General features: G+C 35.0%; 9 protein-coding genes and 1 long non-coding RNA gene across 17 annotated transcripts; 6 read left to right on the top strand and 4 right to left on the bottom strand.

Annotated features, from left to right (window-relative positions):
• Positions 1–264: 264 nt before the first annotated feature.
• LOC143459432 (serine/threonine-protein phosphatase 2A 55 kDa regulatory subunit B beta isoform-like) lies at positions 265–11,069 on the top strand. Of its 2 annotated transcripts, none has more exons than XM_076956593.1 (10): positions 265–421; positions 4,855–4,938; positions 5,076–5,173; positions 5,278–5,443; positions 8,263–8,553; positions 8,912–9,076; positions 9,230–9,399; positions 9,467–9,558; positions 9,653–9,776; positions 9,860–11,069. In XM_076956593.1, exons 1-10 carry the CDS (start codon positions 415–417, stop codon positions 10,025–10,027), a joined length of 1,365 nt encoding a protein of 454 aa, XP_076812708.1. In that variant the 5' UTR covers positions 265–414; the 3' UTR covers positions 10,028–11,069. The 2 variants fall into 2 exon arrangements, with proteins under 2 accessions (XP_076812708.1, XP_076812707.1); XM_076956592.1 differs by having other exon boundaries at positions 304–538.
• A 665-nt stretch (positions 11,070–11,734) lies between these two features.
• Positions 11,735–22,825, bottom strand: LOC143459650 (uncharacterized). Of its 4 annotated transcripts, none has more exons than XR_013117766.1 (21): positions 21,280–22,825; positions 20,946–21,057; positions 19,782–19,906; positions 17,344–17,483; positions 16,969–17,084; positions 16,628–16,759; positions 16,347–16,507; positions 16,109–16,207; positions 15,903–16,016; positions 15,666–15,807; positions 15,445–15,562; positions 15,258–15,319; positions 14,998–15,163; positions 14,716–14,824; positions 14,454–14,569; positions 14,075–14,174; positions 13,913–13,979; positions 13,686–13,804; positions 13,410–13,520; positions 12,999–13,175; positions 11,735–12,834 (listed from the first exon to the last, which is right to left on the bottom strand). XR_013117766.1 is itself a non-coding variant. In XM_076956869.1 (21 exons), exons 2-21 carry the CDS (start codon positions 20,989–20,991, stop codon positions 12,735–12,737), a joined length of 2,304 nt encoding a protein of 767 aa, XP_076812984.1. In that variant the 5' UTR covers positions 20,992–21,057; positions 21,280–22,824; the 3' UTR covers positions 11,735–12,734. The 4 variants fall into 4 exon arrangements, 2 of the variants coding, with proteins under 2 accessions (XP_076812984.1, XP_076812985.1); XR_013117767.1 differs by having other exon boundaries at positions 12,999–13,143; XM_076956869.1 differs by having other exon boundaries at positions 12,999–13,159; positions 21,280–22,824.
• Positions 22,826–27,083: 4,258 nt separating this feature from the next.
• Positions 27,084–34,650, top strand: LOC143460239 (vacuolar protein sorting-associated protein 16 homolog). Its single transcript, XM_076957673.1, has 19 exons — positions 27,084–27,258; positions 27,488–27,576; positions 27,719–27,812; positions 28,161–28,290; positions 28,394–28,513; positions 28,761–28,917; positions 29,356–29,468; positions 29,562–29,856; positions 29,974–30,050; positions 30,146–30,277; positions 30,918–31,048; positions 31,232–31,376; positions 31,494–31,628; positions 31,702–31,908; positions 32,053–32,235; positions 32,652–32,821; positions 32,937–33,137; positions 33,404–33,549; positions 33,673–34,650. Exons 1-18 carry the CDS (start codon positions 27,212–27,214, stop codon positions 33,543–33,545), a joined length of 2,568 nt encoding a protein of 855 aa, XP_076813788.1. The 5' UTR covers positions 27,084–27,211; the 3' UTR covers positions 33,546–33,549; positions 33,673–34,650.
• Positions 34,651–42,564: 7,914 nt separating this feature from the next.
• LOC143459832 (uncharacterized) lies at positions 42,565–43,821 on the top strand. Its single transcript, XM_076957127.1, has 4 exons — positions 42,565–42,819; positions 43,069–43,234; positions 43,373–43,417; positions 43,614–43,821. Exons 1-4 carry the CDS (start codon positions 42,683–42,685, stop codon positions 43,629–43,631), a joined length of 366 nt encoding a protein of 121 aa, XP_076813242.1. The 5' UTR covers positions 42,565–42,682; the 3' UTR covers positions 43,632–43,821.
• Positions 43,822–45,759: 1,938 nt separating this feature from the next.
• On the bottom strand, positions 45,760–58,424 carry LOC143459879 (tubulin polyglutamylase TTLL7-like). Its single transcript, XM_076957188.1, has 18 exons — positions 57,980–58,424; positions 57,697–57,895; positions 54,384–54,545; positions 53,692–53,908; positions 53,343–53,507; positions 53,119–53,224; positions 52,954–53,014; positions 52,769–52,855; positions 51,982–52,129; positions 51,261–51,373; positions 51,044–51,131; positions 50,360–50,533; positions 50,107–50,291; positions 48,585–48,867; positions 47,795–47,875; positions 47,470–47,630; positions 46,820–47,101; positions 45,760–46,632 (listed from the first exon to the last, which is right to left on the bottom strand). Exons 1-18 carry the CDS (start codon positions 58,086–58,088, stop codon positions 46,575–46,577), a joined length of 2,679 nt encoding a protein of 892 aa, XP_076813303.1. The 5' UTR covers positions 58,089–58,424; the 3' UTR covers positions 45,760–46,574.
• A 4,100-nt stretch (positions 58,425–62,524) lies between these two features.
• Positions 62,525–71,619, top strand: LOC143459878 (cilia- and flagella-associated protein 57-like). Its single transcript, XM_076957186.1, has 26 exons — positions 62,525–62,543; positions 64,360–64,569; positions 64,682–64,797; positions 64,905–65,087; positions 65,163–65,303; positions 65,607–65,734; positions 65,952–66,132; positions 66,339–66,492; positions 66,633–66,771; positions 66,911–67,076; positions 67,219–67,332; positions 67,470–67,682; positions 67,767–67,940; positions 68,035–68,196; positions 68,302–68,427; positions 68,565–68,688; positions 68,766–68,956; positions 69,029–69,202; positions 69,331–69,489; positions 69,729–69,869; positions 69,983–70,102; positions 70,223–70,354; positions 70,580–70,723; positions 70,827–70,983; positions 71,163–71,269; positions 71,380–71,619. Exons 2-26 carry the CDS (start codon positions 64,395–64,397, stop codon positions 71,455–71,457), a joined length of 3,699 nt encoding a protein of 1,232 aa, XP_076813301.1. The 5' UTR covers positions 62,525–62,543; positions 64,360–64,394; the 3' UTR covers positions 71,458–71,619.
• Positions 71,620–78,603: 6,984 nt separating this feature from the next.
• LOC143459467 (cell division cycle protein 20 homolog) lies at positions 78,604–82,258 on the top strand. The gene is made up of 12 exons (XM_076956644.1): positions 78,604–78,825; positions 79,048–79,169; positions 79,260–79,385; positions 79,578–79,729; positions 79,836–79,944; positions 80,288–80,484; positions 80,726–80,820; positions 81,004–81,085; positions 81,206–81,340; positions 81,415–81,540; positions 81,639–81,770; positions 81,846–82,258. The coding sequence occupies exons 1-12, from the start codon at positions 78,671–78,673 to the stop codon at positions 82,023–82,025; spliced, it is 1,611 nt and encodes a 536-aa protein (XP_076812759.1). The 5' UTR covers positions 78,604–78,670; the 3' UTR covers positions 82,026–82,258.
• Positions 82,259–83,823: 1,565 nt separating this feature from the next.
• Positions 83,824–98,265, top strand: LOC143459466 (uncharacterized). 3 transcript variants are annotated; one of them, XM_076956640.1, is made up of 15 exons: positions 83,824–84,857; positions 87,011–87,125; positions 90,608–90,675; positions 92,113–92,190; positions 92,864–93,016; positions 93,833–93,991; positions 94,071–94,257; positions 94,375–94,499; positions 94,595–94,735; positions 94,930–95,127; positions 95,834–95,993; positions 96,139–96,348; positions 96,876–96,986; positions 97,201–97,380; positions 97,767–98,265. In XM_076956640.1, exons 2-14 carry the CDS (start codon positions 87,032–87,034, stop codon positions 97,365–97,367), a joined length of 1,851 nt encoding a protein of 616 aa, XP_076812755.1. In that variant the 5' UTR covers positions 83,824–84,857; positions 87,011–87,031; the 3' UTR covers positions 97,368–97,380; positions 97,767–98,265. The 3 variants fall into 3 exon arrangements, with proteins under 3 accessions (XP_076812755.1, XP_076812757.1, XP_076812758.1); XM_076956642.1 differs by lacking the exon at positions 83,824–84,857 and adding an exon at positions 84,908–86,328; XM_076956643.1 differs by lacking the exons at positions 83,824–84,857; positions 87,011–87,125 and adding an exon at positions 89,403–90,377.
• Positions 83,830–87,702, bottom strand: LOC143459468 (uncharacterized). Its single transcript, XR_013117762.1, has 3 exons — positions 87,489–87,702; positions 85,197–85,287; positions 83,830–83,917 (listed from the first exon to the last, which is right to left on the bottom strand). It is a non-coding gene; the product is annotated as an uncharacterized LOC143459468 (long non-coding RNA).
• Positions 98,266–101,919: 3,654 nt separating the features above from the next.
• Positions 101,920–110,498, bottom strand: LOC143460198 (uncharacterized). Of its 2 annotated transcripts, none has more exons than XM_076957622.1 (2): positions 110,349–110,498; positions 101,920–103,422 (listed from the first exon to the last, which is right to left on the bottom strand). In XM_076957622.1, exon 2 carries the CDS (start codon positions 103,369–103,371, stop codon positions 102,853–102,855), a length of 519 nt encoding a protein of 172 aa, XP_076813737.1. In that variant the 5' UTR covers positions 103,372–103,422; positions 110,349–110,498; the 3' UTR covers positions 101,920–102,852. The 2 variants fall into 2 exon arrangements, with proteins under 2 accessions (XP_076813737.1, XP_076813738.1); XM_076957623.1 differs by having other exon boundaries at positions 101,920–103,411.
• Positions 110,499–110,864: the final 366 nt, after the last annotated feature.

The following is a 110,864-nucleotide window of genomic DNA, read 5'->3' as shown; positions in this document are numbered from 1 at the left end:
CAAAGTGATGGTCATGATCCTCTGATCAATATTTATGTCAAAAATTTTTAAAAACAATGAAAGAATTATTATCATAGACATGTTAGGTACGGAACACAACAAAGTAATAAGAGGAATAAAATTTTTGATAGAACAACAAATTGCTTAATTGTTAGTGTAAATTGCCAATTTTTGTCTAATTTTTTGTAACTTCACAGTTGCCAACGATACAATCATATCTTCCATAGACACATTACGGTTCATGAAAACGAAATCTTGCCTGAAGGAGTTGCCGCTGTTCTGTAAATTAGGCGATGTTTGGTTTTCGGCGAGATGGACTTGGGGGGAGGGAATGAAGCGTCGTATCTGTGGAAATCCTGAAGCTCTGTATCTGTATAAAGGTGTTGGAGGAGTGTGGTTGGAAATAATTTCATCATGGCTGGTATGCAATCATTAGTTCAATGTTATTCGTCTAAATTACTTACTCCTCTTTGGAGTTGGTCTGCCGTTGCAAACTCAGAGATGTCCTTCTCTGGGAAAGCAGTTAGGCCTACAACAGGTAGTGTGCTTTATTAAACAATGTGCACAAACAGTCAAGACTCGTCCTATTTTAACATGTTTTTGTTATTGAATTCAACAATTTTTTTTGAAGCTGTACGGAATTTATGCTCAAGCTGCATTAGGCCTGAACCTACAGCCAGACTTACGGTATCATGTTATTGGCCTCATATGCTAATGGCAGACTGGCAGCTTCATTAAAAATCAAGAAAAGTATTGAAAATTGCATTAGCCTAGAAATTATGAGTGGTTGCCAGACAGGAAAGCTTGTTTTGTGCAATTAGCTGGTGATTTTGATTTGCTAAGAAAAAAGGTAGCCCCAGCTATATTTTTAACCAAAATTATTCAAGGAACACTAAGCTTAATATTTAAAACTGCATAAGTTTCATACTTGTCTTTGAGACTTCAAGAATGGGAGTTCAAGAAAAAGGGCAAACCCGTTGTTTATCCATACCATGTTACTACCCGCTAACCTATAGTTGAATCAGCAAACTTGCTCCACCGAAGATTTACTCCAGCAGCCAGAATAGTTTACACCAACATAAATATTACATCAAAAAAACTTATTTAAAAATGTTTGGCTATTTCACCAGTGTTCGTTTACCAAAGCTGCTGAATCACAATAGAACCTTTCCGAGTTACCGCTGCTATTTTTTTGGGGGGCAACATTTTTTCCATAGCCTATACTTAACAATGGAAACTGTCGACCCAATTCGATTTTTTTTAAATTACAAATATTCTGGACATTGGATTGTGAAGATTTCGCTCAGGTGATTTGCATATGAATTCCTTTGAAAATATGTTGCGTAGTTCGTCTTTTATAGTGCTTTGAATCCTACGCACGGGGCTTGTCCGATGTGTCGTCTAGATACGTGGTCAGCAAAGAATGTGATTTAAAATGTGTAGGAGTTTGCGTGTTGCACAGGCTAATTTTTGCATGTCAAGCAAAGCTTAGTAATCAACTAGAAGTAAATGCAAACTGAATTATTATATTCAAACGTGCCACATATATCACGCAAATTCTTGAATGTGTTATGTTGCATGCTACACTGAACACATAACGTGATTTCGTATTGAACTAGTTCAGTGAGTAAGATTCAAACCTCTTTGAAATAAGATTAGGCAGCCTATTTTCAAAATTTTTTATTATCACGTAAAGGAAATCATATACAACTCACCTGAACGGAATCTTTACAATCCAATGGCCAGAACGCTTGTAATTTAAAAAAAGATTAATGTGGGTCAACATTTTCCATTGTTAAGTAGAGGCGGTGGAAAAAATCTTGCCACCCAGACAATAACTCAGAAAGGGTTCACATGGTGACCAGCAGATTTTCACTGATTTTCACATTTCAGGTGGCGTAGTAGTTAATGATGTTACTGCTGGAGGTTACAGGTTCGAATCTTGCTATTTTTTGACTTGTTTTTTTGTCCAAATTTATTTTTGATATATTTTAGTCATGGGGGAGCATTAGTTTTTCATCCATTTAGGCTTTGGAAAAAATTATCATCTTTAGGTAAAAAAAATAGCATTTATTTCAATTTGCAGCCCAGCTTTGTAATTTAATTATGAGAAGTGAGAGTTTTGGTCAGAGGGGACAAGTTTTCGGTTAATTTTAACATTGGTACGTTGTTTTAAGTTGAAAGTTAACAGACATTTCAATTCGCACTGTCACAGACTACCCTAACTGCTGTTTACCGTATTTGTATTTTGTTACTTTGGTAAACGGCCACTGGTGAAATAAGTGTCTACCTCATCGTTTACCAAAGTAAGAAAAAAGCAATTATGAACCGGCTAACTGTTTAACGAAGTAGCTTTTTCTAAATTCAGTAACATGCAGTTAGGATGATAACATCTGGTGAAATGGATGCTGCCTTTAAAAATATGCCAACTTACTAAATTAAGCTACCACTATTTCAACGGAAAAATTGTGTGTTCAAAGCTATTTTGCACAGTTTATTGTTAGGTTAACTTAAAAGTTTATAACATAGTAATCTAAATCTACCTTCTAACTCCAATAAAGCCTCAAAGAGCTGAAGTAAACTTTTTGCACAGGCATTCTCCTAACCAAAGTAGTTTACGCCAACATCAATATTACACCAAATTAGATTATTTAGATTGAAGATCCGCTGACTTAACGAAATATGTATCAACATTAAAATTTTGCATACACCAAAAACCGCTTGTGTAAAAGTTGCATTTAGTTTTTCACTGTTCATCTTCGGTGAAAATACCATGGATTCCGGTCTGGACTACCGCTGTTATAGGCCATAGTTAGATGGATTAGTATAGTTCAATCACATCAACTCTATACACAGATGCACACAATTTTCAGACACTCCACCTCACATTTATTTTCTTGCGACAAAAGTTTTGCATCATATACATTATAATTCAAGAAAAGACAACTGTATTCCACTACTGGAACTGAGTGGAACGTCATTCAAATTTTCTGCGTTGATCTTCACATTTGTTATGCTGAAATGTTCCATGTAATAATAAATACATCTGAAAGAATTGTAGCTAAACAAACGCTCAAAACGTGTTTAACTTTAGTAATATTTTGTGTTAAAAGATGTCAGCTTTAGATTGCCGGTGGTTCACATTAGTGCTGACAACATCGCGTGCAGTTTTCAGTTAATAAGGACAAATAAACTTTAGTGCATGTATCCATCACATGCGAATCAATTGTAGGCAGTAAGCCAAAGTCACAAGTCTTTAGTCAACTAAATTGCGCTGGCATACATTGTACCATAATTAACCGGAATAACCGTGTGGCAAAATGCGACTTCTAGCATCGCATATATTTACTTCGCTTTTGATAACATATTAATTTGGCACAGTTGCAAGTTGTTATGCTGCACAGTGACATCGCCTAAGTCTGATACATATTTACACTTATGGATCATACAGTCACGTATGTGATCTTCCATTTTCATCATGCATTGCTTAGTAATATGCCAATGCATTGCTTAGTAGCATTGGGTGAGAGGAAATTTATTCGCATCTCACCGAGGCATTATTTATATTAAAATGATTGTTTAACGAAGTCAAAAACTCAACCAAGCGAGACAATTTAAAACGTCACGAATCATGGTTAAAGTAAATCATAACATTCGGTCTTAATCTTCTCGTAAACGACATTATTGCAACAGCCGCAGTGATTTTATTAGTATATACGAATTGCCAAACCTAGACAAAAATAGACTACAAATGCTACCATGTGAAGAGCTGAAGTTGAACATCTGCCTAGTCCTAAAACATTTCAACCACATCGAAGCTCAGGTCATTGTTGGTCAATGATTTTCAACAACTCATCAAACAGACTGTAACGATTTATTCGCGTAAAAATTTCCTTAATATGGCTGCGTTAAAATAATCGAATCATAAACATTTCTTTATGAAAGGTTTTGCGCCAACACGAAAAAAGTATCAAAAACAATGTTGTGTGTGAATTGTGATTGTGAAGTGGTTCCCAGAAGCAGTGCATGTTTGATACAATCAGCCACCTGAAAATAACAAAGAGGGCAATTCAATGCTCGCCTGCCAGAATTGTAGCCAAGCCCAAATAAAATATTAACAAATAACTCTTAGTTATTTGTTGCTTAATCCTCACAGGGAAGTAGTTAACTCTGTTTGTTACACAAGATGTATATGTGGTAAAATGGTGCACTGCTTTGAAGTTTGAACAAATTGAATGTGATGAATTTTTTCAGCAAAAATGTTAATGATTTTCAAAGCATTGTTAAGAGATGCAAAAAGTATGTATAAGAGTCACACTTGAGAATCACTGGTTCAGTCGATTGTTCACCAGGTTATAATATTGAACAAAGTACTTAAACACTGTATGCTCAGATTTAGGGGATCCTATGCCTGCAGAAACTAGCTGGTTTTCGGTCAACCTAAATAAAAATTGGCAGTCATGGACAATTAATTTTTAAAGAAATCTTGCTGTCAAACTTAATTGCATTTGAAAGATTTACATACGATTCCTTTAAACCATTTTCAGTACCAACGTGGTACGATTTAATCAATACGCTACAATTGAACTAAGTTTGGTCAGTCATAAACTGGAAAAGCCTGCAATGACTAATAAACCCATTTTTATTATATTAGAAACCTGTTTTATTGATGTTGATCAGATAAAGTGTAGTTATAGAAGCGTCATGTGTGTGTCAATTGTTTTATAATATAACAAATATCATCATGAAGTGTAATTAACTATAATAACGCATAGCTTCATGCATACATTTTAGTTCTCTTCATTCATTCAAATATTTGGTTAAAAAGTTAAAGTGGTATGCTTTTTCGATCAGGTATGTCCACATCAGCTAGCAACGATGACCTACACTGGTATTTTTCCCAGGTTAAGGGGACAATGGATGAAGATGTTTCTGAACGTAAGTATAAGTAACATTTTTTTATTAACAGCCGTAGCTACTACTCCACGTAATACATACCATATGTGAGAGATTATTCTTTCATGTAGTTTTTCCAAATATTCATAGCAACTAACAAGCATAATGTGTTCTTACAGCTGATATTATCTCAACTGTTGAATTTAATCATGATGGTGAATTATTAGCAACAGGTGACAAAGGTGGCAGAGTTGTCATATTTCAACGTGAACCTTTGGTATGTATTAAATTAACATCGACTTCAGTAGTCCAGAAGTTTACATTTTTTGAGTTATCTAGCATGCCACTCTTCGTAACTCTAACTTCACAATTTTGTTAAAGACCAAAAGCAGTGAAGCACGAAGTAGTGAATATAATGTCTACAGCACATTTCAAAGTCACGAGCCAGAGTTTGATTATTTGAAAAGTTTAGAGATTGAAGAGAAGATAAACAAGATACGCTGGCTAACAAGGCGCAATCAGGCACATTTTCTGTTATCAACAAATGGTAAGTAACATTGGTCATTTCGTATCTTGCATCTCTATAGTATATAGCTGACTAGATTGTAATGGACTGAACCTACCCTTAAACCCAAATTATATAGGCACTATAAAACACCATTAAACTTTTTAAAGGTTTACACTAAAAGATGTATATATATGTGTGATTTGTGCTAAATATGGTTTACAAAACAACTTTTGCTGTTAGAAGTGTTTTTGTTGTTTATGTATTTGAACCCCTAATTCCTTAGATGTAGTTTTGAGTGAAACGTCCTCAGTTGTATTTTTCAAATTCATCTATGAATAGTTGTTATGTAAAGGTTGTTATGCTCATAAAAATCGCTCAAAACACATTTGTGTGCTTTGGGGACAGAAATTAAGTTAAACGTTGGTGTATGATTAAGATGCAAGTGTTCTATCATATTTCTGGATGAATGCAAATTTTTCCTGGACTTAATTCTCCTCTTTAAATGTAAAATGTGTTCGACAAGATCTACCACTTTTCGGTATAGCTAATGATTGTCCCAAAAACAGGTGGCAGTGTCAACAACATCTATGTCATCGGTAGTAGACCTATCCCAGCTTACTTCATATATTTCACTCTTCTTGCACAAGAATTTGAATCCTGCGTTTTCCACCTGCCCATCCACATTAGCCTGAAAACACCTTAAGTTTTCCCGAGTAATATATGGATTTTCTCAATATATATATTGCAAAATATTTTCCAACCTCTGATTTTGTTTTGGATATGCCATACTTTTGTGCTGTCTTGTTGACAATCTCTCCGCTTTCAAACTCTCACCATATTTCAGTGAATTGCATATGAAATCTTAACTGAAAAAAAATGAGCAAAAAAGTTGCTCAAATTTTTCACTATTTTTCATTTAAACAACATGAAAAATTTGTACCGCACTGCTCATTTTGCAGAAATGAAACTTTTTAAGGCATAATTTAAAACGTTTTTCACTTTAGCGATTGCTACGTACGGGTTTCAACTATATTAAAAGTCATTAATTGAAGGCAGTAATCTAGTCTTTTTCTTAAGCTTTTCGCTTAGAAAAAATGAAGATGTCCATTCTTGCATTTAAACAATCAAAATCATATGTGAGGCAAAAAAGTTAAGGTGGGGTAAAAAATCACTCCGATTTTTTTGTCCCAATTGCCATTGACAATGTGGGGTAAAAAATCTACATCAGTAAATAAAAAAATATTCACCATAACAACTTTATCTTTTTTCGACTTCTGTTGATGGTTAAGATTGGCGTTGCCTAACAGAAAACAAGCGAAATATTTATCTGCAACAGTGCTGCACAAAAGTTTATGACAACATGAAAAAACTATTTTAACATGATTTTGGGGTTCATTATGCAAAACCAACCTGCCAGAAAGATAAATATTGCAATAAAAATTGCAGTTAGCAGAAAGTCTTCCTAAATACATCTATTTCATAAATGCATCACGTTTTTTATGCAGTGCAACAAGTTGATAGTGTAGGGGGATGTATTAATCACATGCACCATATTTAACAGCCAGCATTCGGGTGTATGTTATTGTCATTTTAAAGGCATTTGTACGTTGTATTGGCAGGTTTATGATGCCTCGGCTTGAGGGCATAAATTCGTAGTATGTTATAAAACGTCTTATTTATTGCATGACTTCAATTTTCAAATGTGTTTATCAATATTGCTTGACTGGTTATCTTTAGTTATCATCAGCTCTTGTTAAATTAGTGTCTAACGTTTAGATTAGTTATGCTTCAATTAAATATGTATGTTTAATATGTTATATTGAAAAGTGTGGTTGTATATTCTTTAAAGTCTAAATGAAAGCTACTTGGCCCAGACATTTGCATCATTGTTGGTATAATGTTACGTATTGGCCTAATACTTTTGCTGTTACTGCGCCGTAAAGTGGCAGTTCTGTATGTTTAGTATTTAATTTTTAACTTGGCATTCACCAGTTTGTGGCTTACACTTGCATTAATTTGGTTAGGCTATTGTGTTTGCAGAAATAGTTTTTCATTCATTTTTTTTTCTCAAAAGTGTGGTGTCAGTTGATACAAGTTAAAGTTTGCCTGTTGCTGCTACCTTTGTTTCATAAAAGCTAATTAAGCTGACTCATGTACAGTATATATGTGTGCAGGTTTCCTGTAATTTAAAAAATATTGCTCGCTCACCACTAACTTCTTCCCCAAATCTAATTTAAAACGTCCTTCCTAAAAATACAGTTTCTCATTATCCAAACAACGTAATCCCAGAACATACTCCTACTTTTGAAATACCAGCATTGCTACATGATTATTTTATCATTTAGATTTTCTGTACATAAATCATTTCCATGTACAGAATCAGTAGAATTCCCTTATGTCCTAACCTCAAAGGAATTGGAAAAAAGTTATCACAAAATTGCCATTGTAGACATATCATTAAAGACAAACTGCACTTCAATGGAATCTTAAGCTCCAGCCTGCGAGCCAGCTTATAAGCTAATAAATATTCGTATAACACAGAAATTTGATTTCTAAAGTTTTACAAAGATGATGACATAGGCAAACTTAAATGTTCATACCTGAAATATATGAATTTCGTCAGGTTGAAAAATTGGGTTTTTATGTATCAACTATCTACTTCATAGGTTTTTTTCAGGCGATTTCTGCTGTAATTGCAAAGATAAAATTTAAATGTACTGGTAACTTGGTAAGGCAAGATAGAGTTTCGTCAGGATAATTACACAACCTGTAGAATAAAGTTTACAGCCAAAAGAAAGATCATATATATTGATTCAAATTATTGCATAATTTGGTTATTTGCAATATTTATTCTACAGATAAAACAGTTAAACTGTGGAAAGTTTCTGAGCGAGAGAAACAAGCAGTTGGCTTCAATTTGCGGGATGAGGAAGGAAGACAAAGAGGAGTTATTCAGCCCAACAGTCTCATCGTGCCTCGTTATGAACCCATGGAACTCATGATCGAAGCATCACCAAAGAAAGTCTTTGCAAATGCCCACATGTATCATATAAACTCAATTTCAGTAAACAGTGATGATGCAACATATCTCTCTGCTGATGATCTCAGAATTAACCTTTGGAATTTGGAAATCACTGACAGGAGCTTTAGTATGTTTAATTAATTATATCAATTGTTTGTATGTATGGCACGTTGCTGAATGTGACATGCCTTTATACCAAAATATAGTTCAGAAAGGTTTAATTATTAACTTACTAAAACCTTATATAGTGAATTCACAAATTTATGTATAATAATAACAAACGGTATTATACACGTTTAGTAGTTTACTTTGCAAATATGCCATGATGGTGTCGTAGTATAGCCAAGACAACGGTTTCTTCAGTTTCATGGTCAATAATCGCAATTTTCAACTCAACCTGCTATGATCAGTTTTTGTAATCCATTCAAGGTGATTATTGTTATCATTCTGCATATCCTGTCTTAGTTATATCACTTTGCTTTTAGATATTGTTGACATCAAACCTGAAAACATGGAGAATTTGACTGAGGTTATTACTGCTGCTGAGTATCATCCCCAAGAATGTCATACATTTGTATATAGCAGTAGCAAAGGAACTATTCGTCTGTGTGACATGAGACAAGCTGCCCTTTGTGATGAGCACGCAAAAAGTAAGTTTTTTATTTACTGTTGTCTCTAAACTGTGTTTTAAGTCAAAAAGTTGTGTTTGTGTTATTGTGTACTAAAGCCAACCTTTTTTTCACAACTGTTTCTTCAAAATCATTTTGTCCCTCCCTAATAATACTTTTTTCCAAATCTTCCAGTTTTTGAAGAACCAGAAGACCCAAATAGCCGTTCGTTTTTTTCTGAGATTATTTCTTCAATTAGTGATGTGAAATTTAGTCATAATGGACGTTATATGATCACAAGAGACTACTTAACTGTCAAGGTTTGGGATATGAATATGGAAAGTCGGCCAGTTGAAACATTCCAGGTGAAATGTGGAACAGTTGGTGGTAATGTAAAGGGTGATAGTTACTAAATTATTTTTCTTTTAACAGGTGCATGAGCATCTCCGTAGTAAATTGTGTTCACTGTATGAAAATGACTGTATTTTTGACAAATTTGAATGCTGTTGGAACGGTTCAGACAGGTGACCTTGTGAAAGCGTTTATATCTTAAAAATAAACAACATATTTCTATATTTTACATAAAATCATTTACAATTGCCTTATTTTGCAATATAGTGCTATCATGACTGGTTCGTACAACAACTTTTTTCGGGTATTTGATTGCAATTCCAAGAAAGATGTTACCTTGGAAGCATCTCGTGAAAACAGTCGACCAAGGGCTTTGTTGAAGCCGAAAAAGGTTTCTAAACGTGTATACTAGACACCTTACCTTCATTAGCAATCCGCAAACGTATACTTATTCTTTATTTCCGTAATCTTCAGGTGAGTCAGGGAGGAAAACGAAAGAAGGACGAGGTTAGCGTGGATAGTTTGGACTTCAACAAGAAGATACTTCACACCGCATGGCATCCACAGGATCGTATTGTTGCCGTTGCAGCAACTAACAATCTCTACATTTTCGAGGGGAACACGACTGTTCATCCTCGGTGAATGCACTTCATCATTGTCAAGCTGCTTTTGTTCTCAATACAGCTGCCTCAGCCATATTACAAGTGATGATATCAGCTATGACTTGAATGTAAAAGCTGGTACAAAAACGATGATATTTATCATCAAACCAAGGCAGAAAATCTAGCAAACGTTTTTTACTAAATGTCTGTGCTGTTATGTTATATTGACATTTTTAAACGGAAACAAAGCACAGTTATTACAAACATCGTTTGTGGTAAAGCTTAGTCATTGCGTAATTTGTACTTCCCAGAAATTTTTTCTTAAGTTAATAGTACTCTAGATGCCAAACATCATGGTAATGGCAACTGTCGCAAGTCATTTTAAGGAATATGAAGTGGCGAACAACTTTTTTCTGTTGCATTCAATTATCCATACTAATTTGAGGGACCTTTGCACTCACCTTCTTGAATGTTATTTCATGATTGTAGTAGCAAATGCCATTTTTTGTTTGAACTATCAAATCTTGTGGAGATAACTTTCCACTTATGTATGCTGAATGTGTTTCGTTTATTTGACTAGGACAATGCCAAGTAATGTTTTTTGTCATCAACGCATATTCTAGTAGGCATTTTAGCATTTGTACTCTGCCAGATGTGGTTAAAAAGTTGATAAAAATGTTTCTAAAAATACCTTGCAAGACAGCATAATGAGCGACTGTAGCTGTTGAAATAACCTCAGAAATTTTTTCTTGTAACCTGGTTAATCATCTCTTAAAAGATAAATAATTCATGTTAATGTAGTAGAATTAGATATATCACAGTTAGTGACCGGTGCCTTTCAATCTTGTAATTTTTTTTGTAAATTTCACTCCCAGCAAATACCAACTGCCATATGCTCTTCAGTATTTTTATATTAATGCAGTTACTCAAGGTTGTGACATCCTCTTTCAAGCATAAAATACCATGTGGTCTAAGCCATGTGCTTGGCTATTGAATACATATAGTCTAGTTCAACATTTATAGTGCTATTTCTATGTTACTTAATAAATGTGTTACAACATAATTGTTGTTATGCCCTCTAATTGATTGCTTATTATGTTTTGCCAGCCTGAGCATGTCAGAAGTGTTGCGGTTCATATTTTGCAATGAAGTTAAAATTCTATAAAATCTGACATTAAATTGAAATTAGTTGAAAGGTTTCTGTTAAAATGGTCACGGAAGATGCAGGGATAGTCAAGATCAAAATCAAAAATCTACCAGTTAAATTGGTGAAAAAAAAATTGCAAAACATGCAATTATGCCAATAAAAATAGCAGGCTCTAATTAAAATAAATTAGTAGAAGAACCAAGCCAATAGAATAAAAGATAAAAGTGTTGTGAGAAACTTCTTGGTTTGTGACAAAAAATTTTGATTAGATGTTGACATTGTCCAAACCTTTTGCCCAATGACTAGCAATTTTTAAAATCAAATATAAAGCACACCCAACTACAATTTCGCCAAATCAGAGAAAGTCTCGATTTTTCTAAAGTTGAGAGGTCAAAAATATAGCAACCACATGCATTTAATAAGGAATCAACGTTATTTTGGAGAGTAAATGACAAGATATTAATATTAGTGTTTTTTCACATTTCATGATTCAAGTTTTAGCCATACAAGGTATTTTTCATGACCACTTTCATCAAATTAGAAGATAAAGCAACTTTGTAAATATCTGAATAATTTTATAGAAAGGACCACAGAATAAACTGCACGTTGAACATATTTATTTAAAAAACGGGACATTTTCTCACAAAAATTCACCGGCAAGTTGAAAGCATTGCACAGAAAACAGCAAATTGTTTTCATATTAACATTACCATAGTTATTGCACAGAAAAGTTCAAGCTGTAACGTTTTTAAAATATTACCTGAAATAATTTAACACATTGCACAAAACGTCTATGCATACTATGACAAAAATAAATCTTTTACCATAAAATTTTTTTTGCAAACATATAAAAACCAGTATGACTGAAAATAGCAAACGATAAGTCTTTATAACAAAAATATGTGTACATAAACGCTGTAGTGCATTGGAATAATCGTAACACATAGTTTAATCTCTGATAGGCTTGAAGTAAAATAAAACTTTTCACAACATTAAATGCAAAAGAGCAACATATTTAAAAATTGATGTGTAGTTGTTTATCTTTCACAGGGCTCTTTAAGTATAAACTATTTGTATTGTAATATATACAAGGAGTTTTCATTTTGTTCTAAAATAGAAATTATTAGGAAAATTATGTATCGAACTTACGATTTTTTTTAAAGTTTAGTTTCGTTTAATTTTAGAACATTCATCCACATATCCGTCTCCAAGACAACATCACTATTCAATCTAATATAGCGTTTCTAACAACTCCAATATGCTTGTAATAATCAGTTGTTACATCAATTACAGTACTATAGTTACCACATCTTAGGTGATTATATTGAGCTGTTTTACAATCAATTTCGCCAGTTCAAAAAATTTGGTTGAAAAGTGTTGTCCTACGTATATGGTAAAGAACTAAAGAACCTACGCAAGGAAATAAATGACATTACTCAAATACCTTCTGGACTGCATTACAATCTTCAACTATTGACAATTATAATAATTAATCGATGGAAACATTTAAAACATATACTGTATTACAATAGTTTAGATGCCTGACCAGATAGACTGATAAAACTAATCCTGGATCAGACATTTTCCATATGCATATGTGTTAATCCTTTAGCTGGGAGACAATTGTAGCATCACCGTAGCAGTAATCTCTGCGGAAGTTTAATCTCTGTGTGAAAGATTCATTCAAATTCCACCTAATACTGCACAAGGAGCAAAACAGCAGAATATGAGTGATATATCGACCATTTCGGATGCGGTTACGTTCAAACTTTAACTAACAGCGTTGCTCGATATCTGATGTCATGTACTGCATGTTTTACATCAAAGGGCTAAGTGAATAAAATATGAAAATAATATCTACCACCTTTCATCTTTAGATGAGTTTAAGGGGCTGCTGATTTTGTATTTCTGCGTGAGTTTACGCGATGTCAACATATTACATTGGGCTGATAAGTGACAAAGCCTTATACCAATATTCCCCAGCAACATTCGAACTTCCTTTTTGTTGCCTGGGGAAAGCGGAATCTGGTAAAACACAGATCTGCAAATTTTTGAAACTCAAAAACTTCAATGTCAAATTGATAAAAAAATTCACTAACAAGTATGTTTTTACAAATCCCATACCTCTATCTTAAAAGTACAAATAACAAAACAAAAAATTTAAATACTTTCTGTACTAATTCGACGAATTCATACCACATGACACTATAGAAACACCCCTTTTTTCAAGAAAATATCGAAAAGATATCGCACATATGGCCAGTCAAGCAACTACCTCTTGATACCAGAATCTAATGTTGAGATACGCTTGATCTTCTTTTAATTTTAGTGAATATGTCTCTGCATTCCATTGAAGCTCTGGCTGATCACAATGAGATAGTGTTGTCTACAAAGGTAACAATAAAAGTGTTTTAAGTAAATATAAACTAGGTAATAGGTTAAGTGTCTTTTATACAGAATGTTATAAAGAATGCTAAACTTGTCATTTTTTATGGAAATACTTTTCAAGCTTATATAAATCAGCTCTCATTTAATAACTTTTTCTGCACACCTTTAAGATTTCATTTGTTGATTGAGGAGTTATTTTAGCAAAGTCCAAACTCTCATCCTTGTCAAAAATACTCATGTTTGCATTTGATTTTTTTCCAGATTTTTTCTTGATCAAAATACCTTATGCAAAGTAAATAATTACATCATTTACTGTTTTAATTGTCAACCACAGCAATTAATATAACTTAGCAATAATTGTTAGCAATAATTGTTCAAATCATCACCAACCTTTGTAGTTTCCAGTTTTTGTATAACGATTTCTGCTCTGGTTCAGAGGATTTCCTAGAAAAGGAATCTAAAACATGGAAAAAATGATTGCTTGAATAAGGCATCTATATTTTAAAGTCATGCAAGATAAGTTAAAACAGCATCAGGACAGCAAATCAAAACCTGACGGGTGTCATCGAATAATGGAGGTTCCAAATGGTCATCCATATAGTCAAGATCTGAAAAGTCAGATTCCGTGTCACTTGCTTCACTCTCAACCAATCTAAACAAATTCATAAAGATTAAACTTCTTTGCAAGTTTATACCTTATTATTGGAATTTCATATTTTGCAATGTACAAAACCAATCGTCAGTGGCAAAATGTGATTCATTAAACATAGACTATCAATCTTTTTGTTAAGGGTGGTCTATAGTTTATACAATATACAGTTATACATGATAATTAAATGATAGAAGTTACTTTTCAATTCAGTATATTCACAAATATTTTTATTATTTAAAAGCTAAGACAACTAATTGAGGTAAGCAAGCATCAATTTACGTTGGGGGTGTTGGTTTTGAAGGTCCTGGTAGAGAATTTGTTGTTGGACTGGAACTTGGCTCTTTTTTTAAATTTGCCAATTTAACAGGAGGTTGATAGTTACGACTTCTTTGCACCTTTACAAGTGTTTGAAAAAAATAAGTATGTTAAATATTTTATCATGCTTATAATGTATTATAATTGGTTAAATAAATGAAATAATATAAACAAGCAAATAATAATTTCCTTCTAGTTTGACTTTGCAATTTCAATACAACTTCACCTTAAATTGAAAGCTTTTCTTTTTTAGCCTGATGTCATTAATAATAGCGATTGCTTGACCAAGTGATTTCACTTCACTACCATTTATGCTCAGAATAATGTCACCTTCACTGCAAATTATATATGGCTAGAAAATATCGTAACCAGAAACCAAAGCATGTTTAACAGTTTTTGGGTTTAACATTATGGACGGGAATAGAGTATTTTATATCTCAATTTATTTCAATCCAGAAAGTAAAACTTTTTCAGTCATATTACAGCATGTGTTTCATGTCCAACTCACGATATGTTTGGTTTTCCTTTGGAGGAGTTGTTCATGTTGATGGAGCCAACCTGAACAATGGTACTTTTTTCTACATCTGACTCAGTGTTAGGTTTCTCATACAATAACGCACTAAAACTGCGAGTGATCATCATGTAGGAGGGTTCATTTACAGGATTCACAGGAACTGTGCAAAAGCGCACATGGAACTTATTTTAAATTCATATTCAATCATTTTATGTTCTAATTAACCAATTCATAATACTGAGGTGTTTCTGTACCACTGAGTGCTAAGTTCCTTGTTTTTTCAGCTAGTTTTTCATTTTTGGTTGTTGATTGTTTACTGTAATAAAAAATAAGTATGACAGAATAAAGTTAAAAAATACCACAAGGCACCGAGGGAAATTTAACAGCAGAAAAATTCTTAAACAAAAAATATTTTAAAAACACCGGCTAAACAAGACAAACATTTCAGGTTTGTTAATACGAGTCGGTTCATCATTTGCTATTCCACTGTCTTGCTCAACTGACTTGTCTTCGCTATCATCAAAGAAAGCTTGTTTCAGTTTATTAGGAGTCGTTAGCACTAAACATTGTAAAGAAAAATCAACGTTAAAAGTAGTTCTTAAGAAAAACGAGCAAGAAATACAGCGTCTTAGTTCATATCTGCAAGCACAGGTATATCTTACAAAGACCAGCAGAAGCAGCAGCAAAACTCAGCTTTTCAACAGGCTCTTCATTCTTGATTGCCTCACGACCTTCACAAGTTTCCGCATCCAAAGAAATTGTAGCAAAAACCACTCGGCTAACTCTGTGGACACCTTGCTTGCCCTGTTTTTTTCCAAGAATATTACATGAAACATTCATATTCTTCACCAAAAACGAGTAGTATTTCTTGCAAAATAAGCACCATATGTATGACTTGCCTTATCATACTGAGGAAGGAGTAATCTTGTGCAAGACACGATCGTTACATTTATCCTTCCCACTACAGGTTGTGCACCAGCTACAAATGGAACACTTGGTGTGTTTTTTTCACTCTGAAAAAATGTAGAACTTCGTATTCTATTTAGAATTAAGAAATATCATTAATATATTGTTGCTGTCACAGTTATGTCTTAATGAGACTTACATGAAATGCATAAAAGGGAGTGTATCTTAACTTATAGTTTGGAAATGTATGTTTCTTCTTTATAGACTTGTAGAACTGATTCACTATCACACTTCCAAGCTGTTAAAAATTATTATCAAAAATTGCTATAAATTTCTCAAATCAATACTATTCTAAATGCAAAATAGAAACAGAAAAACCATTTAAATTTGCTGGTATGGCAGAGCTGATTTATTATGTATAAAAAGCAGGTGATTACCTGTGGTAGAGGTCTGGACTGAAAGCTTGTGTCCACGCTAACTGTAATTGCTGGTTTTTCCAAAAAGGATGCAGCCCAGTGGGTACATGGGTATCTGCTTAACTGAAGTCTTAAGTTCCCACTCAGATGCTTAATGCATATGGCAAGAGAAGCTGATGTTTCTGTATAAAAATAACAGAGCATTATCAAATAAAAACAAACATATCAAAACCAAAACAAAAATTTTACTGAAATTTTAAAATATGAAACAAAGGTATTTTTATTTGCATAAGTTACATCACCAAACATTAAATCAGCATCCACAGCTAGAAAAAAGCCCCCTTCATAGACCACTTCCACATCAATTATAACATTTGCTGGTATTCTGTCATTTGTGAAAAAACAAGGTTCCTTCACTTTGATTCCTTTAAGAACTTAAAATAAAAAAATATGGTAACAATCAATAGTAACAACAATTTAAAAAGTTTAACATACATTTTAAAAGATCATTTACAACAATTGCATGTTTCAAACTTAAAAGTTTTACAAATGCAGTATAATATATACAATTCACATATATACAATTATACATATTGTATAAAAACAGTTGAACATTTTTAGTTTTAATAGATAATGGCTAAACCTGGTACACTTGACCCCAAGTCAATATCACGAATTTTAAGTGAACGTAATATTTTTCTGGCAGCTTTTTCCTCCATTAACTCTTCTAGTTCAACATTAATCTTTTTTAAAATCCAGCTAGAAAAAATTAACATAATTATTGTCAGAAATCAATTCAAAGTACAGGCAATATATCTATTACAATAAATACAATAGGCCGACATTAATGTTAACAAAACCAATAAAAAAAATAATACTCCAATAGTTTGATTACTTGTAATAACTTTGACAAGGATTTTGCTTGAACTAATATTCTAAATTTATTAATTAAACAGTTGAACGTTAAAAAATATAATGACATTGCACTTAAATGTAGGTAAACTTCCCACTGTCATACTTGTGCATCTCTTCTGTATCGCGCCACTCATTGAAGATGAAGCTTAACAAAACGTTAAGAAAGCGGCAAGATTCAACAGAATCACCAAACTTGCTTGATTTAAAATTGAGGTTTTTCTTCATCGCATCACTTATCACAACCTAAAAAAATTTTTTTTTTATATTATCCGATTGTCCAGTACCCACAGCTTATTTTTTATATCAATAGCAAAATTATATAAAGTATTTCTGGCATATTTGCAAAAATAATATTGCATATACTGTAAATGACGAAATATTTATATCTTAAATACTATATAATCATCATAATATTCGTATCAACAGATTGTAATAGTATCTTTAGGGCTCAGCTGTGCATGCATTTCATTGCAGTAATAGTTCAGTTCAACTGCTAAACATCTTCAAAACAAATTTTCCTCAGGTTCGTAAATATTCAGTTCAAGCTTTGGTCAGCTCAAATACCTTTTTAAAATACCTGCAATCATGTGGGTATGCACTGTATGTGTGTTTATATGTATGCGCAGGTGTGCACATTTTAAGCATTTCATTTAAGTATAAAAGATTGAGCACATGAAATTAAACAGGAATTAAATAAATAGAAGTTGAACTGACTGGATAAGACCTAGTACCGTATAAAACAGCTGCATTGCTTAATTCTCATGGTACATCATCATAAATATGCAATCAATGATCTGCCTACAACAATAGTAGCACTAAACTATTAACTATGTCAAAGGTTGCAGCCACATTATTACACCATATTTTCTGACCATGCGTGAAATCAAAAGCGGGCCTGGAAATTCCAGGATGTGCTGTGTGTTGATGATGACAAATTCCCAAATTCTGAGAAGTGTGCCAAGTTAAAGTTAATATTGTTTTACTTTCATACAACATACAGTAGACCACTACCAACCAGATATGTAGGTCAAAGAAAAAAAAAATTTAACATCAGAAAATTATTGTCAAAAATCTAGGTAAAAAATTTAACATCACGTGTGAGATATCAAGGAAGAATTTTGACACAAAATACTGGAATTTATCATGTGAACACTAACAAGCAACTATATACTATCCATAGCAAAATGATTGGTGATGCTTTTGAGAGGGGGTTAACATTTTTTCAAATTTTTTTGCCTAGCTCACTTTGTTAGTAGTTGCCAACAGGTAAATTGGGCATTTATTTTTACATTTATTTATTCGCATGTCATGTAAAGGATAGATAAGTAAACCATAACTGTCTATATTTCAAAGTACAAATTGTTTGTCAAACTGTTTAGTTGCAGTAACTTTTTTCAGCTTCACAATATAAAAAATTTAAACTTAAATAGGCTACAAATGCTACAATCCAAATAACAAGGGTTGAATGTCGGCCAAAAGCATTTCAATCACATTGACGATCAATAAATTTCAACAACACGTTATAATGAGGTGTTTACTGTTTTGCACGAACACACTTTGGTCGATGATATTTGCAATGTTTTTAACCAAACAATAACATTTGCTTATAAGCCATTCCCACTTTTTGGGCTGAAATGTTTCTTATATGAAACTAGGTTATACAGTGTTATAAACAGTAAATAAAAATTAAGCAAACATAAACCAGTTCTAGATTGATTTCGTATCGGCTATTGCATTAATAAAAAATGCTGATATGTATCAAAGCACCGAATATTGGCCTGACCGATTACAATAATTATAATTAATCAACCAATTCCTACCTGTTTTGCCCTTTCTTGTTAATCAAGTGGTCAAGTAGGCATAAAATGGGAAATAAAAAATGTCAGCAAAAATTGTAATAATTATCTCAATGACCTGAGTATCTGACTCCCTAATAATGTTCCTAAATCTTCCCCTGTGTTATCGATTCCAGTTGTTCTTATAATTGACAAAAAAAATACTTTAAATATATTCCACAAGGTACCATTTGCAGCAAACTACTTGAAATTCACAGATGATTTCGTGTCCAATGGGTTTTATCATTTTTAGTTAAACGAAATGCATTTAATTAATGTACATTAATTTTTTTTCCATTTGGTTTGATGCAACACAACTACACTACGGCTAAATTTAACCCAGCGTGGTAAACATTACTAAAACACAAAGGTTAAATGATTGGTTTATATTTTATGCTGAAAATATGTTGGTAGTTTGAGTTGGTTTATTAAATGCAGTGATCTGCGATGGTCACTTGGTCAGTTTTATGAACTTACTGAGTACTGACAACATACTACAACTAGGCTAATTGGCAATGGAGAGATATACCAGGATATAATATAAGTTTACAAGTTACTTATAATAAACATTTTTATGCTCTATTTCTGCAGAAAATATGATAAAATAATCCGTTCAATATGTTTGAACACTCACTAAATGGTCAAGATACTAGCAATGCACAAATTATGCTACACAGTATACCCCAATCACCAGATCTACAATTACCTGTTTAAACCCAGGTGAAGGTTGCTTTAAAACCGATGCTGAAAAATTAATGTATTTCCAAAAAAGAAACACAAAACATAGCACAGTGGTTACCACTCCCAGTACAAATGAGAATACGACAGTTCCTGAAAAGTGAATGATATCATTACTAGATAACAACTTTATGTCAAAAAATAATTGATTTTGGCCTAAACGCAAAACAATCATTTAAGTTGTTTAATACTAGCAGCAATAATCAAGTTTTTTCTTTAGTATAGAATAATTGCTTCATTGTCTTATAAAATAGTCAGTGCTTAATTTAAACTTAAAGTTACTTTGATAAATAACCAACACAGAAAAAATACCTTTCAATATTTTGAAGCACAGTATAAGCCAAATAATTTATATTCTGTAGTTCTTTGATAAAACAATAGGACTAAACACATATATAATATACAAGGTTTGACTAAATCTGCCAAAAATTAATACAGTAGACTCTGCTTAGCATGACCAATGATAATATGACCACCCACTTTAAAAGACCATTTTGGTACCGTCCCAAATTTTGCCATATAAAATTCTCAGTTTACTATTACCAGTCTTCAGATATTATGACGACTTTTTCCATCTTTTTCAGTGTTTTTTTCAACTTTTAATATCAACTATGCAACTACAGAGTGGCAATTGTGCCACCTGTATTGTTAATTCATCTACTGACACCCAATTTGATGTTGCCAGTTAACATGATTATGAAATAAATGATGACTTATCTGTCTTGTTATTTTGTGTTCGGTTCAGACATACTACATCACAATTGCGATTGTTGTTTCCAAGCAAACCTTTACCTAGCAATTTTGAAATATTTTTTGCCATTTCACAGTTCACCTGAAGAAGCAAGCTTATGCTTGCGTAAGCTCGTGTCGAAAAATATAAAGTTAACCTTAAGAGTGCCAAACTATATCCTGTTTCTTATTTGACTTTAAAATTTGGTTAACACGGTTCAGACAACATCAAATAATAATACAATAATTATCATTACAAAGATTGAAGAACATTTTGAAGACCGTAATTATTCCTTTTTAAACGTTCCATATTGTAGTGTTGCAAATACAAATCTAACACAGTACCGTAACCATAGTAATGGGTTAACCATAACAAATACAAATAAACAGCATAAAAACATACCAAGGTATTCAACTGTTTCATACACATTTACATCAAAATAATCCATTTTCCAACGCCTGTTATTTATCAGTTGCTTGCCAATCAAGAAGTATGAATCAGTCCATTTCTAAATCTGAAAAATTCATGTCTGTTATGATTCCAAATTTTTGAAAAAAGGAAAAGGATTACTTCAGCCAAATCCAGCAATTCAATATTGAAAGTATTTGCATCTTAAAATTATATGAAACATCGCTTAAATGCTTTGTTTAAATCACAATTTACATAAATTAGGAATAACGTGTACATAATATTGGTGACTTGCAATTAGGAAGGTACGTAAATGAAGTATACATACTTAGTACAATAATACCAACTGTTGTTATATTTTTCCTGCAATAAAAGAATATTTAGCAGGCTCGGTAGCCGAGTGGTTTGAGCGCAGGCTTCACAACAAATGTAATTTGTGTTCTGTGTTTGATACCCAGTGGCGCTATGCCGTTGTAATACTTTAGGGCAAAGCATTAAAGATACTTGCTCCTGTTCAGTGAACCTGGTGAACAGTTCTAAATTTGAGCAATACTATAAAAAATCAAAAAAACAAAATTATAAATGTGTGAAAATTGGAACTTGCGCAAAGACTAGCTCAATAACTGGAGCTTGAGTGATGAGGAATTATTGTCGGGTATAAGTTGTGCAAAGACTTTCCTCAGTTCGAGGATAAAGACTATGTTATTATGCCACCTTTTGGAATTCGGACATTTTTAGCTGATTCAGCCGAAATAATTCGAACTGCCAAATTTTCAGTGCACCTTCCGTAACAACTTAAAAATAACAACATATCCACATAAATTATGTACTCTGGTCTCTGTGCTTTTTTGAAACATTTTTTTAGTGGTTTACTAAAACTGTTTGTCTGACTTTTATCTTATCAGAATTGCAGAATTAGTAAGATCAGTATATATAACATTACATGTACCAGTGTCTAAAATACTGTGCAAATGCATGGTCATAATTGTATATTAATTTCTTATGTCCTTTTGAAGAGTCTTTAATCTATTCTACTTATATTTTATGTGTATATTTTACATGAAAATAAAAAGAACAAAACGAAACCCTGTAAGCAAATTCCAAGATCTACAGATGGATCTACAGATGCAAAAAATGTTCTCCATGATGAAATTTTAAAAATCTAGATATAAGCTTAAATCATTCCATACTGATGTTCATTTGTCAACTATTATATTTGCATGTCCACTATAGATATTCAGTCTGACTTTAATAATACTGTTATGAGAGGAGAGTGGGATAAAGAATGGATTTTTCACATCAAGAAGTATAAAATGTTATTGTTAAAAGGGTAAACTGTAGAAGTTATGATGTTCCTTAAATGGCAACATTTTAAATTCATACATTCTATGAACTTTTGTGTCAACTTCTTAACAAAATAACTGTATTTGAAATTGAAGATGTTGACATTAATAGCAATTTAGCATGCATATTTGGCGTCAATGCAACGCCATTTCTGCAAAGTGACTTTTCACAACAAAGAAAAAAACTATAAATGGTGAATTGGTGACCTGGTGATCAAAGCTAATTTATAACTGCCCATACCCCTGGTGAATGGTTTAAACACAAAAACTGCAGGCCTGCAGGCAAAATCGTAAACTATGATAGGCCTACATGTTATAATACCTTTGGCTGTACAGTAACACTTGACATGATACCAACTAACAAAATTCTAGCGTTGCAAATATGCAAACTAGGTCAACACAACTGACATGATGATGTTAAGTAAAGTAATGCAAGTCATGACATGTTGCCAACTAACAACTGACAAGTTCGGTGACGAACTGGCAATCTCAACTCTAGGGTATATAAAGTACTGTAATGGATGTTAAGCTTTGCGTGCGTAAAAAAGATCATCTATCAAAAATGATAAATTTTTACCAAGCACATATCTCTTCTGAGGTGGGAGTGTAACCAAAATAGCGGTTCATGCAGCCTGCCGTTATCCATGAGCACCCTGCTGTTACTTGCTGCTCAGTGATTGACAGGCTGCGGTTGGTGATGTCACACGAAATGCTGTTTGTGACGTAATGAATAGTAGCTTAGTTTTTCAGAAAAGTGAGTGGAAGGGAAGATTGGTTGTGCAAGTGAGAATAGCGTAATTTATGCTCAGTTGTTGACGTAGATTTTGAACAATTTCGATATAAACAAAACAGTAAGCTGTCCTGTTTTCAGCAGCAAACATTAGTTGGTTTCTACTCGAACTGAAGAACACTTTGTCTTATCTTAACTTAATTTACCTTTTGCATTGTCTGGCTCTATTGTTGTGTGCGGTTAGAATACTCTAACCTTTTGTCAGCCGAAAGGTTTTAATATAACAACAGAAATAGCTTACAAGAAAAGGTTTTTTGATAGGTGCTGTACACTTTCTAAATATTACGAATAACATAAACTTCAATCAATAACCAAAAAACACTTTTACAAGAAATGATGTAAGGGTATTAAAAAAACATTCGAGCCGCTACAGAACAATCACAGTCTGCTGTTCGTTACTTCTTGAATAGCAGCTTAGCATTACACGTAACCAACAGCAGTATGTCAATTATTGAGCAGCAAAGAATAACTGGGTGCTATATGAAAACAGCAGACTGCTGTACAACAATAACGCCCGTTCTGTTTACGACCCTGCCTCTCTAAATCACTTCATTAGCAACTACATGAACTATATGACGTCACCATTAGTAGGGTGCTATACTGATTAGCAACCACGTAACGTAATCAATTTTGGAAAGTTCCTCAAAATCAAAATGCTGCAATTGGTAACATCATGAAAAATTTTAGCATGTGCTCAATTAAAACTATTTTGTCTTTTCTGTGGTGAAAGTTTTTTCAATGATGGGTAATCCCCTATATTACAATGAAGAGGTAACGCCACAGTCTATAACTCTTTATAATCAATCAGACGTGGGCAGTATGTACACTACTTTGAAAGTACCGTGGGTAACGGTACCGGTACTTGACAAAAAATGTATCGACGGTTCCGATATTCAGTAATATTTTATTAAAGTATTTCAGTACTCGGTACCGGCACTTTTTGTATTAAAGATGCTGCTGCAAATGCAATGTTTGCCGCTGTTATGCACCCGGTAAAGGTTACTCCAGGTCAAAACATATGTGACGTTAATCACTTGCCATTTTACTTGACATTTATAGATTATAAAAGATCAACAGATGCTAAAATTAGTATTAAGGATTAGTTAACATGTATTTTTAAAAACTTATTTGGTAGAATTCTGAAATTATCACGTGAAAAGTACCGAGACCAACTGAAATTAAGTAATTCGGTACAGAGTATCGATATATCGAGTTTCGACGGTATCGATATTGAAAAAGTAAAGTGGTACAGTAATTCGGTACTATAGTACCGCAATACTGCCCACCTATGCGACCAAGTAGCGTATATCAGGACTGAATAGTATGGCCATTTTCAGCAAGATTTTGGGTGCAACCAAACAACCATTTTTCAACCTATGCGTAAATCTGCGAATGAAGATGACAGGCCTAAGAATAAATATCGGAAGTATAATGACAGTTGTTTAGATCTTGGGTTCACATTTATCTTGCAGAATTCTGAGGAAAAACCACAGTGTGTTGTTTTCAGCCAGGTATTGACCAGATAGAGCATGTTACCTAATAAGCTTAAACATCATTTGACATCATCACATCCGCAATTTGTAAATAAACCCAGGGATTTGCTTGAAAATTAAATGAGCTAAAGAGGCAAGTGTCATCCATTTCAAAATTCACTCAACTTCCATCAAAGGCTTTATTGGCATCCTACCAATTTGCGCACAGAATTGCTAAGTGTAAAAATCCTCACACCATTGCTGAGGAACTAATACTGCCCACTGCAATCGATCTTATAAGTACGATCATACGAGGAGCAGCCAAAAAGTTAAGGTTGGTACCGCTAATGATATCATTTGTTGCCGGACCGCACTACAGAGGATTATCCCTTTTGCTACATTGTATTTATGCGAAGCAGGATTTTCTGCCATAGCCGTGATTAAAACCAAATATCGATCACAAATAAATGTTGAGAGTGAAATGCAGGTTGCAATTTCACAAATTCTTCCAGGATTCGATGAACTTTACAAAAGCAAGCAAGTCCAAACATCACATTAAATGACATAATATTTCTTTTTTTCTTGTATCAATAAATACAACTCTGATAATTATAATACGCATCTTTACTAGATTCTTATTGCTGGTGCGTCACAAGTCCAGCAAACTTTTCCAAAGGTTTCGCAACGAAAAAACTTTGAAAACCACTGGCCTAGGCCTATTTAAAAATGAAACATCTAGGCCTATAGCTAATGTTTAGAATTTTTCTGATTTTGAAGGTAGTCTAAAGATTCTGGCATAGTTTTTAGTGATCTTGTTTGTCTCTGAATGTTAGTCTTATTTGGCAATAACTCTGCTTATTAAGAACCAAATTCAAACCAAAATATCGACTAGGTAGCCGAGTGGTTAGAGAGCACGGTGCACGCAACTGTATGAAGGTTTGTGTTTTATACCCAGTGGCATGAGTGGTTTTATCGTTGTACTACCTTTTGGTATTTAGCAAAACATTAAAGGCACTTGTTTCTGTTCAGTGGACCTGCGGTGAACAGTTGTAAAATTCGAGCAATACGATATAAAAAATTAAAAAAAAAACAAAGAAAAAATGTTTGGAAGTCGGAACTGCTCAAAGGCTAGCTCCAGTAGCCAGTGTTTAAACCAGGGGTTCCCAACCGGTGGTACACGTACCACTAGTGGTGCGCGGGAGCTTTTCAGGTGGTACGCGAGCAGCTCTCCGTTGCATGCGATATACAGTATAGTAGTATAACAATTTAATTTTGAGTTGCTAAAATATGCGAACAACACTTTTATTTCTTTCCGTACTAAATTCTTTGCACTCAGTAAGCTACTTTTGTCGATCTTGCTCCCTGCTGTCATTGTTATTAATACAATGCTGCTGTGCGAATATTGGATCAAATTAGTTGTTTTGAAAATAGTGATACATGTTGACAATCCGTGGTGGCTAAGTGATACGAGAACATAAAAAGGTTGGGAACCCCTGGTTTAAACAATAAGGAACATCACCAAGTTTAAGTCGTGCAAAGACTTTCTTCAGTCCGAGGATAAAGACTATTATACAATACCACCATATCTAAGCTACAAGTGCAACATTGCCTTGGAAATGTTTATTCTATCAAGTTCAATTTGTTCAACGAATTGATACAATTGTTTAGTTGACTGACTCCAATACAATACCAATTCACATAATTGCCACAATTCAGGTTGAACCATACAAAGATTAATTATAATGTGAGTTCTGCTCAATAGCAAGTTCACATGTGTACAGAACAATAGTTGAAAGATAAAGAGTTAGTCAAGGATTTTCTGCTAAATTAATACCATCAACAAATTTACTGTTGCATAGTATGCAAAAGATACTGTTCCCTGCACATTCATGATCAACATAGAATATTATGGAACATTATAATTTTGATCTTATACAAGTGTTAAAATGTACCGGTAATCCTGTGGCATATTTGATCAACCATGATGCATTTTACCTTCAGACTTCAATTAGTTTTTGCACCTACTGCTTCTGCAAATGCTTTCGCATGCGATGCATAGCATTTACTCACCTAAAATTTTTTGCAATTGACTCGTAGTGTGCTTTTAATCTATACTAGGATAGATCTGCTTGGACTATTTGGATTGTAGATAAGAATAAACTCCATGAATCGGGTAATCAAGGTTCTCCTGGCAATTTATGTGATTTCAACTTTCAAGTAAATTTTACAATCCCTGTACTCAAAGTTCAGGTAATCCAGTTGTTCAGATGATCCTATTATCATAATCAGTATTTTTGGACTGAGAAAAGTTTTTGCATGACTTAAAGTCGGCAGTGAGTCGTCATAGCTCAAGCCTCGGCTGCGGATCTGGGCTTTTTGCAAGCTCTGTTTGACACACACATTTAGGGTTTGTTTTTTTGTATTGCCCAGACTTGAAACTGTTCATAAGGACCACTAATGTATTGTGTGTAATGTGCATGTATTGATGTGTAGATGTATACTTTTTATTAGTCTATTGCTGTAAATATTTGTTTTCATAACAAGGGTTTTTATTAAAAGTTTTGTCAGTCTTTAAAAGTAACTTCAATATTGAAAGCTAAAAGTGATTTAAAACTTAAAACTGAAACTCCGAATCACTGCATCTGATGAATTGAAATGTCAGAAACCCTGGAATGGAACCCACTTGGTGAAAATACCATCAGGTAATTTAGACTAAATGTTTACTGTTATGTGATGCTTCAGTAACATATATATGTGATAGATTATGATATACTAAAATTTCTTTATACGGAATGAGTCTTAAAAAATTGGAAAATGAAATTAACAAAGATTTGTTTTCTACCTTATTTTTTTTCATTGATTTATGTATAGAATAGCATTTGGTTGTTTTTTTCATACTGAACTAGTAACTGATTTACAAAATATATGCAGAAAATGTTGCCTATACAACCCTATGGGATGGAATTCTGTCGATCTATCAAAGAATATGACTTGTATCTCCAAGTATGGTGGTTTGATAGGTTAGTAGCTTTGGTATACTCTTTCTAAATTCTACAAATATAGCTCCTACTACACATGCGTTTACGTTTACAGTTTCCAGCACATTTCATTCTTGTTTTATATAAATGATATCTTTATTTTAAACTGCACACAACTTTTCAGCAACTGTGCAAGATGAATCAGATACAAGTAGAAGCGGGAAGAGACCAGATGTTTATGTCTACAATGCAGCTGGGCGAGAGATCTCTGTTTTTAAGTATGTAATCATCTGTTCTTCCCATATTTTGCTTCTAGCAACGTTTAACATTTGGTTGTCACTTTTTCACTGGAAGAAATTTTAACTTTTATGCATAGCAATGTTTTTTGGTTTACACTGTTTTTAATTACCATAATTTCCAGATAACATTGGTAAAGTAATAAGTTTTATATACCCTTTTTATGTAACTGTCATAGGTACCACTATTGCAAATGGAGACAGTTAATTATTGCACCAAATTATGATTTTAGAAAGAATTTTATGTAATTTTTTGATAAATAAGTGCAACATTTTTTACCTTCGGAGTACTTTTCTGCTAATTATAATATATCTTTTGCTTTGATTTAGATGGAATAGTGGTATTCTATTAGGTATTGCATGGACACATTCTGATGAATTGCTATGTCTTCAAGAAGATGGACAGGTTTTGCTGTACAACATATTTGGCATATTTCAACGCACATTTACAATGGGCATGGTTGGTTTTAAAGCGTTTTGTTATCACTGTGTATTTTCTCTGGAAATTTTTGTGCTTAAAAGGCTTAAATTTACAAATATACATGTTTATTATCATGCTTTAGGAATGTCGTGAAAACAAAGTGTTAGAATATGAAGTGTTTACTAGTCAACATGGCACTGGAATAGCAGTTATGAATGGATTGTATCGGTTTCTTATAGTAAGCAACATAGATGAGCCAAAGGTATGTCCAATGTCTATAATAATACTGATTTGAGCCAAATTGCCATAAGCCTACGAACTACTGGTAAATGTATTTTGTTTTCTTGAAAGATGACAATCAAAAATGACCAATTTGTCCCAATTGTTTAAGTGCTGACCTCATTTCAGTAGTACGAGTAGTTACGTCAAGTGTAATCATTTTTTTATCCAGTGCTATATTATTTTGTGTGACTGTATTTAAGAGCTTTGTGTTATGTGTCTGTATGTAGGTTCGAATGCTTGCAGATGTGCCAGGCTTAAAGCGTACACCACCTAGCAGTTGGTGTGTACTGTCTGGACCACGATCGTCCAAAGTGTTGGCTGCGAATGACAATGACATTTACCTACTTGATTATGGAGGCCAGTCTTTTCAGCAAACACCAGCAGGTAGTGAAGTCTGAAAATATGTTGATGAAGACACATTTTGTGAGCTTTTTTGTGGTCAGTGAACAACCAAGACTTAAATAATGACATGCAGTTTTCAGCAAGGAACTGTCTGATCATTACAACTTGCCTGCACAAAATGAAGTGCTTGCCATGCCTTTGTTTATTTTAGGTTTTTGGCTTCATTATTAGCACATTCTCCTGGTTTATGGAAACATGTTCTTTAACTATCTGGTAAACTTTGGTTGTTGAAGATTTGTTTTCACATAGCATTTAGTCATGTTTTAGTCTTCCCCATAATTATGCTTATGTGAAATTTGTCATGAATTGCTCACCACAGTAAGTGGTGAAAGTATATATTGAAATGTTGCGTAGAAAACAATTTAAAACTGAGTACACTGTATCAATCTTATTTAACTGTTCATGGTGACATATTTTTAGCATTGAATTCTACACCGTTGTCATATATAGCTATGAGTGTTTCGGTTGATGGAAAACACATTGTGCTTTTTACCGACGCAGGTGTTCTATGGATGGGTTCATCTGATTTTCAGGTTGTTGACAGTCACAGTAATAGTTATATCAGCGATTCAGTGTGGATTTATTTATTTTTTAGAAAGTTTAATACCTTTATTTATTCACCTCAGGAAAAATATTGCGAGTTCAATACAGCCAATGGTAGCCGCCCGAAGCAACTGATGTGGTGTTGTGACTCCATTGCTTCAAATTCCATTGCCAATGGATTAATGCCGAAAAACAACATCGCAGTTGTCATTTATCGTCCGAAAACAATTTTAGTTGTTGGGCCAAGTAAAGACTGGGTCAAATACACTGTAGAGGAAGATTTTAAATCTCAGCTGGGATCGGCAGTGCTATGTCCCGATGTAGATGGAGTGCATATTGTTACGGCAAACAAACATGAATTCTTGCAACACGTTCCAGGTATGATAGGTTATGACATGTTTGTGAAGTAAAATTGAACTTCTCAGTATTTTTTGAACGATATGTATGGATTAGTTTCAGCGCTATATTATGAAGATGATCTCTTTTCTTATATAGAATCTGTCCAGGGAATTTTTAAAGTTGGGTCCATGTTGCCGGGTGCCTTGCTTAATGATGCTGCCAAAGAATATAGCGTAAGACAAAAACTTTCACATACCATGTATCATTGTATTCAATTTTTGTTATAGGCCATGATACACCTGTAAAACATTCGATGTTTTGCTTTCAGCATAAAAGTGAAAAAGCTGATGAATATCTGAGGATGTTGATTGAGAAGCAGCAGCTTGAGAAAGCAGTTGAGCAATGTATTCATGCGGCTTCTGTAGAATTTCAGCCAAGAATACAAAAGCTTCTGTTGCAGGTATAGATGCTATCGATGAACGTTGCTTTTATTGCCCAAGACTTGTGAGGCATAACTTAAAATCGACCCAAGCCATAACCAAAATTTTAAGATCACCCTTTTAAAGTTAAGTTCTCAATGTTACCAATATCACAACTAAAAGAGCTAAAAGAAAAACACTGGAAGATCAGTCAGTTTTCAAGGTCATGACAAAAACTGACTAAAATACACTTGGTTAAGGAACTGTTTTGAATTTCCAGTCCATTTAAAAGGATGCTACCGAAGAGGTAGTTTTGTAAAAAGATTTGTTGTTTTACCCGGAAGTAAACTTGGTACTGGTTGGTCAGGTTAATCAAAAGCTTTACAAGAGGATTTTGCATACCTCTTCTGTCTAACGTTACAATTAAGCTGAAGTGACCAAAGACGATTTACTTCTGTGTTGAAAAACATTTCACAGTTAATGTAATTACATAATTATGTTCAGAATTTTTGATATATTTTTACAATTGGTAAACCTTATTATTTTCCGTTTGCAGTTCCAGTTAGATCATTTCATATAATACTGAAGCAAGTAAATAACTACAGTAATCTCTTAGCTTGATGCTCTCCTCTGTCTGTAAACTTTACAGTTAACACACCATTATATTCTTTCTGAATCAAGGCGGCATCCTTTGGCAAGTCATTTGTACCAAGCCCCACGCTTACTGAATTATTTGTCACAACATGTCAGGCTCTCCGTGTTTTAAACGCAGTTCGTGATTTTGATACGGGCGTTGCCTTGAGCTCAGCACAGTGAGTTTTCTGGTAGTATGTAGTCTAGCATTGTCAAAGCACCATATTCACCAATTTTCAATTATATGTGTTATAACTCATGATTTATTTGTGGTGTGTGAGTTTCATGTACATACATCTGCTTTGATGTTTTGACACTCTAGGGCTCACGCTATTTGTAGATGACAGAGCTACTTATTTCAGGTTAAAACATCTTACGATGGATTGTTTAATTGACCGATTAGTGCTAAGAAGGCAATTTCATCTTGCCTATCAAATTTGTGATTATCTTAAAATTCCCTCTGACCAAGGATCAAGTCGAATCTTGTCTCATTGGGCTTGTTACAAGGTAATAAAAATAGATACTTTTATCTATCTTAAAAACCAAGGTATTCCAGCCCAATGTATTGTATTGTACTGTATTGCAACAAGAAATTGACCTATATTGAATGCGGTTTCATTGCAGGTTCAACAAACTGAAGTATCTGATGACAGCATTGCTAATGCTATACGTGGCAAGCTAAAATCTGCAGTGGGTGTGTCATATGCGAGCATCGCAGAGAAATCTGTTGAATGTGGTAAAAAGGAGCTTGCCATCAAGGTTTGCGTACCGATCCAAAACATAAAATGATATGGACCAACACTAGTCCTAATCTTTTTAATATTTTAATTAGCTTTTAGAATTTGAGCCAAGAGCTTCAGAACAAGTGCGGCTACTTTCAAAACTCGGAAAGCACACTCTCGCGCTAGAGAAAGCTGTGCTTAGTGGGAACACAGACTTAACCCACTCAGCAATTGCGCGGTTGAGGGAAAGAACGAACCTGGCTGATTTTCTCTGTGCTATCCGACAACATCCTGTTGCATACAAACTTCATTTGAAGGTAGGCATTATTTCCTTGAAGCAATATTTTTTCAATCTTAATTTAATTTAATCAACGTTAACGTTTTATTTTATATTAATGTCAACACACTTAAGGATCTTTGTCTGCAAATCTGAATACTGTATTTGAATTATTTTGTCATAGTACTGCAGACAGCAAAATGAAAGGATGTTAAAAGATCTGCATGAACAGGAGGATAACTTTATCGAATTAGCTCACTGTTACATCCACGACAGTTTTGGCACATTTCGACCAGAAGAAAGGGTCATGTTGCTCCATTCAGCGCTTGACAATTTTAGTAAAGCTCGTGATGAATATTGCACTAAAGTAATAACTGTTGCAGCATTAGTCTAAAGCAGTGATTTTCAACCTGGGGGTCGCGACCCCTGGGTGGTTCGTTTGCCTTTTCTCTGGGGGTCGCAAAGACGACATTTAAATACCAATCACTATTACAAGAATGCCAATTCAATAAATGAGTATTTTTTTCAACAGAGTGGTATAATTTATGTTATTTTTAATTATATTTTTTGTGCTATTGCGCATACACAAATATATTACATATCTCTGAATCAAAATTTTTGGAAGGGGGGTCGTTAGTTACATTGGGTTGTTAAAATGGGTCGCGGTATGAAAAAGGTTGAAAACCACTGGTCTAAAGCAATTAAAAAACTGTTTTTATATTAATGACAACTCCAACTGTTCAACGTTTTAGTAAAAATGTACTTTTATTGCTAATAATTTAGGCAACTGAGGAACAACTTCAGCTCTTGCATGAACAAACCAATTTAGAGCAAGACACGGAGAGCAGTTATGTTGAAGGTTCCCTTCATGATACTTTGCATTCACTTCTCACTTCAAATCAAATTAAGAAAGCTGAACAACTTCGAAAACAGTTCAAAGTGAATGACAAAAGGTACATTCGTTAAACCTTTGAACTTTTTATAAAACAGAATTCTCCACGCCGTAGAGACGTGTGACGTGAGTATAGTAACTGGATTTTATCGCTTTTCCCATTACTTGAATTGTAGGTGGTGGTGGTTAAGGATCACAGCATTGGGAGAACAAAGGAACTTTGCAGAATTGGAAAGTTTTTCAAGAAGCAAAAAGTCACCCATAGGTTATATTCCGTTCGTTGAAGTGTGCATGAACAACCACGCTTCAGAGGAAGTGCCAAAGTACATCTCAAAGGTTACTCAGGACAAACGTGTATCTGCTTTGTTGAAGACTGGGTAGGTCAAAATCATAGGTGGATTTTATGTTTCACGCTTATGAACACTTGGTAAAAGGTTTTGGTTATTGAAACCAAATTTTAAATGAGCACAGAAACCAACCGTTGTAGAACATGCAAACATAAAGGCTAGGGCGTTTAAAATGTCATGATTTTCTATTGCTCTGATGTTATGTTAATATTTCAGGTTTAGCCACAACCTTCTATTATTACCACCAAGTAGTAATATTTTACATGTAAATTACAAACTGTGCTTTTCATTTTCAGCAATGTGAAATATGCGGCCGACTTGGCCATCCAGACGAAGAACTTATCTGATTTGGACATGGTGTTGAAGAAATGTGGCCCTGAGCACAGAGCGATTGCTGAACTGGTTCGAACTGCTATGGTTCAATATCAGAGAAGATAAGATGGTAATCGCCCACTTGTTAAAATTACTTACTGAGAAAGTAAAAATGTAATCATTGGAATCCAGTCGCGGGCGTCGAGTGGGAGGGAAACGTTCTGTCAATTTTTGTCGGTTTTTTGTTTTTTAGAAATATGGAGATTTTATTCGTCCGCCAGTTGGCGCAAATGATTTATTTGAACACTGTCAAACTTCGAACAAGTTACATTTAGTCCTAGAGATTCGTATTTCGGTGTTATGGCGCTTTACTGAGCAATTAATGGGTCTAAGGCGGCAGGCTCACCCTCAAGGGACACGAAGTTGGTTTGATCAAATCTTCTGCAATGGTTTACCAATAGATTTTATTTTAATGTTTTAGCTATCTGTATTTCCGATTGATCGTCGTTTATCTTTTAAGGTCTATGCAATGACCTTAACCTATAAAAAAACTTCTAAACAGTCGTCATAGAGCCATCGATAGTAGTTGCCCAATTTTTCCACAATGCTGAAAATTGGAAATATGCGTTCGTCCGATTATGCAGTAAGTTGATGTGCCAGTAATGCAGTCGTGCAATTCATTTTAATATGCTGTTTTTTTTTATTGATGCCCGTTGTCGTAAGAAGTGATTGTTATTTAGTTCATCATGATATGAATACTTTTTAATTTCGTTATTTCTGATTTTAAACATTTTCGGGGGGTTCGAGAACAATTTTTGGAAACCACTGGACCCAACTGGTGTATATGATTAGCAGACTGCTGCAGCAACTGCATGATTTGTTTAACAGAACAACTCTTTTCCAACTGACAAAACTTCTAAAAAATTTGGAAAGTTTTACTGGGCAACTTCGGTATATTGCCAAGCAACCGTTTTGTCACCACCAACTACCGCCGGTTCAAAACGAGTGCCTTGAGTTTTCATTTTCGAACTCTGAGAATTTACAATTGTTTACCGAATTTACATTTCTCTTTATACCTGGGTTTTTTGTAAGCCGGAAGTGCTTGTAACTGTGGTATAAGTTAACGATTGAATTTCTTTGAATTTTCTTTTGATCTCGTGTTTGATTGCATGTCGGTTGTGTATGACGTAATATCCAATAGAAATAAACTTTACCCACAATCGGGAAGTAATTACAGTAGAACCTCGTTAATTCGAAGTTGAATCAATCAATCATCATTTTATTTTTTGTCAAAAGCGCGTTGTGGACGAAAAATCGAGCCAGTTATTACTAACACGCGCCAATGAACAGGAAAAAGTGACAAAACCGAAATAGCTTAAAACGTGCTCAAGAAAAATAACGTTAATATTTCCTGGCAACAACTAGCACGGCCACTAAACCTATAATTAGTTAAATCCATAAAACATGAATTGAAAAAACGAAAATTAAGCAAACGAGCAGGTGGTGTGTTCAAGTAACTGATGAATGAAAACTGCTTCAATGCTGTACATCAGTGGATGGGAAAAGAAACCCCATCCCGGGCAAGAGCCCGGTTTCTGGTGACCATAGCACTAAGGAAGGGCGTTGCTGATTAGCCCGAGTTAGTACAGCAAGAATGCACACCAATGATAATGTTTAGAAGATGTGATGACAATAGCCTACTGCTTGTTGCAAGATGGAATCTTCTCTGGTATATCGGTAGTGATGTACGGAAAAAGATGCCGATGCTGTCCAATAGATCGCAGTGCTGAAGAAAAAGTCGTCATGAGTTAAATAGGTAAAGCGACGATACTTCGAGTATCAGAGGTTGGTTAAATTGGCCTCAAATGACCATTAAAACGTGATTTAGAGATAACAGTTACACTTTAACAATGAATAAACGCTTGTTATTCTTGTAACCTTTTATGATCAAAATATCTTAATCTAAGAGCGATACTATGGTATAATGTAGTATTGGCACTAAACGTAGCATCGAAAATGTTATACTCTCGTAATCATATAGCCTACTATCCACTGCCTCTCCTGTAAGCTACAGCGCTAGCCTATATTAAATTATCATACAGTATCCTACCGTAACCTTTCTTGAGTCACTGCCTTAATACTGCTTTTGTCTCGTAGTTAATGATGGTTGCAAACTGTTCACGTTACAGTTGATTCTTTCTACAGGTTACGTAAATTTTTATAACCTTTTAACTATAGAATCTTAACAGCCTCCTTTCCGATTTTTAAATGTTTTACCCTGAAGTCCACGTGAGAAATTTAAGGTGAAAAGGCATTAAATCGCAAAATCGAAAAATAAATGCTGGACATTTTTAGCTTATAAGTTATAACAAATAATTAACGAATGGTATTTTGATAAATGTTGAGGTTACGGTTTTGAGGACCACACAACCAGTTTGAGGTGTAAATTGTCCATATGTTGTTTACTCACATGCATTTTTTTATTTCCGGCACCGGTGAAATTGCTTCGAGTCATTTAGAATTTCCAGAGATAAACCAGAGTCGAGTTATTAAATTTCTACTGTATATCCTTACGTGGAATAGCATGCATGCTAAGTTTGTAGGACTTTCGTGCAATATTTAAGTGTCAAAACATTTTTATATTCTTTCATGTACCATTAAATGCAAAATGTATGTTAGGATCATAGGTTGTCCTATTGCAGTCAAGGTTACATTATTAAATGTACTGTACATTCAGTTAGAGTAACTTATATTCAATTAAGTTAGGATTGTGTGATTGATCCAGCGGCAGTCTGATTAAAAAGACTTCATAATCTGGTTTCTATTGATCTTTTAAGCCCCAAATCGAATGAGGCAAATGTTAAATCAGCACGTTTATGGCCCTCGGTTTTCAAAATTGCACAAATTTTTACCGGATAAGGTTTATAGTCATTGAAAGCTTTAACAACGTTAACTTATACCTTTTAACACCAATATGGTATACATAATAACAATATTACAGAGAAACACAAAAAGTGGTAACAGAAAAAAATTAATCTTGATATTATTGATCTTATGGAACCTAAACCGATGTTATGGGTAAATGATAAGCCTGTTTGTAATTTAATCTTTACAAAGGTGATCAATTGTTGCACTACCAGTGGCTATACGGTAGAGGTAGGTAGCATGAACTATTTCGCATTTTTATGGGTCTTTTTGGCAGGTCAGGAAGTTGTTATACACGTAGTTAAAAAGATAGCAGTCTGCAATATCCACTGCATATAGCCAAACGTGACCGGCACTTTCACGGGCCGCTTTATGAACTAATTTTGAAGTTAGCATGATTTTACCACAAACATCCGAGGCATGAACACCCTAACATCCCACTCAGAGTAACGTTACATGATGACACCAAACAATGTACGACTTACATTTGGAAGTGTGAAACATACATTTGTTCTATATAATCAGTCATTTACAGCCGAACTTGTATAAGTAAATGAAAAAATATATACTGAAAACTCATTTTAAGTGTAGGTTATTTTTTATTTAAAATATACAGTGTCAAAGGTTATGTGCTGATGAAATACGATTATGTGTATTGTTGAAATTGTTTGTGATAATATTACAGATGATGTTATGATAGTTTTATCGAAGTAAATTTCGTGTACAACGAGATGCAAGATTGCAAAAATGCCCGATCGATAGATAAAAGGTTTGATTTAAAATATGCTATAAAGATAACATATGGCTCATACAAGTAAGCTGAGTTTGCTTTGGAAACTCGACATGAGAAAATGAAAGTGATAATTAAATTGATCTGCAAAAGTTTCGCAGACTTTTAATAACATAAAACTATGTATGAAAATAAATTTTTAGTTCTGCATTTATTTTGCTTTTATGTAAGAAAGTAAAGGAGGGAAACGGTGATTTTATAAGAATGTGTCTGCACATGTTATGTAATGTAATGTAGATGATATTCTCAGTGTCATGTAACTTCAATCGCAGACCAAACAAATGCAATGATAGATAACAAACAATTTTGACAACAGAAACATCGAGATTATTATAAGGAATTAAGAATACTTTGTAGAATTTATAACAGATTTCACTCAACCACTCCTTGTCTTCAAATCGGCAATGTGCGAATCCAAAGTCCACTATACATCTGGTAACTAAATATTTTGATGGTTTCTGTTCAATATTGTTTAATACTACTGTCCAAATTAACCAAAAATTTTTAAAACTATCCAAAACTTTTTGATTTATAATCAAGTTTCTCTTTTTAACTTTATGCCATCTCCTTTATGGAAGGATTATACCAGTATAGCTATACTAGTATAGGTAAAAACATAATACGAACCTCACTCTTGTAGAACATCAAGGAAGGAGCATAACGAAAGCAATAATAATACATGTATATTGCTGGAACAGGTTCATATTTATTCCGATCTGACTTAACCATCAATCGATTTTGTGCTATTCTTACAACATGTGGTCTATTGATATATCATGATCTAAACTTACAACTATATTCATACGACGACTATATATGGAATCAAAATTGTAACCTATACAGACAGACATTGTAAATAATTTTTACATCACTCAATTTCGTTTCAGAATAATCAAAATCGAACGTGTGACCTATATGCAAGGATTAATCTAAATACTAAGCCGTTACCCATTAAAGCGAACTTCGTTGCGTTGAACCTGCCTGCAAACAGGCTTTTGTTGCATAGGCCTACTATATGCTATGGTTTAAGTTGATATTGCCCAAATTACAGTATATCAGGTAATATACAGTATTCAATTTATTCACAAAGTAACACGTGGCTTTGGAGTAATATATTTTCGGGGTTGGCATCTGATACTGCGGCATCGCATTTTGTCTTGAATGTTTAATCCAAATAATTTTCAAGCTTTATAACACACACCAATTGTGCGATCGCGTTGAGAAGCATATAGGATAGGTGGATATGTTACTGCCAATATTTTGTCATAATTTTTTATGCTTACAACCTTTTTTACTTAAGATATTTTTTAAATATTATCACTTGCCGCTTATCAGAAATTCATATTACAACTTGGGTAAAATACGGTAGTTTATGGCATTTTCTTACGTAACACTTATGATGACTTCACAGCTACGTTTAACGCACGGTCCGTGGAGTTATGGGTTTTGTGTGGCCACGCTTTCGCTGTCATGTAATCACAAAATAACGACGACAATGTAAAAGAGTTAATTTTAATAATTAAGCAGGAAAATGTTGTCGAGAAACATCTGACCCGAGGAATTCTAAACTTCTAAATTAACTGGCGATATCTTTCTTTGTAAAACTCATGTTCAACTTTGATCCAGGTGTAAAAAGTGGTTTAATGTTATTTATTTATATATTTATTTATTTATTTCCCCTTTTTCAAAAAGTTATGACTTTTGTGATTCAATAAAGCATTTGGATTGTACATTAAGCTTAACTAAATGACTCGGGAAATATTAAACATATTTTGTTGGCTGCAAACTAAGCTTGATCTTTTTTCATCAATGTTCTTTTGCGAGCATTCTGTTGTCAACTGCATTTCAAGTGTTGATTTGCAGGAATACATGAAACATTGCGACCTCGGTAGTAAGCATGCATGTTCCAGAAACAGCCCAAAATGGTGTTTCCTTACGGTTTCAAGTTAAGTCGACTGTGAAAAGAGAGTATTTCACCTGAAGCAGCAAAGGGATTGCGACAAGTACAAGACAGGAAGGTATAGTTTGTTTGCAGTGTAGGCTAATAAATAGAACAACTATTACAATCACACAAAACCAGCCGCTTTGTTTTGTTAATGCTTGCATTTCCTATTTCTTCCTAGCTACGCAGCTACGTATTATCATATCCTTTCCTATGTCGCACTTAGTCACGTATCACTGTTTTTTTCGGTCTCTCGTGATCGTCACATTCAAGTAAAATTGTATTTTTAGAAAACCACACTTTCCCCAAATTAGTTGCTACGAAAACCGTGTATCACTAACCACCAGGCTGATGGTTGTGCGTACGACCTTGCTTGGGGTATTTTGAGCGATTTTGACTTGTACAAAAACATAAAAGCTATTCGATTGTTTTGTCTCGAAACTTAAATGTATGTATTTCGTTTAGCTTGCGTCACAAAATCTGACGTCAGACGTATTGTGTCTTTTACATCGCATTACGTTATTGTTACAAATAAACATATAGTTCGGGTTTAATCTAGGTCAAAAGTTGAGATTAAAAGTGGTTCCGAAGTAAACAGAATTTAGTGCCTCATTTCATTAATAGCCATCTATTACATGTCTGTGATTCATAATATTTACCGCACTTCTCATAAGTCACTTTGTAATTTTTGTGATTTGCCATTATCTAACAATAATGCCCGTATTGTTAATAAAGTGAAATTTTGCTTGGCGTTAGAATTATCATGATCACAAGAAAAGATCATGTCTTAGTAAAAAAATAACGTTTTTCAGTTGTTTTCATTATTGTCATCATCCTACGATATCCGAGAAATAAACAAGTTGGAATTACGTGACGTGTTAGACGTTCATAATGCGCGCACGTAATATAGCCACAAAATGACGCAATATGTGCTATGGCATTATCATGCATAATAAGTTTATGTAGGTGATTATCGAAATCAACAAAAACAATCGAAAAAAAAATTATTCTGAAATTATTGCCATGTGTCATTCATAAGCTGTTTGAAAACTTTTTGTTATGACGTGTCTTACATGCATCATATAACTTGTAGACTAAATTTGTGCCAAATATTCCCCCAACCTGAATTTACAACTTGTAAAACTTGCTTGCTTTGAACGACTTTACCGTTTCTTTTTTGGGAACGTCAATGCCTAGCGCACCAGACTTCTGGCAGCAAAAAGAAAAATTGTGTAAAAAGGAATAGTCAAGTCATGTTACCATCTAACGTGTTTTTGCCGAAAGTTTTTCTGCTTGTCGACGGCTGCAATTCTGCTTTAAATTTGTTCACAGAAGCTATTAAATTAGTCATATTAGGTTGACGTGATCTTAGAAACAGATACCTGCGATAAACGTCTGTGAATCACGATCCCTAAAGTTGAAGGGGTGTGTTGATTTCTGCTAATTTCGATTGTTTGTTTTTCGCTGGATAAAAGCGTAAATTACGCAAAATTGTATATAAAGATCATAGGTTAAAGTTTAGATTTGTACACTAAATCTTTCTTGTGGTTTTCTGACCGATATTTGAGATAATTTACTTGCTTGTATAGTTGTCGCTTGATTTCCCAAAATAAGTTTCTGGAAAAGTGAGGTGTCGTTTGTTGTCATTCACCTTCCACATTGTGAACAATTGACCTTAGATATTGACACTGCATTTATCAATTAGTCACCAGTAATACGATAGCTGTAAAAGTTGAATCGAAACAAGCGTTATCCTGACAACTTATTTACCAAACTTTGAACAAGAAGCTTCCCAGATAAGATTAAATAAAAAAGTCATGCTCCGAAGTCATCCATGATGAATTTTGGTTTTTCTTTGAAACTTACTTGATGTATAGGGGACACGGCGGGTTGGGGTGCAAAAATCATAAAGCTAAAACAGAGCATTTTGGCAAAGTTGTGTTTGCAGAAGCTGTTTGTCATAATCATCGCTGGACGCATCATCATGCCGAAGGCAGGAAAACTTTGCTAAATCATTATTTACTGTGATATTATTTGCAAGAGGAAAAGTATGCAGTGTTATAAATCTGAACTTGGATAGTATACTGGTTTTAAGTAGTGGTCTATCATAAACTATAATAATATAAGATGGTTTCCAATTTTCAGTGTGAACTTTTGCAGAGTATTCATTTATGCCAGTTACACGCGATGTGAATCTTTGAGATTTATGTACTGCAACAGTCACTTTGAGAAACAAACGTGGTGTTTAAGAAAGAATCGTGATCGACGAAGATCAACTGCGCTTGAAGTGGAGATGTACCATGACGGACAAACTTGCCAAATATACAATGTCATCTCACATAATACACATTCTCTAATCTGAAATTGTACATAATTTTTTTATTTTTAGGCAATGTTGTCACAACTGTTATAAGCAAGTTTTGATACATTAAATGAATGAAATGAAATTTACTAACACAATAAAAATAACGGTGGTAAATTAAACTAATTGATGCATTTTAGGGTATTTTTGAACTTGTTCATAACTTTTTCGTTCGATGTTTGTGAAATTTTACGCACGTAAGCAATAGTCTCTGTTCGAAATGACCTAAGTTGCAGTTTTAATGCCAATTTTTTTATGTTTTTTCCCGTCATTAGCTCCGCTAGTGTAATAATAACTTTTGAAACATAAGCAAAATAGATTTACTTTCAACAACATCGTCGTTAAATAAAACCACGCATTTCTGCATGCAATAATCAATTAAAATAATCCAAGATAATTAAAAACGCTGATATTGCACTTCTAATATTTCACGCACCTCTTTTTTAATTCAAGATTTTCAGTGGATGCAAAAGTAAACAAATAATTTTACAATATTCATGGATGCACAAAGTGTCGAACCAAATTCTGTGCAGTGTTCTTATAGTTTCAGATCTTAGTTTTAGGTTTTGCTTTAATGCTTGAAAAGTAACTTATTATGAATAAATTTTAAGAAAACTTTCACTTGAAGTAATGCGATAAACGTTTGCTGTAGTTTGTAGAAATTTATTTTGCACTTCACAAACGCCGATAAAATATACTGTAGTGATAAAGATTTAAATGTTCAATAGTTTGAGCTATGTTTTCTGAATCAATTGTTGCCTTGGATTGGCCAGTTGTCTCACTGTAGCATATAGTTCTGTCGCTTTATATAAGATCAAATAAACCAATTAAATTCAAAAGTTTTCCCTTGGGAAGTTTTTGTAATAAAATAACTAAAATAGGTTACTTCAACAAAAAAGTATTTTAAAATGTCAATCAGGCAATTTTTTATTTCTTTTTAGCAGAAATAAACAATATCAAACAAACCGTCACACGCCCGTCGCGCAGTCAACTCGTCAGCAGACCACGCGTCATTACATTTATGTTTAACGTGGTGCAAATTTACGCAAACGAGTCGAAAAGAAACTCCTTTTTTCTACTCGGCGCGTTTTGCGTGAAAAATCGTCCTTATAAATACCGCCGCCTGGGCTTGCTTTGGCATTAAATCAAGCGACTCTAACAACATACAAATATCGCATAATCTGAGAAAATACCAGATTATTATTTGTATAACGTTCTACTTGCTGAAAAAATTTAAAACGAAAATGGTTTCAATGAAGTCAACCTATTTTCAACTCATTGTCTGTATGATCGTATTCGGGTTAATCAGCGCCGAAGGTTCAAGGTCTAAGCATTGGTTGAAATGGATCAAACCCGGAATGCCGAAACATGGAGGAAGAAGGTAATAATGAGATGTCAAAATACCTTGTCTTTTAAACAAAAATAAATTAAAATTTACCGCAAAAGTAAAAACTATTATTCGTTGCACACAAAGATATAATTATAACTCTGGGTGATATAATATATTTTTGTGTTTTACAATAAAAAACCAGCATGAAAATTATCTATGAAAAAGATTTATTTTTTGCCAAACTTTGCAAAGTATAACTAAGCAAGATTAATGAATCAAGCTGATTTTTATTGGTCACAGAATTGAAACTGACGTCTTCACAAGTTATCGCAACAACTATCGCTTGCATCGTCCATATCCAATCAACGTCAAGCCGAGGCAAGTAACTCCGGACGAAGTGACAGAAATTACGGAATCTAATGCTGTCTACAAACACCGTCTTTCAAGCGTCCTTACTGTGTTAAAGGTAAGCGTAAGAATTTTGACAAACTTTGGAAAATGTTTTTGCCAATGTAACTATACGTATTAATATATTTTCCTGCTGGGACAAACTAGCTGCCATGGCAGTTATATAGAAAACTAAATGCCTTGATTGTTTCTGCAGGATTTTGCTGACGGAAAAATCAACATAGATCTCGACGATTACTTGGTAAGTTTCTGTGTCCAATATACGGCAGTATTTAACCTAAAAAAACAAACTGTTTCAAACGATTCGTTTTAGAATATTAGGCAAACAATACGCGACATTATTTATAACGCAAGTCAAGGCTGTGGTTTTTCACATAACTGTGAGCGATTTGTGGATATTGTTGCACATTTATAACTGTTTTATTTTAATTTTGCAGGAAGACGTAAAACCATAGAAGTGAGGAAAAGTACACGCATTCTGTACATATTTTTTCATTTGCACTGATCATTATTTAATTTCCAAAAATTTTACCTATTTATATTGCCGCTTCATTATTATACACGTTATGCTGTGCGTTTTATTGTGGTTGCTGTTTTCTTTTTCTTTATCTATTTATCGATTTGTAATAAAAAGTTCAAAGGCAATTTTTAAAAAATGTTTTTTATTGCAAAAATCGTATATATAGGGCAAAGGTGGGCAAACTGCGGTCCGCCGACATATTTTTTGTGGTTCTTCTAGCTCAGCGGTTCCCGAACTTTTCAAAAAAATTTGCCTGGTGGACCCTTGCAATTATTTTGATATTTAGCGGCCCTATAAAAATCAAGGAATGCTATAGGAAAAATGCAAAAACCATATCAATGAAAGAAAAAGCAAAAACTATCAAATACGATAAGCGTTTAATGGGATGGGTGCACTTGTTTTGCTGCAATTAACTCATCAATGTTTGGTTTGGTTTTGGATAGCGCAACTCTCATGTCGTGTTCTACATCCAGTAGGTTTCGCTATCTGTTTTTCATATTGAGTAGAGTGGAAATAGTAATAATACAGCTATAATGTTGAAAAAATTTGCAAACTAAAGACTAATATAAATTAAGCATTACACCCAAGAAAGCTATATTATCGAATCACTATCATTGCTGTACATTCCGGACCCTCTGAAACAGTTTTAATGCTTTAAAGACTAATTCTCATTGCGGACCCTTTAAAACTGCTTTACTGACCCCAGTTTGGGAATGGCTGCTCTAGCTGATTAGTAATATCTAAAATTGACTACTAATTGTATAATATTATATACTATATTATAATAACCAAATTGACAAACACTACTGATTTTGCGGTTAGCTGGTGTTTGTAGTTTTCCGCAAGTGACTTTTTCATTGAGCAAGTTTGCCTACCCCTGATATAGGGTTTTATAAGAGAGACAATGTTAAGACCTATACAATTGGGCCTACTGCAAAACTGCTAATATAGGCCTATAAGAAATACGGCAGCATACGGTAGCATATTATGCACTTGAACATATAATAATGCAGTCGCTAGTTGGCTGAGTTATGAAGAACCACACGTAACGTATAAGAATGTAATTGAAGTAAGTTATTGCAATAACAATGCTTTAGGGCATCCATGCTTGACAGGTTTTGTTTCCCGCACAGCACCTTAAAAGGTTCGCCATGCTGGAAAAAGAAAGATATTAAACTTGCTCACTTTTCAACAAGTTTTTTTTGAAAATTCCACCATCGCAATAGGCTTTTGAATTTTTGGCCTTTAATCTGAATGGCAATTTTCATGAAAATTTCCTTGTAATTTAGAATGGCATTATCATGGAGATACAAGCAAATGTATAACAACTGGTAGAAGAATGGCGGAATTTCATCAATGAAATCACATCTAATGAAACAAGATCAGTCAGTCACAAGATAAAGAAAATACAAACATCAGAAGTTTTAAAAGCCTTATCGAATCCCGGAACTAAACGTGTGTTTAAATACTACTCAACATTAACCGGTTACGAAACAATCAGGAGAAATACCTTTTACCTTGGCATATTTATCATGACAGATAAACCACGGAGATACAGCCTCACAGCAGCAATAAGTATTGCGAACAGCACTTGTGCAGGGCGTCATAAATAACGCGTAGATTGCTTGGTGCAATTGGAAGACGTCGAAGGTTGCTCTTGGGTTTTCCTGAATGATTTTCTCTTTAGGCTGGTTGTTAAACGTTATTTAGAGACACCCACTACCAACCGCTACGTTACGAATAGAAAGAAAGTTAAATCTTTTTTGAAATTGATACAAAGCAAAGTGTGACGCCGACATGCACAACTTCGTTTGATAGCCCACATTTATTTTAAACCGCCGATCTCAATCAGTTGATTCAGTAATAATTCGTACCCTACTCACAGCACGTTTAACACCACATAATATGTCGTCATCGCTCTAGCAGGTAAGGGTTAACGAGCTAAATTTGTGATAATCTTCGTGATATTGAAATAAAAGAGCTCTAATTTTTAGTTGGGTCGATTACGGGAAACTTTCTGCTATCAAAGTACAGTTTAATCGATGACACGGCATAAAATCATTGGTTGAATTGTATTTTATGATGAGCAATGCTACTGTATGACGTTCAAGTGTTCGAACAAAACCAAAACGACCTTATTTATAACAAATACTGTTTTAGCTTAACCCGGGGGCGAAACAAAGGACAGGTATGGGGTTACAACGTTGATTTGCCACGAGTGTGCTGTCGAGATGTCACCAATTCAGAGGTTATCAATGGAGTGCCGGGGGTAAAAGTGCAAACAAGATAATGAAAAGTGCAACAAACAAATCACAGCTACGACTATAGTATAAGCTTATTTAGGCGCGAACTGAAGTAAAAATAATGATGTAATGAAAGTGAAGCACATTTCAGACTAAACATGAAAAAATGGATTGCGTTAAACCTGCAAAATGATTGAAAAGGAAGATAAGATATAAGAGAAATGCATCCACACAATCAAGCATAACAGAATTCACCAAAGCAAACTTTTACAATACATTTGTAGTCTTTTCTATATCTAACTTGATTTATACAAAGAAACAGAATAAGTGACGTACGAAAAACTGATTTCACCAAACAACACAAATTGCCACAAACTTACACCTACATACAGCGACATATTCTAGTTTTGCGTTTAGGATCGACACAAATCTAATAATGGATCTACGATAAGTAAAACAATACACGAGAGAAAAACGGGATTGTTTAACGAGCGAGGATCAGCAATCGAAGTTTTCTCCGGTAAATGACAGGAAAATTAATGCTGCATCTCGAACAATATAAAAGCAGAACGGAAAAACGTTATGTTGAAGAAAGAAAACTTTTACTTATGTAATTCCGTCCACTCATGAAAAATTCATGGTCGCGATGAAAGCAAATGGTATTTTGCTGTCGTAATCGAGGACCGCGAAAACCTGAAAATATTTAATGCAGGGCACTCTCAGAAATAAAACCTTACATTTATGACAGCACAATGGATTGCTGACAGCAACGAAAAATAACAGTTAAAAGCTTTGGAAAAACATCGCGTTACATAAAAAGAAATGAGACCACTAAAAGCTATTATTCAAACTAATCCAATTAAAACCGTTTTCATCTTACCTCGCTGGAACATTGTGAAAGGATTTGAGGCCGGGGCGTTCCACTGGGTTAGTGGGTTCAGTTAGAGGTCGTCGATACAACTGACTGGTTTGGTACCTTTCATGGGCGGGTCGAAGTTGTCCGGGTACGTCGGCCTTAACCACGTGGTCGCTTACGTCATTCGCAAATTGATAGACGATCAAAAGACAGTCCTTGCAAAGATGAACTACTCGGCGGCAGCAATTTAACTCTACCAGTGTGACAGTGTCGGTGCTTTTGCTAAGAATTGTCTCCCAGGAATTGCTTTAGAAAAACAAAGCCTTCTTTAAAAACATGTTTTCATGGGATAAAACAAATTAGAAAAAAAGTGTTTAAGGGTAAAAACGTAGTTTTTATAGAAAAGTTTGTTAATAAAAACTAGCGGGAATGATGAATCGGTTTTCAAGTTAGTGACGAAAAATCCCGCACGTGACCGGCGGTTTACGGTGATTCACGCTGATCTAATACAAATTAAGACATTACCATCCCATCTGACTTATCGCCATGATCGCAAATCAAAGAACGAGTCATAGTAGCGAATCAAACACACTAACAACTTAATTTGTTTTCGGTTAATTAGTGGTTAGATTAACCTAACAAATAAACACACTAAAAGACCAATTTATATGTACCTGGAGGTTGTGAAGCAACTCCACAAGCCTTGTCCGTGGCTCCAATGTAATCTGTTGAACACTCGATTGAAAAGACGAGTGAGTCGGAGCGAGTCTGTGTTAGAGCTGCGCCAAATCTTCTGCATCACGATGCGGACGCTATTCCTCACGATGTCAATCACCTGAAACGAAGATTTAACCACGTGATCTTTAACAGCTTGCCAAATTGATTTGATAATTTTAGCATTTTTTGGGGAGCACAAAGTTGTATCAATCATACAAAAAATATTTGAAAACAAACCCATTATTAAATAAAATTATTGAACAAATTAGTTATTATTGCAACCTTCTGGCGCTTTGTTGAATCAAGCTTTACAAGCCAGTAAGATGCCACACGTGGTTTGTGATATTTCCAGTTCTTCATGATCTATGAAGAAATAAAAACAAAAAGACTAGATAGATATTTAAAAAGACAAAAACGGAATATTATCTAAACAAGAAAATGACGCAAGAACCAAAATTCGACCTTAAGATTATTATTAGATGTGGGTTATATAACGGTTAAATATAAACGGGGGTTGACTTAAGCAAAATTGCGGTCGCGTGGAGGTCAACATTTTCTCTTAACCAAAACACACTATGAAATCCACAACGAGGCATAGACTTAGAATTCTCAACAAAGAACAAAGCTGTGAAATGAAGCATGTGAAATGTCCAAATCGTATTAACGAGGATGCTGACATATTGACCCCACCTTGTCAGACTAAGACATAGATTAGCAGCACCACAAGAACAAACGTCAAAATACTTTCAAAGACATTTTAGGAAGTAATTTAATTTTTTTTTTGTTTCCACGTAGGTAAGCATCAACTCATTCAGTTCGTCATCGAGTTTCAGCAATTTTAAATGGATATGTAAACAAAAAAGTTTTTGTGTTAGGCTCTTGCTCAGCCAAATAGGGCTACTTGCAAAAAAGTTTCTCGCTCACGACCAAGTGTCTGACGCATTACTACACGCACGAGTAGTTTTAGCAAAAAGTATGACGGAGGTGCAATTCTCCATAACCGTACGTCTTAGGACGCTTACGTAATTGACGTACTGATATTATCGTAAATCGTCTGCAAAACCGTGCTTACGTTATCCAAAGTGTTGTCGGCTTCTACGTCAGATTTCCCTGGGAATTTTATCCGAGTTTTCTGCAGAGCAAGTAAAGTTTGTTCGGTTCTTTCTATTTCGCGTTCCTGAGATAGTAATTTTACAGGACGTGGTTCCGGAATGACCAGTCTTGACAGATACTTGTTTGGTGAATGCAGCCTATGAACGCCAGCTGTTATAGCACTAGGCGCTCGGACATTGCGTGTTTTACTTCCACGCACAGGAGCTGTTTGGAGTCGGGTTTCAGGTAAGGGAAGCTTGTACCTGTAAAAGTGAGTAACTGCATATAAAAACTTCAACAATTTTTTATAATGTTGTTCTTAGATTGTTACTACAGTATAATATATAATTCGCATTACAAAGTAAGCAACAAAGACTAATTAATTATTAATATCAAGTGTCGCTACCGCAGGAATGTCTTCTCCCGGGAATGTTTTCTTTGCAGAAAACCATTTATCATTACAGTAGGCCTACTAGCATAAAAAGCTAAATAGATTGATGTGAAAAGGCGTCATAATGCTCACAAACATCACTGTAACAAATTTTCGAAATAGTTAAAAAAATATGAAGTGACACAGTTCGAGTTTCGAAAATCAATATCTTTACGTAACTCGAAGTATTTATTTTTAGGAAATTGACAAGATTGTGGCAAAATAAAATAAACGAATGACTGACGATAGTGATTAACTGAATTAAATCAACGGATAAACTTACAAGATATCATGCTCGCTTATGATTAATAGAGATACAAAACACACCTCTATTCGTCTGTCAAGAAAAATTCAGATGCTTAATCAGCCGGTTATTTCAATTCGCGCGAGTTATGCAGACGATTCGTCACAACGAAAAGTCGATGCAAAACAAGGAAGTGAAAAATTCCGAGCAAAGCCGCTCATAAAAAAAACCTATGTTAAATCATGAAGACAACATAAACATTTCTATGATTCATAACATGAGCAGTTTACCGGTATATTATATTTCCATTGTTTTGTCTCCGTTTGTAACCCGGAAATTCTGCGAATGCTTATCATTGAAAGGTGACATAGACACTAGATAGTACATGGGCATGGAGCCGATGTCACCGTTATGATGTTGCCACGTTATAAGCCACTGGCCCGTTAGATTCGTAGAAAGCGTGCGCCCAAGATTGCACCGGCACAGGGACGACCGCAGTACTCTACTGCCCTCTTCCTGTTACGTTTTATTACGTCACCATCTTAATTTAAGAAAACGCTCTAAATTAGCACAGCATTAGTCAATTACATCGTTTTCTTTGAATAAATGGAATATGACGTATATTTTTATCTCTTAGTTTAATTCAATACAACACACCTACTGTAATGCAACTGTAAATTTTTGTTCCAATCCTTGATTATGTTCTAATTGGTCTAAACTCTTAACTGTTAAAGCGATTAAAGCGCCTGTTAGAATAAATTCGTTAAATTGATGTTGCCACAATTATCCTTTAAAAATCCATCATCAACTCAGACAGTCCATTCTTACATTGCAAGTGAAGAAGAAGTTAAGGTTTCTTCTATGTCCATCTTCTTTTCCAAAGATTTTTTCCTCTGAATGCGTGGAGACTTCCTATGAATTGCATTTGTGGATGGCTTCAAAGCATCCTGCCTACTTCTACTTCGTGCAGAAGAAATGTTCTTATGTAGATGTAGAAATTCATCTTCGTCATCCTATCAGGCAAAATAGTTTAACATGAAAATACCGACAATATTTTAAAGTGACAAAACTTTCATCAAACCTCTGAGGAGGAGTGAGACGAAGAAGAGGTATCAAAATATGAACGCTGCTGATGCTTCGATGACCCGGATCTAGATGGAGGAAGAGTAGGCATGCTTGACAGAGATTTTGAGGATTTCGGGATTAGTCCTTCCTCAATTTCACATTGCTCGATTAGATCGATCAACATATCTTCCTGCAATGTTTAAAAGTGATACTCAATCACCTAATGTTGGAAAGGACAAAACATGTCACATGTAGTGCAATAAAATCACAAGCAATAACAAGATTCAATCAAGTGTTACAACTTAATCTTCGCTTAAAAAAGTAAAATAACCAATTCCAAAGCCAAAAATGGCTGTACTAAACACTAGTAACAGTGTTTTAAATCGCATCTATGTTAACTATGTCTCCAATCTATAATGTTTTAATAAACAATTGAATACCTACCTTAATCCAAACTTTGGAATAATCCCATTCCGTATTTAGATACTAGAATTTTTTGGTGGTTTCTTTAAAATTATATTTAATGCCAATGCCCTAACCAACCCAAACTCACAAATTTATCCAAAAAGTCAAAATTATTGAGAAGTTTTAAATTTTGCACTGCATGTCTTGTATAGTCGATGTATTTCGATGTAAATACAATTATTTATTTCCAAACAATCACGCGATAATATTGACAAACAGATGACGTTATACTCACATTCTCTGGCCGGTAGTGCTCGTTTCTTTGTAACGGGGCACACTGCGTCTGAAACATCTTGAATGCCGTGGCAATTAAGTTGGAATACCTAAAAATAATTGAAAATTATAACAACTTTTTTGTTGACAAGTAACAAACTTCAAGTTGTCAACTACAACAATACAATATATCAACTACAACAGAACATAAAAAAATCTACAGTTATTCGATAAGTTACCTTTCAGAATGCTTCTTATCATGACAGGGATAGATTCTTTTATAACCACGCATGTTTGCATCTTCAAATTCTTCCCTGGCAGCTTCCTTTCGAAGCCAAGCAAGTTTTGTTTTCTGTTAACAAAAAGGTCATTCCAAGTATGATTTGTAAAGGAAAGGATAATAGTTCTTTTAGTTGCAAGATATGGTGTCAAACTATTTATCCTTGAATTAAGGAAAAGTCTTTGCATGAATTAAACTCGGTGATTACCCAAAACCAGTGGAAACCCATTTATCAAGCTTGGACAAAAACCGTCAACATGAAATTAGAACAGCCAAGACATTTTAACAAAGTATAGTAGTAGAAGTTTAGTATATCTTGGAAACAAAATGTCTAATATAATGTTACGAATCAATTAAGATAAACAAAATGTTTTCAGTCGTGGTTAATTCAAATTTTAGCTAATCTAAACATTTTGCACTAATCAAATAGAAAATATGGTGGATACTTTAATCTTGGTGCTAGAATGTTCACAAACCCAAATATTTGAAATGTTTAGCAACAAGATAAATAACAGCTGAACAATCAAACTATCCTTAAAAGGTAACATAAATTAAGACAATGGGTGGAATATAAACGCTTGTTATAAACAACTCTTTGAACTTCTCCGCCAAACGTATTTTCCACAACGAATATGCTTCGTTGTATAAGCAATAAAACAAGATGATGTTTAACTTTTTACCAATTGCTCCTTTCTTTGAGAAACAAGAGCTTTGCGTTGTTCAGTAGCAGACAAGTTGTCAGGAGTTAAGCGACTCTTAGAATGCATGAACAATCTTTTTTGTGTGATGGATTTCTGTTGGGCAAGGTTTCGTCTTTTATCGCTAGCTCTAAAATTAGACAAATAAACAGCATTAGTTTAGTGCTTCTTTAAGAATAGTACCCTTATCATCCATATGTGCTGGGATTGTACTGTGGTAGTGTGAGTATATTTTGCGTATTACTGGCTATGGCTAGCAAAAATTCCACATTAAATTTGGTTGGTTAGCAATTGTTGTGTAAAGCTGTTTTTTCAATGATTTCGTTTACAAAAAGCATGGCTTGGGATTGCTGGAGCAGTTGTAGTTGAGCAAGATTTCGCAGTGGTTTTAAGCATGTATTGCGCAGTGATGTTTGACTAAATTCTTCCACAAATATAAAAAACGATTTTACAACGCTTTGAAATAACTTTTCTTTGGGACTCTAGTCAAGTCAACCAAAATTTTCACGTTAATATGAGTCAAGTCGAGTCTTTTAAGCACTAATACACAAGTCAAGTTGTTCTAAAAACCTGACTCGATACAGATACGAGTCAAATCATTGACACGAGTCTTTCCACCTCGGCTCTAGTACTAAATAATAATGCAAACACTCGGGTTAAAAAAATATTTGCTTGCTATCTCTGACAAGTCAGAGATAGCCAGCAGAAATTATTACGAAAATTTTAATTATAGAAACTACACCATTACCAAAGTACAAAGTGTTGATACCTGATGTTAATTAAATTCAATGCGTCATGAAGAACTCCACCTTTAATATCTTGATCAATTTTTTCATCACCCCCAAAACTGGGTGCCCTGAATTGTATATTTAGCAAATATTTAGAAATGAACGTTAACCACTTCACAACCAACATAAAATCAGAACTTAAAACATGGTACCGGTAATACCTTACCTGTTTACTTCAAGAAGCCACGGCTTTAATTTTTTATCCAAAAATATATCAAAGCCAAGAACTATAAAAAACAGCTTTATATTTTTTGTGCCATAAGTTTGAGCCAATTACAAAACAAAGTACAAGGTACACGATTTTCAGGTCGAACATTATAACTTAACTTACCTTCAAAGCAAACACTTGCGGAATGTGGTGACTGTCCTGGTCTGCACATTCGATATGAGTGAAGTAGATGTGGACTGGCCACTATCACAGTTTTCACAACCAAGTCCTTTAACAAAAATGGCACATGGTACAGCTTTAGTTATTGATTAATTGACCAGTAAACGAGTGAAATATTTTTATACTATCGTATAATTTTACTTCATTAGATTTAGATTTTAACTCACAGAAATATTTTGCCACAATGTATTTGTGTCATAGCCAGCATGTTTCAGATGATGCAAAAGCGACTTGATGCTCCTTTTGCTTCCACGATCAAAATCAGAATGTCGCTCAAACTTATCATTCTGTTTGTTTACAGAATAGTTGGTAAGGTGCATGTAGACCTGATCCTGTATATCAAGAGAAAAAAGAGATTTACTTTAAATATATTCCCAAATAATATCCTTGCGTATGACCATAATGGTTTTTATGTATTTAGCAAAGTTTTACAACAGCTTAACATATTTGTGAATGCATGCAACATTGTCTGCTTATGAATAGAACTACCAGTGGATAGAGAACAGGTTTTATTACCACGTTGTGCTCAGATGGCTTGGCATACTTTTCAGTGCTTAATCTAACTAGCCCATCTTGGTATAAAAATATCCTTAGAGGATCGCAGCTTGTAATCAAAACATATAAACGTAAATCCATTTTATATCCATCAAGAAGCAATGGTTTATCAAGGTATTCTTGCACAATGGTGTGTTCGGAAGGTTGAATCTTTTCTGCATTTCTGAACAGCTGAATACTGAATGTGAAACAATAATATTAAAATACATATTAGGCATGCGACAAATAGAATAAGATTTAAATTTATGAAATAAAACTATTGTTAAGTGGTTTTGATTCTTTTGTTAATATGAATCAATCTAAATCTGTTAAACTTGGTTATTTTGCTTGACCTGGTCCAAAAAAAGGACCAGAAGTCATACTAAAAACGTCTCCTTACTGAAGATTCAAATTCACACAAAAATTAATCAAATAGCTTTTGCTTAAACAAAATTGTTCGTTGTAGCTATTCCAGCATCTTTAAAATCAATCTTACAAACAACAACTTAAACATTTTTTCCTTTACTTCACGCAAAATAAACGAGAATGGCTGATAAATGTGCACAGCATTTAGTTTCATATTTGATGAGGCAGGTTCCTAGGACATTTCCTAGTATAATATGCAACAATTACTACACTGATAGACAATACATTCAATATTACAAACTTTTTACCCATTTCCCATTGCTCCATTGGCAGGTTTTTGAATAAAAGTTGAGGCCTTCTTGCCAGCATTCTTAGCATCCTTGGCATGAAGCAGAAGTAAGTTATATTCTGATGGCATGTTCCAGGTCCGAGGAGTGAAGTTAAATTCATCCGGTCGAGCTCGCTTCATTCTTCACCAACAAAATTGAAAGAATTTCAATAAAATGAACATTTAATTTCCACAGCTAAACAAATTTATCTTAAAACACTCTTGGTAACTACGAAATTTTTTATTCACTAACAGAAAAAGTACATATGTCAAAAATAGTTTGGGACAAAAGTTATTGTAACCTTTACCTACGTACGACGACTAATTCATTTCTTTGATTGTCACATTAATGCAGGAATACATATTATATATTCACATTTACCTTTTTTACATTACATTACTAGCACAAGTATCACCAAGATTTTTGTGAATAAAAAACATTATTGTTTGTAAATAGCAATTAACAACTATGGTAAATTATCCATAGATTATATTACAGATAATAATCTAACATTGGAAATTAGTGATTGCATAGCAGATGAACAACCACCAGTTTTTGACAGGTGCCAAGCTAAAAAAAATCAGCTAAATTTTAACTCAACTAATTTCAAGAAAATATATATTTTTTCTTGCATATCTCACACTTTCAAAGAATGAGCTTAGATTCAAATAGCTTCATATCTATAATTATTTTTAAAACCAGCGCAACTAAGAAAATTTTGAGGTCCTTAAACAGAAGGGAGTCTTTTCATCAAAGCTCTTATGAAATTTTATTCAACTTTATGCAAAATCCTAAATTTGGTTTTGTTCATGTTGCTTATATTGCGCACCCTTGTTTGATTTATGAGCCCCAAAAATCCATGGGCCTGGGTGCACTGCATAAGTAACTCCCTCTCTCAGTGGACCAGTACCTCGGCATTGCATAACTAATCATTCACATTTGAAAGTGTGGATGTTTAGAGAATTAAGATATTCCTAAGAACATGAACTATTATTGTGTCATAAGTAGGTGCTCTTGTCTATTTAATTAACTTGCATGTTATAGATCTGAGCTTCCATTGTGCTCACCAAAAACAAGAAGTGGCCAGTGTTGTATTGAATTACAGTAATTGCTTTAAAATGGAGTTATCCAGAGGATTTTTGATGTATGCTGGTGATGATGTTATTTTGTAATTGCTATCAGAATAATTATAATGAGGCTCCTTATCCAAGAACCAACAAAAAAAACTGTTAAATTCTCATAAAACTAGTTTCTCGATCCTGTCGTCCTACAATCTTGGTGTGATAAACAAAGCAACTGAGAAAATATAGTCAATCTTTTTCTATACCCAATGTATGATTGTCCATGGGGATATAAAGAGTTTAACATAACTTTTGAAAAACTTAGCTATCTGTCGCTCTGATGTGTCATAATCATCAATCTTCTTGTGCAGTCATTCATGTACCAACAGACTTGGAGTCAATCATGGATGAGACAACTTTCCATTTAACACAATCTGAGGCTAAATTTCAGCATTTCCAGTAGACAGACCCAGTTTCTCTAGCTCTTTGACCACTTACTTGAACAGATTTGGGTTTGGTGGCAACAATAAATTTCATCTTTGCAGCACCTCAGCATAATTAACATCTTGGGCATTTCAAGATGGACTTTGCTGTTTTTTTCCACTATATTGAATGTTTGCATGTATGTTTTGGTTCTACAGTAGAATTGTAATTCGTCATCGTTTAATTCGTCAGTTCACCTTATTCGTCACATTTTTATTGGTCCTGGCAGAATTCCTATCTTTTTTGTACACTCCAGTTTGTTTAATTCGTTATCGTCTAATTCGCTCAGTTCATCACCTCTTTATATCCCTAAGAAACATTTTGTTCGGCTAATTCATCATTTGCAGATTCGATTCATGCGTTCCAGTGTTATTCACAGCTTTGTTAGTTACTGCAACATGGATTAATTCACTAGCATCATTAGTTAGATCAACAAGCTTGCAATCCCAAACAAACAAAGGGTCATTATAGGATCAATAGTCATTATCGGATAAATACAAGGACGAAGTGTGAGAAACGTTCTAAATTCCCACTGTGATTTGCGTTTTGTGTGACAGCATTGTATTCAACAATAAACGTCACACACTGCTTTAACAGCAAATAAATGCTCCATGTAAACGAGTCGTTATACAGTAGTTTTGACCTGTTTGCATAATTCGTCAGTTCGCCTAATTCGTCATTTTTTTCTAATCCCCTTGAGGTGACGAATTAGGCGAATTCTACTATATTATGCTACAACAAGGTTAGAACCATCGTTTGTTCCTTACAGACAAAGAGTGGGGCACTTCCAGTCTGCGTCTTTGGGTTAAACTGTAGATAAGCCTGAGTTGGATGAGTAGGTAAAAATGAAGCATATGGTTAAACCATTTTATCAGCCATAGAAGCAACTAAAATTACACATGCTGAAATAGCTTGCAACACACCATGCTTTTTTACAACCTAAGTTTATGCTAAACTTTTCCTTTTCAAAAAAGAAATCATACAAAGCAATATAATCCAGGAATACATTCACAATCCAGGTTAACATGAAAACTAATTTCATTTTTTTAAAACTGACAGGAATTTAGATGTCAAAATACAAACAAGCTTTGGAAAGAAGTTATTTAATTTTGCACACTTACAAGTTTAATCAGAACGTGCAAAACTACAATGACAGAATTTCCAGGGAGACAACATCTCTCCTATCCCCCACTGACTATACAAACTATGAAATTCATAGCAAGTTATTTTTTGTAAAGTGTAAGCCCAGAAACTTGACAAGTTTCAGAAATCTCATAGTAAGTTCCCCAGTTCCAGTAAACTGCCTTTTAAAAGGAATGTGAACAACTAGCACAAACTTGAAATTTTTTTAACTCAACGTACTTCTGTCGACCCAGGACATAAGGCAGATAGTATGATGAAATTAACCGACAAAAACTTAAATTAACAAATCACCACAAAAGCAACTAAATTATTCCTAAGGCACAGTTTTAAGGGCATTTTCTGCCAGTTTACTAACTTTGGAGAACACAAAGTATTATAATCAGTCCCTGCAGCTTTGACTATATGTGCTTAAACTGCAAAAAGGTAATACGGTGCCAACATAAATTTTGAACTGCTAGAAACATCTTGGTATTGTATTATTGTATCTTAATTGCATATCGATATTTTATCATGACATATTCACCTTAGCAGATTTATAACATTTAAGGTAATATTTTGATAAAATTAAATCAGTTTGTATACCAATATGATAAAATATTACATACTTGGCCATATTTCGAGCAAGTAAATCTTTTCGACAAATTTCACCCATGCTTGGAAAGTGGTTGATGTGTTGATACTCTTTTAATGCTTGAAAACGTTCAAATGGTACAACTGAATCATGCCAGTGTAGGTATGCTGATACGGACTCAGCCGAATCTTCCTTTAAAAGTGCCATCCCATTTGCTTCTATGCTGGCTCTAACTGTATTAAAACATGTAAGACCAATAAGAACATGAAATCAAAAAATGAGAGCAATTACAAAGCCCTATTTTGCTCAAACAGTACCAAGGTCATATTTGCAATTAGCAGTGTTTGCAGTAATGCAGCTTTTTCTGCGCTTTTTCTTCACTCGTTCAGATGGCTGAAATTGATGATCCCCATCATGCAACTTCATACTTCGATAATATTTTTTTTACAAATTGTGATAAACCAAAAATGATTAAAATCTGTTGTCAAAGTTGATTATCACATTATGCTATCAACAACTGCACCATGGCTACAGATTTACTCTGAGATAAATCATAAAATATCTCAATCAATTAAGTATCAGACTTCAGATGTTATGATAAATGATAGTAGCAACCAAAAAGTTTAAACTAAAGATACAGTATATATTCAGTAATATCAGAACAGAAAACTCATAAACTTCTGTAAAAGCTCATAAGGAAAGGAACATTATGTTTACCCATGTGCAATGTGCATGATAATGTTTATTTTGTGCTTTTTCAGAAAGATAGCTGTGCATTGTGTAAATTTTATTCATTGCATTCACATTACGGTTTACGAGCATTATTTATTTAACATGCATTATGTAAATATAATAGAGATACTTTTTCACCGAAAATAGGTCAAACAGCTCGTTGTTAAAAATAGGTGGTTAGGTTAGGAGAACAGACCCTTTCCGAGTTACTGTCTGAGTGGCAAAATTTTTTCAATCGCCTATATTTAATGGAAATTGTTGACCCACTTCATTTTTTTTAAAACAAGCAAGTTTCAAGCATCAGTTTGTAAAGATTTAATTCAGGTTAGTACCATAGGAATTTCTTTACTCAGTAAAAAAAAAAATATGAAAGTGTTGCCTAGTTTTTAGGTTTTATTTTTAGCTTTTACGCACTGGACTTGTGTGATTTGACGTTATGGTGCATGATCAGCGTAGTATGAGACGTAAAATACGTAAGAGTTTTTGTGATATTGGCTGCACATGTAAAAGTAGTAATTATTTTTGTATTTACTGCTGGCCTATTATTGTAAAATTCTCTTTAAATTTAAGGAAAAGTAGGTTTCTGTTATGTGCAGTTAATATCACGTAAACTGTAATGCATTTTACGTCACATGCTTTGCTGATTTCATACCTTGACGTCATGTCAAACAAGTTCAATGTACAAGTTTCGAAGCGCTGTACAATAAAAGCAAGGCAATCTTTACTGTAAAAAGAAGTTCATATACTGTTCACTGCAGTGTAATCTTTATAATCCAATACTCAAAATGCATGCAGTGTTAAAAAGAAAGAAAGTGGGTCGATAATTTCCATTGTTAAGTATAAAGCAGGGGTGGCCAAACTGCAACTCTTTAGGCCTTCATATGTAGCTCTTTGAACCTGTGAAAAATTATAATAGTAGGTTTTCCTTTTTCCTGGAATTTAAATCTATTTTGTTTGAGTGTGATCATTAATTTTTATTCTCCACAGGCAAACTCTAATCATAGCACTATCGTCATCCAGTGATTACAAGTGAAAAGTCCAGTGACTGCTAAATAAAAAGTCTTAGTTTACGCTGTGATTATAAACTTAAACATTTGCGAAAAATACACATTTACTAAGATTTTTAGTCGCACCCCTCGACAATTCCGGTTTCGTCTAATGTAGCTTGAATGTGAAGCAGGTTTGGCCAACCCTGGTGTAGACAATCAAAATAACTTTTCCACCAAAAAAATGGGTGCCGTGACTCGAAAAGGGTTTACGGGCATATGCAAAAAATTAATTTTAGTTATTTAGGGTTTAGTTTTAACTAGATTCTGACTGGAAAGAAGATTTAGTTTAAGTTTAGGTTATTATGACACAACATTTATGTTAGGTTGACAAGAAATTTGGAAAATAGCTTTAACCACACAATTTTTTGAATTTTTTGATGAAATAGTGGCAAAGCTGTTAACCCAGTAAAGTTATATAATAAAATAGAAAAAGCAGAACATATGGTAGCATCAAGGGGTTAAATTTTATTTACTCAACACAAGATTTAGCAAGCATCAGCTTGCTTCATTAGGTGTACTATGAGATAAAATAAAATCAAGAAAAAGGTTGCTCCTGTTTTCCTGTCCTGATCAACAGTTCTAAATTCGGGAAATACAATACAAACAAAAAAAAAAGGTGTGTCAATTGGAACTTGCACAAAGGTAAGCTCAGTAACCATGCACCAAGCAATGAAAAATCATTACCAAGTTTAATTCGTGCAAAGACTTTCCTCTGTTCGAGGACCATCCCTGACTTGAAAGTATGACAGTTTTTGATAAAATATGGTGCATCCAAATTTTTCCATGATGGTGTGCACCAAAATGTTAATTCTTTGTTTATTCATTGCTCATTGCTTGGTGGTGGACCCGACTGGAAAGTAGGCTACTACATTTTTTGACGAGAAATCATGCATGTAAAGATGCAATTTTGGCATTGCGGTGTACACTGGAGCCTCAATTCTTTGTTTAATTATTATAAATTGGTGTTCAAACAACTAATTTTTCTTCATTTGTTTATTATAAATTAGCGTAACCTACACGTTGATGAATCTCCTGCATGCAGCTGCCACACTTTCCACTATGTCTGATGAAGTTGTTATTTTATCACACTAGCCTAAAATGGTTAGCTTTTTATTTTTCCTTCCTTCACATACAATGATGAAAAATAATCAATACAATACAAAATAACTTTAGCCTACAACCTAATTTATTTTATTTTTTAGGCCTATTTACAAACCAACATAAAAATAAAGAAATTAGGCGTGCACATTGATGAATCCTGTGTGCGCTAGTACCGCACTTTCCACTTTTGAGTACCTACCACGATACCATATAGCGTACTGATTTAGGCTAAACCTATACTAAGGTCCTATGGTACCCCGTACCCGTACAGCAGGCCGCAGGAGTACAGCCTGCTCATACCTCAAGATTGTTACGGGCTAGTTCAGAAGGTAAAACATACATATCTGTCTGCTGTTCAAGGCTTAATATATATCACGAACAATTTTAAATATTTCGACTCAAACTACAGTTATAACTGCATAACGCACAGTTTAAGGCAAACCATACTAGTACGGGGATACAGTGTTATTGGTGATACTAGCGTTTACATTGGTTGCTGTGTGATACCTTTACAGACTGTTAATTCATATCATTCATAAACATGTCAAGGGCTATTTTAGCTGTTGATGTTGGTAAATATTGGTAGTTGGCTGACATGTGATTTTAGGTTTATGGACCCCTACGCAAGGTATAACACGACTTGAACTTGGGAGTCCAAATTTACGGGAAACGTAGCAATCTATCTTAGGGCGTCCGGGAGCATGGTCACCCGAAAAATTTTGAATTTACATCGTCTAATTACATTTTGATTAGTTATTTACAATTTAAATTTTGTATTTACATATAAATTTGCTTTTCTTTCAAAAACACTTCCGGTGAAATTTTTGTGCAATTTGCTCAGTTTTTCGCTTCCTAAATTCTTCTCTATCGCCCAAAGATTTCACTCCCTTCATTTCTCTGTTGCCATCGAGCGCCTAATACCTCCGAGGTATGCCAGCAGAAAACACAACTTTTTTTCATCTTGGCATGATGTTTCGTGACCGTTTAAGCATCAAGCTCTATGAAAGTAATCTTAAAGCAGGAGGGGACCAATTTACACAGAGGTTCGATTTACACAACTTTCCCTCTATTCTAAATACAGTTCATACAGCAAATAAGCTATGTAGCTCACGGCATAAACTCTTGACAGAAAGTTCTATGCAATTTATTCAGGGTTGCCGACATGTTTATGACTTGTAAATAATAAAAACAGTTGTTGGAATTGGATAATTTCTTAATAATTGCCTAATTGTCGCTAGATGTGTAGCTATACAGTACTTTCATATGCCACAAGTCGCAACTTCGTAAACGAAACTTGAACAAAAGCTAGTTCGGTAATCGGGGTTCGAGCGATGAAGAATCAACGCCGTACTTAATTCATTCAAAAACTTTCCTTAGTCCTAGAATAAAGATTATCATACCATATCAACATACCGTACTACCGTAACAAAGTTTATAAGATTGATAATGTCAGAAGTTTTATTAAGTTTTTTTGATTTTTATTGACTTTGCTGAAAAATGCATTTTTCAACTGAAAATTAGAATTACGGTACTTGTGTTTTCATTTATAGTTCAAAACGTTAAAAATTTTGTTAAATTGTGCATACCACTAAATGACTGATTTTTCAATAATTCTGAATCCACACATTGACGCAAAAATATCAATACATAACTACAGTAGAATCTTGAATATGTAATAATAATAATAATAATACTAGTACTTCAGCCAAATTAGTAATCGTAAAAATTGTAATAACAACCAAGAGAAAAGTTACAATATTACAATTAATTCAATAAATCAGCTAAGTCAACCATAAAAAAGTAAAATCTTTTTATTTCTAAATTTATAACGTATATCCAACCAACAGATGGCGTTACAGTAGCCGTAACCATAACAACATTTACTACTCTTTTGCACTTGGATAAAAATAAGCTGATAGACGACCATACAGCCATACTAAAATAAAGCGAAAAGCCAAGCATTTTAAGACTCAGAGAAAATTTTAACTGATTCGCATTGGTAACATATTGTTATTTGTTAAAGTTTAGTTTATTACTTTTAAATAAAACCCGTTAGGCTACGCGCTGATAAGCTAATAATGTTTTGGGGCTTTGCCGCTTTTTCTGTGTGTTTATTCAATTATTATTGTGTGTAAACTTTCAGACTTTTGTTCTTATTGTAATATTAATATAAATTTTTATTGGCTGTCTTTACTTCACTGGAAAAATTTGTTCATTCAAATTTTTTTTCGTAGCTTCTCGTTAACCTAACTTAAATGTTATAACAGTGTCACCCAAAACTAAACTAAATCTTTCTTTTAATCCAAGCCTATAGGCTTAATCTAACTTGAACAATTAGACCCCCAACTGAAAAGTAAGGCAGGTTTCAACCAGAAATCATGAGAACAAAGACTTAAATTTTGGCTTCATGGCGTGCACATAAGCCTCTACTCAGTGTTTATTTATTATAAATTGTCACTCAAAAAAACAGCTCTTCTTTGTTTGTTTATTGTAATTCGAGGTGAAGATACAAAAATTCGATGTGCTGGTTACTGAATCTCGTGCGTGCAGCTGACACATTTTCCGCTATTATTAAACCTTAAGTACCAAATTTTAGCTTTTTACATATTTTCTCTTCTAACCAAACCACTTAAAAATGGGTTCCTTGACTAATTACTATGAAATACTCATTTACTTTTATGTTTACTACAGTTACTGGTGGAAAATAATTAATTAACACAACATAATGTGATAGTAGAAATATCACAAACACAAATGTGATTCATTCAGAAAAAGATTTATACTGTTGATGATACTAATTATATCTCATGAGATTTTAATTCTTGTTTGAATTAGAACAGGGCTGTATGCTCGACTGGAAAATACAGCAGTTTTCGATTAAAAATTATGTGTGAAAATTTTGGTGTGATGGCATGCACAAAGTCATAATTCTTTGTTTATTTATTGTAAAATGGCATTTAATAACTCAGCTTTTCTTTGTTATTTTTTATTATAAATCTGCATGAAGCTGAAAAAGTTTGGTGTACACTTTGATAAATCTCATGTGTGCAGGTGCAACACTGATTTCCACTATGACCTATACATATAATATAGTGACATACTCTTTATCCTCAGACTGAAGACAATTTTTAAGCGTGACTTAAACTTGGTGATGATTCCTTATCACTTGAGCCTCGTATTCCAAGCTAGTTTCTGGGCAAGTTTCGATAGGCACCATAATTTATTTCTATTAATATCGTATTGCCTGAATTTGGGCTGTTCACCAGGATTTTACAATTTGACAAAATGAGGGACACTTTTTTGGCTGAAAACTAGTGTTTTTCAGGTTTATCATTTTGCAACACTGGGCTTTGCAATGGCAATGTATAACTGCCAAGTTTTGCATCTGATTCATGTAATTAAGAGGCAGATGCTTTACCTCTTAATTAATATTAAGTTAATATTAAATAATTAGGTTATTGTTAAAAATGAAATGAATCATATATTAAATTAAGATTTTTTTGTTACTTGTAACTTCCATGTTGAAAAAAAAATATTGAAAAAACCAAAGTTGCTGGTAGTAAATTCCAATGCCAGTAAAACTGAAAAATTGTACAATTGCATGATACTTTTTTTTGGTTATTAGACTTACTGTCGCAGTCGACATAGATACATGAAACTTTTTCATGTAATATTTTGTTGAGTACGACATTTTTTACAATATTTTTAAACATTGGCAAAATCAGGTCTAGTAAACTGTGACACAACAGTAAATACTGACACAGTAATTACAGTAATTATGTATGTCAATACCGCTTTTTTTCGTTACCTTGCAGGTTTATTCTTGACATTAGGCACTGAAGCTTTAATCATGTCAACTGCTATAGCTCAGTCCCACCATATCTTTGGGTTCCGGCCCAATATAAGTGGGAATATAAATTACATGGATGAACAAACCATTGTTTTTCCATCTGGAAACCAAGTTGTTCGCTTTAACATCGATCAGAAACAACAAAAATTTATTCCAGGATCTGATAAATGCAATGGTATGCTTTGTTTCATGTTGATCTTAGATGAAATTTGCTAAATTTACAGTAGAGAATGAAAATTTTTTAGTAAAAATTTTATTGATAAAATATATCACTGTTTGTATTTCAGGCATGACTGCTATAGCGCTTAGTCCAAACAGACGATATATAGCTGTTGCTGAGAAAGGAGAAAAACCGTCTGTTACCGTATATGATCTTCTTCATGATCAATCCAAAAAAAGAAAGGTCACTTATTATGCATTATTTTTTTATGTCATATTAAATATCCAAACACTATTTGATGGATACATGTATAAGATCAATTTTAGTGTTATTTCTACTGTTGGTTTCAGACACTGTCAGCTCCAGAATTACAAACTCATGAGTTTGTCAGCCTTGCATTTTCTCCTGATTCAAAGTATCTTATTGCTCAAGGTGGTCGTCCAGACTGGATCCTGGTTTACTGGGCTTGGGAAAAGTCTAAAATTATGGCAAATATGAAAACAACAAACCAGGCTGGGCAGCCTGTCTATCAGGTTGAGTGACTACTCGTGTTGACAGATGTAGTGATATTGTAATTACCTTAATTTGTAAATGCATTTTTATTTTAGATCAGTTTCAACCCTCAAGATAATACACAAATATGTGTAATTGGCAATCACATTTTCAAGCTATTTCGATATGCTGAAGGAAATCTAAAACAATTTGGTTTCCAAAAGATGGAACCGCAAAATTTCTTATCACATGCCTGGGTAAATTCAAAGTGATAATAATCAATGTTTTATTGTTCAACTAAAAAAGGATGTTTTATTATCTGGATCCGTACTTTTATATTGGATGTATATATTTTTGTTTTCTTTAACCTAGTAATCTATGATTAATCGTTTTACTATACTTTGCAATGATGCTTAAAATGCATAAAATTTTGCCATTGTGCAATGGTAATGTTTCTTTATAGGGATAATTTGATTAGCCTATGTTTATTAACAAACAATAGTTTTAAAGTTATCGTCAAATATAATAGTAGCAATTTGTGTAATATATGACCTTTCTAGGTTTCCGACGAGAGAGTAGTTGTCGGTAGTGATACTGGCAGATTGTTACTGTTTGAGAATGGTGAGCTGAAGTCTGAATTTTATGCTGCTGTTTCTACTGGATTAACTGCTGAGAGCAGTAGTGTCAGGTAAGTTCAACAACAAACTAATAACTGATATATGTAATTAGTTAATGATATAACTGATTATAAACAAATTGTCTTGGTTTGTGATTGAGTGAGACTTTACTGCTAGTAAGTTTTCCTTTTAAAATTTTCTATTTTATATATTCTGCAGTTGAAGGTGCATAATATGTAGTATTATTTTTTGCTCATATTTGTTCAATTTATGTACGAAACTATTTAGAGCAAGCGTTAGCATGATTCCAGAAGACTCTTTGAGTGCATCTGGCAGTGGGTTTTCATCTCAAATTACATCAATCGTTGCTCATTCTAAGGGTTTTGCTTGTTCTGGTGGTGCTGGAATGGTACATCTCTTTGAAAAAACTGATGAGAAAGATTTCTATCATAAAACTCGGCTTATAAAAGTAAGATTTTTTTATCTGAGAAATGCAGCAGTTTTTAAATTTATGCTCTGAAATTTAATTTTACTTCAGCTGAGTTAAATTCAGTTTAAATTATGACTAATTGATTTTAATTACCTACAATTAAATATTTTATATATTGTAGTACATATCAACTTCATTTATCCAATTCCTAGTTTTTGTTTACAAATTTACATTGCTTTTTATAGATTCCACCAGATCCACACAGTACAGACCCGACTTTAGCTGAAAACCAAGTCATTGTATCTTTAACAGTCAGTCCAAGTGAGGAAATGCTAGTGGCCGCCACTGACCAAAGTCAGCTTTTTAGCATATCTATGTCTTCAGCCGACTTGGGAAAAGGTTGTTGTTAGCTTTATTTTTTCACTTTGTGTTTATATTTTGCTTTTTAGTATGATTCTAGCTCTTCATAAACAACTTTATTGTAATAAACCAGAAATAAAAGAACAAAAATAGTAATTTTGGCTATTCATTTCCTTTAGGAGAACAAGCGTCCTTTGAACCACTCACACATTCATTTCACAGTAGTACCATAACTGGCTTGGATATCTGTATTAGAAAACCACTGATTGCTACCTGTTCTCTTGACCATTCTGTTCGCATTTGGAATTATGAAACTAAGTAAATGCCTCTAGATTACTCAACACGCTTCAATCGGTTCAACTAATACTATAGATATAGATTTAATTCAACTATTTATACCTATTGTGATGGTTATAAATAATTGCATAGACATCTTTATTTCAACATGATGTTTCAGTTCTCTTGAGCTTTACAAAGTATTCCAAGAAGAAGCATACAGCATTGCTTTGCATCCATCTGGGCTCTATATCTTGGTCGGGTTTAGTGATAAGCTTCGATTAATGAACATTCTCATTGATGATATTCGCATATTTAAAGAATTAACAATTAGAGGATGTCGTGAGGTGAACACATATAACTTTTGATGGACTTTTATTCGGTGCAAAGCATTTGATTTGGGTTGTGTACAGCGCTAAACTGTAATTAATTTTCTAAAATTCTTTACATCTATGATACATTTTGATCATCATCATCTGTATTTTGCAGTGTGCTTTTAGTAATGGTGGTCATCTATTTGCCGCCGTTCACGGAAATGTGATCCAGGTTTATTCCTCCACAACATTTGAAAATGTATCCAACTTGAAAGGGCATAATGGCAAAGTAAGATTATTTAATATGTCCTATTGGCATATTAGTGCTGTTTATGTAATTGAATTTGGTGCAGACTCATATGTTCATTTTAAGGTTTTTAAGCATTTTTGATTTTTGAAAAGTAACAATTTCTTTCTTCGTCACAGGTTCGTTCCATTGCCTGGAGTGCTGATGACAGCAAGCTTATTTCAAGTGGGATGGATGGTGCTGTCTATGAGTGGTCCGCTGCTCAAGCAAAACGAGTTAATGAAGTTGTTTTGAAAACTTGTGCTTATTCTGGTGTTACTGTATCCCCTAATGGAAAACATACATATGCTGTTGGGTCTGACAAATCTTTGAAAGAAATCACAGAGTCACAGGTAACTAGCAAAGTAATAAAGGACAAACTGACGCTAAATTATTTGTAATAACAAAATAGGAATTACTGTTTTATACCATTTTAGATCATGAGGACTGTCGATTCAAATGGTATTACTTTGACACAAGTAGCAATGTCCCACAGTGGACGCATGCTCTTCTGTGGAACAGTTACTGGAGCTCTTCGGTCCATAAAATTTCCACTCACTGATGCTGGAGAATATACTGAGCATCAAGCTCATGCTTCACAGATCTCAAAGGTTGAAGATGATGTTATTTTAGACGATATTGTTTCTTCAGCTAGCTAACTTTTTATTGAAGATTACTTGTGAAGATTTGTATGATATTCTGCAGATGAAAATCACTTATGATGATCAGTATTTAATCACTGTCTCGGAAGATGCTTGTCTGATGATTTGGAGAGTCTCTGACAAGGAAGGTCGTGGTGTAAAACATGATCGAGATGTTCCTTATGCTGAGGAAATTCTTATCACCAAATCTGATTTGGAAGAAAAGGTGAAGCAAAGCAAATAACAAACAAATTCCTAAGCTATTGCACAACCAATATGGTATGTTATATGTGTATACTTGTATTTTACTACATTCGTCATGTTCCTACAGAACCAGCTGATGTCTGAATTGAAGACAAGAGTTGAAGAATTAAAGATGGAGAATGAATACCAGCTTCGTTTAAAAGACATGAATTACAATGAAAAAATTAAGGAGCTAACTGAGAAGTTTATTCAGGTACAAAGTGAACTTTGATTTTTTTGCATGAAGCTTTTTGATATTCTATAAACCTTACTTTTTTCACATTAAAGATTTACTTTTTGTTTAAGCTCTACTTCGTTGTAGTATTCCTTAACTAAGATGTTAAATACTAGGAAATGGAAAATCTTAAAACAAAAAATCAAGTTTTAAAAACTGAGAAGGAAAAAGAAATTGCAAAGCATGAAGAGGAGTTGGCAGAAGTGGTGGACAAACACTCAAAGGATATGCAAGATCTTGGTAACAGCTAACTGTGACTGGTTTGTTTAAATTATTACTATTTTAGTAAGTAAAATTTGTTATTCACTTAATTTCAGAGTCAACCAACAACCAAAAATTAATGTTGGAGTATGAGAAATACCAAGAGCTCCAAGCCAAGTCCCAAAGGATGCAGGAAGATTATGAGAGGCAACTGCAGGATGCTGATGAAGGAAAAGAACAAGCTTTGGAAGAATTGACAGAATATTATGAAACAAAATTACAAGAAAAAAGTTCCCAGCTTGAACAAGTAAAGCAAGGTGGCTCTTATTTTAAACATGTAACGGTGGAATTGTAATCAGTTTCATTTGCAATTTCACAGGCGAACGATGAGGCAAGACAGCAGCAGAGAGAGTATGAAGAAACCAAGAGACAAATTGAAGAAGATGCTGATCGTGAGATCCTTGACATCAAAAACAAGTATGAGAGAAGGCTCCGTGATGAAATTGAGACAAACATGAGGTTGAAAGGGGAATCTGGTATAATGAGGAAAAAGGTAGGAACCAATCTCATTTATTCCAACTTTAACCATAAGCATTCGCTACCTCTTATTTCAGTACTTGATTTTATATTGAACATCCATTTTCATCTGAGTTTGCAATGATACTAATGTGTCAAATTTAGTTCAACAGTCTCAACAAAGAGATAGACAGTAAGAATGAAGAAATTAAGACCATGCAACAAGAAAAACAGAAACTGGAAAATGTTATTAAATCTTTGGAAAAAGACATCCACGGCCTAAAGAAGGAAATACAAGAGAGAGATGAAACTATACAAGACAAGGTATTATTGTGCATCCTTATTTGGGTTGGATTTGTTTTAATGTAGTACTCTTTCTGTCACTTTTTTTCCAGTTAGTTCTATGACGTGTTTGCTTAATTAATTTCTTTCCTAAATTTCATTTGTAACGCATTGGCTCTTTTAGATTTTACTTTGGCTTTCAGCATGCATCAGACTACTCTCTAAAAATGTGACATTACTAAATTTGCGTTACTCAATTAGTTATTTTCTTTATTTCTCAGGAAAAACGAATTTATGACTTAAAGAAAAAGAATCAAGAACTTGAGAAGTTCAAGTTTGTGCTCGATTACAAAATCAAGGAATTAAAAAAACAGATTGAACCCAGAGAAAATGATATCAAAGCAATGAAAGAACAAATTCAGGCAACTATTAGACTGAAATCTTTACCCCGAAACGTTGTTGAAACGAAACACGAAACGTTGTTTTTCTCATTCTGTTTAACTTAAAATGTGTTTTTTCTACTTGCTCATTGCAGGAAATGGAAAGTGAACTGGAACGTTTCCACAAACAAAACACGCAACTTGAGCTGAACATCACTGAGTTGAAGCAGAAGCTGAAAGCGACAGACAGGGAGCTCCACCACGAACGACAACGAGTAACTTTTACATTTTTCGTTCACAAATAAAACTTCAAAGATAGGCAAAATATATTTCAATTAAGTCCGGCGAATTTCATTTTTGATGGAAAGTGGTTTTATTTTTGTTCTTTATTTAAGGTGCGTGATACAGAAGCAGTAATCAAGATAATGAAGACTGACATACACAACTGTGTTGGATTCCTACAAGAACCAAAGAAATTAAAAGAGTCGATCAAGAAAATTTACGATACTCATGTTCATGATGATTCAGTAAGAGAGTTTATTTTGTGTTAATCAAAAGTCAACTTTCAAGTGACTGTTTGGAAACTCTCCCTAATAACGTCGGATTGTTTAAAGTTAAAACGCATCAACTTGTAACTGTGAAATCTTATACAAACTTTTAATCATTTAGCTTGGAGGTCTTCTACAGACTTACAATATTTTATACTTTATTTGAGGATCCTCTTACGATAATTGCCTTAATTTTGATCTTAGGCAGAATCTGTCAGTGTTGACACCGACATACAAAAGGAATACTCACGTCAGCGCGAACATCTTGAAAGATCAGTTGCTTCTTATCGCAAAAAGCTTGCGAAAGATACCGAGATACATAGAGCTGACAATGTCCGTATAATGCAGGTCTGTACTTGAAACAAACTCTGGTATCAGTTATAAATTATTTGTTTCCCACTTCATGTTCAATTTTTGTGCGACTATTTTCATCACACCATGCTGTTTTCAGGAAAACGTGTCCCTAATTAAAGAAATAAATGACTTGCGCCGTGAACTAAAGTTGACGCGAACTCAAGTGCATGACCTCGAAGCGTCCCTGGGAACCAACAGATCTAAAATAGCGCCTGGGAAAAATGCCGGAAAGCGTTTAGAAACTGCTACCACAAGTAAGCTGCGTAATTTCTGTGGTATGGATATACGTATTGTTAATATTGTTTTCACGTATGCCGTCTGTAGGTGTAGGTCTACGTAAAAGTTACTGTAGTATGTATAAGTTAGTAGGCATAACTGTTATTGCTTCATAAAACATACTTTTTATATTAAATTTCTTTTTCCCTTCGTTCAGTGTCTGATGCAAGTGGAGGACGAAGTGTGGTGCATCATAATTTTGAGGAGGAGGCTCCGCGTATCATAGACATGCAGAAAATGGAAATACGAAAATTAAGAAATCAGGTTACTTTGGATAAAGCTATTATCCGACACGGCTTTGCCCAAACCGCTACATATAGACCCCATCCATTTCATTTCACTCTTTTCAAACAAGCAAGTTGTCACTTTTTCAGATTATGAACTTAGATGAGCAGCTTGCAAGAAGACCACCGTCCGGAGGAAAATTGCCGCCAATGGTTCTGACACAGTGATTCATCCCCGTGTTTTCATCAAAATTGTTCCTTTAGTTTTGTTGGAAGTGTCCCTATATTTTATCGCATTAACTGTGGAGTTATTTTGTATAGTATAAAATGTTTAATACAAGGCGCTTTTTGCGCATGTGTTGTTTAATAAATCTTTTATTATTTTTGAAATATTTTTTGCAATGATAACGGAAGATTAGGCTAATGAGGTAGCTTATGGCGTCGGAATATTTATCGTCAGACCGAAGAGCAAAGCTGTCTGCGTCTTGGACTTAGCAATTATTTTTTCATTTCTCGGACCTGCTTCACTGTCTGTTTACACTTTACAATTGTAAACTTCACAATTTATGGTGGATGTAATTTTTGTTAATTTTAAAGGTAAAGATGGATTCCAAGCGTCGAAATGAGAAGTTATTGTTCTAACTTTACTGAGCCAGTGACGCAAATGAGAGTAGCCTAGGGTACTGCACATACGCATGTGCGTTGACTACCATTTTTCAGTTGCGTTTTGTGAACTTACGCTAATTTACACTTAAAAACTTTCAGGCTGTCACCGTGTTCGTTTCAGAGTCATATTTATCACCTCTGACGGTATACGTTGTTCTTAATTACCATATTCGTATTACTTGTATCACATCACACGTTTACCGGCTTGCCGAGTGATTCGAGCGCGGTGACGCCATACTGTTGTTATGGCCTTGACCAAGGCATTAACGACACTTGCTCTTGTTCAGTGGACCTGATGGACAGTTCTAAATTCGGGCAATATTAGGCCTATATAAAAAAAGGCAAAATAATAAATGTGTGAAAATCGGAAAGGCTAGAATTAATAGAAACTTGAATTAATAGAAATTCGGTTGCAAAATGCGTAAACTTGATGCGAGGCCACTAAATTAGCGTTTATTTTCGTCATTGTGCGCCGATGTAGATACTGATCATAAATCATTCCTGCTGCAAACGGAGGTGTGGTGGTTATCACGGGGCTGTGTTCTAAAGCGTGTATGTGATCTGCGAGAGCAAATCGCTATCTTTCTTAGGCAACAAAATTTCTTCATATTAGCTGAAGAGTTTTATTGGAGGCAGACTTGAGTAAGTTTAGATTGCCGTATTAAAACACCGCAGATAGGCTATCAAAAAATAGAAAATTAGCTTTAAATACACAATTTTTCGGTGAAATAGTGGCAGCCTTTAAATATCACCATACGCATGGCTTGGGTCGCAGGATTGTTTTTTACCAATTTGGTTTTTAAAAGTTTGGAACTACTACAAGCTACTCGGTACTTGCACAGTGTTAAAAAGCCAATAACATTAATTTATATAACAAATGTTTGGGATCTGGGCTTAAAAAGGATGGCTCAAGACGTTACGAACGAACGAACGAACGTGTTCTAATCTCGAGATTTGCTTTGTGCTAATCTGGACTCGAGCAAGGCACTTGATCGGCAGCTTTGCTGGCTTCTACGACCCCACCCATGTCAAAGAGTTTCTCATTGTCATTGGACGCACTCGCTGCGATCCCTAGAGGAAAACGCCAGTCCTGGGCAATCACGCGTTCTTAAACCCCTTCTGGTATTTGCCTAGGCGTTCGGGAAAAGACTCTTACCCACTTTTGTGTATCAGGCTACTCGCTGACCGCTCGTATTAAGTTGCGTGCTTGTACCGTACGCTATGCGTAAACCCACTAAGTGCATCAGGTTCAGCCAATACTTTTATAAACAGTCGGTGCCCAAGTATTAACTTAGTGCAAAAGGGCGAGTGTAAATCTACGTATCATCGCGCAAATTATTTTTTGGCATAATCTTTTACGAAACATATTTTTGTGAAATAAGTTTTGGAAAAGATGTAGTTTCTGTTGAGTTATTTAGAGTTCTTTATAGGGCCTACTATAGTTTTTTCAATTTTCACAGTTCTCCCAGGTTGAAATGCTTCATTTAATCGCAACCTTATAGTTTCGTCATTCATTGTGCGGAACAAAATATATGATGCCAAAGGGCACAGTAAATTCTGTAAAATAATTGCTTACAAACAATTATTGTCAATCTGGAAAAAGTGGCAAAGCCCCAGAGCTTAAAACAAGCCAGGTGGCAACAATATAGCTGCGCTATTATATGACAAGTTGGCATGGCCAATTAATTGGCCGCCAAGCGCACATATAACGGTAAGTCTGTTTAAAACAGAGTAGGGAATATATGTCTATGGTCGATTTGCATATATTATATTTGTATTAAAAGTATGTTCTACTTACCTAACTAACATTAAGCACATTAAGTTCGAATTATTATCTTCAAGCAGTTACGTAATTAATTATTACGCACTTCTCACCAAATAGTATTACAAACTTCATGAATTATACATCAACTAAATTACAGTCATTGCTATTTAAATTTTTACAAGTTACAGTACTATAGAATTTTTTTGCTTTAACTAATACAAGTAATATTTTGAATGGTAGTAATAATACTTATTTAAAATATGTTTAGAGGTTTCTAATGTATCTAAGGTTTTTACAATATGTAACGTTTGGTTTGGTTCAACCAAAGAGATTTAAATATAAAGCAAGAAGTCTTTGGTTCAACTTGAGGTATAAGAGATCTGTGAAGTATTTCCACCGCTTGAATTAATAAGTTTTACCGCGGCCATTTAAAATCCTTTTTACATAGGAGCTTGCCGCTTGGCTCTTTACTTTGGCTGGCTAGCCTAGGTTGTCTGCTTTGTGTGTGGTTTTTGTAAGGTTAGAAAATGCACGTACTGGTAGCAAGGATAGACGCCTTCTATCAGAGTAACGACCAAACAAAGATTGAAAGATGTATTGCTGAAAAAAATTCAATGCTTTACCAAATCAGTTTGGCTCAAACATGACCAACACTCCCTACACACTAATTTAAGGAAGGTCGGAAAGTGAGAAAGTAGCCTACCTGTACCGGATGATGGTGAAGTAACAGTATCGTTATATACACTATTTTAAGTGATAAATTTTAAGATATTGGGCCTAGTTGATATAAATTGATACAATCATAATCTTAGAAAAAACGAACTTTATTTATTTATTTTTTTAATTGCTAAAACTTATACAAGGCATCAAGAACTATTGGCTAGACTGTGTAACTAAATTTACTAGCCCTATAATCTCGGTTATCAGAAATAATAGGCCACTTTAACTGTACTCCCAGATTTCAGAATATGACGCGTGCACAATAGGCCTAGAGAAGTTTTCAACAAAATGTCTTTTCAAATTGGCACGTTAGCCCTATATACTAGGGATAAGTTTAAAATAATTTAAGCTTTGGAAAAAACGTGATTTTAAGTTGAAAAATATCATTTGTTTTAATTTGCAGCCCAGCTTTGTAATTTACCCGTGAGAAGAAAAAGTTTTGGTCAGATGGTATTAGTATTAGGTTAATTTACATTTTGGAAAAATTAGTACGTTTTTTTGAATTAAAAATTAACATACAGTTTAATTCACTGACTGGTGTAATTGCCGTTTATCGTATTCGAATTTTCCTATTTCGGCAAACAGTTTCCAGTAAAATAAGTGTCTACTTCACCAGCCGTCGTTTACCGAAGTAAGATAAAAACCAATTGCATAACTGGCTAGCTGTAACCGAAGTAGCATTTTTTTTCAAATTTGATAAAATGAAAACGGCCATACTCTCTCTTATAACATAATAGCAGACATTGATTAATTATTGATTTCCCCTTTCTACTAAATTTTCTTCATAAAACCGCACTTTTTTTATTCTGACTTTAGCACGTACAGTACAATGATCATTAATGTCTAAGCCTTATTTTTTATTTTACGCGGATTAATATAAATATACAATAAAAATTTGTTTGCTTGCGCGCCCGTTTATAGTAATTATAAACAAAATCCAAGTAGGGATTTTTTGTCAAACACTGCCATATTGAGGGTTTCATAGGTAGGCTACTTTTTGTTTTTGACTTTTTACCAATTCAGTGCGATTTGTGTTTTTAACTGGCATATAATATATATATATTATAAAATATCGGAAATCTGTGTTAATTTTGTAATAGGTATCATTCATAGCCCATACAACATGGTTACCAGTGTTTTTGGTACACATAGTTATATCAGTACGCTTTTACAACAGTGGTTTCCGTACAGGATTTCTTACTATAAACCAAACTGGCCAACATCAGTGGTGGCTCGTGAGTTTATAACTGGAAAAGCTGCATCTTAATTAGGAATTTTTAAACCTTATTTTATTACTCAATTTTCAAATAAAAGTACTAACTAGATTACTAGAACAGCCCCTTTCTGAGTTACTGTTTGAATGGCAAGATGTTTTCGACCGCCCGTTTAAGCGCTTTGAAGAAAAATAGAAAATTAAACCATGTTGATGTTTTATTTGAATTAGACATAAATTACAAAAGGGCCTGCAGCCACTCTGTATGAGCCGCCCCTGGCCAACATGTTCATGAAATTATTATTGCTGGTGCGAACAGATTCAGGATTTCTTTTTATCTACCTACAATATATTAGTGTCTGCAGTAACCAAAATAGGTGCATTCTTACAGTTTATATCGATCTCTATTTCCCTTAAGTCAGCCAGCATGCTAATCATGCTCACAAAATGATTGGGTTGCAGGACTAAGATTTTTTTATCGGTCGTGCCAAAAAGTATTTGCCAAAACTTGCACTAAATTGTCATGTGTTTTTTTGCCATTAACGGTATGGGGCAATAAGTTTTTGACCTTTGATGCTATGCTAATCATTACAGAAAAAATATGGCATGTGTGCACACAATCAGTGATCAGCACAGACCCACAGTCTAAAAACTGGTGAAATGATAATTAATATAATGATTCATAAAGATGTTAGGTAAGCATGGTAATCAATCACAGATAGAGTTGGATTCAAAGGTATAATGAAGTGCACCACCGCTTCCTATATTAGTTCCCTCTAAATCTAGGTCAGCGTAGTTTTCCTTAGAGAAAGAAAGCTTTTAATGTCACTTGTGCTACAGATATATTTCTTTAATCTACTGTAAGTTATAGCAGAAATAATTAGCTTAATCAAGAAAGAGGACAACAATACAGCATGTAGGTAGTTTAATAAATCTTTTTTACATTCTTTATTATAACTATTTTTATATAATTTTTACACTTCCAAGTGCTGTTTTGAAATTAGGTGTGTGCATAAAGGATCAATATTATTATGATTACAAATATTGCCCACAGATATTTTAAATTACTTCATTTAATCTTTTAGTAGATGATTATAATACACGGTTTCAGTGAACTCGATGGCTACTACTCCTCACTAACCTTCCAATTTTTGTAAAATTAAAAGCAATCAAAAACAGTCAAGTTTGATGGCGAGTGTATGTGCGACGGCTCATGCATTTGAAAAAGTGTGTGATTAGACACAATGGTCATAGTTTGACAAAAGTTAATCACAGAAGATTTCAACACCTTTAACAATTTATTTTTTAAAAACACACTTGTATAGACAAAAATGTTTCCAAGTCAGTTTTCATTCCTCCTTGCTTTTATAAATTTGTTGTTACATCAGGTTTATTCGCATTTATACAGTGATGCATGATTCACTCACGTTACGATAAAGAAGACATTTTCTCGACTCGGCTTTCAGTTATGAAACAATTCAAATTTACATCACTAACTTCCGAAAAGCTCCGCATTATCAGACAAAACAAAATCACTCACTAATTCATCAAAGCTTTCATCATATCACATCAGGAGATATTGGAATGCAGTTGCAGTGGTAGAAGTTGACCTCCTTGAAAGTCGCTTAAAGAAATTGCAAACAAGGAAGTATATACAAGATATATAAAAAAGTATGATGTTGACATTGCCAATGAAGATTGAGTCTACAGTATTTATGTTCACAATAGCTTACTTCTGTACATAATTATGTTATCACTGCTAACAATTGGTTTTATTGTCGAAAGATTGGCTGAATTAAGGTCAAAGGTTGACGTCGTTTATTGCAAGCAAAGCCATTAGCCAAGTAGCTATAGTCAAGATTTTCACAGTGACTTTAACGATTATCTGCATAAGATAAAATAAAAATAGAAAATGAGCATTCAACTGGCAACTTAGTACGGTACTGTGAATCTTGACAGAGACATCGCTTGAGTGCTGTTCGTATTTGTTTATCGTAATTAAGCAGATGGTGGGGGAGCGAACTGTCCAAGTTAAACAAACGCAACATTCATTTATCCAAAAATTTCTGTGTAGATCCATCCTTGAATGTTTTTTTAGATAAATTTACTTGGATCATTGTATCCATTTCTTCAAAAAATGCCAAAATTAACCATTTTCGGCCAAGAACAGTTATCCGTAATGTTTATTGTGCCAATGAATTCATTCATCAGTTTTGTACCAACACGAACAATGTCATTGAAAGTTGATAATAATTTGGTTATCGTTAAACCAAAACCCATTAAATAGAGCAGTTTTGCACTAGCACTAAGAAGACTCTTGCAGTTTTTTCTATGTTTTAAGCTCCGTCCAGTCTGAATTAATATCTAGGATACAACAGGTCATAAAGCTAAACATTACAATGAAGTGTGATGATTACGACGAATTTTCGAATAATGAGAGTAATAGTGTTCAGTAACTGTCAGCTGAGATGACTTCAAAAGGACTATTTTTATTAAGCTTTGCCGTCATAGTACCACAGACAGTTGTTATACTATGCATAATTTAGGTAATGTGCAAAGTTCTACAGATACTACTTAAACAAATGAACGAACATTACCAAAATACACATGTTTTCTTAAAATGCCATTATGCGGAAGAAGGAATGATTTGTTTAGTCTTAATGATGGAAGGTATTTTCAAGTAACATAAGCACACTTGAGCACTGCTGAAGCATGCGTTTTTCTCCAGATGGAGATTAGATTACATTTTTAAATCGAAATGTTTATGAGAGAAAACAGTTGAGGCTTACACCATAAATCAGATATTACTGTAAATAGTTTGGTTTTGAGCATTAAAACTTGACAGGGAGCTCATGCATCAAAATATATATCATCTTTGTGTGTCACCAAGCGGCAAATATTTATCAAAACAAGCAATTGGTGTATTAACATGCCGTCAGGATTTTCAGAGAGGAAGTGTTTCCCTGTCCTCTGGCTGGCTCTACCTCTGGTTGTCGTTGTGGAATTTAATTTCACTGTGCGTGATATTTTTTAGTTTTATTTTTTTGTTAATTGAAGTGTTATAGTAGTTTGCTGTCATGTCATTGCAATTTGATTTCGAAAATGATGTCAACAGTCTCATGCAACTGGACAAGCCATTGCAATCTGGGCCAGCGGCTCGTTGGGAGAAAAAAGCACATGAAGTGTCACAATGTGGAAATAACAGTTTGCATAGTTTGTCTCTCAACTTAAGGTACTACACTCCCTACGAAAGGAATTACTATTATATTTTTAGTGTTTAAATAACATGTCTGTCTGTCTTTGTCATACAACTAAAATATTATTTTGCATAAACCAAACTAAAACAATCATTTTTTTGCACATGTGGTACATTCGTTCATGTGGTACATTCAAATGTTTTTCAATAACTTGTTCATGTTACCTGATATTAAACTATTTCGTTTTTACTTTGTAGTCACAATTACCACAACAGTTCATCCTTCAGCCCAAAGCGAATAGGCCTTTCCTTATCACACAGTGTGAACAAAACACCCAGCTCAGCAAAAACGCCTAAGGCTTTAAAAACAAAAACACCTGGTTTGTGCAAGTAACATATTCTATGTGACTGTTATGATCATGTCCTGAATATTTTCTATGTTGAGCAAAGAAAATAATTTGCTTTCACAGGAAAGCTGAAGCCTTCCAGTAAAAATACAAGTCTAAGCAAAACTCCAAGTCGAGGAGACAGGTTTATTCCCAATCGTCAAGCTACAAATTTTGAACTTGGACATTACAAGCTCTTATCTGATGGAGGTAACAATTACATAGTGTTACGTTTGTTGCACAATATCATGAAGTTACCTTCTAACACTGTTATGTACCAGTTTTTGTTTTGGCAAAAGGAAACCTTTTAAATTTGAATTATAGTGTTTGTTTATTTCTAAATCACTAATGATATGGCTGATGTGATATGATACATGACATGGGTGTTTTATATGTTTTTAGGCAGTGATGGTCTAGGATCTCTTGCGCAAGAAGATTATAAACGTCGAATGAGTGAGAACTTGCAGAAAGCTAGTGGTGTATCAGAGAATGAACGTATTCTTGCATTTAAGGCAAAGCCAACAGCAGCAGAGGGCTTCCAAAACAATGCAAAGGTTGACTTCACATACCTTTTTACAATTGCTTGCTTTGAATTGGAGAGCTTAGGAATGTCACACTTGTTAATTATTCATTTAGCAAGTTTCATTTAATACTTTTCAGGTACTTTATAGCTCCGCTAAAAAATTAAATTCAGATCAGAGGAAAGTTCGTCATATCCCAACAACTGCCGTTAGAGTGTTGGACGCCCCAGATCTTGGAAATGACTTCTGTAAGCTTGTTGCAAATATAGTGGGTGATTAGCTTTTGACGTAGATTGTGTTATATAAAACCATAGTGACAATAGTGTACTGAAAGTGAAAAAGGTAATACACAACATAAGTTACTGTTAATGGTGCCAAAGATTTTGATTTTATAACAAATATTCTGCATTGCTATATTCAATACAGATTTATTCAGCATGTAAATGCGATACATGAATGAACATGGGAGTTTGTTGACTACTCTTAACTCAATGCATGCATTTATTGCAACTTTTAAAAAAAATGGAATTACCCATGGAAAACAAAGTTTGCTTGAATGATAATTTAATGAATTTATTGTTGTATTTTTAGATCTTAATTTATTGGACTGGAGTTCAACAAACAATCTGGCTGCAGTGCTGGGCAGATCAGTTTACATTTGGAATGCATCTACAGGTGACATCAATATGTTAATGAGCATGGAAGGTTCGGATGATTATGTCTCTTCAGTGAAGTGGGTTCGTGATGGTCAACATATTGCTATTGGCAACAGCAATGCGGAAGTGCAGGTAATTTACAGTTAACTGTCCCATTAATATTTTGCTTATCGCTACTTTGGTAATTCTATAAAATACCATTAACTAGCTACCAACTGGCGGATTTAGTGTTCGTTGCAAGCAAATTTTGGTTGTGTATAAGCTCCAATACTTTTTGTCTGTTTTACCTTATCAAAGAGCTGGTGTTCTTGTCTTAAAATTTTTTAAAGTATGTAGAGTTGACCTTAATTAGAATTGTTATTTTGCATCTCAGTTGTGGGACATCAATGAAAGCAAACGTTTACGAAATATGAAAAGTCACGCTGGACGTGTTTCTTCATTGACCTGGAATGATTACGTATTATCAAGGTTTGGAAATCATTCTGTAGGAAATACTAATATACTTAAGATATCTGTAAGTTTTTAAGTTAGGTAAAAAATAGAATGATATGATAGTTTTCCAAGATACCTTTGGTAATACTCTGCAATAAAAGACATGATATTTGGGTTCACTTAATAATATGCTGGTTATATGTTGCCTTTTTCAAACAGTGGTTCTCAAGACGGATTTATTCATCACCACGATGTTAGAGTACAAAATCACCATGTTTCCACACTCTCTGGTCATTCACAGGTAAGTTTTAACTGTGACATGCCGTTTAGCTTTTTCTTTTTTCCCGCTTTTGTTGTTGGGTTGTGCATGATGCAGTAGTTTTAGATGATTGCCACAATAATATTTTTACTCTATACCCAGGAAGTATGCGGTTTGGAGTGGTCAAAAGATGGCAAATACCTTGCGAGTGGAGGAAATGATAACATTGTAAATGTGTATAATGAGATGGAGACAAAACCCTTGTATTCCTTTACTGATCATCAGTCTGCCGTGAAGGTCGGACTGTTATTTCACCGATCAATTAAATTCTATTTGCAAACCTTTATAGTTTTATTTTACTTTTACTCCAGGCTGTAGCATGGTGTCCATGGCAGGCGAATTTACTTGCGACCGGAGGTGGTAGCGCCGATCGACACATTCGGTTCTGGAATTGTCACAGCGGCGTTTGTGTTAAGGCTGTTGACACAAAATCGCAAGTAAATTTATAGACATTATAAACTGCGTACATGACAGCAAGTAATCGCTACTATACTACCGAGTATCATTGCCTTTTTGTCACAACTGCATCATTTAGGTGTGTGCCATTAAATGGTCAACCCACTACAAAGAGCTGGTATCTTCTCATGGGTATGCGCATAATCAACTCACCATTTGGTCGTATCCAAGCATGCAATGGATGCAGGACCTTCTTGGACATACGTCTCGGGTAAATATAAGACCAATGAAAAGTTAGTTATTTGATAGCGATTTTGTTCAAGTCGTCATAAAATGGATTTTGCAGGTTCTGTATCTAGCGATAAGTCCTGATGGTCAAACGGTGTGTTCTGGGGCAGCGGATGAGACTCTCCGTTTATGGGAATGTTTTGCAATTTCACCTGAGCAAAAGCGCAAGTCTAAAAATTCAAACAAGTTGGGATCGTCAGCAAACAGCAAAATCAACACTCTCTTTTCGATTAGATGATGTTTGCCAAATTAACAGCCCAAGATGCAGTGATATTTGGCAGTGTCAGCTGCATTGCCTTACTAAACTTAACAAAAACTTGGTCTTAAATTTCTCAGGCAGTAGCTTAGATTCTAGACTTCATGAAACGATTTCTTTTGACGTCGTTTTTCGACTATTTTTCTTTTGTGCAGCGCATATGAGATGCAATTGTGTTTTAACGATCATCTAATAAACGATTTGAGTACTGTAAACTGGACATTCCAACCTACTACATTTTTATGAGTTTTATAGTAGGCGCGTATTTGTTGTAAATAGTAATATGCCACGAGAACGATTCTGTTGGTTATTTACGAACTGGTGATCGCCTTAAGTTATGCATCAAGCCTTGAGGATATAACAGACAATGTACAAATGTTTTTGAAGAGAATTAAAAGTTATTTTTCAATACCATACTTTTCCATTTACCGTTATAGGCTTGAGGTTGACGTGGTACAAATTAAATATATATAGCTACAGTGTAGGCCTACACCATAAAGTTGTTACCTATCAGTCAAACGATATATTGATTTAAAAAACGCCCTTTTGCGAATAAACTCTTATTAACTTACAATTATTTCAGTTGGCACCAACGGTTTCTTTTTGTCCCACTACCTGTTCACTTTTGAAGAATCTGTAACATGAAAATGAGATTAAACTACCCCATTTTTAGTTTATCGTCCACATATGGTAGGCTGCAGTATATGACAATTTCTTGCGTTCGCTTTGCAGCGCGTCATATCACCATGTAAATCCATAGTAGGTTAAAGTTGTGTGTGTTTTCAAACAATATCCCAAGTTTGCTTCACCACCCTCAATTTCCTTGTGCATGGATCAAGTCTAATTTCTTAACATCGGGTAGGGCTACGGCCCAAACTTGCACACGTAAAAATATGATTAAATATGAGAAATATGATTAAATATATAAGTGATTAAAAATAGATAAATTGATTGAAAAACAATGTCACACAATATAACATTATTAATGTTGATAAATCGCCCTTTCCTTGCTAACGTTCTATTAAGACCATCTCCAATAAGGAAGGTGAACAATGTACTCTATTCAATGATCCTTCCTCTACAAAGGTTTATTAAGTTAGTTACTGCATAAGAGTACTTTTTGAAGCATTATGTTTGTAGAAAAATGAATATTGTTAAGAAGAATTAAACACCAGACTTTCTTGCGATTCAAGAAGTATAGCTTGTTAGCCGGTAAAACTTTATAAAAACATAAACTGCTAGGTTTCCAAGCAAATGAAAACAATATTTGTAACTCGGGCGTTTATGTTTACGTTTACGTTTATGATCCAGTTTTACTCAGGGTTTCATTTCTCACTAAGTACTGAAGCCTAAACCTTGTCTTAACCCAATGCTTCTCAGCCTCTGGGTCGCGACCCAAAAGTAGGTCGGCCGTTGATATGGTTGGGTTGTAGACTACGGTAGTTCACGAAGTCTTTCGATAACTGACATTTCTGACTAGCGAATTCTTGTAGCAAGAATTTGGTTGTCGGTGACTAGTATAGCTTAGTATTTTGCTGCTCATCAATTCTATAAAGGGTGCAAAAACACGTTGGTGATTTCAAAGGGTCGCCAAAGCTTCGCTATTAATTTATTAATACATTAATATTTGGGTCGCTGCAGAAAAGGATGAGAGGCATTGAAACCCGACTTAAAAGTTAACATTCACCGACAAACAAATATTTGGAGACGGTCTTAACAACCGGGTTTAATAATTTCTTAGCGCAATCAGAAAGAGGAGGTGAACCTTTAAATAACTTACGTTTGGCTCTGTTTGGAGGTCTGCTTATTTTGCGGAAGATAGAAGGTGACAGCAGCATATAATAAAGAGGGACTCAAGAAACGCTAGGGAGGTGCTGTGAGAAAGAATATTCGTTTCGTGTGAACACAAATAGTAATCATGTAGAACGTTTATAAGTTGAAACGAACAAATGTCGAGTTATATCTTATTTGCATTAATACCAAAAAATAAGGTTTTACCCAGAAGTTTCTGAATTTTAATTATAACACGACCAAATCGCTATAAACATCACATGCTTTGTTTCAAAGAATTTATATTTAAATGGTAGTTGAGAACCCCAAATTTTTTGTTAACCTAGGCTAATCGACCTTCGATGTAAGGAATGTTGTCCCTATATTGAAGCTTAGACACCAAATAGGACCAACATTTCTCACCAGAATCGATAAATTTATTGTTTATGTCGTATTGAGATTCGCTATTGATAGTATTCAAGTTCGCCCAAATTTTTCAGTCAGGCGATATTCAGCAAATCTACTCGGACTTGAGTTCGTATGAGCCTGTGCTCTTTGTCATAATTAACTCTTATTCTCAACTAACGCAGCTCTGGTTTCTGATCTGATATCATTTCGTATCTGATTTTTAGTATTTTGTGTGTTTTACTCTTACATGCTGTGCTGTATTTTGTTTTGCGTTTTGTTTCCATTACTTCCGGATTACGTTAGCCTGTTACCGAAATGCACATTGCATTTCTCTCTCCGATTAAATTTTTAGTTTTGCAGAGATATAGAAAACATCTTTTCGAAATGTGTTTCGGAAAGCAGTGTTCGTTCTGATAGGAACCAACAATACAGCAACAACAACAACAACACTGTTAGCCTTATTAAGCTACTGGGATGTTTAACAGGCAATAAGTGGTTTAACAACTGCAGGCAACTGCGGAATTGGATCAGCAAATTTTTTATTAAGTTCCACGACCGCATTAGTTGACCACAGTCCAAAGGTCCTTTCCCATTGGACACTCAATGATTTGTCATTTGTATTATAAGTTTATTGAGGCAAGTACAGGTTTACTGCTAAGTATTTAAAGTTCTAATAACGATAGGTGAAGTCGCTGTAAATTGGTCTTTACTTTCGTTTATTTATGAAAAAGAAAAATATAAAAATAGATGTATATATGATAGTATATATGTATAATAGATGCTATAGGTTTCGAGTCATAGCTGTAGCTCTTTTCTAAATACTTTTGGGAAAAATTTATTTTAGCAGATTGGCTTGAAAATGCCCTTCATAAAAAGTCAAAGTTTAAAATATTTTCAGAGATTCTGTTATTTACACTCCTAAATACTATTTTATGCTAACACTAACTTGTTTACGGAGGAGGCATTGGGACTTACCCCATCACGATTAACGTCATAGGCCTTTTTACGTTTTCAGTATTTTTTGTTTATTGCATTTCCTTGGTTGCGACCACATATCAGCTCCAACCTACACAGAAAAACGTATAAGATTAATATAGGTAGGTTTACGGCGTTTAAAAATCAATGTATACAGCCTTACAAGTTGTGCACGTCATCTCAAAAGAAAACATTATAGGCTAATTCGGCTACTATATTGTCCACATAGATATGAAAGTACATTTCATTTAACGCGATATTTGAGGCGCAAAAACACAAAAAAATTTCATTTCGCGCATTTTTGACGGGGTAGACAAGCTCGGACGTTTTAAAACCAATATTTAAAGCTTTTTAGTTCCCCTCAACGCAACCCTAAATATACATGCTAACTATACACAGTTATACTTGCTAACGTAATGCTTATTGATATTTTAATATTTTCACGCTGACGCTGTTATTTTAAGTATGAGCCAATAGCCGAATAGCGCAATTGTTTATCAATTGAACAATAACAGCATTTGGCTATGGTCTAATTAGACCTACAAAAAGGTGTTGGAGTTCATAAAGCTGAACTTGGCAGATATGCGCTTAAATTGTAATTTTATTAAAGAAAGGGCTCCCACCAATGCTGGGCCCCAGGGTATTCCACCATGTAAACCCTGGCAAATATGCTTGCACTTCAAACAGTTTCTTTGTTATTGGAAAGTGTTGCCTTGCTTTAGCCTTGTTGTCGCTTGTAATATGACGCACCATACGTTGTGTCATGCTATTTTTGCCATATTTTTGGTAATCTATTTTCTATTTTGGTATGCCATGGAATTTGTGCGAACAAATCTTCTTGTTACATTTACATACAACGACAATATAAAACTTTTATTTTCAATGCATGGGCTTATTTTTGTGTTTCTTGCTTATAGCTTTGTGCAAGTTGCTTCATCTTCTAGTGGCAGTTTAAGTTGGTACATATTATTATCAGGGTTACGTGATGCAGCATATGAAACGTCAGATTACGTTTAGATGTTTATGTCTACATATGGACTACATCTATTCACACATAGTTTGGCGAAGGCATGCGATAGTAAATGTTAGTGACAATAAAGTGTTTTGTAAGCTTGCCAAACACTTTTTGCATGTAAGTTTACATCACTGTTTTCTATTATATTTATATTTTCCGATATTTTTCCCTTGGCATCATTCGGTAACGCAGACTTCTCTAAATATGTCACATTAAACTTGAAATTTGGGATATATGTTAAAGATTACTTATTTAACAACTAAACGTTTTTCAAAATGGTTTGACCAGGTTGTTTAGTCGGCACTTTTTGACATTACTACGTTTTTGGGCAAGGTCAAGGCTTTAATATCAGACAAGGTAGACTAAACAAAACAAACCAATTTTAGTTGAAGTTGTTTCATGACGAGACCCACTACTGTGACAATGTTAACACATTAACAGCTTGCTAGAATTCTTCGGCTATATCTCAGTGAATCGTGTTATTACAGTATTTCCGGGTTGCTCTTGCTTGCGTGGGCACATTTGCTACAAAATGTCGTTTATTACTTCCTCAATACCTAACTTGGAACATCATAATCATTTGTTGTAATTTTGCAGTTATACGTTAGAATCGCTTGTACTGCGATAATAAATCACAACTAAAGGGGTACATATACTATGGTTGCCACCAGGCATAATAATTATCAAATATACGGCTTAACTGGTCAAAAACATAACTTTATTTTCGATCAACTTTTCATTAACCCATTTATGTTTCACGTAAAATAGACCTACTCTTACAATTTTATGCGTTTATTAGCTGCTCATTGTATAAATAACCATGGAAGCTGGAAAGGCAAGTGCTATTGGACCGTGTTTTACATCAAAATACCAGCAAAAGGATACTAACTTGAATGAATCGCAAGATTATACAGGTTAGTGAATACTGGTTAGTACAATAAAATAGTAGCCTATGCCTACTGTTCACATTTATCTGGATCACTTTTACCAATTAATTAGTTCAGGCTATGTATTTAACCTCATTAAATGGGTAAGTGTTAGTAGGCTAACATTGTTTGATAATAGGCAACTGGATAGGCTAAACCATAAATTTCCACGCAGTCGTTTATGGTACGATACATTTAACCTAGGACTGGGAAAAGTCTTAAACCCGGCTTTGATTCCTCATCACTTGAGCCCCGGCTACAGAGCTACCCTTTGTTCAAGTACCAATAGTTGTACATTTTTATTTGTCATTTTTAAATGAAAGGCTATTACTCGAATTTAGAACTGTTTACCTGATTTACTGAACAGAAGCAAGTGTGGTTAATGCTTTGCCTAAGCGCCAAGGGTATTACAAAGGTAGCGCCATTATTTATCGAACACAGAACACGTCGCGGGTTATTGCGAGCCCAGCTCTCGTCTCCAACCACTCCGCTACCAAGCCGACTCCAGCTTTAAGATAGGCAAATCTAAAGTAACTGTACCACCTGTATGATTTACGTGTAGCTAGCTCCGAAACTTTGTTACCAATAGCCTACATGCACATTGCACATTTAATGAGCTAATAGCTTAACTGCACTTAACAAATTACAGTGTAACTAGCATAGCTGCTTGAAGTGATTAATTTTAATGTTATCCGTAACATAATATAATAATCCTCAAGCAAATGTGTAGTTTCACTAAAACATGCTTCACAGTAAAGCAAATGCACTTAGCAACTTAGAAGTCAAGTAGATGTTGTAGTGTATGGTAAAATTAATTATCATGAGAATCTGAGAAATAAGCTTTGCCCCTGTTAGGAAATTTATTTGAACTGACTTAGTAAATGACCCAAATCTTTATTTTCTCTGCGTTTCAGTTAGACAACAAACTCTAAACGTCTTTGATGTTTATTTTAGGTTTCTTTTGTTCAGGACTGAGTGTTGTATTAGGGTATTACCCTAAAACAAATCACCTTGATTACAGATCGCTAGTGTCCATAGAACATAAATAGTGAAGCGACAAGTCTAACCAATAGGATATAGGCAGCTCCGGATTTACATCGTGTTGCGTCCTGGAGCCCTGCTTTGGTGGGGGCCCTTTTATTAATAAAGCTATCATCCAAGGGCATATCTGCTAAATTAAGCTTTATAAACATTTTATTGGGTTTGGTCACTGTGCTAACCTTCCGTCGTTATTTCACCTCTATACAGTATGTAGTTAACTACTTGCACGTTTTAAGCTTCCGAGCTTTGCCGATTTTTCCCGTTTGTTAATTGTTTGTGAGCGTATTTCTTGTTATGGTTTGCTATAACTATAGGTTAGCACCAAGTCTTTCGCTTAACACAGTCAAGGGCAAAAAATAAAATGAATAAAAAAATATATAAAAAAGTATAATTAGACTAAAACCAGTTGTTGTTACATTACGGTAAAGATGTGGGTAAAAGTTAAATAACAGCGACAAATTAAAAATAACAAAACACAGATAACCAGCAACATTATAGGAATTGAATACATATCCCTATTCTTGTGATTACAGAGCTGCTATTACGCAGTTAGTCATTCAACAGTTGGCATAAGATAAAAACGTCATTGGGTCCTTTCTTTAGTATTTTTGTGAGAAATTTTTCTCTGTAACCCAATGTAAATTGCTATTGCTGCAAATCATGTTCCAAATGTTTTATTTTCTACTAATCATAGTAGACAGTCTTTGTCCTCACAATGTGCCCAAGTGTAGTCTGTAGAACTCATAAATGTGCTTCTAACTCACAAATTCTATTCGCGTAGCACTTCAGAGTAGCTCGGTAGGAATTTGCAAGCAAAAGCGTCGCTGACAAATATGTAAATCCTTGCGAGGTGTGTTTGGAATACCGCCCCAGATCCAAAATGTTATGGGCAATAAAATGGTTCTAGTGCTTTACTTGAATATAATAAAGAGGATGTTAAGCCTCCTGCCAAGCATATATGCCATTACTGTTCTTATGCAGGTATTGTGAATATATGAAAATAAACAGTCACATTTTTGACTTCTTGTCTGTATGAAAGGCAGCTGTGGTGAAATTTTTACCTTGATATTTTTGCACAAAATAGTATATAAGGACAGTTAAGTGAACTGAACTACAGTAACTGGAAAATTATACGGTAATCATGGAAAAATATCTAAAACAGTGGTTCCTAAACTTTTTCAGCCGTGAAACCATACTGGAATTTTTAAAATGATCACAAATCACTTACTTATACCTGCATTTTTCCATAAAAAACCATAAAATTATACCTACAATTATCATAGTAAAATTGTTCATGGAAATTTCCTATTATAATGTGGTTTTGTAACCCGGAGGAAATATTAATTAAATGCAATTAGCTACTAAGAAAAGCATGTATTAATGCAGGGCAGGTTTGTCATTTTGCACCACCACCAGGTTTGTCATTTTGAGATAAGGACTAGGTTTTTCAGTTGTTTTATAAAACCCTAACCCGAAAATATTTACTTTTTACGCAGGCTTCTACTAAATTTCAAGCTTAAACCAGTTGCATCAATGCTTATGAGAATAGTGTGACTACTTGCCATAACATTTATCATGTTGTAAATATTATACATTATGGTTAACAAAGGTTTATATAGCAATAGAATAGTAGTTCAGACATCATATTAATGCCAGAGTTTGTCAACTTTATTTCTTATAATGCAAAATAATATACACTGATGCATTTTTCAACACAATGTTACTATAATTTTGTAAATATCCCATAAAAACTTTGGAAATTTTCATAAAACTAAAATTAGGAAACGCTGATCTAGAAAATAAGTCTGTAGTATCAGGTAAGAAGTAAGAGGTAAAGTAAGAGTAAGGTATCAAAGTAAGAAAAACACATGTTACAGTAATTAAAGGCAAGCAAAGTTGCTAGGGAATCTATGTTGAGTGTTTAGTGTTTTTATTTTTCATAGAAAATTTACTTTCGAGTAAGATTCACATTTAATGTTATGGTCTGATCAGTTGCTGAAGTAAAATTGAAGAATTCCTTGGATAAAAATGTATGCTCTTCAAAATTGTTAGAAAGCGTATTATATCAATCATCCCAAGTTATTGAAAGCAGGGATAAAAATCAAACATACAGAAAAGTGCGTTGGAGAAAACTTATTCGCAGGAACTTTTGTGCACAAATACAAGAGTCCATTGAAAAAAGCTTCAAGTGTTTAAACAGTTATGTACTTAATATTTATTGCAAAGTAACTTATAATACTTATAATACATTATATATAATATAAGTACAAGTAATAGCGATTACTATTTGGTAATGAAGAAAAACATTGCAGAGTGATTTAAAACAATAGTATGTAGCATGATCTTGTGCACTTTTTTTGACTTGAGCTATATTACATTCCCAGTTTTAAAATTTTACTATTTAGTATAAAATTATTTTATTGTTGCAGGTCACAATGATTTATCTGAAAAAAGCAAAAGATTTCCAGCTGCTGATGAACTATTGAGCACTGCAGAGGTAAATTGAATGAACACACTACTAGGCCAAAGATAAGAAAGTCTGTTGTTTTCACAAGCTGCCTATTTCAGTTAAGCCTATTACATTTATCTCTTGCTGCTTTGTTAAAAACTTCATCATTCATCTTAAACTTAAAAAACTTATAGTTTTTTCCTGAATTTACGGAAGCTCTTTTCTTTGAATATTCTGTTTGGGCTGGAATCTGTTATGTCTTTAAATGACTTTGTTACTGCGTTTCACCGAAATAAGCTCTTTGTTTTTGTAATATCTGGTGAATCTAGTGGGATGTTCCATTTCAACTTTGGACCTTGCAGGTTACGGAGTGTATAAAAGGGTACGCTAAACCAAGCCCTGTTACATCACACCAAATTGTAACAAAGTTTGAAGATGGTTTGATCTTTGTCTGTGTGTCGTTAGCATTTTCTAGTAACTTGCCGTTTTTGCAGCACTTCTTATTCTTATTAGTCAAGTTGTTGCTCTACATTCTGACATCTCCCACTTAATACCATGTTTGCACCTTACCACTTAGATGCCGCTGTGACATGGATTTTCTGACTAAGCACCTGGATTGCTGCCATTAACAATAACTTTTTCACCTCTGTTTTTTCCATACCTTAGCTGCTGAATACATTAGCCAGTTGTTCAAAGATATTCAGGAAACCTACGATAAAGCTGAGGCTTTTATGATATAGAAGGAGCCAGGTGCTTAATCTAGTCAGATCCTCCTAACCGAGATCAACAAAATTTATGATGAATTACCATTGCAGTACCTCAAATCCCACTTTCCTCAGAGACACTTCTAGTTTAAAACTTCTTTTTGGAATACAATGCAATAAGTTTGGTGACAAGAACAACTAATTTTTAATCTTGATTCAGGAAACAAACAAATTTAATTGTCATACCCCATTTACAATAATGATCAGCACAGACAATAGTCTGGAAACTTGAAATGAGTACTGTTAGATTTGCAAATGCTATCATAATGAACAGAGTAACGTGGAAAGTCAAAACAAGTGCCAGTATAGGCAAACTGGCTATACATAAGATCAGCCAATAAAGGCAAGCGCAATTTTTAATCAAAACGTTGTACTAAAAATCTTCAATATCATTCAATGCTAATGTTCAAAATAACCTAAGCTCTCAAATTTTTAGAAACTGGGCTCTATGGACAATTTTTATTTCAGCCATTTAGGATGATTCCAGTGTAGATATATCCGATATCAGTAGGTTCCTGCATGTTAACTGAAGGACTTCAGCCAGGACTTGAACGATTATTTCAATATCAGCAAATTTTAGATATCAGTGACTTCTGCTGTATTTACATTTCTTTTTCTTCCTATCTTTATTTTCCAATAATGCAGTGTTTTTGATGATTTGAAGTTTATAAGACTATGATAGTCAAGAAAATACGTAACTAGTGGTAAATTTTTGTTACAGAGTAAACTTAAACAATTGCATGCTCTTTCAACACCTTGGAAGGATGTTGGAGAAGAAATTCTACTTTTTTTTAGAACGGTAATCGATGAAATTAGAGTTTTCTTGTTTACATCATTATGCAAATATTTATGACGGGTTTATTTCCCAGTACAGTAAGATCCCGGTTAAGTTCGCAACTTTGAATCTTAGCAGTTCTAAATACAATAGCTATATATTACAAAGAGCATATTATTGTGTAATGTAGGTATGTATCAGCAAAACTGAAAGCACTAATAAAAAATCTTTAGCCAAACTTTGTTGTGTTCAACATGCACCAATTTCTGTAAATAGTTTGCACAAATATAAATCAACTGATGATTCATGATATGTTTAATAAATTGTGAACTTTAGGCAGATTAAAAGTTCGCAATGTAATCATGTTTAAAAGTTTCTTCTAAGGCGCAAAGTAGTTTTTGAAAAATTTGTAATTTATACTGTAATAATTTATGAACAATTTTCATAATAAAAGCGCATATGTCGCATTCCGTTTTTAATCTATCCTTATCCATCACATGTACTACAAAAATAGATGTAAATGTAGTTTAATTGGTAATATATCTTGCGACAATTATTCATGAACACATTATTTAATGACACCTGCAAGTACATCACAAACATAGTGCATGCATTTGTTTTATTTATTCTTTGAAGCTTTCTGAGTGTTTTTGCTTGTTTAAGTAAATAAGTGCAATATAAAATTTATTGTTAACAGGAATCTAACAAAAATACAAGTAAAATAACCGAGACTTTTGGCGACTTGATGGTGAAATATAAGTTCCTTGATGTATGCATCCGAATTTGGGACTTCTGTCATACTGCAAGGGATACAAATTATAACTTTTTGACATGCAAAGCATATGATCATGTAAGCACAACAAACTTTAAACTAGAACCTCTAATGTATAGCATTTTCTGTCCTATTTATTTAACATTAAATATTTTTGAAAATTAAAACTTTAGAGTCTAGACTCTAGATCAGTGGTTCTCAAACTGTGGTACGCGTACCACTAGTGGTACGCGAGAGCTTTTTAAGTGGTACCGCGTACCGCTGAACATGATTTTCGATGTGCTGTGAGTAATGTGTTGCCCCGGATAGACAAGCTTGTGCAGAAGAAACAGTTGCTTCTATCAAATTAAATTGTGTTTTCTTGCTATTCATTGGTGTTATGGTATAGTAATAACGGTAATAACTAATAAATACCGGTACATTTGAGTAAAATAAGTCATTCAGGAGCCAGGTGGTACGCAGTGTAGCAAAAAAAACGAACGAGTGGTACGCGATCGCAAAAAGTTTGAGAAACACTGCTCTAGATGGTAAGATAGCAACTATGAATTTAGCAACTCTGGACTAAAATAATGTCAAACAAAAGAATTGTTGTAACATCACTTTTTAGAAAATGAATGATCAAATAAACCCACACAGTTTACTGGGATTGTATATCGATCAGAACAATAGGTAGTTACATCATCGTAATAATAATTTTATTAACTTAAGAAAATACTTTGCTACTTTTCTTCAGGTCTTTCTTGAAGCGCTCTTCAGTTGTTGTTGTTGTTGTATTGTTGTTAACATATGTTTCAATTTCACTATCTGATATGAAATTAGACATCTCATGGATATCCTGTAGGCCTATTATATGTTGGCAGATCTAAAATAAATTTTTTATCACTTTTATTTCAGATGAAGTTAACCTTATGGAACATTTCTGACAAATCTTCTGGAATAGCTAAAGCAGCTTTCCAGAATAAAGTTTTTATTGAGAAGTGCATGAGTGAATTTGGCTTACCAGAGCTGGATATTGACAAGATATCAGATCAAAACCAATTTAATGCAGTTGTGGTAAGATAAACACAACATTGAAATCACTTACATTTTAGGTTGGAGCTTTGATTTAAAAATTGGTGATGTTTTATGCAAGGCCACCATGGGCATGCTGCACAACATGGCTAAACATTACCATCCTGTATGTTCTCTAATTCGACACAATGGAGGGTTGGACAGGATCCTCCACTTCTATAAATATAAGGATCTCAAGTTGCAAACCATGGTTATGTTGCTTGTTGCAGAATGTATCACTGAGGAAGAAAATGATAAGATAATGGAATGTATGTGACTTGATTACTTGTGAATTTGGATACAAACTATAGGAATATGATCAAAATCAAATAGAGCTTTTCACGACATTTACTGGTATTTTTAATTCAATTTTATTTTGTTTTTAGCTATAGACTTGCTGTCTTTTATTGTTGAGCAACTCAAAATTGCCTTGGAAAATCCAAAGCATCATTTTTCTGCCAGTGAGTTAGTAATTGGATTAGACAAACTGCTAGCTAATGAAAGTAATAAAGTGAGTTTAATTTTTGCATTAAATTATTTGATGTGTTTGGCTTGAGCTTGCATTCAAGAATATTTAGGCGTCATTACACATTGTTTTCTTTCTAGAAATACATTGTTGGTTTGAACATTCTTCCTCTGTTAAGAAGAATGCTTGATCAAAATTCTTCGGCTGACCAAATGCAAGCAGCATCGCACTGTATATGGACACTTTCTTTTGCTTCAGACAACAGAAATAAAATATGCCAGGTCAGTCTATTTTTAAGAATATTTCTAATTAGTTTGATATTTGAAATTTTATTTTATATATATTTACATCTTATTTCTACTTTTTTAATATTCATTAAACGATTATGAAAATGTAACCTAATTATCCCCAATAATAAAATGTTTTAATACTAATAATAATAAATGATTTAATTAAAATGAGCTATATGTTGTAGGAGCCTGACTTGCTTGGAACTATATATCGAGTTTTGTCAAATTCAGATGTGGGAGTTGAGATTAAACGCTCATGTGAAGGCATCCTCTTCAACATTAAGAACGCTCAACCTGCTCCTGCAGGAACAGAGAAAAGTGTGGGAAGAGACAAACATGTTATGATAAGTTATCAGTGGAACAAACAGGCAACCATAGTTAAGGTAAGGGTAAAATTAGATCAAAAACCTTGCAAGCTACTTTTAAAACATCTTTTTGATTTATCTGGTTTTATTTCACGTTTTTTGTTTGATAAGTTAGGTTAACTTTAAGACACATGATAGACAAAATTTGGGAGTTTACCTGAACTCATTTACCTCCAATTGTGTTTGGTATTGTCCACTGTATGTTTATTGTATGTCTCTAATGGAAAAAAGTATTTGTCTTTTAAAACTTTTTATGGGACTTTCAATCTGAACGCCAGAATCGTTAAAAATCCATCAATATTATAAGCAACATAGTTACACAGTTATAGATATTTCTAGAATTTTATTGAGTGCTCTTAATATCGGACTCTCATATTAATACCATCAATTTCTGTTGATGTGCTCTTTTCCTAATATAAACACAAGCAGGTTCAAGTGAAATTGGTTATTTGTTTTAGAATATTTAAACTTATAAAACCAACAGTAACAAAACATTGATAACGATAAAACAACAACAAAACTTTGATAACAAAATAACTTAAAATTGGACTATGCACAGCAAAAACAGATTAGCAGATTACATACGAGTTGGCAGAAAGTTTACTTACAAGGGGTTTCAATTGTGCATGTCAGATGCAGTATTTTTGAACCCTTTTTTGATGCAGTGTTCACTTAAGTGCCACTGATAAATACAATAATAGTAATGTTTGTTCATTTTTTATAGTTGGATAATTATTTGAAAAAATTTGAGCTCAAGACATGGATTGACATCAGTAACATGCAAGGCTCCATCCTTGAAAGCATGGCACATGCAGTTGAAGATGCCTCAGTTGTAGTGATTGCTATGACTGAAGACTACAAGAAAAGTAATGCATGCAGAACCGGTAGGTTTATTGATCTAGACTGCCCAGTTTTAGCCAGTAATATGTAAATGAATTGTCCATGGGATATATTTTGTGATGTAATTCGATTTCATTTCACAAAATGTTTTCTAGATTATGGCTGCTTTATCAAACACACCTTTTTCAGAGGCTGAGTATGCTTATAAACTTCGTAAGCCAGTCATTCCCTTGCTTCTGCAGTCGCAGTATAAACCAGATGGGTGGTTAGGTGCGGTGCTTGGTATGAAGTTATATGTTGATTTAAGCAATGAAGATGAATGCGAGGGAAAATTTCCGGAGGTGCTTACTAGGATTCAGACACAACTTTCTCAGAATCCACTCTCAGTCTCTATTACTGGTTAGTACATTTCTGTTGTATTTTTTGAAGTAGATGTAATGATATATGCCACTCTAAATCAATTATCTGATTACAAATGTATACTTTATGTAACAATATTCTATAACTGCTTATCAGTTGAAGGACCGCATATTTTTGCGTTTAAACCATATCTTCAATAAGTGGCTCACGATTTGAACACATGCACTCGTATTCGCACTTGTCTTTACATCGAACGCGGAGCAATGCCAGGTCACGTTGCACTTTGTGTCGCATGCCACATTGCGAAATTTTGTGGCAGTTTTATTTAGTGTACAAACGAGATCGGCGTAGCACATAAATCGTCTCCGACTGATGTTTTCATGCGATTCAGTTAATGTACGGTGTAAGCACATGCCTTCTGACGATTGTAGGTTACGTGTTTCCAACGCAGTGTTGTACAAACATATTTTTATGTTTACCATAAATTCAGTAAACTTTAAATTAACTTTGCTAAACCTGTCTTGATTTTGAGAAATCGCTCTCTACGTTTTCTTCACATTTTTCAGATACAGACTCTCCTGAAGTCGTTTCTTCAGTTGACCAATCGTGGAACATTAGGTCACCGAAAACCTGGACGTCCTATCATGTGAAAGAGTGGGCTAGAAAGAACAGAATTGGTTTGTTAGCTGTAAAACCTATAAAAAATTTTCATAAACATAGTATCGCTGGCGTAACATCAGAATTTTTATCGTGTTTTTGACCGTTTTTTTACAAATATTTTTTTAGTTTTATAACAAGGCATTTTTTGTATTTTTGTTTATTTGATTAATGTCATTACGTGTTGTTATGTCATTGTTATTATATAAATCAAACTCTTATGCCACTTTCCAGCTGACATTGGTGTTATTGTATCGGGTTTCGATGGCGTGGAGCTGTATCAACTATCCCAGTTAATGAACCGCTGTCCTAAAGTTTACTACACAGCTATGAGAAAGGACTATCGTTTGGATTGGTCGCAGATATTTCGTCTTACAGAAGCTTTGGAGAATTCGAAATGAAAATCCTTTGTTGTGTGATAAATATATCAATTAATGTAATATAAAATTGTGTACGACATAGAATTCTCGTCTATCGAATCAGCGAAGCATAACACTTTGTGACGTAATCGATTACTTCTCTGTTACTGTGCGTGCATTACGAGTCATCACTTAACAGTCTACCAAGTTAACCCTAGAAAGTGGTCGACTTTATTATGTAGCTGTCACAATGTTCTATCTTGATGTATTCGTTCAAAGAAGCTTCAAATATAATCAGATTATACAGTAGTCATTCCTGTGTCATTATTGCTGAAGTCTATCAAAGTTCACTGTTAAGATATATACAAGTAAACAGACTTTGTAAGGAAGTGGGCAAACCTTACAGGTTAAGGTACCATATACCACTTTTCATTACAGTTGCATAGATATTGAGTGATCCATGTCTTGTATTGGGTAGGGACTGTAGCCGTACTCACTTCACAATGAGTTTTGTAATACCATTTCCTTTCAACACCTAGTTTGGAAAATGTGAATAATCTTATTTTGCTTTTACAACTCGATCAAACAGTATGGTTAGCCATATGTGTCAAAAGTCGCTTTATTCAGCTCGTTCGCAAATTACGAACGCGTTGGCAATTTACAAACGCGTATGTATGATATTTTGCTTGGCTGAAAGGTTCACAATGACACGTTCATAAATTGTATGCACGCTGAAGTATCGTGTAAAAAGCATGGCTGTGTTGACCGAACGGTTCATTATTTTACGATTTTCTAATTTATGATGGCGTTCGCAATTTGTACTGTCTGAAGGTTTCCTGTCATCGTACTTAATATACAGTATTGCAATGATTATTATAGCAATATAATACAGCGGATGAGAAATCACCGGAAAAAAGCAATAAACAAAAAGACGTGTAAACACTAAAATTTTAGTCCGCTATAGAAAAGCTATGTCCCAATTATGGTCTCTTCCGTAATTACGTTAGTCTTAGCAAGCCCCTTATGAGTCATCGACGTGTGCAGCCAGCTCTCAATTAGTTTTAGTTTAACAAAATAATATTTTCCCGTGCAGTTTGAAACTATTAAAAACAAATAAACATACAATAGAATTAAATTGTTGGAAAAATTAAAGGTTAAAATTAAAGTAAACTTTAAATTTGATGAATATTTGTGCACTATACATAGGCCTACCATATTTTCATCGCCCAAAATGAGGACAATTTCGCCAGCAAGTACAATACAAATAGAGTTTTCCGTTTAAAGAATGTATCATGTCTTTTTGGATATATATATGCATATGCACAAGTAATGCATTTAGCTTCAAAATCGTTACGTCCTTTTCTGAAACAAGGATAATTCTGCCGCAGTTCATCAGAAAGCACAGTATTTCTCTTTGGCACTATTGCTTAGATTTATTTAACTTTTACGGTTGTCTAAATTAAAACAATGATAGGAGAAATGATTAGACTTCATGCTGTCGCCAAAAAGTTATTTGACTTGACTTAGACCTCATGCCGAAAAGTCACAGAAAAATATTACTCTGTTGAAAATATAAGCAAGAAAACGTAAAATGCAAAAAAAGAGGACATTTGGGCATTTTTTCAGTGTCCTCGAAGGACAATTCATTTTTTTTTCTTTAGGAAAGAGGACATAGGTTAGCCCTAACTATACATCAGTTTATTTGTGACACAATGTAGCTGGTCAAACAATTGGTGATGGCCCAAGGCCCCAACCCCTAAATCCGACCCTGCCTGTATGGTGTGGAGGTAATTGCAGCTAGCTTTCTTTCGGAAAAGGCCTCTCCTAGCAAACTGAGTTCTCGTTTAATGAGCTATAGCTGGTTTGCCATATAATGGCTAAACTCATGTTAGTAACACGGTGATAAAATGATTACAGCAGTTCGTAGTTATGCATATACACTGTAATTATACACTAACCATAGATTACACATGACATTACAGATTATACTGTAATTAGTGCAATACAGTATCTATGCTTTGACAAACTTATAATATGAATTTTAGATTTTTTAAGTTTGCTATTAGGTTATTACCCCAAAGTAAATCACATTTTTCGATCTTACCACGGAAGATAGAAATCACCATCAAAGTTAATAAAAAAACACAGTTAACAGAAAACAGAAATCGTCTCAGACTGATGTTTTCATGCGATTCAGTAAATGTACGGTGTAACCACATGCCTTTTAACAATTGTAGGTTACATTTAGAGTAAGTATATTATGCTTGAGCAGCGAAACCGCAACGTACAGCAAACCTTGAGTAAGTTACATATGCATCAAAAAGAACTTTTTATTCTCTCGCATTCAATATGCGCGTATAGCCCTATCGCTTAAGGCTATCTCCTTGTTAAACAAGGGTGTGGATGATATGTTGGAAATCATACGAAAACTTTGGTTTGGTTTACCGTATCTTCGCTTTTAATAAGTTAGCAAAGTTTTTAAAAGCTGCATGTTTTTTTTGCAGATTAACCCAATTTGGAATGAACCCTGCCCAGTCTGTTCGGGCACAGCTTTCAGGTCTAGGCGTCTACTATGACTATATGCAAATCCTTATTGCATTTTTAAAATAACCATTAAAATGATCCTAGCCTACCAGTGAAAGGTCCTGTTGCAATAACAAGTAGTTAAGTCATCCAATATTAATGCAGTAGCACAGGCCTACCAGCAGTTTCAACTGGTTGCTTCAAACCATAAGAAAGCCAGGGCATGTTGCCAATTAAAAAGTGTAAAAAACATTAAGGGCTTTGAAAGAAGAATCCAAAACTGAAACGTGTTAGTGTTTTGTTTTACATAACTTGGACAAAAATTACAGGAGGGCTGCAAGTCCTCTATGTACAAGTCACTCCTGATTCTTGATGATGTCTAACATTTATATCATAGGCTATACGTTAAAATCAGAAGCCTTTTTGAATAAGTCTCTGGCTCAACAATATCATCAACTTCAAGTCAATCCATTTATTTATGATTTTATGTTGTTGTACGATTTTTTTTCATACTGTCGCAAAAATTTAATTTGAATTCGTAATCAAAGTTTTCTTGAACTCTTATTGATGTTTTATCTGTCTTTAGGGAAACGTTGTTTGGACCCTGATAACCGAAGCACTTTCGAACTACAAGACAATTTCTATGTATAATTGTGTTAACTGTTTTGTGTTTTTTTGAACTATCTTTTACTGAAAGTGTATTTATTTGTTCATTCCTGCTTGCGTTCCAGTAAAAATATGATACTTTCAATTTTTAAGAAAATCTCATGCACGGCTAGGAAAAGGAAATGTAAGAAAGATGAGTGTGCTCAACTAAATGGCAAAAGCCGTGTATATAACACATTTTTTTCGAGTTCGAAAAACCGTTTACTGGGAAGAAGGAGACGTTTTAAGCATCATATTCTTGTTAAAGTTTTCCTCGAGGACACTATTGAAACGTTTATTTCTAAAACGCCCAACTCGAGTTTTAAACATGTGTAGGTTTTTGTGTGTTTTGGAAAATAGTGTTAGGCATATGAGAATTTGGAACACATTTTACTGTATTATGAAGGTTAAAGAAATATTAAGGGTATTAAAAAATAGAAAATTTAATATCTTTCATATAGCAGATATTTTACAAACAAATGTACGTGCATCACTGTCAATGTACCAGATAAAATTCCATCTTGCAACGAGCAGCAATATTATCACATCTTCCAAAGATCATCATTCGTGAGCACTTTCGGTGTATAAACTAAGTTTCGTCAACAACGCCCAATGTTATTGTAATAACCACCAGAAACCTGGCTCCTGAACGGGATGTTGTTTTGCGGTGGGTTTTCTTTTCCCATCCACTTATGGACAGCATTGAAGCAATTTTCAACCATCTATTGCTTGAACACACCACCTGCGCGTCTGCTTAACTTCGCTTTTTTGACTTGTGTTTTATGGGTTGAACTACAGGTTTAGCGGCCGTGCTAGTTGTTATCAACAATTATTACCTTATTTTTTGAGCACGTTTTAAACCTCGGCTTTGTCACCTTTTCCCGTTCATTAGCCCATGCTAATAACAACTGGCTTAATTTTTTTGTTTCCACCGCGCTTTTGACGAAAAATAAATGATTGATGGAAAAGCAGAATACAGTATGCTCGTCGCATGTGTCTGGCGTTGAATGTTTCAAAACGTTGATCAGTTTACTGTTGAATTCACAGAAAAATAATCATTACAGTATTTAAATTATGCACGTATTTAGAAAACGTTGAAAACGTAGTTGTCATTGCGATCCCTTTACTGTTGTAACTTAGCCACAAGAATGGGCGTGCAACTTATGGCTTGGTAAAAATTTTAATTGCTAAATAATTGATGTAATCAAAACAATCTTTGAAAATTTTAGTTAATATCTTTGAAAGCTGTGATTAAGATTAATATTTTCATTTGAAAGGTTCGAGTTTTATTCCGAACTGCTATTGCAGTTAGTTACAGATCTAATTACAACATCAAATTCCTGCCGTCTATCACTAAACTAGCAAAAAAATTAGAAAAATTTAATTGGTTGGCTTTTATTGAGATCATTGGCAACAACATTAGACCTGTAGAGGTTGGGGTCGTTTTAGGATGTAGAGGTTGATGCCGACAGATGCAGATACAGATGCAGAGTTTATCGGTCTTAGCTTACGTTACGTTATTGACTTAGTTAACCTACTACATTAGTATCTGACTCTATTGTTGCGTGCGGTTAGAATTCTCTAACCTTTCTGATAGCCGAACGTTCGTGTTATATTATAACAAATACCGTTTGCCAGAAAAGGCTTTTATTGTAGGTGCTGTACACTTTCTCAATATTACAAATAACCGAGAACACAAGTCATGTGACTGTTTACACGATGTCTACTGATTCAATCACCACAACTACAGTAGTACGGTATTACATATGTCTATAACTTCGCGTCTGTGACTGAGGTTCTGAGGCTCTGAGGGAGTCTCACACAAAAGTTCAAGCTTATAAAACGTGCTGCGATGTGGCGGAAATATATGACAAAAAAGGCATGAACATTTCAAAGCGTGTGAACGTGAAAATCGGTGTGTTTGCAATGCAAATTAAATTTGGTTAAGTTGGAAACAGTTACTTGGAAGCGACCTGGTAACGTACTAAATAAGGAGCTTTCACACGAAGTTATTCGTAGCAAGTTTTCAAATATACCAACGGTAGTTTGCAGTGTTCTGAAAAGGCAAGTTTTAAACTCCATTTACTAGCTGGAAAACTCTTTCATAAGAATGATGTGGCGGGACTGAAAGTTTAAAAACTCCAATTGTTCTGGAAAACACATTTCTACGAAAGACGTAAGGATTTTACAAAAGCGAGCCAAGCCGCCACATTCCTCCCCCGCTACGGAAGGAAAAAGATGACAATTAACATGTAACGTACTGAAGGTGGCAATGGCGAGCAAGCACAAACAAAAAACTGAAGTTATATACAAATGAATGAACTGTAACATATGCTTAAAATAACTGATGGTAATATAGCTACATGTTGGAGGGTATCTCCAAGATTAACCGGGCATGCAAAAATTGTTTGAACTGTTCGTATTCCCGGGTTTTGTCCGTAACCCCGTTGGATATATACTTCATCAAGGGGGCCATGTGGAAAGCAGGTGTGGCTGCTACCATGGTAAGGATTTTGCTCATAAACTCAAAATCAGGAACCAGCTGGAACAGTTCATCCAGCTGCTGGAACCAAAGTAGTAGATCCTCAGCCGAAGTGGTTGGCGGCGCAGGAACCGCAAGGGTCGGCATTGTAACGGTTGTTTTAAACGGCCGAAATAGTCTATGTACTGGTTGTAACACCGTAGCTTGTATATCTGCTAGATCAGCGCTCTGGGGCATGGGGGCAGGAGCGCCTTGCTCCCCAGGTCTGACGATCGGCACATACGGCGCGGGAGATGATTGTTGAACCGGTGAATCGGGTGAGTCGGGAATCATCTCAGTAACTGAAGTGATTTCGTCAATTTGAACGTCAGCGGAGGAATCAGATACCGTCGACATACTGAAGTGGTTTTGGCAGCAATGGTAGTGGCAGCAAAGTCTGTGGAGAAACTAAAGGGGTAGAGGGTAAATTTTTTTGCAACTGCACCTCCCCCTATTGAGGTGGGTTGAAACAGCTAAACTCATGCACAGGAATAGTTAGCATGCAATAAGGCGGGAAAAGTGAAAACGATACTAGCACAAGAATAAGCTACTAAGCATGCAACGAAGCAAAACGGTTACAAAATCGAAAGCGGCGACAAGGGAAAACGGCAAAATTGTACATGCAAAGGACATTATCGGTATTGAAGCAAGGTGATACACATAGTGAAACTTAAAGTGTGTGGGTGCTCGCGAAATTATCACGAGAAGATGAAGCGGGCGGTGCGTCATCAGAAGATCCAGACGGAGACGGTTCATCACGAGAACGCCGAGGCAAGGGCAGCGGTTGTGGTAGTTGTGGTCTTGCAACTGGCGCCTGCTGTTGGTGGCGCCAAGCGCGGACACGGGATACAAGGGATCTGGCATACTGCAAATGGTGCGGAGACGATCGGATAAACCCGATGGTATGGAAGAGGGCCCACATCATGGCAAGGAGTTGCAGGATGAATATAAGGGCTGAGAGAAATGGATTCGTAATCTGCGACAGAGCAAGGAGTAGCGTTTGTTTCGCGGCGTGTGCGAATGTGTCTGCGACGTAGGATCCGTTGATCATAGTTTCATCAGTAGTAGTAGTAAGGCTTGTCATGACATGTCGCATTTGTTCCTTGAGAAGGTTGGCTTCAGACATAGAGCTGAGCAGCGATTGTAGATCAGTAAACGAGTCAGAGTCAGGTAGCTCGTTGAGAATTTTCTCGTAGTCGGGTGCCTTGTAGTTGACGTGTATAGGCGACAAAGGTAAGTTGAGTTGATGCACCTGCACATGTTCGTGCGATAAAGTATAGTTGTGATACAGGACAGTGTGTCCCAGAACTCGGAAGACAAAACTTCTTGCTGGTCGATACGATTCCAGCAGGTGCACTCCCGGTAGGACAATGTTGTCTGAAATGAGTTGGCCGTATTGACTGTGGCCGTTTTGATCGCGATATTTGATGAGAGGACGTTGGCTGAATGCGTTTCGGTACGCAAGTGACGGTAAGACGGTACCGTTGATAGAGTGACATGCTGCTCTGGACATAAAATCTCCAAGGCTGGAACCCATGGTTTGATGTCCAAGAGTAGTAGTGAGTATCTCAGTAGGGAAGATCTTCCCAATTGCTTTGTAGAGTGTGCCAATTAGCTTCGTGAGTTGGCAATGTAGGAACTTGTTCTCTTCGTTGAAGGTAGTGAGAACTTCTGAAATAAGGTCGTCCTGTTGTGTGTCGAAGGTTGCAAAAAGTCGCTCGAATTGAGAGTATGGCGTTCGAAAAGGGGCACGCCTTAGCCGGTTAGGACGAAAAAGAGCGAGTCTGTCGAGCTCTGTACATTGTTGGTAGCGAAAGATAAAGTTGTTGTTGTCGCAGTGAATATGTTTGCCATAGCAGTTTTTCGCACGAGAGGAGCATTTCCTCCAGTGATGTACCGAGATCCCGAGATCAGGTAAGGAAACTCTATATAAGGACGTAGAGTTGTAATGGAGGAGCATCTTGTGAGTCCCGAGAGGCTTGGTTGGTGGGCAGTTGATATGCGAAGGTACTCGCCATATAAACATACGATTGCCCGTTAAGCAGTATCCACGCCCGATTGAGCACGATGCAAGAGATCCAAGAGACGACGTCATTGTGTCCGTGACGTAATCGTAGTAAATTGTAGTGTGAAACAAGAAGTCGTTTGTTACTGTTCCAGAAGCTGAAGTCGGCCAGACAAACTTATAATGGACTGCATTGCGTGTTGAGTACGCCGCAGGATTAGACAGGATCAGCGGTCCATGTGATGAAACGTTGGTTTTATTCCACGACGAACATTCTGGGTTGTACGGTGGGTGTGCGTCAAAGGTGTTGGCCGATTTTTGATAACTCCCAAAAAAGAAGTAAGTAGTGCTCCAGGAAGTAATCTGTGAAGTGCAAACTGTTGCAGGAATCTTCTGGAGATGCAGATCTGGAGCAAACACGGTAGCAGAGCAGTTGTGTATGGAGAAGGGTGTCTGCGTTTGACAATGTATGTCGTCATCAAAGGTATATAACCCGAGAGAATGCGAACGCTGACATAACAGAAATTTCTGTGTATCCGGATGAAGATTCGTCTGAGCGGCGGATGTGAACAAAAAGAAACATGTAAGCAGCAGACAAACGAACATGTTGTGTTGTTTAGTCAGAGAACCGTTTCGGTGGAATGATTTTGCGACCAGTCCGAGAAGTCTTTACAACTTCAGGCGGTTTTATAGAAGCAGGAGCAGTGACAGTAGGTGGTGTCGTTTGCTGTTTCGCTGAAGTAGCGGAGACTGACTGAGGAGCAGGGTGTCGAGTCTGCAAAGAAAAATTTTGTTGATGCGAGGAGGATGATGGTGAGGGAGCATCAATATCAATTGTATAGCTAGGTTTGAGACGGTCGAGTGAGACGCGATCCGGTTTGCCATGACGGGATATTACAAAATATTTTTCGTATCTTTCCAATACTGGAAAAGGACCAACATAAGGGCGTTCTAACGCACGTTTGACATGATCGCATCTAACATAAACGCGGTCACAATGTTTCAAATCCGGATGCACGTAGGACTGCATGAATTTTGTATGAGCGGTCGTTGGAGTAAACTGAAGGTCGTTGATGAAGTCTCGGTAGGCACCGAGGTAGCTGGATGTAGGAACTGCAGAGGCAAGCTTGGAATCAGAAAAGAAACCACCTGGGAGCCGTAAGGTGTGTCCAAAAGCTAACTCAGCAGGTGTACATTTCAAATCCTGGAGATAGCGATTACGCAGGGCCAAGACAATAAAACCTAATTTGTGAAACCAACGTTCAGGTTCGTCTGAACACTTGATGGCGCGCTTGATCTCTGCATTTGCGCGTTCTGTAATTCCATTGGCAGTGGGGTGGTAAGCTGTAGTCAGATTGTGTTGAATACCAAGCGAGCGCATAATTTCTGCCCAAGCGGAACTTATGAAACATGGTCCACGATCACTTGTGAGGATGATTGGAACACCGACCAAGGAACACCAGTGATTAACAAAGTAAGCAGCAACGGTTTCCGTGGTGGCATCAGGGATTGGTATCGCTTGAACGAAACGCGTATATCGGTCAATACATGTAAGGATGTATTTGTAACCATGGGAGGTTGGTAGTGGTCCAATCAAGTCAATTGCAACATCAGAAAATCGTCCGTAGGGAATTTTAAATTTCCCCGGTGCGGTTTTAGTGTGGCGGAAAATTTTTCCTTCCTGGCAGTTTGGGCATTGTTGAACCCAGGTAGCGATTTGTTTACACATCCCTATCCATATAAATCTTTCCTTGATGAGCTTAATTGTGGCTTTTTTTCCAGGATGCGATAAATTATGTAAGTGCAGGAATACTTGACGTTGGAAGGAGGAAGGAACTAGAACACGCTCTGTGTCAGTGGACACGTCACAAAGGATGGTAAGGTCCTTATTGGGCAGCTTGCAGTCCTGGAGTTTGAGTGATGTTGTTGCGGTGCGTAGTCTTTGAATAGCAGGATCATTGGCTTGAGCTTGTGCTATTTTCTCATACTCTAAAGGAGGCGGAACGTCCGAAAGAGTATTAATGTTGGGTGCCGAAGGTTGAGACCTTGACAAGAGGTCCGCCACAACATTGGCAGAGCCTTTGATGTGCTCAATGGTTGTTGTATATTCTGAAACAAACAACAATTGCCGGAACTGTCTTGGAGAGTAATGTTCGGAGAGCTTACTGAGACTTGAAACCAGAGGGAGATGGTCTGTACGCAAAGTGAATTGTCGGCCTGTCAAGAAGTAGCGGAAATGACGTATTGACTTGTAAGCGGCCAACAGCTCTCGGTCAAAGCAACTGTATTTACGTTGAGTAGCGTTCAGCTGTCTTGAAAAGAAGGCCAAAGGAACAAGTTGATTTCCTTGCAATTGCTCTAATGTCGCTCCAATACCGGTCAACGAAGCGTCAACTGTTAGATAAGTTGGAGCATGGAGTTTCGGAAACGCTAAAGTGCTAGCATTTGCAATAGCTTGTTTGCTGCTGGCGAAGGCGCATTCGGCTTCGACATTCCATGTTAAAGGGGCCGCGCGTTTGCTGCGACTGTTCGGAACTAGCTTGTAAAGCGGTTGTAAGGTTGTGGAACAATGCTTCAGAAAGCGAAAATAATAGCAATAAATTCCCAAGTAACGTTTCAGCTGTTTGCAGGTTTGTGGCTGTGGGTAATCAAGAATGGCCTGCACTTTTTCTTGAGTTGGTCGTATACCCTCAGAATTTATGTGATGGCCAAGGTAGTCAAGAGACTCGCGGTTGAATTCACTTTTGTCTAAATTGAGCGTTAAGCCAAATTCCTCAAGTCGTTGAAAAAGCAACTTAAGGTGTTCAAGATGTTCTGATAGGTTACTACTTCCAATGATGATATCATCGAGGTAAGCAAAGATTCCAAGGTGCTGAAGGGGACGTACTACTTCCCCTATTAGTCTGGAAAAGGTCCGTGGGGCGCCCGATAAACCGAATGGGAGTCTTGTGTATTCAAATTGTCCTAGGGGGCAAACAAACGCCGTTTTATGGACATCTTCTGGAGCCACTTTTATTTGATGAAAGGCGTTTTGGAGATCGCATTTAGAGAAGACAGTTTTACCATACAAAACCTCGGAAAAACTATGTAAGAACGGAAGAGGGTAACAGCTGTCGATTGTTTGTTTGTTGACTAATTTATAATCAACGACAAGACGATATTTATTGCCAGAAGAGCCTTTAGGAACGAGCAAGGCCGGACTTCCATAAGGAGAATCACTGTATCGGATAATTTCTCGCTCCAGCAAGCTGTCAATTTCTTTCTTCAAGATCTGCATTGTTTCTGGGCTATATCGACGTGGACGTGCACGTACAGGAGAACCTGTGGTATGGATGTGGTGAACGATGGAATGCTTCACTGGTTTAACAGCTGACATGGGTTTTTGCAAGTCTGGAAATTGATGTAAAAGGTCTGCAACAGGATCTATCTGGCTGAGAATGGATATGCGAACAGGATCACTTTCAACAGGCTCTAACGTATATTGCTGTTGGTTCGGTACATCTATGAGATGCTTGGCTTTAAGATCCAAAACAAAGTTGTATTCAGTGAGGAAATCCAGCCCCAATATGCAAAAAGGTGTGTCCGCAAGCACAAATTCAAAGGGATAAGAAAAACGAGGATGAAGGGAAACATTAAGTTGTGTAGTGCCATACGTAGTAATTGGCGTGCTGTTAGCAGCGAAAAGCGGTGTTTGCGGTTTGCGGTTTGATACGTCAGCTAAACTAGCGGACAAAAGAGAAGTTGCTGCCGCGCTATCTACATAAAAGTGAATACTATTGGCGTGATCATATACAGTTAACAAGGGGCAGCCTCTTTTTATTGTTGATGCGATCGACGGGACTGACGGGGTTAATGTTGCGTCGATCGCCACGCGTTTTTTGTTGGGCGGGATTGGTTCTCCCACATGCTACAACTTGGGTGACAGCGGCGCGCATCCCTACCGAAGCGGGCGTGGTAATAACATAAGCCATTAGAAGCATCAGACGCGCAAGGGTAATTGCTACGTTGGTAGTCTGGTTTCTGAAATGTGGGGGATGAATGTAAAAAATTATATTTGCGTTGGTTTGCAAAAGAAGAACCATTTTGTCGGCGATTATCTCGATTAAACCCGTTGTTGCTGTATGATTTGTGAAACTGTCCATTGTTTGTGCGTGGTGATCGTTGTTGCCATGCTGAGTTAAATGAATTGCGTTGGTTTGGCGTATTTTGATTTGTGAAATTCGTATTTCTTTGCCCGGAACTCTTAGATTCGTTGTTAGCGTTAGATCGTGTATAGCGCGGTGGTTTAGACAATTGAATTTGCTGTATTTGCGGTTGCATTGGGTAGTCAATGTCATCCGTATCAGTGATGGCAAGGGAAAGGTTGTGCGAAGAAGTTTTTGGTTGTTTAAGCAGCAAGATTTCGTGGGCTCTGCTTGCAAGGTTCTGGAGATCGTGATGTTCCACGCTGGCTAACGCAATTGCGACGTCTGGTGGTAACGCTTTAAGGAATTTAGCACGAATTAGTTTGACGACTGGCGGAGTAAGATTCTCTTGACCTACTGCGCTCATTAATTCGCGCATTAAATGTTTCGGGGACTGATCGTGCAGCGTCAGGTCCGCCAACAAAAAATCTAAATGGTCCTCACGTTTATCAAAGTTTCTCAAGATTTCATTGATCAATATGTCGTAGCAGTTCTGTGCTGACGCCGAAGGTAACCGAAGGAGCGCGAGGTCTTTCGCAGGAATTGCCTCTACCGCCAACAAGTAACGATTAGTTTGAGAAGTGATTTGATAAAGAGAAAATTTATGTTCAAGGTGAGAAATCCACGCTTCGGGATTAAATTTCCAAAAGGTAGGAAGTTTAACGTGTGAAAACAAATCGTTTCGTAAAGTATTGTTCTGTGGTTGCGCGTTTGTTGGTAATTGGTTACTAGTACCCAGACCAGACGGACCAGCAATGCCATTATCGGGAGTATTTGCAGATCCCTCCCCGTTTTCGTTCGACATAGTTGTATTATTAATTGACTCGTTGGAACGGTCGGTTGATCGTGTGCTCATGTGGTATTCTGTCTTAGCTTTGCCAGGCACCGAAGTAACTTTTCGTTGTGTCGGCACAGGTTGTGACATTTATCAAAACCGATAGAAAATGTTTTAGGCGGCGCACCGCAAAAATTGTTCACAATTGAACCAAAAAATACTTTACAACAAGAAACTTTTATTTCAAACTGCAGCACAATGCAGCACAATAAGAATAGCTTAAGCTAATTTAATAAGGTACAAGCCGATGAGCATGCATTTACAAGCTATGGTTGCAAGTAGTTGTATAAAAAGTGAAAAATCCACTTACCAGTGAAGAACGGTTGTGCGAATTGCGAGAGTGTGAGAATTGAAACGCGTCGTTTTTGACACAAGATCGTCAGTGATCACTAGAACGTCGGTGGTTTATTAGAACGTCGAAGCGTCGGGTTGTCAGTAGAACGTCGGGTTGTCACCAGAAATGTCGGTGGTTTATCACGTCGGGGTCACCAGAAATGTAGAGGTTGGGGTCGTTTTAGGATGTAGAGGTTGATGCCGACAGATGCAGATACAGATGCAGAGTTTATCGGTCTTAGCTTACGTTACGTTATTGACTTAGTTAACCTACTACATTAGTATCTGACTCTATTGTTGCGTGCGGTTAGAATTCTCTAACCTTTCTGATAGCCGAACGTTCGTGTTATATTATAACAAATACCGTTTGCCAGAAAAGGCTTTTATTGTAGGTGCTGTACACTTTCTCAATATTACAAATAACCGAGAACACAAGTCATGTGACTGTTTACACGATGTCTACTGATTCAATCACCACAACTACAGTAGTACG

Source organism: Clavelina lepadiformis, chromosome 5 (assembly GCF_947623445.1).
Source record: "Clavelina lepadiformis chromosome 5, kaClaLepa1.1, whole genome shotgun sequence".
NCBI lineage: Eukaryota > Metazoa > Chordata > Ascidiacea > Aplousobranchia > Clavelinidae > Clavelina > Clavelina lepadiformis.
This window is presented reverse-complemented; position numbering and strand designations above follow the sequence as displayed.

What these genes read in the sequence shown, in the direction of transcription:
- LOC143459878 (XM_076957186.1), top strand. Translation starts at nt 64,395, where the DNA reads ATGTCAACTGCTATAGCTCAGTCCCACCATATCTTTGGGTTCCGGCCC. An exon ending in CAATGAAAGAACAAATTCAG is followed by an intron (nt 69,870 to 69,982) that starts GCAACTATTAGA and finishes TGCTCATTGCAG; the next exon opens with GAAATGGAAAGTGAACTGGA. An exon ending in TCCACCACGAACGACAACGA is followed by an intron (nt 70,103 to 70,222) that starts GTAACTTTTACA and finishes TCTTTATTTAAG; the next exon opens with GTGCGTGATACAGAAGCAGT.
- LOC143459879 (XM_076957188.1), bottom strand. Translation starts at nt 58,088, where the DNA reads ATGAAGTTGCATGATGGGGATCATCAATTTCAGCCATCTGAACGAGTG. An exon ending in AGCCATCTGAGCACAACGTG is followed by an intron (nt 53,508 to 53,691) that starts GTAATAAAACCT and finishes CTTGATATACAG; the next exon opens with GATCAGGTCTACATGCACCT. An exon ending in ACTTCTTCTTCACTTGCAAT is followed by an intron (nt 48,868 to 50,106) that starts GTAAGAATGGAC and finishes TCACTTTTACAG; the next exon opens with GTACAAGCTTCCCTTACCTG.
- LOC143459466 (XM_076956640.1), top strand. Translation starts at nt 87,032, where the DNA reads ATGGAAGCTGGAAAGGCAAGTGCTATTGGACCGTGTTTTACATCAAAA. An exon ending in TGAATCGCAAGATTATACAG is followed by an intron (nt 87,126 to 90,607) that starts GTTAGTGAATAC and finishes TTATTGTTGCAG; the next exon opens with GTCACAATGATTTATCTGAA. An exon ending in AAGTAATGCATGCAGAACCG is followed by an intron (nt 95,994 to 96,138) that starts GTAGGTTTATTG and finishes CACCTTTTTCAG; the next exon opens with AGGCTGAGTATGCTTATAAA.
- LOC143460198 (XM_076957622.1), bottom strand. Translation starts at nt 103,371, where the DNA reads ATGTCGACGGTATCTGATTCCTCCGCTGACGTTCAAATTGACGAAATC.
- LOC143459650 (XM_076956870.1), bottom strand. Translation starts at nt 20,991, where the DNA reads ATGGATTATTTTGATGTAAATGTGTATGAAACAGTTGAATACCTTG. An exon ending in CGTATTAACAAACCTGAAAT is followed by an intron (nt 15,320 to 15,444) that starts GTTTGTCTTGTT and finishes TTTTTATTACAG; the next exon opens with TAAACAATCAACAACCAAAA. An exon ending in AAAGGAAAACCAAACATATC is followed by an intron (nt 14,825 to 14,997) that starts GTGAGTTGGACA and finishes TATAATTTGCAG; the next exon opens with TGAAGGTGACATTATTCTGA.
- LOC143460239 (XM_076957673.1), top strand. Translation starts at nt 27,212, where the DNA reads ATGTCAGAAACCCTGGAATGGAACCCACTTGGTGAAAATACCATCAG. An exon ending in GTGATGAATATTGCACTAAA is followed by an intron (nt 32,236 to 32,651) that starts GTAATAACTGTT and finishes CTAATAATTTAG; the next exon opens with GCAACTGAGGAACAACTTCA. An exon ending in TTCAAAGTGAATGACAAAAG is followed by an intron (nt 32,822 to 32,936) that starts GTACATTCGTTA and finishes CTTGAATTGTAG; the next exon opens with GTGGTGGTGGTTAAGGATCA.
- LOC143459832 (XM_076957127.1), top strand. Translation starts at nt 42,683, where the DNA reads ATGGTTTCAATGAAGTCAACCTATTTTCAACTCATTGTCTGTATGATC. An exon ending in CCGAAACATGGAGGAAGAAG is followed by an intron (nt 42,820 to 43,068) that starts GTAATAATGAGA and finishes TATTGGTCACAG; the next exon opens with AATTGAAACTGACGTCTTCA. An exon ending in GCGTCCTTACTGTGTTAAAG is followed by an intron (nt 43,235 to 43,372) that starts GTAAGCGTAAGA and finishes TTGTTTCTGCAG; the next exon opens with GATTTTGCTGACGGAAAAAT.
- LOC143459467 (XM_076956644.1), top strand. Translation starts at nt 78,671, where the DNA reads ATGTCATTGCAATTTGATTTCGAAAATGATGTCAACAGTCTCATGCAA. An exon ending in AGTTTGTCTCTCAACTTAAG is followed by an intron (nt 78,826 to 79,047) that starts GTACTACACTCC and finishes TTTACTTTGTAG; the next exon opens with TCACAATTACCACAACAGTT. An exon ending in CTGTTGACACAAAATCGCAA is followed by an intron (nt 81,541 to 81,638) that starts GTAAATTTATAG and finishes TGCATCATTTAG; the next exon opens with GTGTGTGCCATTAAATGGTC.
- LOC143459432 (XM_076956592.1), top strand. Translation starts at nt 415, where the DNA reads ATGGCTGGTATGCAATCATTAGTTCAATGTTATTCGTCTAAATTACTT. An exon ending in TTTTCTGTTATCAACAAATG is followed by an intron (nt 5,444 to 8,262) that starts GTAAGTAACATT and finishes TTTATTCTACAG; the next exon opens with ATAAAACAGTTAAACTGTGG. An exon ending in GGCCAGTTGAAACATTCCAG is followed by an intron (nt 9,400 to 9,466) that starts GTGAAATGTGGA and finishes TTCTTTTAACAG; the next exon opens with GTGCATGAGCATCTCCGTAG.